Source organism: Ptiloglossa arizonensis, chromosome 11 (genome assembly GCF_051014685.1).
Source record: "Ptiloglossa arizonensis isolate GNS036 chromosome 11, iyPtiAriz1_principal, whole genome shotgun sequence".
NCBI classification, from domain to species: domain Eukaryota; kingdom Metazoa; phylum Arthropoda; class Insecta; order Hymenoptera; family Colletidae; genus Ptiloglossa; species Ptiloglossa arizonensis.
The window spans coordinates 8,590,789-8,730,950 of NC_135058.1; the positions used below are offsets into that span (position 1 = coordinate 8,590,789).

Sequence of the window (140,162 nt, forward strand, 5' to 3'; positions counted from 1 at the left end):
GCACATTCTCTGGTACCTTCCAATATAAATTTAAAAACCATCGAAACACACTCGCGAAAACAATCAAAAGGGATGAAAGACAAGGAACTCTGGGGCACGATGAGAAGTCCAGGCATAGGATAAATTACCCGGAAACGCGTAACGTATTCCGGTACCCCACCCAAAATAAATTCTAGAAACATTTAAATACAACAATCTCGGCGAAACCAGCCGATGGGGATGAAAACGAAGAATCTTGGGGCGCAACGAGTAGTCATTGCGATAAATTATTCGAAAACGCGCAACGTTCCCCGGTACCCTAGCAGTGCGAAGCCTGGAAACGTTGAAAGGGTCGAAAAAGGAGGAATACTGGGGCGCGATGAGCGGTCGCCTACAGCCCTGAGAGTGGCCTCGAGATGCTAGAACCATCGTCCGTCTCCCTTTCTCCCTATACCTCCGTGGAGGGTTCTCTCTGTCTCTTTTCCCTTCAACCCCTAGAGGCGGAGAGCGTACTCGGCGATTTTCCAGCGAACGTGTGCCCCGACGGCTTCCACGTACATCGGGAGCGCGCGAGTTCGTGCGAGAGGCGGGAAAGCGCGGTTGCCGTTATCGATCTACTGCGGAGCAAACGGAGGCTGCTGCCCGAGAGCACAAAGTCGAAGCTCGGGGGTGGCAAAGCGAGAAAGAGGGACGCGGCCCGAAGAGGTGGCGGGGGGCCGGTCGGAAGAGAGAACCGTCGTTCGGTTCGCCGCATCGGTGCGCGAGTTTAACCGTAACCCACAACGAGTTCGACCGTAACCGACGAGTTTCACCGTTTTCGACCCATCCGCCCCCCTCGCGAAACCGAGGGGGCCTACACGCGTGATCACCACCGGGAACAAATTTTCCAACGAACATGGAATTCTTCTTTTTTTATACATCCCGGAACCGAGTTAGAGATCGTCGAGATAATTCTCCGGTAGCGATTGGAAATTTAGGGGGGCCCCCTCGTGGTTGCTACCGATGACAGATTTTCTAAGGAGTATCGAATCAGTTTTTTTTCATTCTCAGGATTCCCGAACCGAGGCAGAGATGCGGCAAAGGAGTCCCTGGTAGCGATTAGAAATTTAAGGGGGGCCCCCCTCGTGGTTACTACCGATGACAGATTTTCTAACTAGTATCGAATCAGTTTTTTTTCATTCTCAAGATACACGAACCGAGACAGAGATCGTCGAGCTAGTCTCGGTAGCGGTTGAAACCGTGGGGGGCCCCCTTGGTAATCCCTTTCGATAAGAAATTTTCCAAGCATCGTTTCCCAACGTTCTTTTTCCATTCTCGAAACCCTCGAACCGAGCCAGAGATCCTCGAGCGGGTAACGATCAAAGGACAGAAGTCCCCCCCTAATTGAGTACTCTCGCCGATTTTCAACCGTTAACGACGCGCTCCCCCCGTACGTCCTCGTTCCCCGCGGAACCGATGGAAAAACGAACGCGGTTACAAAAGCGACGAACGGAGTGCCGAGGTCTCCTTGGCATCGTTTCAGAGTGTAAGCTACCCACTTTCGAACTCGGCGAGGTCAAACACACCGCTCGGAGGCACAGTTATTAATAACTTTCGATTTCGATGACGGTTTTATTCCCGATACCGTTGCCGGGTACTCTGTTCCGCGCACGGCCGACAGAAGGGGAAAAGAATCGGAAGAAAAATTCGAAACGGGAATTTTCGCGAAAGACCGAGAATTATAGACGGATTGGGAGGGAGAGAGAGAGAGAGCCAGGCCACGAACGAGTCGAGGAACGGCAACCTCGCACCCTGACACGCCGCCACCATCACGACGGCGGCATCGACCGCAGCCCCAACGCTGCAATGCGACGTTGCCATCCCAACGGGCAACAGCCCTTGCGGCCGAGCCGCTTCGGGGGTCCGGGGCAATGCGGCCAGATTTTCACGGCACGCTCCTGTGCCGTGCGTCCGGTCGTTGGTCGGCGTAGACACGCGACCCCCAGGACCGTCACGGTGAATGCGAAAACCACGTGGCCCTAATTCACACCGATGACGACGACGTTCGCGACTAATTTCACCGGTCGACGCGATAATGGTATCGGGAGCCATGCGAGAACGCACTTAGGGGATGAACCGAATTGAAAGAAATGATTTGCGTTAACGTGGAAGGAATCTAACCGCGATGGAGATTGTAAATTAAGTTTGAACGAGTGGATTTATTTAAGGATCGAGTGAAGGGAAAAATGTAGAGTGTAGGTAATTAAATAGCGATGTGCAACCCCTAGGACCGTGTCGATGAATACGAAAACCACGTAGCCCTAATTCTTCCAATGACGATGAGATTTGTGACCAATTTCGGTGCTCGATGCAAATATAGTATTGGGAGTCATGCGAGAGCACATTTAGGGGATGAACCGAATGGAAAGAGATGATTTGCATTAATGTGGGAGGAATCTAACCGCGTTCGAGATTGTAAATTAAGTTTGAACGAATGGATTTATTTAGAAATCGAGTGAAGCGAAAAATGTAAGGTGTAGGTAATTAAATAGCGATGTGCAACCCCTAGGACCGTGTCGATGAATACGAAAACCACGTAGCCCTAATTCTTCCAATGACGATGAGATTTGCGAGCAATATCGGTGCTCGACGCGGAAATGGTATTGACAGCCATGCGAGAGTATACTTAGGGGATGAAGAGAATAAGAATGTATTCCATTGGCAATAAATGATTCGCTTTGGTGCGAAGGGAAACTAACCGTGATCGATGTCAGCTTGTGGATGAAATTCGATCGAAGAAAGGAAATTTATTCGAGCATCGAGTAAAGCGACAAAATGCTATGTATAAATTTATAAAGGTTTGATAACTGAGTGGTAACGATGTGCAACCCCCAATGGTGGCGAAGTTACGAGTAATTTTGCAGATCGATGTAATAACGATATCGAAACCCATGTGGGAGCATACGTAGGCGATAAAGAGAATAAAAATGAATAGAAATTGATACCGATACAGGATCGTGGATGAATTTTTGATCGTGACAAGAACGATTTATTCAAGAGTCGAATAAAACGAAAAGACGACGTGTACGAATGTGTAAATGTTGATGATTAAATGGTGGCGATATGCAACTCCCAGGACTGTGTCAACGTATGTGAAAACTATGTGTCTCTAATTCTCTTGATGGCGAAGGATTCGACGTGGTGATAATGAAACGGAGACCCGTGCGAGAGCATACTTAGGGGATGAATAACGACGAAACGAATAGAAATGATTTGAATTAACGCGAGAGGCATGAACTCGCAATCGACGACGGGTTGCGAATGAAATATGGTCGGGTAACGGACAATTTATTTAGAAATTAAACGAAGCAAGAAGACGCGGAATACAGATAATAGAAGGTGATATACAACCCTTGAATCACGACGATGAATGTGAAACCCACGTGGCCCTAATTTTACCAATGGCGACGACGTTGCGACTAATTTCCGTAGTCGACGCGATTCTCACCCTCGATAGTGTAAATCGAGACCCATACGAGAGCATATTTAGGGGATGAATGCGATATAGGGGACGAATGGCTCCGAAATGGTTCGCATTAATGGGAGAAGTACGAACCGATGCAGATGTTTTCGTCGTGGAGAATAATTTATCGAAAATTATGGATAAATTGAAGAGCTTGAGAAATCTAAGTAACTAAACAGGGAGAAAGTTTTCCGAATAGACAACGATTCGTAACCCTCGTAACCGTGACGATGAATGTGAAAACCACGTGTCCCTAATTGTACCAATGGCGACGACTTTACGACCAATTTCGGAAGTCGACCCGATTTAACGGCCGACAATAAATTCGAGAACCACCCGAGAACATATTTAGGGAACGGAGTACAGAAATGGTTCGCGTAAGGGGTATCGAATTGCGATCGATGATTCTTCCGAATCGTGAAAATCTAATTCACGAGTGAAATCACGTATAGGGAAAAATCGTGGAAAGTGGATGGATAATTATATTAGTAATTGCGACGTGCAACCCCCGAAAATCGCGAGGACCGATACGAGTACCACGCGGCCCTAATTCTCTCGATGTCGGTACGACGTTACGCCCAATTTCGGAAGTCGACGCGATTTAACGCCCGATAATAGAATCGTGAACCACGCGAGAGTATATTTAGGGGCTGAATAGAATAGAAACGGTTCGCATCGGTGCAGATATTCGAGACCCGAAATACAAACGGTTTTCTCACCGTGTGACGCGACTCGACCCCGGATTCGTGTCGATACGAGAATTTTTCCTCTACCTGGAGAATCTCTGACGATTAACCAAATAAATGCGGAGCACGTAGACAACGAAACGTAGATGTAGCTTTCCATAATCGAGAACATAGTTGTTTCGTATTCGTGTCTCGTGTTACGAGCTCGAATCGAGTCTTTAAGCGATACAAATACGACAACCCTCGTGTTAACGACGTCGAAATGCACGAAACCGTTCCCATCGCGATCTAACGATCAATCGTTGTAAAACTAATACACGAACGATTGATAAAATTACCAACGGAACTCTCACATAGACGAACTACCGCGAATATATAAATAAATGTGTTCCCAACCCCCGAGACTAACGACCGATCGACGATGACTAGTATTTTTCCTTTTTCCTTCTTCCTCGAGAAAGTAATATTTTACTCGGAGAGTGCTCAAGGTGGACGAACAAGGGTCGAAGATTGTAAAAACGATGGAAAGTGTACGTGATTTTCTAACTCGGCGAGGACACGCGACCTTCCAGGAGCGTAGCGACGAAGCACGTGGCCCCCTGAAACCCTTCACCCTCCTGGATCGTGATTAATCGACGACGAGTCGACGTGAACGGATAATTAATAAAATTGGAAACGATGCGGTCGGAAACGTTCGATGATTAGAGAAAAACGAAAACAGCTCGACCCCAAAAATAAAAAAAAATAAAAAAAACGTAACCAGACGCTGTGCCGTGTTTTCGACCCTCTACACTTATCGAATAATCGACCGCGTGTGGGGATGTCTCGATACTTCGGAAAGATTTCTTTGTTATAAAAATAATAAACGGAAAACGTGGAAACGCGCGAAAGGACGACGACCATCGCGTACCACTTACAATCGTGAAACGTAAAAAATGGCAAACCGAGAACAACGAGTAAAAGAGGAGAGTAAGAGATAAGAGAGTCCGGGAAAACGCAAAACGCGCGAAAGAAAAATGAGAAATTAAGAGTCGGGTGGTGTTATAAAAATCACGTAACATTTTATTAAACTCGTTTCCAGTAGTGTGTGTACCAGGCGCGTGTAACGCGTTTCTTGCTCTTTTTTTACGCCTTGCATTCGTTTATTATTTTCCTTTCTTTATTGTTCCATTCCCTTCGACTTTGCTCGCGTTTTGATGTTCGATAAAAATATTTGGTACCGCTTGCTCGCGCGCGTATGTATGTGTGTGTTTATGTATGCGTGAATTCGTACGTTGTTGATCGCAATGTCGATAATTTTTTTTCATTTTTTTGCTTTTTCACGTGTGCAGGAGTATACGTGTATGTGTGTGTGTGTGTGTTTTTTTTCGTTTCTTTTATTCCGCGTTTCACCCTCTCGTACGGTGTTCGAGAGTGTTCGCGGATAATCGTTTCTTCTCGCGGCACGAATACTGGTACAAAGGAAAACCACGACGTCCTGGCCGCTCGTTCTAATTAAAAGAACAGGAGAAGAACGCAAGTTCTATTCGCATCGTATAAAAATAAACGATTTGGAAGTAGGATCGCAGCCGACGGGGACGCGTCGCGTCGGCGATGTGCACCTTGAATCGAAGCCCATCGTCGTTGGGCTCGCGCGACGCACAAATGATCGTCAGTTCCTCGTGAAAATGCTGTTCGTACAATATAATAATGTATATATATTATATAAATATAAAAAATCAACCGACAAAAATATATTACGGGATAAAATATGCATTTCGATAAGTAGCTCGATTATTCTTACCGTGAACAATGATAATCGTTATCGGTAGGTAAAATTGTCGCAGGCGTTAATGATAATTGTATGCATAGTAATATAACTATAATATCAGTGTGACAATCGTATATATTGTAATGATAGCGATGAACTTAATAGTAATAATAATAATAATAATAATAATAATAATATTAATAATAATAATCATGACAATAATAATAATAATAATAATAGTAATTAATAATAATAATAATGATCCTAAAGTATTTCGTTTAATAATTAAAATAGGATGGTCGGGTTGTTGTATCTGACGTGTGTTTGATTTTTTCTTTTTCCATTTATTTGCACTGCCTCGGTTTTTGAAAAATAATAAACACGGGAAACCGAGTAAAGTAATCGTCATCCGCCGACTCTACGTGTACGCGATACATAAAGTATATCTATATATCTATATATATATATATATTTATATATATATTTATATAAATCTCTATTTCTTTTTTTTTTTTTTCGTCCACGTTCAAGGAATTTGTAATTTCCACACCGCGCGACAACGAACTATCAAACACAAAACTTTCGAAAAACAACCGGACAAGAACACAGGGAGGAAAACATAAGTACACGATGTATGAAAATCATATTATATATTAAAATATTCATAATAATAATAATAATATAATAATAATAAAATAATAATAATTAATAATAATAATAAGAATCGTAATATATTATCGCATGTTCGTAAAATTACATAAAAAAATATAGAAAATAATAAACTCGTAGCTTCTCTATTATTTTTTTTTTTTGTCAGCTCCATTCATTCTCAAAAATTTTCTCTCTCTCTCTCTCTCTCTCTCTCTCTCTCGCTCGCACTCGTTCGTCGCGTGATTAATTTTCTTTGTCCCTTTCATCCGAGCCATCCTCTCAACCTTCTCCTCCTATCTACTCCACCTCACCTCTCTCTCTCTTTCTCGCACTCCCTCAAAAATAGCTTTCGTGTGAAATATCTTTCTCTCTCTCTCTCTCTCTCTCTGACTCACTCACGGCCCTGTGATTACTACGGTTACAGCTATGCGTAGATTACTCGATACATATATATTCCTATACATCATACACATACGCGTGTATGTATATAATATATACAATATATACATAGAGAGCAGTAGTCATATATCATCGTTAATTAGTATACATACAATATTCGAGTTTCCGTCTCTCTGTACTGCGGTATAGCGAGATCCGTGTGTGTATCCGTGTACGTGTTTTTATTTGTATATACGGTTGTCTATTTATGCGCGTGTGTATGCATATATGTATGTACGCATGCGTGCGTATACCTGTGTATGTGTGTGTCTTGTGCACGCGTGTGTCCGTGTTCGTGTGGTTTCCATTTCGTTCTCGGTGTTCGCGATCCGATCGCGAACGTGTATAATAATATCAAACGGGGCGAGGCGTCGCGAACCAGCGACGACGAGCGTCGTGGAAAAGACGAACGAATAAGAGAGCACACCGTTTGCAGTTGTCGGCGAACGGAACGTTTCGTGCGTCGACAGCGAGCGGAATCCTCTCGGCGCTCGCTCGTCGAACGCGACGAACCGAGCGACGAACGGATTACTGCCGCTTCGGTTAACGTCGCGTTACAAGATTAATTACAGCTATCGTCGGACCGTCCGATCGTCGTGGCCCGATAATACGCGACACGCTTCGTCGTCGTTTCACGAAGCACCATCGATATATCCCCGACGCTTCTCCTCCTTCGATTCCCCCCCCCCCCCCCTCAAACTCCGCGCGACCCCCCACCACGCCACGCGAGATCGTAATGCCCCGACAGACCCTCGTCGCCATCGAACGGCGCGAGAACTCCCCCCTCCTGGCACTGTCTATCCCTATCTCTCTTCTTTCGCGATGGTATGTATTCATGGGAGAAAGAAGAATCGATCCTGGAGGGAACTTTTTTTCTCCGTGGAATATCGGTCCCAAAGCGAACTCAAACTCAACAAGACGTCCCGAACGATAGAATTTTCCCTTCCTGGCACTGTGTATCTCTATCTTTCTCGTTTCGCGAAGGTATGTATTCATGGGAGAAAGAAGAATCGATCCTGGAGGGAACTTTTTTTCTCCGTGGAATATCGGTTCCAAAGCGAACTCAAACTCAACAAGACGCCCCGAACGACAGAACTTTCCCTTCCTGGTACTGTGTATCTCTATCTCTCTCGTTTCGCGAAGGTATGTATTCATGGGAGAAAAAAGAATCGATCCTGGAGGGAACTTTTTTTCTCCGTGGAATATCGGTCCCAAAGCGAACTCAAACTCACCAAGACGTTCCGAACGAAAGGACGAATCATCGTTTGGAGATTGAAATAATTCTCGAGGGGTATTGCTGGGAGAACGAAAGATCTATCCTGAAAGGAATCGCGCGGTGGGCCTAGATTTGCTTCGTAATATTCTGATTTACTCGTGGTGGGCGGAGTCTCGCGTGTGTCGCTAAAATCGAACCTAAAACGAGATGTTACAAAGCGGAGGTAGATGAAGTTCGATCGCTGTTGTGTCTGCGGTTTGTTCGACGTTGTGTATATCGAGACGAGAATGGGACACATGGAGAATATGTATAAAACAGTGTGGGTTATGGAAGAAGAACGAGAGAACAATGGAAGCGAGTGAGAATCAATGAGACGGAATGTGAATCAATGAGGGCGAATGTGAATCAGTGGAAGCGAGTGAGTATCAATTGTGAGTCAATGAGAACGAATGTGAGTCAATGAGAGCGAATGTGAGTCGACCAGAGCGAATGTGCGACACTGAAAACGAATGTGAATCAATGACAGCGAACAAGTATCAATGAGAGCTAATGTTTGATCGATGAGAGTTAGTGAGAATCAATGTGAGCGAATGTGACTCAATGAGAATGCACGAGTATCAATGAGAACGAATGTGTTATCGATGGGAGGTAATGAGAGTCAAGATGAGCGAATGTTAATCAGCGAGAGCAAATGTTAACCAGTGAGAGTGAGTACGAATCGATGAAAGCGAATGTGACTCAACGAGGACGAATGAGTATCAATGAGAGCGAATGTGAGTCAGTGAGAACGAATGAGTATCAATGAGAACGAATGTGAGTGAACGAGAACACACATGAGTCAATGAGAACGACTGTGAGTAAATGAGAACGAATGTGAGTCAATGAGAACGAATGTGAGTCAATGAGAACGAATGTTAGTCAATGAGAACGACTGTGAATCAATGAGAACAACTGTGAGTCAATGAGAATGACTGTGAGTCAATGAGAACGAATGTGAGTCAATGAGAACGAATGTTAGTCAATGAGAATGACTGTGAGTCAATGAGAATGACTGTGAGTCAATGAAAATGACTGTGAGTCAATGAGAACGAATGTGAGTCAATGAGAGCGAATGTGAGTCGACCAGAACGAATCAGTATCAATGAGAACGAATGTTTGATCGATGACGGGTAATGAAAATCAATATGAGCAAATGTTAATCAGTGAAAGCAAATGTGAATCAATGACAATGATCGTTTAATCGATAAAATCGAATGCGATTCAACAAGAACGAATGAGTATCAATGAGAACGAATGCGATTCAATGACAACAAATAAGCATCAACGAGAGTGAATGTAACTCCATGAGAAGTCAATATGGGCGAATGTCAATCAGTGAGAGCGAATGTTTAATCCATGAGAGATAATGAAAATCAATATGGGTCAATGTGAAACAATGAGACCGATTGTGAATCAATGAGAACGAGTGAGTATCAATGGCAACTAATGTTTCATCGATGGAAGGTAACGAGAATCAATATGAACGAATGTGAATCGATATGAGCGAATGTGACTCGATATGAGCGAATGTGAATCGATATGAGCGAATGTGAATCAATGGGAATGAACGTGAATCAATGGGAGCGAATGAGTGTCAATACGATCGAATGAGTATCATCGAACTCCAATGAGTATTAATACGAACGAATGAGAATCGTCATAAGCGAACACGAGTGAATGAAAACGAACAGGTATCGATACGAGCGAACGACAATCCCCGAGAACGAATGTGAATATGTATGAGCGAACGTGTGTCGATATAAGCGAATGACAATCGATGACAGCGAACGAGAATCAATGACTGCGGACAAAAATCGACGAGAACGAGCAACAAACAACGAGAAAAAACACCAAACAACGCCAGTAGGGGGAAACAATTCTACCGAGTGAAAAAGAATGAACCAGAAACAACGAGAATGACTAAAAAAAAAACCCCAACAAGTGCGAATGAGAAAAAGTGAACCAAATGATGAACCAAAAAAAAAAAAAAAAGAAAAAGAAACGAGGACCTAACCTTGCGACGTTAACGCGAGGCAGACCTTACGACCTTACTTGCGAGCCAGTGCTGTGGCACGTTCCTCTTAACCCAGAACCGATCTTTCTTTCTCCCGACAATACAGTTTCGCGCGCGCGCGAACACGATCGATGGGGCCGTGTGGTCCGAGACAAACGTTGTAAGATCGCGAGGAACCCGACAAGAAAGTAAACGAGGTAGGATATCGCGGGCGAAGAGACGCGTTACGAACGAGGAGGAAGAGAACCGTTTCCTCGATGTTTCGTTTCGTTAGTTCCGTGCACGATGGTATGAAACGAAATCGCGAGGATTTTGCTCCGCTTCGTTGGGAGAACTCGCGAGAAGAAGAAACGTGCCGCGACAAACACGAGGAAAAGAGGAGAACGGAACGATACGATCGACGAGGACCGAACGAACCGGAAGCCGTGTCACGGGACACGGTCTCTTCCATCGTTCATCGTCTCGACGAACGTTCGCGCTCGTTCTTCGACGCGAATCGTACGCGTACGATCGCGAACAGAGCACGCGAACAGATTATGTACAGACCACGGAGGAAACCGCGCGAGTTTCGATTGTTCGATGCTCGATCTCCCGTTCACTTGGCCAACGGGTGGAGATTCGGTGACACTGGCGAAGAAGCGACACCTCGAATGACCGAACGAACGAAAACGTCGTGGCCGACGAACACGCTCGTCTTACCAGTGCCCGCTTGAAAATACGCGTTTCTTTTAGCTAAATCTTATTAGACGCTATTTTCGATAGTGAATACAATATTAATAGTAATAATAATGCTGATAAATACGATGACGTTAATAAAATATTGAATATAAAATACTCCTCGCTACATATATTAAGATTCTCAGTTTTAGCAGCAATCGTTACTTTTTTTTTTTTCTTATGGTTTCTTACGTCTCTCTCTCCCTTGGACACCCGCTCGTCGCCTCGCGGGTCATCCCGAAAGAATACTAAGCACAACATTCAATATATATATACATACACGTACACGTATCTACCTACGCGTATGTATGTACGTATACGTGTATATATATATCTATAATATATAATTATAATCGTAATAATGCGATAACTATGATAATACGTTACATGTTTACATGCGTCCCTTGCGATACGATCGCCGGAGAATATTATTTCTTTTTGTAGAGTCTCGGTACACCCTTTATCCTTTGACTACGAAATCGATCGCTTCGCGAACGACACATATACACCTACACGTACATATATACATATAAATATACATACACGTATACGTATACGTATATATAAATTTTATACGTATATGTAATTTCCAAGCGAGCTCGTCAGAGCTCGTGTATACACGCCCTTCGCGTAGTTGGTGGAAAAAACGCGAGACGATAGCCCGGTAGTAAAAGTTCTTTACGCGTAGTAGACGTTTTCGAAATTTATCGCGCGAACAACCGCACACGCTGCGTAAAATTACACGCATGTGGTTCACTCCCTGGAGAACGAAACAGGCGTGTCTCGCGCGCCTCGAAATAATTACAAGAACGCGCGAAATCCACGTGGGAACGCGATGTTTCGAGCGTTCTCCCAGCGCGCGTTTTTTCACCAGATTTCGAGCCCGCGGTCAAAGAATGAAAGAAAAGCGTTACCGTTCTAGACCTAACCCAACCCTTTCGCGGCGCGACCCACCCAACCCCGCGGAAACAAAAAAAAAAAGAAAAATAGAAAAACCCCTAATTTTTTCAAATCACTGTTCTCGTTTCTCCCGTATATTCGCCTTAATTGAATACCGTCTCGCGTGCGCGCACGCGCGTGTCTTTTCGGTCCGTTGGTCGAAAGTGTCGTTGCACCCTGTTGCGAACGCTACGTTCGCGTCGCGTAACAAACCCCAACCCACCCCATTCCAACCCCCCGTAACCCCGACCAGCTTCCCGATGTGGTCGCCAACCCTCTCCGTGTTTCACCCCATTTGGGGAAAACCCGAGATTAGACACGCGTCGCTGTCATTCGACCTTCGGCGTTGTACGCGACGTTAACGGTAATAATAATAATAATAATAGTAATAATAATAATGATGATGATCATAATAATAATAGTAATAATATTAATACAATAATATACAATTATATTTATTCGTGTATATACGTATATATATACTTCCTTCCGAGTATATGTATAGATATATACAGAGATATTGTTTTTTTTTTTTTTTTTGAAATACTGATTTTCTCTAGTCTCGGTGATGGTTGCCTCGCTCGGTTCGCGTCGCGCTCGAGGAATTCTTTTCTCGAGGGTACACACATACGCGTACAAGCACACACACTTACATACATACGCGCGCGGAGACAGATGTACACGCACGCGTGAAGACAACATGTACAGACACATACGACGTACGAAGCACACGCACACCCCTATTGCCTAGAAACGCTTCGTTCTCCGGTGAAGATTAACGAGAGAAAATACCGCGCGTCCACGCCGGTCGTAGATAAGCGCGGGTAACACGGGGTTTGTTTCTCGTTCCCTCCCTTGAAATCGACGCCCGTGTTAAAACGCGAGACAAAATTTCCCTCGAAAAATATATTTATACGAAGATCGAACGGAAGAAAAGAAAAACTAACGAAAACGTCTTTCCCTGTCCGTGTGATCCTGGGGTGAAAACGGCGTAACAACAAGGGGGGCGGGGGGTTCAAGTGGCGATGGGGTGAATCGAGGAGGCGAAAACGAAAAATCGAACGCTCTCGGGGCCGTAGAATCGTCGATAGCGTAGGAACGCGATACGCGATGGAAAAAAGGGGAAACGGGGATCGATCTCGTGTATGTGTATGCATGTGTGTGTTTGTGGATGAGCGTATACGCGCGGTATCGATCGATCCCAGACGTTCACCGAGGAAAACTGACAAACTCGCGAGAATTCGGGACTGAATTCGAAGCGAAGGAGTATCTCGACGCTCGTTCAGTGTTTCTCCTCCGTTTTGAGATCGAAATTGTGGGCTGACATCTTCAACGTAGCCGCGTCGAATGTACCGGAGGGTTCGCTGTGTATCTCGTCGGGTTAATGGTCTCCCTCCCGGATCGTCCCAAATCCCTGTCACCGAACCGTTTCGCGCACGTTCGACGAGATACGTTGGAAATTTCGCGCACCGTGTTCTCGTCGAGAGGGGATATCTTCGAGAACAGGCGCCAATCGTCGAGCGAGATTTACCCCGTAACCGAGGGAGATCTCGGTTCGACTCGGTTCTCGACGTCGGATTTCTGTATCGTTTTATACGCGGTTATCTCGCGGTGATTCGACAGGAATCGTTGTTCTTCGCGAGGATGCGACGAATCTATGCTCGAGCGGACGATTGGACTCTCTGGCTACGAGGGGTGTCGAATTTCTAGCCTCGAAGGGGTCCAGAATTTCTGTCCTCGAGGAGGGCATGAATTTCTGTCCCCAATGAAGTTACAAATTTTTTCCCTTGGAAAGGTTTCTGTCCTCGAAGGGGTCCAGAATTTCTGTCCTCGAGGAGGGCATGAATTTCTGTCCCCAATGAAGTTACAAATTTTTTCCCTTGAAAAGGTTTCTGTCCTCCAAGAGGTCACAAGTTTCTGTTCTCGAAGAGGTTATGAATTTCTGTCCTCGAAGAGGTTATAAATTTCTGTCCTCGAAAAGGTCACGAGTTTCTGTCCTCGAAGAGGTCACGAATTTCTGTCCTTAAAGAGGTCATGGATTTCTACCCTCGAGAAGCTGACAAATTTCTGCCCCTTGAAAAGGTGACGAATTCCTATCCTCGAAGAGGTCACAAATTTCTGTTCTCGAAGAGATCACGAATTTTTATCCTCGAAGAGATCACAAATTTCTGTCCTCGAAGAGGTCACGAATTTCTACCCTCGAAAAGATGACAAATTTCTACCCTCGAAAAGATGACAAATTTCTACCCCCAAAAAGATGACAAATTTCTACCCTCGAAAAGATGACAAATTTCTGCCCTCGAAGAGGTCACGAGTTTCCGTCCTCGTTGAAATTACGAATTTCCACCCTCGAAGGGGTCACGAATTTCTATCCCCGAGTAGGTCGCGAATTTCTGTCCTCGAGGAGAGTTGACGATCAACATCGAATCCGAGCGAACACGAGCGATTCGAATCCATCGAGAATCTCTCGAAATCAAGATCATTCCGCGCGCGTTGAGTTACGCGTGACAAATCCACTCGACGATTACGAATTGTCCCCGCGCGAAGAAGCCCGACGATTCTGGAAGAACGACGACGGTTACGCTTCCTTCCACGTTCGTTCGTTCGTTCGTTCGTTCTTTAAGGTAATTAAGTAGATAGATAAGTAGTCGCGAGTAAGTAATTATGCGGCGCCAACGTTCGAGGCTCTGTGTGTGGGATTAAATCGATTAATATACAATAATACAATGAGCAGCGGCCCCGAACGCGCGTTCTGGCTATTCTCTCGCTTGCACGCTCGCTCGCTCGCTCGCGCGCGTAGTTACAATATCTATAATAATATAATATGTATATATATAATATATATTAGATATATTCGAACGGTCTCACTCGTATCCAATCACTATCCACCGTCGATCGACAGTTTGCACGGGGGTCGGGGGGAGGGGGCGCCTGACGAAACAGAAGAAGGCGCGAATCAACGAAAATAGAAGAGAAAAACAAAGAAACGAATGGAAAACGTTGGATCGAACGCGTTGAACCTCGCAACGACCACGTTCGAAGTGTTTCCACGTGGAAAACCGCGTGTGGTTTTCGATCTCCCCTCCCCCTTTGAAAAGAAAAACCCCTGAATCGCGACGAACGATCGGCGCACCGATCCGAGAAACAAAAACAAAAAAAAAAGGAAAGAAAATAGGGGGAAAGAAAAAGTAAAAACGCGAAACAATTCGACAATTAGCGTTCAACCGATAAAGAAACCACGGGGGTCCGTGGTACCTCGTTTCCGCGTGGAGCGGAAATATAGACATATACATATATTATACATATAGATATATATATATAGAGACCAATAGTCTTAATAATTCCAATAATAATGTATAATTAATAATGATAATAATAATAATGAATAATAATCATCGAATATAGCTATTTAATAGAATATAATCATATACTAAATAGAGACAAATCAAGCAACAACGATCATCTATTTTCTCTTTCTCTCTCTCTCTCTCCATCTCTTTCTCTCTCTCGTTCTCTCTAATATATATATATATACCTATATATATATTTATATATAATATATACTCATCTATATATATATATAGATATATACGTTTCTCGATATAATAGCTATTAATTAATTTATCAATCTCGGCTTTATCTTGTTTTCCGTATCTTTTTTCTCCACCTTCTTCCTACCACTCCTCCATTTTTCCCATCTCCCCTCCTATTTCTCTACACGTTTAGATTCCATTATTACTCCAACGTTCACTAAACTTCTATAATCTCCCTTAATGTTTAGTTATTATTCTTTGAGATATGTATCGTAGTGTTTGGGTGTACGTGTGTCCTCGCAATAAACTCTCGATTACTCTCGCGTCGATCTAACGCTTGTATCTCCCTCGAACGTATACCGCTGGTAAACACACGGGGGTACGACGCGCGTAGCCGCCCCTCGATTTCGCGATCTCACCCCCCGATTCGTCTCGAGATCGTCCCTAAAATTCTAAATCTCGCGTCGCGTCACCGTCGTCGGATCGTCGTCGTTAAGCGCCGTCCCTCGAACCCATCCACCCACCCACCCCTAATCACTCGTCGTTCATCACGTCGCCGCGAAATCTCACGGTGATTGTGTGTATTTTGTTGTTCTTGTTGTTCTTGTTGTTGTTTTACGTGTGCAGTTTGTAACCGTGCGCCGCGTAGCAGAAGCGTGCTCGGGCGGAACGCGCGTGTCGTTCGCGCCCGTCCGCGGCGACTCGCTCTCGTTACGTGTCTTGTTTCTCTCGTCTTTTGTTTCTTCTTTTTTTTTTGTTACGAAAATGGCAGTTATCGGTCACAGCCAATGGCTATCAATAATCATTAAACATTACGCTTTAATACGATTACGATTAGTTAACCTTAGACGCTTTTATCCTTTACGTTTATTTAGTGGTAAAAATGCCTCCTAGAAGTCGAACGCGCGAACTCCATTTCGGAGTGACACAACGCGCTTGCTCGCTTGCTCGCTCGCTCGCTCGTTCGCTCGTTCGCCGCGGCGAAGTTCGTTCGTGGGAGGTGCGCGAGGTTACGACGAGGGGGGGTTGTTTTTTTTTTTCTCATTTCTTGTTTTTTTTTTTCTTTTCTCTTCGGGGGTTTTCGGTGGGGTGAGATCGCGTGTTCGTTGCATTCGTTAAGGGCGGTGCAGGGTGGTGATACGTTCGCGATCCGAGGAGTCGAGGGCGCGCGGAGAGAAAAAAAAAAAACGACGAGCGATTCGTGACGCGATTTCGCACCGATTTAAGCCGCGGACGATTCTCGCGGTCGAGAAGTACGGTGCTCGGACCGCGTCGCGGCGACGTCGATCCGATTCCACCGGCGCCGCGGCGATCGCGAGCGAAATTACGAAAAAATCGAAGCGTTTCGCGACCCGTGTGCGTACCGGATGCGTTAATGTCGGTTCGGTTCACGAGTATCGGTAAAGCGATCGCGCGCGAAAGTGTCGTTTGTCGTCGTTTGTCGTCGTCGTTGTTATTGTCGTCATAGTCGTTGTCGTCATCGTCGTTGCGTGACCTCTCGCGCGATCCCACGCGTGCGTTGATGATCAGCATACACGTGTGTACACGGAAAGCGTGAAAGAGAGAGAAACAAGGTGTGATTGAAAATCGTGTCATTTCTTTCTTTTTGGACTTCGTCGACGAGAAACGATCAATAAAACAATAATAATAATCATAATAATCATAATAATCATAATAATATTAATAATAATAATAATATTTCAAATACACTTTTAATACGCTTCACCCTTTTTTTTCTTTTTTCCTTCTTCTTCTTTCTTTCGCGCGCGTGTTGCTCGGATAAAAAAATAAGACTCGCGTGTTCTTACATCGTACAAAACAACGAAAATAGATTAAATAACAATACAATAATACGTACGCTACGCGTTGGCGATGTTTTACAAAAATATATATAGATATATATGCGTATATACGTATATATATATATGTATACCATTTACATAATTTACTTATACAATAACTCTCTCTCTCTCTCTCTCTCTCTCTCTCTCTCTCTCTCTCTCTCTCTCTCTCTCTCTCTCTCTCTCTCTCTTTCTCTCTCAAAAGAAAAAAAAACGCATTAAACAACTTAAAAATGAAAAAAAAACAGAGTATCGAGTTTGGAAAGACAATGGAGAAAAAAGTATGATCACGACGCCGCGGTTCAACGACCGAGTCGTGTGTGCTTTATGTCCCGTCTGACACATCGCTGACCGCTACCACTTGGAAACGATCTCTCCGCGGTGTTTTAAGTGAAAAAGGAACTTGAAGGTCGGACGAACGTCGATGGCTCGCGACTCGAAGCAAGGGAACAAATAATGTGAAATGAAACGAACAAAATACCGCGTTACACGCTCCTCCTCGCGGAAGACGATACTCGCGACGACGGTTACAAGCGCGCACTCGCACGCGCGCGCTGATTCCTTGCCGACCGGCGCGTAAATGGTCTCTCCTCGTCGAAATGTATAAATATACGTGTATACACGGAGTGAGTAGTTCAACCGTATCGACTGGATTCGTTTGTAAATTACTCGTGTACAAGAATGTTTCGAACAGAAGTCGTTCGTGGTCGAGAGCAGCGATGCAATAATATTTTTTCTTTCCGCCGTAGCCCTCTTTCGTCGAGATGAACGCAGAACTCGCGCATCGAGGACACGAGCGTTGCGAAGATTCTTTTCAACGTCGTTTCTCGCCGGAGAGTGTCTCAACGATTGTTAATTTTCGACTTCGTACGGTTAACGAGTCTTCGCCGAGCGTTCGATGCTCTCTCGACTTGCACGATCGAATGTTGCGCAAGTTAGGAGAATGAAGAGCCACGTGTCCCGATAAAAAAAGTGAAACGTCGAAACACTAATTACTGCATCGTACGCCACTGTCGATATCGAACCACTTCTGTTTCGAACGTCTTCTCACAGAGCGTACAGTTTACGAAAGAAAAATTCAAGCGACGCGGCGAAACGACTCACCCTGTACACGCATGCGCGTACGTATCACGGACCCTTCGATCGTGAACATAACCTAAAAGAAATCGACGCTCGTCGACGAACGAGCGCGCACGACGCATTTTGATTAACGTATGGCACTGCGAATCGCGTTACGCTTGCGCGTTCGATCGCGAGCCAACGACGAAACGACGATTCGAACGACGATGATCCCGCGAAATGATCCGTACGATGATCTATCCCGCAAACGTATAAACGTATGAAAATCAGGGTGGGGGCGGTAATCGCTCGGTTTCACCGATTGTCGATCGAACAAAGATGGACACCCAACGAAACGCTCGAAACAAGCTCCGGTGGTCGCGAAAATTCTAATTAATATCGGTGGGGAGTGTCCAGAGGTTACGATGACGATCCGGAGCTCCAAACGACCAGGACGACGATCGCGAGAGGAACGCGACGACGACGACGACAACGACGACGAAAACGCCTCGAATTTGCCCGCGATCAGGGTTATGTCGGAACCTCGGCCAAAGTTGAAGGCTGCCTGACGCGTCGTTTAATCGGTTAAGTGGCTTTTATCCAGCAGAGTACGGTCCCAAAGTCTAGCGGAGGTTCACGACACGATGGGACTCCGATTCTCTCGCGTCCCCGATATATGCGCGTCTGCCACCTCGCGGAACCAGGAACCACCCCGGGCTGTCGTGTTCCGGGGCCAGTATACCGGGAGAGGGGTGGGGGGAAGACTGCGTAACGACGAACGATCTTACGCGCGACGATCGAGAAGGTTAACACACGAGATCAGCTGTCCGTCACGTGATCGATCGAAGTGTTCCCGCGCGATTGTAACCGAGACGTTCGTAAGATGACACGAACACGCCCCCTGTGTCAGTTTCCTTCACTTCGCGAAGCTCGAACGCTCTCTACTTTCCGCTATCGGCTCGCTACGCGTTGTAAGCTCTCAGCTTCGCGCCGAACGCAATCTTTCTCCATCCTTTTCACTCTTTCTCTTCTTCACGCTTCCTCTCTCTCTCTCTTTTCAAGCACACATCCCCACCCCACGCGATGACGCGCCCCGAGTTCCGGCAACCTCGCCCCACTCCTTTCCTCCATTACGAATTTCTCCCCTCCAGCGTCGACTCTCATCGCTAATCACGCTCCGGAGAGGGGGGAAACACTGTACGGTATCTCGAGAGTTTTCGTTCTCCGCGATCTTGCGGGTTAGCCACGCTCTGTCGCGCGTGGACGCAGGAGCGCGGAAATCTGGCTACACGGATTTTCTTTTCTCTTTTCTTCGCTTTTCTCCTCAACCATTCTCTTTCGGTCCACCGTGGATCGTTGAGCGGAGACCGAGAGTATTCTCTGTGTACGAGTGTACGTGTGTGTGTGTGTCACGCGTGACGTTTCGATGTTCAAGAATAGAAAAAGAAGAAAAGAAATGTAACACGAGCGGAAACTCTCTCGTCCGCTTCGTATCCTCCCCTCCCCTAATATTTTCGTACTTTCCACGTACCACGGTACATATCGTCCCCCACCTCGTCTCTCCGTCGCCCCTCCCATCCATCCCCCCCCCCCTGATCGCGAATCGCGAGACTCGGATCGGGCTTATCCAGCGAAGTTCGATGAAAGATTATCTGGCATGATTCTACGTCACATATACGCATTGTGTGTACGCGCACGCCGACCATGTTTTCTTCAGTTTTCTTTGCTCTATTTTTTTTTTCCATTTTTTTTGTTTTCTTTCGTTTGTTTGTTTGCTTGCTTGTTTGTTTGTTTTTTTTTTGTTGTTGTAGTTGTTATTCTGTTTAATTATAATCTGCGCGGCGGCATCCTCGTATATCGGAACGTAGATGCTAAAGAGAATACCTATAAATATAGTTTATATGTATATATATATAGAATATAATATAATATAATAATATAATATAATAATAATATAATAATATATATAATATAATATAATAATATAATATAATATATATGTTTATGTCATCACCGTACCTTTTACGCATCTTTTTTTTCTCTCTCTCTAATTTATACTTAACATAGAAAAAATATAGAATTTACTTTGCCTCGAACTTAAATATAATAAACCTCTCTCTCTTTCTCTCTCGAGCGTCGATTATTATATATATATATATATATATATAAATATAAATATATATATATATATATAATGATTTTTTTTTATTCGTGTATGTGTGTGTGTGTGTGCCTGTTCGCGTTTGTGCGCGCGCGCGCGCGTTTCGATGCGTCACATGGATGTACCACGTTGGATTGCGTTTACGCGCGTTTGTTTTTCGGTGTTTTAGCACGCGTGTATCTCTCTGTGTGTGTATGTGTGTTTGTGTTCGCGCGCGCGCACCTGTGTGTATGCGTGTGACTCTTGTGTCTACGTATCGTATAAATATTTCGTATTTATACCGCGGGCGATTGTGTTCGTATGCGTGTACGTGTGTCCGAAATGAGTGATGCTTTAATATAGTAACAAATAATATATTATATATATATTAATATACACTCGCGCGTAATCGTCGCGCGTCTCTCATGGTTTCCTTAGCCCGCGTGCGCACGCGCGCGTCCGCGAAATAAACGTATGCACGCACGAGAGACTGTCCGTCTGTCTGTGTACGTGTATCTCTGCGTATTGTGTCTTTTTAGTCATGGTTAACCGGTTGGCTTTGCTCGATAAAAACACGCGTTGACAAGAAGGAAGAGTTTTTTTTTTCTTTTTCCGTTTCTTTTCCGAACGAAGAGAACGACACAGGGAAAATGAGGGGGCACCAGGGTGGGCTTACAGGCGTGATTTTACGGTGGTGGGGTGGTTTGGAGGGGTGGGTGGTTCGGGTGGGCGGAAACGTTCGAAACGAAACACACGGCGAACGAAGAGACACCTAAACGAAACGATAAAAAAAATACGAAGGGAAAAAAAAATATTATTTAAAAAATATAGAACGAAGGGGGTGAGCCTGGCTGAGAAACTACCGAGACACCCGTTATACAGAGCTGCGGCTCGAACGATCGAAAAAATATCATCTTTCTTTCCCATCATCCGTCAACACTGGATGACGCTTATAATATATAATATATATATTTTATATGTAATATGTATTAATAATACACCTCGACTTGTTCGGAGCTGCGACTTGAGCATATCTTCGTTTAAAAATGGCAACGATTGACAAGAAGTTTCGACGATTCAAAGAAACGAAACAAAGAAGAAGTAGTGTAGCGGCGGTACAGTAGAGTAAGAAGAACAAAGAAAAAAAGAAATAAAAATAAAAAGAAACACGTGACGACTAAAATATTTAAAAAATAAAATTAAAAAAAGAGAAATAAAATAAAATAGAATAAAATGAAATAAAAAGAAAAATCGAACTCGAAATCGAAGTTACAGCGTAAATATAAAAGGAAGGGGCACAACGCAAGGACCGTCGAACGTGGACGGTCTCGTGCTATCGGGCTCCTGCTTAACGGCTACTAGTGTAGTTTCGTTCCTCGGCTTTCTTTTCCGTTCCATAGGATCCAAAAACCATACAAGCCAACGTGTTCGTTAACGCTCGAGGGCAATGAGGATCGTTTGTCCAACTGTTTCTCCCTTTCGAATACGCGATTTGCGCGAACAATAACGAGACGTTCTCGGTTAAAAGAAGACGAAGAATAGAATAAAAATGAAACAAAAAGAAAAAAAAAGAAAAGAAAATACAACAAAAAAAAAAAAAGAAAAAGAAAAAAAAAGAACAGTGAATGGAACACAGAAGAACATAGAGACACGTATCGACCAACCCTCTTTCTTCGAGTCGGGGGACGAGTGTCGCGGTCGGTTTGAAACGCTTGGGCGTTTACGGGTGTATCGCGAGGCTCGTCCACGAAGGAGGACGCGTCGTCCGCGAGGAAGGACGAGATTAAGGGACACCCGCGACGAGAACGAAACACCATTTGGGTCGTCCTTCCTCCACCGACGCGCGTGGTCCTTGCTCGAGAGGGCTCGGTAGAGCGACACCGTATATAGCGTCCGATATACACATCTATGCGAGATATAATAATGTAATATAATAGAATATAATTACGACTCTTCAAAGAAAAGCTAAATACACGGGTCGTCGATCCCTACGTGAAAGATACATCGTTTAGTTCTTCTTTGAAAGAGCGAGTTATTTTTTTTTTCTGCCGCTCGATATTATTACTAGAGCTCAAAGAATATACACTTACGGGAGAAGTCGGCCGTGCCCGATCGTGTACGTTTACGTGTGTGTGTGTACGTGTGTGCGTGTGCGCGTGTGTCTGTGGAGGGGCGGGATCGGCCGACCGGCTCTTTCTTTCCCTTTGTTCTCGTTCTTTCAGCCGGGTTGGAGGCCGGTTCACGCGTTCCCGCGATGCGCCGTCTTCAAAACGTTTTGTTTCCCTTTAAGCGCCGTTTTTTGTTTTTTTTTTCCCTCTTCTCTTTTCTTTTTCTTTTTTTTCTTTCTTTCTTTTAATATATATAATTCTTATAATAATTTATTTTGTCTCCGGCGTGTGCAGCTGTCCCCGACCACCCGTCGTCCCGTCGACGAAACGCGCGAAAAATACAAAATCTAAATCTCCTCGATAAAATATCATCCCTCTTACTGTCGTCAGACTTTTCACCTGACACCATATATATATGTATATAAATATATATATATGTATATATATATATATATAGATAGATATATATATGTATATAGATATATATATATATATGTATACTTTTATATATATATATTTATTTATTTATTTATTTATGTTTATATTTATATATATAATATATATATATATATTATTAATATTATTATTATTTCAATTGCTATGTCGCTTATATAAAGGTAAGATAATACTCTAGTAGCGAGGGAGGCTGGGTGGAACGGGCACGCCGTTTTTTATAATACTATCATCTAAGTGGTTTTCACGGCGGATCGAGGGACACGTGACCTCTCTCGCCCTTCTTTTTTCATTTTTCTTTTTTTTCTTTCTTTACTCTCTTTCTCTCTCTCTCTCTCTCTCACACTCTCTTGCTCTCTCTTTCTTTCTCTCTCTCTTGCAATCAATTTCTCTCTCTCTCTCTCACGCACTATCTCTTCTCTCGTGTGAAGTGTGCCTGTACGATGAGATCGGCTGTGTCCACCTGTGGTGTGAGCGCGCGTGTGCGTGCGCGCTTGTATGTATTCATGTACGTGTGTGTGTCAGAGTGCTACGGTGTGGTTTGCGTCCGTGGTGGGTATATAATTAATTATTTCGGTAAATCGTTCGCTGCGGTTGTCGCGACGAGCTCGCGGGTCCCGGAAGTGTCCTCCGAGGGTGCGTCTGCGCGTTCGTCCGCTAAGTTTTCTCGCTTCCCGTTAGGATGTTCTCACATCGTCCCGTTCGCGAGGTAAAAAAGTAATCGGGGAATCGTAGACCGTCTGCGACACCCGTTCGATCGTGACAAATTTTCATCGTTTTCCTTTCTTTTCTTTTCTATTTTTTTTCTCTCTCTCTCTGATATTTCGCTCCGACATTGCCGGAGAAATATCTCGGAAGCGTTATTCACTCGGCGTCGACGAACGCGCAACCTTCCATTGTCGCGCTTCCATCGCCCGTGTACCGCTTCAGCTGGTTCGAATCGTTCGATCGATTATCACCGAAAAGGCGGCCAACGATCGCGTGACCCAACCTAGAAACGAGTTTGGCCGCGAAGACTTCGCTAAACGGGTACGAAAACGTTCCGCGGGCGGACAATCATCCGTGCTGCGATTTCCCAGCGTTTTCTTTCCTTTTTCTTTTTTTTCTTCTAACAACGGTCGCGTATTTCACCGTTTCGCAGCGCGTTTGCCTCGCCCGCGTGTCTTCACCCGCGGTCTCTTAACTCGTGCGCGATCAGCTGTTCGCGCGCCGCCATCTTTGCGTAATCGGTCACGTGATCGCGGGAGCCGCGTACGAGCGTAACGATCGAGAGAGCGAATAAACTCGACGGAGCAACCGCGCCACCGACTACGCGGACCCTTTTCTCTATCTTCTTCTATTTTCGTTGCTACGTTCGGTATTCTCTCCACTCGGTCGCGAGACACGGGACCGACGGCGGATCGTAATTTTTCATTAAACGTTCAGCGCGATAAATGGGACGTTACGATGATCGGTACACGTTTTCTAAATAAAAATATATAGAGCTCGTAGAAATTTTATTTTTTCAGTGTTTCTAAGCACCTTTGATATAGTGTTGTCATAATGTTGCATGGAGTACTGCTGGAGTAATAAAGAATTACGACCGCGCGACGATCGCGTCCCGTCCTCGCGGCGATACCGGAGAAACGATTTGTGAAAGAAGGACAGAGAAATCCAAGGCGATGATAAAAAATTACGAAAAGTCTTCAACTCTTACGGATTGTCAATTGTATAAAAAAGCAACGCGCGTCTTTGCTAAAACATAGTCTTGTTCTTTTTTTTTTTTATTTTATCTTTTTTTTCTTTTTATCGATTAAAAATTCGATAACGGCCGACGACGAAGACGGTCGTCCGTTCCGCGTTTTCGAGGGGGTGGCGGCTGCCTTCGATCGAAAGGAATTTATTCTTCGAGAGGGGAAAAAGCAAGAGAAAAAAAAAAAAATTAAAAATAAATACTTGAACACGATACGAATATGCAGCGGCAACCGGCGAATGGAATGTTACGAAACGACATCGCGATCGATGAGAAAGCTCTGGGACCCCGGGTCCCGATATCCGTTTTCCCCTACGGCGGGAATCCGTCGTCACGGTGGGTCCTACGATCTCTCGCGTGTTTTTCAGCGAATCGATCCGCGCGCGTCCACGAATCGGTTTTCTCCCCGATGACGTTTCGAAGGCAACCTTGATCGGCGAAGTCGAACGGATACGATCCTTCTCTCACACATTGTATCGTAGAGATATCTCGGGTCACGGATTCGCTCTCCGTCTCGTTCAAGAAAACAAGAAGAAAAAAGAAACACAGCTCGGTGTCTCGGTATGGGCGATGGTGGAAATAACACCCAGCGAGCCCGACGGTTCGCGTATCGAAGGGATTAAAATATGAAAAAACAATGGTTGACGGCGATGGTGGTGGTGGTGGTGGCGTTGGTGATCGGTGATCGGTGATGGTGATGGTGATGGTTGGTGTGTATGTATGAGCGAGTACGTTTCCTCTCTCTCTTTGTCTCTCATGTTCTAATATATTCTCGTAGAACTTAAAAGCTGACTTCGTTGTATCCGGTCGGCGGGAACGACGCGACAAGGACCATCGTTATTTGTTAATATTATATATCGGGGCATTCCCGGCGCGTAGAAGAGGTTATTGGCAGCAGTGGAATTGAGACATTGTGCGCGTTCGCTCCCCCGACGTCGCCGTGGAATAACGCGCGCCGCGGTCGTAACGAATCGGGGGTTCGCGAGCTATACGGAAAATTCGGGATGAGCGTCTGTCGGTCGGTCGGTCGGTGGTTAGGTCGGTGGTTAGGTCGGTCGGTGGTTAAGTTGGTCGGTCGGTAGGTCGGTCGGTCGTTTGGTCGATCGGTCGGGCGTTTTCTCCAGCGCCGTCGTTCCTGGATGAGCCGCCAATGTCGAAGAGCAGATCAATGGTGAGTAGTAATCATCGGTATAGCCGCGCTGATGATGGGTACCGGGCGCCGCGCCGCGAAAGAAGAGCCTGCAGGATCTCTCTCCTCCTTTTCTCCCTCTCCCTCTCTCTCTCTCTCCCTCTCTCCCTCTCTCTCTGTCTCTCGTTCGTCTCGGTTGTCTCGTGGTTGTTTAAGAGAAGATACGAAGCGCCTGCAAAACGGGCCTGGAGCATACGGGACAGCTTGGATCGGAACTCTCGCAGACACGGTTGCCGCAGTCCAGGCAGAAGTGATTGTGTCCGCATGGTACGAGGGCAGCGGTGACCTCCTTGTCGCCGCAGACCACGCATTCCCGTCGTCCGCCGCCGAGCAACGAGTCCGTGGGTGACGCCGGACTCGCCGACGCCGGCGGTGACGGCCTCGAGGGTAGCACGACCCCGGGGAACGACCAGATCGAGGATGCGGACGCCGCCTGGGACTCGAACGACGGCGACTCGCCCAGTCCCTCGTCCCTCTCCATCCCGGCGCCCCAGATCGCCACGAGCTCGTTCAGTCCAGGTGCACCGGTGCTGCTGGACGAGCTGCTGCAACTCCCGCTGCTGGAGAACGCCCCGCTGGAACCGTGGGAGCTGTTCGAGCCCGGTGCGTCCAGACAGCCGAGGATCGAGCCAAGACCGCCGCGGCATAACGCGCTTAGCAGCTCGGAGTCGTCGAGGCTCGGACCGGTGCCGGTTCTCAACGCGATGTGCGCCTCGATCTCGCGTCTCGCCGCCTCGACGCTCTCCGGTAGCCCCGTAACCTCGAACACCGGCTCCTTGTCGCGACTCGGTGTCACTATATAGGTGTGCGTCTGATGTTGGATTCTCTTGATGGTAGCGCCCTTCGGCCCGACTACCAGACCGACCACTCTGTACGGGACTCGTACCTGAATCGTCACGTGCCCCGGGACCGACGCAGGCGGCCCAGGCGGCGCGCCCAACAACGCGCCCAACGAGCTCTTGCGCGACGCGCGGATCTGCGAGAAGTGCTCCGCCGCGGAGAGGATCTCGCGTTTCGCGCGGGCCACGTCCTCCTTACGACCCGTCACCACGAACACCGGCTCCTCGCCGCGTACCGGCGTCTTGATGTAAGTGTTGGTCTTTGCCCGGAGAGCCTTGATTTTGCAACCTGAAATCAAACAAGACGAACCCACGGTCAGAACTATTGCTTCGCTGACCATTCTAGGTGTACTGGAAGGTCTGGCTTATAGGGGGCATATGCTTGGAGGATCGCGTTTCTGGGTAACAGTTTTCGGGGGTGGAGGAGTCCTCGTTGTAAGCCTTTCGTCGCATAAGCGAACAATAACTTCTATCGCTGCTTTTCTTTAAACGTATCTCTCCGCCTCGCTTTCTGAACAAGGGGGTTACCAAAAGTCTCGTACAATCAGATTCCATACATTTTAATCCGGGTCTAGATTTACTGTTTCAAGTATACTATTTTAAGTGTATTGTTCTAGATGTATTGTTTTAGGTGTAATTTTTTAGGTTTACTGTTGTAGATGTGTTGTTCTAGGTGTACTGTCCTAAATTTACTGTTCTAGGTATTTTGTTCTAGATGTACTATTCTGGAGGCACTGTTTTGAGTAATCTGTTCTAGGTGTACTGTTCTGGGTGTACTATTTTGGGTGCACTGTTCTAGGTGTACTGTTCTAGATGTACTGTTCTGGGTGTACTACTTTGAGTGCACTGTTCTAGGGGTACTGTTCTGGGTGTACTGTTCACTGCTGATAAAATGACGATCGGAATGGTACGGTAATCTGCTTCCCTTGTAAGGCACGTTGCCATGAGCCTTGATTACCAAGACACAGCCCAAATTGTTCAATTCTTAAACAAAAATTCCTACCGCAAAGATTTAAAAAAAAATATCCTCCTCGAAATAAAATAGTTACAAAATATGGAAAGTCGATTATAGTCACTCAAACTCAGTAGCTCTCCTACGAATGCCGACTAAAGTTAAGAAAGATTATCCGGATAATCCCAATATTTCAAATAAGAACCTATACATTACAAATAGATAAAAACATTCGAACGATAAACAGAGAAGAAAAAACATGTGAACAACCCTAGCTCGACGATTCGTCAAATATCCCCCAACAAATTCTCTTTCCCCTGTTTCGAATAATTTGTCAAACATCAGAAACAGAGACACGATCGTAAAATTTATTCCCCCGGAATTACGAGTTCGCGGTTGCCAATCGTATCACCGTGTACATCGTACCGATGCTCGAAAATTGGAATTTTTTTGGAGGAATTCGAATATCCGAAATCCGGATCGCGAATGCTTCGTGACGTCGTTATCCGGATATTCGATTATACGGATGATCTTCCTGATAGGTACTGTGCGCAGCTCGCAAGAAGTCCCGCGAGACGTTACTCGCTTCGCGTTGTCTCGCTCGATCCCGATACAACTCGTCTACTTTCTTCGTCGTTCGACCCAATTAACCCATTTGCATCCAGAAGCGGAATAAGTCGAGTTGCTCGTATCACGAGTACGGAATAATCCGCGAGCGGCGTCCTTTTTTTAAACTCATTTGCCTCGGTAATTTAAACACACCTTGAACTATCCGTGCCATTGACACACGGCCCGTATCGTGAACAATACACACTTTTCTAAATCGTACACGTATGTAATTTACCGCCTGTAGATTACGGAGAAACAACGCGCGGAATATTTCATTTCTCGATGCAAATTGATTAAACACGTGTGACGTGAGACGAGATCTTTTGCAGCCTGACCAATTAGACGCGCGTTCCTTTCGCGAGTCATCTCGTCAACCGCGGACTGTACATACGGAATGTAACTCAGTTACGAGACGATATCTCCGTTAATTTTAACCATACGCGAAAATACCGAAGGAACGAATAATTCAGTTTAAAAAGTCGCGTATTACAATATGTTTCTGGAGTAATCGAGATACAATCAAACTGTATCCAATTCTTCCACTCAATGTCTAAGTCGCCTCCTTTAAGCGAGAAAACGGCTGAAAGGTTCGACGTACGAATTATTTGAAAAACGTACAACTTCCGCCAACTTGGATCCCCCGCGAGATGTTCCAGGAGTGATCGAGATACAATCAGACTGTACCGAATTTTTCCACTCGAGGTCTCTCAGTCGCCTCCTTTAAGCGAGATAGCGGCTTAAAGGTTCGACGTACCGTCGCTCGGTCTTTCAACGGTGTCGTTCGAGTGGAAAGGCAACGTAACCGGGTATACACTACGACTCGTAGATAAATATCTCTGCACCGAATTCGTAACCAAAATCGAACCGTGACGCTTCGTACGGGTGCTCTGTTCGTCCACACCGTGGAAGCCAGAGTCTGTCTCGTGACGCAATTGTCTGAGAACAACAGACATCGTAGAAGTCGATCCGCTGTGAAGAACGTGGCTCGCGCTCTGGCTCGCTCGCTCGCTCGCTCGCAGCTACGAAAAAGGAGAAGCTGGAAGCGGTAGGACGCAGCGGAGAAAGAAGAACGATAGGAAGGCAGAGAGAGAGCAGGGTGCAGGAAACTGGAAGGAAGGAGGTCCCGACCCGGTCTGGTCCTCGGTCTCGCAGACTCTCTGGCCTTGAGCCGGCGCAATGCTAGCAATGCAGGTGAACCACTCCTCTCCCTTTCCTTCTTTCGCTTCGCGGCTTCTTCAACGCTCCGTCTCGCTCACTCTCGCCCAACGCCACGTCCGCCTTTCTCACTCTCGCGTATCCTTCGCGGGCTTCATCCTTCTCCGCCCTTTCTCTTTCTTTCTCTGCGTCTACCTCTGTATTTGTTTCTCTCCTTGTCCACTGCTCTGTGTTTGTTTCTCTCCTCGTCACGTACACTGCATTTCTTTCTCTCCTTGTCCCTACCTCTGGTATTTCTCTCCCTCTTTGTCTCTTCTGTATTCGTCCCGTCCTCTGTATTTCTTTCTCTCCTTGTCCCTACCTCTGGTATTTCTCTCCCTCTTTGTCTCTTCTGTATTCGTCCCGTCCTCTGTATTTCTTTCTCTCCTTGTCTCTTCCTCTGTGTTTTTCTATCCCCTTGTCCCATCCTCTGTGTTTTTCACTCTCCTTGTCCCTTCCTCTGTATTTCTTTCTCTCCTTGTCTCTTCTGTATTTCTCTCTGTCCTTGTCTCGTCCTCTGCATTTCTTCCTCTCCTTGTCTCTTCTGTATTTGTCTCGTCCTCAGTATTTCTTTCTCTCCATGTGTCTTCTGTATTTCTTTCTCTATTTATCTTCTCTGTAATTCTACCTCTCTTTATCTCCTCTGTATTTCTCTCTTTGTCTCCTCTGTACTTCTCACTTTGTCTCTTCTATACTTCTCTCTTTATCACTTCTATATTTCTCTCTTTATCTCCTCTGTACGTCTCTCTCCATCTCCTCAGTATTTCTCTATCTCTTCTGTGTTTCTCTCTTTACCTCTTCCGTGTATCTTCCTCTCGTTGTCCGGTGGTCGGTACTTCTTTCTCTCCTGGTCTCTATAATTTTTCTCTCTCTCAGCGTTCCCCTATATTTCCTTCTCCCTCGGTCGTTCTCTCGGCCCATCTCTCCTTCTCTCGCCAAGCTCCCTTTCGTTCGATTCACTCTCTCCTTCGTACGCGAGAGAACCCAACGAACGCGACACACGGGCCAGTGGCTCCTCGTGTATCGCATACCATCGCCTTTCCGTTTCTCTCTTCTGCCGCACGTCGCGTTTCCACGTTCATTAGCGACTTTTTAATTGCGTCTATCGACGACGCGACCCACTCGTAAATCAACCGCCGATTTCGAATCGAAAACTGACACACAGAGCGGGGTGAACGTGCTTTTCACCCAAGAGTCGAGCGGTTACGAAGAAAAACACGAAAAGCGAGTTACCTCTCGCTTATCTTGAATATATTGTATTGCTCGAAATGTCATTTTGTTTTTATTTTTTTTTTTTTTTTTTTTTTGGTAAAAATGAAACACGATTTTTTTCGACTGTACAAACATTTTATTAAATTACGTATTCTCCATTTTGGAAAACGAAATCACTTTCCGAACAACCCAATAGTTTATGTACTTTTCAATTTTTTGTACAGTTTCTCAATTCTAAGGAGTTGTGCTGTTTTATAAAAATTGTTACGTTTAAACAATTTTCTATCCGCGCGGAAGTTTTGTGAAAATATCGACAGACTGTTCGTACGAACTTGCAACTTGGTATATTGGATGCTTCGAAATCGTTCGAAATCCTCACAAATCGTACGCACACTTGTATTTAATTTATCGAGTTACATTTAGGAAAACGCCGATGAGTATCGAGCATGGACAAAATTTACGAAAGGATCTCACGAAGCCAGAAACGAGTCACCTGGTCATTGCCCAGGATGATCGATGCACCTGGCTACGTAAGTAACTGAAATATCTTTTTACCGCGGGAATAAAACGAACGCGTTTCTGGAACAAACGTCGAAACTTCCACGGAACGTGTACCAGTTATCGAACGTCGACCGTTTAAAGTCTCGATGGATGACGTACAGGGGTCACATTTGACCCTTGAGTTAATACACACACTTGAAACATTTGCGTATCCACGAAGGACCGAGAAATACTTCCCTCAGTGTAAATAACTCGTTCTCCAACGATATTCCCATTAAAGGCCAAATTGTTTACAATCGTGTTAACAATCTGAACATAAATTGGAGCAATTTCGATGAAATCGTATCGTGTCGCGAAAATCGGTACACATTCGTAACATCCTTGGAAATCCTAATATTGTACAGGGTATTTCGTGTTTCGACGTCTGGGAAGCATTAATAGAATCTACAATTTTTGTAGATTCTACAAAAATTTACTTTAGCTTTAGCGAGTACACTTGACAGCAACGTTGACTTCTTTTTTGCGGACTCATTGGATGCGTTTAGACGTCACATTAACAGGTTTAAGTTTGTGACAGAGATTACTCTCTTACCACGCGTACACTTTCTCCTGGTAAACGGAAAAACGACGTTGTATAATAATAATGATAATAACGGAGTACTCGTTGATATGTCACTGGAACGTAGCAACGGTGATAAATCGTACATGGACGTTAATTATATCGCGTTACAGGGTCAGGTTCGTGACCGAGGTGTATAAATGTATTGGTTACGTAAAATAAAATTTCCGGTCAACGACAGTTGATAGTGTAGACTTCGTGTACACGCGTCTATTACACCCGATACTTGGAACGGGGTTGTAAACTTTCCCACGGAATTTCAACTACGCAAAAAGTCGGTTTATCCACCCCCAACGTGGTTGGACAGCCCACACGTACACGTGTTTCAGGTACCACGAGTTCAACGAATGCGAAACCTGCTCTTTCGAGTATTCGAAGTACCTTCTCGTCGATCAAGTTCTACAAATCCTCGATCAACGACGAATCGAGAATCAAGACAATTCTCGTAAGTCACTTACGGTTAATTATTATTCATTGATACCCATAAGTTGCACCATCTACAAGTTAAAATGAATACTAGGTTGTTCGATAAGTTTTGTCGATTTTTACCATTGTAAAAAAAAATACTATAACACTTCAAGTTCGAACAACTGTAAATACACTCGAACGAGTCGACAGATGTACATCAAGTTCCACGAATCCTCGATCGACGACTCGAAAATCAAGACAATCCTCGTAAGTTATTTATAGTTAATTAGTATATATTGGTCCCCATAAGTTGCACCATCTACAAGTTGAAATAAATACTAGGTTGTTCGATAAGTTTTGTCGATTAAAAAAAAAATACTATAACACTTCAAGTTCGAACAACTGTAAATACACTCGAACGAGTCGACAGGTGTGCATGAAACTTTACTCGTATTCGTCAAACAGTAGTACCCAACTTAGAAAACTAAAACGAACCTAATAGCTCTATTTCGTATCGAACGACGAAACTTATCGAGCAACCTGTTCCATTTTCCCCAATCAAATTCCACAATTCCTCGATCGACGACTCTAAGAAAAAGACAATCCTCATAAATTACTTCTGTCCCAATGAAATGTTTCCTTCACCCATAGATCGAAACGAACGCCCCACCTACGAGTTAACATAAATCCTCCCTTAGTATCGACCGTGTCTTCGATTCGATCGATCGTCCTCGCGACCTTATCGACTCGAAAATATCACGATAAAGGGAAACCCTCGCTACAAGTATTTCTACTAGTTCCATTGGTCGCGAGAACCGCTCGTAAGCGAACAATAAACGTGTAAAAATAGCACGAAACGGCCTATCGACCAAAGGACCATCGGATAGTACACGCAACCCTCTGTGTGTCGTTCGATCAAACTGACGTTCGTTTTCACGCCTCCTTTCCCCCCACCCCGCGCTCCGCCAATAGGGAAAAAAGACCAGGAGGAGGAGGTGTTCCGTTCGGTCGGTCCCCGCCGCGAAGAAGGTCCTCGCCGCGACGCGACGCGACAATGTCACGGGCGTCGTCCATGGCGCTCTTCAGGGACGCTCGCTGCGGCACAATCTTGACATCGATACGGCCGCAAAACAGCCACGGACGCGGTCCGCTACTCCGTGGCGTTTTCCGCGCGCGAGAGGAAAGGGGCTGGAAGGTAGCGCGCGGCGCGCACGCATCGGACCGCGGCGAGGTCGTCTCGGGGGCGCGGGCATAATTACGCCCGTAACGAGAGTTGCTTTTTATACGCGGCGCGGAGCCTTTCGATGAATTCAGGGAATTTTACGCGCGGAATAGTACCGCTTTCGAGGGTCGTTCGAGCCACGTAGGCGTGACACCGTTGCGTCTAGCGTGCGCGATACCTCGCGAGAACCGACACTTCTCGAATCGAGTATCGTCGCTTTCGGTGCGATTGGAAACTTTTCGGATGGGATTTCGTAGAAACGTTTTGCGTTCGTTTGTTACGAAATCTTGGAAGGGTGTTTCACGACCCACGTGTCTGTGGTAGAAGCGTGTGACGCGAGAATGTGGTGGGGGTGTCTCTTTGAAATTGTATTTGTTTTTCCTGGTGACTCGGTTATGGAAATAAATACCTTTTCTTGGAGTGTAATTTTTGCACTGCAGTCGAAGTGTTATATTTGATACACGTGTGGGTTTCTTTGGTAGAAATTTGAAGCAATTGTTTCCTTTGTAAGAGGAAAATTTTCCTTTTGTGAAAATTTGAGACGGTTGTTTTCTAAGTACAAATTGTACACCATTTTCTTTTTTTTTTGGTTGGAATTCGATACAATTATTTCCTTCGCGAAGAATTCGATAGAATTTCCTTCGGTAGGTGTGCGAAGTTTGCGTTACGATTGCGTTGAATTTTGAACGCGATCGTTTCTGAAATTATCGCGGGAATCTCGTTGCATCGTGGAATCTTGTCAAAGTGCATCGTCGGTCGATAAAGATCGGAAGGTATCGCTTCGGAGAGTTCAACGATCGAAAGCAGCGCTCGGGGAGCACAGATCGAGTACAATTGTTCGTGTAACCGAAATGGAGAAATCGTTGAGGGAATTCTGGACGGTGATACCGGTCCTCGAGACGAACCTAAGCGCCGAAACGGTCGATGGATATCGATGGCGACGTTTCGAAGCTCATCGCGGGGAATACGTTTCGAACCGAGTTGTTTCTCGATGCTTTCGAAAGAGATGCAAAACTTTACGTGAAAAAAACGGGAATCGATCGCGACTCGAGTCGATAGAATCGAATCCACGAATCGAAACGTATTCGTTCGCCGCGAGCAACCACTTCTCGTGTTCGAGCGTGTACGCGCGCACGTTCTCCGTCCCTCGGGGGATGCTCAACCCTTTCGTTACCACGAACGAGATATCCGACGTTACGATATCGCTCGTACGACGTTACCACCCACAAACGACAAAACGACCCCTACTCAGCGAACGAAATGTGCGAAGGAAACAAGACACTTCTTCCAAGAATCGCAAGAATTGCACCTGACTTCCGAGCGTACCGAAAATAAAGAAATTAATTCGCAATAATATTAATTTTATTAATTTTATTAATTCCACGTCCTAGAAATCTTCCATACATGGATCCTTTGCCGCTAAATATTTTCAAATACAAAATTTCGCCCTTGGATACATTTAACGCGCGAAACATCTCGCGTTGCATCGTCGCGTAGCCATTGACGATGCACGTTCAAGTACTCGTAAGAATGAAACAGAACGACGCGTATTTTGCAAAGAAACAAGAAAAATGAACAGAGGGAAGGTGTTTTGTAAAAATCGTAACGTCGATTTATTTATCGTTCTTTACTCTTCCTTCGCCAACAGTAGAATGATCTTGCGAATGGATTCATTCTTCGCTCCAAATTGTCAAACAGTGTTACGTTCTCTGTGACGAGCAACATCGTCATACAGAGATGTCTCGTTCTCAGTGACGAAAGGGTTGAAACTGAACGAACGTTCATGTTTACCGTGAGAAACATTTCGTAACGCGACAGTGCGCGAGTAAACGTCGACGAGCGTCCTCGAATCGGGCAGGGTAAAATCCTGTTTCAGTTTCATCGATCACGCTTTATTTTCGGAACCCATTGTACCCAACCTTCTTCTACCGTCTCGTTTCTTCCTTCGAGCCGGTTTACCTTCGACGATTATATTCATTCAGCGGTTACATACCTCGCGCGCACCTCTCCCTTTAACTTTCCTCGACCCTGAATGCAGGCGTGCTCGAACGCCTCGACACTCGCAGCGCGCGAATTGCACTTTGGAATACCGAACCGTAACCGTGAAAACGGACGCGAAGTTTGTCTCGGTGGTACTCGCGAGGGGCGACGAACGGATCGCTTGTTAACCAACGGGGACAAACTTTTTTCAGAATTTACGGGAATAGGGAGGATAAAGTAGGAGAAGATCTTCTTTTTTTTTGTTAATCGTAGGAGAACGTTCGTCGAGCTTTACTCTAATGGAGATTGTTGCAAAAACTACCGAGACTAAACTACCCAAGTTTCTGCTTGGGATACGTAGCACGGAAGAAAACGAAGGGCAAGAGACTATTTCTAGCGACCGATATCGCGCAAAAAGAGTGCACATTGTGTATTTCTGTTTACGATGAATACTGCGCGTAGAAAAGAACGAACTACGAGTAATCGACTGTTTTGAGCGATCGATATTGCGCAAAGAGAGTGCAAATTATTGACACGTGTCTGCTTATGATAAATAGCGTAGAAAGGAGAAGTAACTGATTGAATTAATTCTGTGTAAAAAAATTTCCAAAAATTGTAGAAATTTGTTTCGAATAAAATTCACTCGAAATTTATCTTCGTGTAATTTGACAGTAGCGAGTGGTACGACAAAATAACCAACGCGAGCATAATTTATTTGTTCGACTCTGTGACTAATTTGTAAATTCGACTCTGTGACTCTGCATCGCTCCAGACTCGTCCAAGGATACATATCTCCGCGGTACCGGGATGCTGTGCGTTTCGAAAACAAAGAAATATTAAAATACTCGCAAAGTACGGTACGGAACCCCTTAAACGCGCGCCACTTAGAGAAAAAGGCGAAAAAATACCCCGTGTTCGGGGGGCACCCGTAAAAGCTCGAACTCGTCTTGTTTCCTCGGTCAGCGTCGTAACTCTCGTCCAAGGATTCGCTTCGTTCCACTGTCAACGCGTTGGTCTGTTTAAAGTCCAGCCAGCTTGCCAATACCGCGTACAATTTCTTCTCTCGAACGCCACGGAACCGTGCAAGGTTACGACCCACAATCGAACCGGGACATTTTACGATCGACGCGGGCCGCAAGTATTCTTGACCACCGTTTGGGAAATCGTCGCGAGAGAACCGACGATACGAGAAAGGTGCGACTCGCGGGAAAATCTCAATCATCGAACTGGAAATGGAACGATATCGTACGTCAACGACTGTACACTCGTGAGCGAGCGAGAGCCAAGAATCACGCGTTAAGCTGGACCGGGCGTACCAGAAAACGCCGCGGGTGAAAATCGGTCGTTATTCTAGCTGGCAAATTGTTAAGCTCGCCACGGCGCAAGGGTAACCATTATTATCCGTAATCCGAAGAAGCATAAATTTGCCCAAGGATACTGGCGAGATGCCTGGGGCCGAGCGCGAACCAACGAGAGAGAGACACGAGACGAGAAAGAGAAACACGGAGAAGAGGAGGGCATCGACGAGATGGGTTAAAAAAAAAATCCAACGGGGGCTGGCACCGCGGAACCATCGCCCGTTCCGTGGAAACCGTGGAAAACAGTGTTTACGATGGAATCCTGATAAATTGAATTACCACCAGTGACCACCGAGGGGAAAAACGATTCATGGTCGACGACCAGCTGCGCGCCGGTTAATTGCCACCGTACGCGAACGTAATCGGCTCGAATTACACCGTAATGAGCGCGAATTTAGGAACGCCCAGAGCAACGAAACGATCGCCACGGTCTCTCCTCCTCCTCCTCCTCCTCATCCTCCTCCTCATCCTCCTCCTCATCCTCCTCCTCATCCTCTCCGCGACTCGATTTTGCGCGTCGCCGAAACGTTTTGCCCTCTTCCTTACTCACGCTCGAGAAATTACCGGCCTCGCGAAACCACGACCTCGAAGACTTCCGTGAAACTTTCAACGTCCATCGTGAGGAGGACGCGTACAATTTTTAACTTCGAGAATCTTATTTAGGTTAAAAATAAAACGACACCCTCCGCTGTGGGGAGGATCCTCTTCGCGTGGACGCGTTCTTACTTTGGTGTAACGGTTTTTTTTGTTTTTTGGACAAAATTCTACCTTCTTTTACGAGAGAGCTCGTAAACGTGGAACTAAATTCTAATATTTGTGTGTTCTTTTTTTGTTTCTAGAAGGTCGCGAGGATTTTCTTAGGTTATTAGCGAAAGGTACACGTTTGGAGCAGTGGCACGCACACGTGAGTTTTAAATTCTATAGTTTATTCTATAGAATAGCTTTCTAGAAATTTGATACGATTTGATTGTTCTTTTCCCATCGTATTTAGAGCACTGGTCTAGAACACACGATCCGTAGAGATTGCGCGTTGGGTTCATCGATTCGGTACCTTTGCATTGTAAGTTTACGTGGAACGAACGTGGAAAATGAATTTTCAGGGGGAGTGTTCATCGAAACTAGAAGAAACTGAATTTTCAGGGGGAGTGTTCATCGAAACTAGAAGAAACTGAATTTTCAGGGGGAGTGTTCATCGAAACTACAAGAAACTGAATTTTTAGGGGGAGTGTTCGTCGAAACTAGAAGAAACTGAATTTTCAGGGGGAGTGTTCATCGAAACTAGAAGAAACTGAATTTTCAAGGGGAGTGTTCATCGAAACTAGAAGAAACTGAATTTTCAGAGAGAGTGTTAATCGAAACTAGAACGCAGATCGTAGAATTTTCGAACATTTGAAATGATTTTTGTAAAAAGTGGTACGAAACTTTGACCTTTCGGAGTCGTCGAACCGATTTTGTTTCTTTCTTCGAATCGTCGAACTCGATAAAAACAGCCACGAAAGTCTTCGATATCGTAGTTAATTTACCGGTTCTAGGTTATTTTTAGAAGATTCAACCAAGAAGTATTTCTCGTCGTACAAAAGCTCGACTCTATTGGAATTTAAATGGTCTCCCACAGTTTCCATCGTAAAACTCGAATTTTTGTTAATTTTGTCGCGACATTCGTATCCAATCCAGACCTGGGAATATTACAGATTGTACCGACTCGTTTCAACAAAAAAAAATTATCAATTATGCGTACAGAACGATTTATCGCACGCGAGACGATACACGGTATGATTTTTCTTAAGAACGATGCGCGAGTAATTACGGTCTTATCGAGACGCCAGATATTTCGCTAATTAATCCGCGTTATCTAAACGATAAGTTACTTTCTGCTTTTAAATCCCTCGTTCCGTTCACGATCCGCGTCTTCATTTTCTCTTTTACACATCGATTACGATATTTCCGTATTTTTTTCCTATTATTGTAAATTCTTTTTCTCTTCTTTTTACTCGTGTACTTTCCGCGCGAAAATACGAGCAACGAAACGATGCAAACTTTATTTTCTCTAAAATTCACAGCGTGATAACGACGTTGCGATTATTCGCGAGACAGATTCTCGACGAACGGGCCCAATTACTCTTATCGTTTCTCGGAAGTTAATTCCAGCAGCAATAGCGCGAAAGAATTCTTTATTTCCTTCGCCAAGATCTACGATTCGCAGTTGATCAACCACGCGAATACCAATATTTAAAAACACTAAAAATATATTATAATCTTGACGCGTATGACGCTCGTCAAACTTGCTCTCAAGGCCCGTATATCACGGGCCCGATGTACGTAACGTTGATACTCGAGTATCTGTCTCTCGACGTGCATTTATTCTGTCAGAGAGACCGATACGCGAGATCGAATCGAATAACTTTTAACTCGAATCCTCGAGATTGAATTAAAAATGCTTCAAACCCAAGATATTCCATCGTCACTACGCCAATGTGTTAACAACCGATTCTTCAAGATTCAGTGTTAACCAGCCAATGTATTATCAACCGATTCTTCGAGATTCAATGTTAACCAGCCAATGTGTTAACAACCGATTCTTCAAGATTCAGTGTTAACCAGCCAATATGTTAACAATAGATTCTTCAACCGATTCATCGCGAAAAAGAGTTTCCAGGAACACAAAAACACCTAGTCACCGAATCTCTTCGACAACTCGTAATACCCATTGGGCCCAACTTTCCAAGTAAGAACGTCGCCCCTGAAGAGGAGCAGCCCCGATAACGCGCGAGTCCGATGCGAGAAGGAGACACAGCCTCGCGAGGGTGCCGCAACGAACGAACGAACGAACGAACGAACGATCGAGCGTATCTTCTTGCGATGCTGGTCTCCTCGAATCGTCATTCAGTGTTTTTCACCGCGTGTCGGAGTTTCCGTTTCGTCGAAGTGTAATCTCAGCTCCTCCCTCCGCGTTCCGTGCCCCCTATCTCCGCAGTTCCGGAAATTCGCCTAGGGCGAACCGGGGCGGAGAGGATCGTGTTCTGGCTAAATAACTCTGGGCAGGCAGGTGGACGAGAGGATCGGTCTTCTACGCACACCGATAGAACCTGGTCTCGCAGGTACACGCGAAGAGGCCTTCGAAGGAAGGACAGGAGGAAAGGAGGAAGGAGTCGAAGAAAGACGCGCACGGTGGTGGCGAAGAAGAAGAAGAAGATGAGGAGGAGGAAGAAGAAGAAGAAGAAGAAGAAGGAGAAGAAGTAGAAGAAGGTTGCACACGGGTTCTCCCGGTGGACGAAGAAGGTGGCTAACGCGGCGGCGGCGGCGACGACGACGACGATGACGATGGTGGTGGTGATGGCGATGGCGGTGGTGGTGGTGGTGGTGGCGATGGTGGTGGCTCCGATGGAGGAAGAGGAGGTGGGGCGTGGGTCGCAGACAGTTGAAGGGCCGCGGCCAAGGTGAGGTGAGACGGAGAGAAGAGAAAGAGAGTGCGAGCGGGAGGAGAAAAAGAGGCCCCGTTCGAGAGGAACACGTAAGGCGCCTCTTTGCCTTTGTCTGCCTCTATCGAAGGGACCAGAAGGACGAAAGAGAGGATCGACCCGTGGAATCGACCGACTACGGCCCCCGAGATCCTTTCGTCGTCCTTTCTTCGTCTTCGTCGTTGTCGTCGTCGGATTCTTTCGTCTTCCTTTTTCGCCCCGGTGCTTCTTACGGCACGCACCGCGAAATCGCGGAGGACGAAAAGGGAGTAATAGGGTACGGCGGGCCAGCTACGATCGAGATGAATTATGACGACGATTCTCGATCGAGGGGCCCATGGAGAACCATCGAGAACGATCGAGAACAACGCGGCGTCGAGATCGAGACGATTTCCATCGCGCGACGTCGATCGTTCGCGAGGATTCGCGGTTACACGAGCTTGCTCGAGAATCGATTGGTTCTCGAAGAACGCGAGAAGAATATTCCGCGAAACGTGGACTTGAACACTCGAAACAGTTCGGTGAAAAACGTGGGGTACCGAGCGCGGGAAATTCGAAACGTCGTCGTGGTCGTAATCGACGTGGTTCTCGTTTCCTCCTCGCTCGCTCGCGAGCCTCCCGTCTGTACGGGAGGAGCACGTCCCTCTGTCGCTGCGTCGCAAAACCGAGTTCATTATACCGTCGATTTCTTTCTTATTCATTCGAGGTGCCATTCACGTAGCCGATGCACGTGAACCACGTGGTCTGCTCCCCGACCGAGCACAATGCCAAGCGAAGCCCTCACCGGAGAGGAGTTTGGGCCTTCTATTCCCACGACGCGTCACTCTTCCCCCCCTTTCTCTCTCTCTCTCTCTCTTTCTCTTTCTTGCTCTCTTGCTCTCGCTCCGTCTCTCTCTCCGTCTTTCTCTTTCTCTCTCGCGCGCTCTCGAATGACGTTGCTGAAATCTGCAGCAGCCGCTGGTAGCAGCAGCAACTCCCCAAAGGCCGCAGGATCAATAGTTACACGCCTCTATAGCCGGCAGCTGCATTATACACGCGCCTCAGAAACTAGCGGTCATAGTGCACCCCGTGCGCGCGTACACACACGCGAGCGTTATCGACAGATTTGCAATATCCACCGCGAGCCTCGCCGCCGAGCTCGTTACTCGGAAACTACCACGATTCCCGGAACCATTATCGGGGATCGCGTCCACGCTCGATCGATAACGAACGCTCCACCACCGATCGTCGTCCGTGTCGATGGTTTCCTACCCTGTTCCACGAGCAGTGCTCGAGAGGGTTCGACGACGCGTGGCGGTTGAACGTCGTCCAGAAAAGGAAATTTCTGACTGAGAACGCCGAACGTTCCCTCTGGTGTTTCTCGGAAACGCGCGACACCGAGGTTTCCAAAAGTGGCAGGGGCGAGTGGGAGAGAAAAAAGAAAAAAAAAAATGGAAAAAAGAAATCGTTCGAGAGGAGGAAGAGGGAACTCGTAGGGCCATCTGCTCGTCTTTGCTTTAATTACGGGCCGCCAAATGCCTCGTCCGAGAGGCACTCGTCTCCTGGCCCGGCGACTCGCCGGCGACCGTGGGCGGTATCGACGAGACTCGACCCGAAAAGGACCGCGGAGAATCGGAAACGTTCGTTTACCTCTCGTTTCACCGATTTAAGCGCGTGGCCTGCTACGAGCCACGCCGGAACAAAGGACTGCTGCCCGGAGTCCATCCGCGATTCGATAACGCTCGAACCTCGAACCGTCTCGTTGGGTCGAAGGAATGATACCCGAAAAGATCGAGCGCCCGTTCGAAAGTTTCCCGTAGAAATCGGAACCAGTATCGCCTCGAGCCGGACAGATCGAAACGCGTGGGTAACGTTTTCGTTCGAAATCCCCTAGATGTCTCGCTTAGAAGCGAGATCCACTTCCCGCTGCGTCGATGAGAAGCCATTGTTGAGAAAAGCCACGAACGAGAGCGCGCATGCATTCCGATCGCCGAGAAAAAGACCGGAATGTGAAACAATGTCGGGTCAGGTACACACGGGTATCGGTCGTTGGAACGCAGCGAGGTTTATTTAGGACTCGCGGGCCCTTAAGTAGCGGTACCCCTTTGGCGTCCCTGGACATTCGTGCGTCCGTATGTCCGCTCGTGGGGCACGAGCCGCGCGGATATCACGAGTTTCTCAGGCAGGTCAGTGAAACTGCGCCGTCAAGTTGAAGGCCAACACCCCCACAATGCAACGGCCGAGCACCACCGCTCGCCCCCACCACACCGTCCGATCCTCAACCACTTTATCCTCTCCTCCCCTTCCGCGCCTTTCCGTCCCTCCGCGGGACGTCCCCCTTCCCGCCCCGCTTAGCCGCTCTCCCGCCCAGACCGTGCGAGTCGCCGGAACATCCGAGGAAACTCCAATAACGCCGATAAAGTCGCGAAACCGCCTGCTGGCTTCGCGGAGGGAGACCCCTCACCGATCGTTTTCAAGGCGGCGCATTGTAAACCGCCGAGGCCACGTCGATCGCACGGGACGACCCGATCGGATCTATTTCTTCCAGGCTCGGCCGTTTTCTATCGGATACCGATCAACGAACCGTCCTCTAACGTGCTACAGGAATACCTCCGCGAGGTACCGGGGGACTCCGCCGGAGCGAATCAAGCCCCCGACACCAGTTTAATTCAAACTGAAAAACGACCAAGTCGGAAATAAATAGCTTCGCCGCGATCAACGTGCACACAACGTTCGACGCGACCGAGCGAGCCACGGACGCGCGATATCCACCAGTTTCCAGGAAAACCAGCCGCTCGTTGGTCCGCCGCGCGACCAATCGCGGGTGTCCTTTGAGAACGAGCATAGCTCGTGCCGCGAGCTAGGCGCGAGCGACTGGTCACTCCTGCGCCGGCCATCGAGCCGCGCGGATCTATCGCGCAGGTGTGTCGCCCTCGACGGCGACTCTCCCCTGTGTATCGTCTCACCGCCTGCGTGCCTGCCTGCTTGCTTACCTGCCTACCCGACCGCTCGCCCTTCCCGCCCGCCCCTCCCGATCGCTCTCTTTCTCGGTCTCTCTGTGCGTTTCTGTTTGTCTCCCTCCCTGACCCCTCTCGAAGGCCAGAAATTCCAACCTCTTCTCGAAATAGATCGATGACACTCGTCCGAACAATCCCGCGCGTATGCACGCATCGCGTCCCGCCGCGTATGCGTGGCGTGCGCGCGAACGCAGCTCCTATGCTCTCCTACGTCGCGTGCGCGGGTACCTACGCCGCGTCTATATATACACACGTACGTACGTATACAAGCGGGCGAGGGCGCGCGGACGCGGGCGGGTACGCGCACACGCGCACACATGCGCGCGCGTCTCACTCGCGGCTCTCTCGGGGCCGATGTCTCTGAAATAACCGAGCGAGGCTCACTCGCCGGACAGGGGAATAAGGTGCAATGCACGCACCCGTTCACTGGCTGGCTCTCTTTCTCGTTCGACGCTACGGCCGGTCCGTCTCGCTTTCGCTCGCGCGACGCCGCTATCTTCCTCCATCTACCTCCCGGTACTTTGTCCCTTTCTCTCGCACGCTCGCGCGCTCTGCAACCGCAGTTGCATCCGACAGTGTCTCGAATGGCAGTGGGGGTCACACTATATTAAGATTGAACTCCACTGACACGGCCGCCCAACTGCGTTCATTCTCCTCCTACTCTTTATCCTCTGTCTTCGTCTCGCCAGCGGCCAGCATTTCTTTCTTCTCCTTTTCTTCCCGTCCGTTCGATGGCCTCTCTCTCTCTTTCTCGCACACACGATAGAGAGACGCGCGCGCGCACACGGCCGCGCCAACTCCCTGTGTGTCTTTCTCCTCGATACGTCCGCTATCCGGCCCGATACGTTTCGTTCGTTCCATAGAGAACGTTCTGGACGGTGGACGACAACACAACACACCGTGCTGCGTTCGGGACGTTCGCGGCGATAGGAAAATCCGATTACCGAGAGAGAGAAAGAGAGAGTGAAAGAGAGAGAGAGAGAGAGAGAGAGAGAACCGTTGATTGCGCCGCGGGAACGTGTTATACCCGGTGTCGTCGGAAAGGGCGCGGAGGAAACGGCCGCCTCCCGGTCACGCTGGAACGAAGGACGCGCTCGCCGGGCCGAGCAACCGAGGGACTCGCGGACGCGCACGAGTGCCCTCGCAACGACGATATGGAAACCGCGTTCCAGTAAAAAGCACACGGGGGAACCGTGGCGTGCACCCGGTGTGTGCTGGCTGCGCGGCGGTCTGCTGCTATCGCCCGACGTCGAGAACTGGGAATCCAGATCCCGGCGGTTTCTCAACCTTGGCTCCCGTCTCTCTCCGTCCACCTCTTCTCTCCTCCTCGCTCGCTCTGTCTCCTCTTCGGCCGCTCGTCACGAAAACCAGCGTTCGATTACTATTTACAACCGGTGTGTTTTATCGTCCGTTGAAACGGAAGACGCCGCGAGTCGGAAACGTCCGAAAGCTTCGCGTCGATCTTCGGCTCTAATCGCGAAGCCGTAACACCCAACACCGAATATCGATTTTCGCCCGGACGATGGTAAACCTGGAACATTTAATATCTCGAACGCATCGGCGGAAGCGAATTACGACGTCTCGAGTGTCCAAACTACTCCTCCTGTTTTTCGAACTTTATGGTATAACGGCCGCGGCGATCCGCGCCACTCTTTGCTCACGGTCGAATTATTTCTCATATCGAGCGATACCACCGCCACGGCCAATTATCGTATCAAGGCGCAGTTAAAGCTGAAACCAATATGGAAGAAAGTTGCAAAATAACGAGCCACGGTTGACCCGGTCGATGATTCATTATCGGTTTACGAGAGAGCCCGTACACACCACGACCGAGAGGAGAGCGAGACGAACGGTGGAAGGGAGGGAGGGAGGGAGGGAGGGCTGGCCCGGCCCGACCGACGGAGTGGGGACGGGGACGGGGTGGGGAGGAGCCAGGACTTACACGGACAACACAGTTCAGTTATAATTACACGATATTGGATGTCACGATATTAATGAGCCACGCCGGATATAATGGGACGTGCTGCCCACCGTGGAAGCCACTCCGCCCAGAGTGGCCTCTGTCGATCGTTCGAGAGAAACCGAAGGGTGAGTCATTCGTCGATCGACCTACCTCAAAGTCTCTCGACCGGACGAGTGGAGTAGACGCGCGGTTCCTCGAGAAAACAGGTAGCAGCATTGTCTGACCCGTATTAGATTTTCTTCTCTACTCCTTAACGTGCCCTCCACGGCCGTCTCGAGGGTTTCGTTATTTGCCACGGATATAATGCACACACACGTCCCTTTTCGATACTTTTGTCCCGGTGAAAGAGACGACCGAGACGGTGGGTACTCGTTGAGTGGATTGTCTTGTAAATCTTTTCATTGAAATACGAAACTGCCGCGGAGAGACGCCGAGTGAACGTACAGTGGCGTGTTTACCTTGTCGCGGAGAATTTATTGACAGGCAAATATACATTTCGTATTTGTTAAGCGATTTAGTTCTTTCACAAGTGCTTGCGCATTCTTCGGGGGCATTAGACGGTATTTCGAGAATGTTTTTCAACCGGTTGAAAATAAAAAGGATATCGAACGCATTGTTCCATTCGGAGTCGGAGTGTCCGTTTCGATATTTCTTTTTTTCTCAAACTTTTCACATTTTCGCGACACAATACGATCAACGGATTCGCGAAAGATCGCGCGTCGCACTTTTCTTTTTTTTCTTCCTTTTCGCAAATACGATTCGCTGTTCACGGTAGTCACGGGCTACTTTCGATAGCGATGTATGACCTATAGGCGGACAGGTAAGAGTTATGGGAGCGATTAGAGAACTCGACGGGTCGTGCGTTCCGTTCAAGTGGATCACGGTCGGGAAAATTTGAGAAACAAATTAGGCGAGATAAATATTGTCGCGACGAAGAATCGCTTCGAACGGTGAAATCGTCGCAAGAAAAACGTCGATCGAGTAGTATTCACCGTATAGTAACGCCAATATACTCCGTTCGCGAGACACACGTTAGGCTAGGACGTCCCCGAGCGTAAAGCCAGGATAAATCGATTACAACCGAACGTCAACGAAACTGTCCCCTGACCTGGAAGAAGGGTGGGAATAGTGCGCGACCCCTAGAATCATGGGTATGTCCCATCAGCTGTGTCCCCAGCTGTAGGCTCTGCTTCGAATGCAAAAAACCACGTCAGCCGAGGGGCGAGCGGAGGTTAGACGACCAGGCCGTGTATCGATCAAAGACCACTTTCGCCATTTTCTCTACGGACGAGATCCGTTCCCGAGGGAAGAAATAAAATGGCACGAGGCGCGACCACTCTCCCGCTACAATTTATACCGGCGATCAAAAGTAACGGTCGAAATTTATTTCCAAAAATTACAACTTCTACTCTGTGTATATTTATTTTCAACCTCGTGGAATAATTACTACAGAAACTGTTCGTGCACGGTAAATATCTTATTTACATTTATCGACGTAACAACTCGCTCCAAATTCTTCCTTGGAATACAAAAGGGTACCGATATCGAGGAAAAAGATATTTCTTCTTCTTTAACGGGAAATTTTATATCTTTTCGCAAATGCTAGCCCAACTGAAATTAGTATTATTTGTTTCTTTTTTATATAATCGTTCAACATGCTTCACACACCCATAGTTTGCGCTCCATTTCGCGAAGTTCGTGTCTCTCCTCCGCGTTTTCTTCTCCTTGGTAGGAGAGACCACGTGACAATGTTCCCCTATTTCGTCGGGGACGTCTCAAGGTTCGGAAACCTCGAGAAGCCGATGAAATTCGACACTGGGACGAGGTACCCTTCCCGTACCCCGGAACGGGATGCCTTTCTACGCGACGCGCTACTACGTTTTTTTTTTTTTTTTTTCTTTGCTTTGTTACTCGAAGCCATTCGTAATTTTTGTATGCCGAGCGGGGAGCTAAAAAGGGTGCGCGAATGACGTGGCATTAACCCCCTGGGAACAGGACGTCCCTACGGGGCGAATGTGTCTGGATGGAACTAGATTGCAGAGACTGCTGGAAGACGCATAATCGTATATTATACGGGGTGTGCCGGAATTACGGAGAGAAATTAGGATTTGTGGAACACACGTCGACGAGTGCGATAATATTAATACACGCGTGTATCAAAAATTTAAGAGTCAGTGACTCCGAAACGAGGGTTTGTACGAAGTCGATGGAGAGAATTTGTTTCTATTAAACAGATACACAGAGACACGTGGAATTCTTTTAAGGAACTTCAAACATTATTCTATAATATAATAATGTACCTCCCCATTTTGGAGATACTCGAATTTTTAGTACGATACATGTGTACGTAATGTGTACATATGTATGTAATTGTTACATTGATCGCCTAGATCGAATTTCGGTTACATTGTGCGATAAGAATGTTTCAAAATAACGACGAGAAAGCAACGAAGAAGCGTTTGAAAAATTCGCGAGAGGAGAACGAAATAGAGCGGTCGATTCGAACCGTACATATTTAATTTTTCTTCACAGTTACACGTATTAACTCCTCGCAGTGGACGATATCGTACAAGCGACAGGAGGAATTCCCTCTGCGAGTCTGCGAGCACATTATTAAATTACTGCGGTGTATACAATCTCTATAAACAATAAATATAAACTGCAGTGCCGGCAGTCGCAATATTTTACGTCTCTATCTGATAAAAGCAATGATGTCATAGGCTGGCGATCGTACGGTGCTCGCCGACTTACAAAGAACACTCCTTGTGTGTCCACTTACGGTCGCCATCGACCCCACAAAGCTAGACGAATTTTTCTGTTCTATTTTACGAGACGTACCGGTCAGGTAAATTTTAGCACAAAATTACTACGGACCCCGGTGCAGTTAGAGAAAATATACGACGTTCGCTTGAATTTGATTAACGTCGGTGCAAGCGCCATACTTGCGTTCAATGTATCTACGATGAAGTATTGACGAAAGTAACGAACATTATTCCTCGATACCGTGTCAAATTCGATTCTTAAATTATATTAAGAAAGAAAAAACGGACGAAGAAAAAAAAACGAATAGAACATTACAGATCGAAGAATTACGGTGCAATCAAGATAGGAGTATACTTTTATCGAATATCTAACTCGCGCAATGTATCGGGAAGCTTTCAAGGTACTGGACACCGAGATGAACGATAAAGTCATTCGCGTGACCGATCGAATTATTTTCATGGCGCACGACGATTATCGTGGTACGCGTACGATCGCTGCGTTTACGAATCGTCAATAACGAATATGGTTAGACACCACGGGAAAATGAATAATTCCGTGGTTACTTTTCACGTTTCTTTTATTCTCGCGAAATAAAAATGGTGTCCGTGATTATCGCGGGAACCGATGTTACCGTGTTTCGTATCGATAAACCAATTTCTGTGGTTCCGCGTGAACGTTGACTGGCATTCGTCGAACGGTCTCGATAAACGCGACCACGGGATTTCCGCAGAGAACGCGTGCCAAATGTACAAATTCCTGATTCGAAAGAGTTCAATTAAAATAGAGAGTTACGTCGAGAGAGTTCAATTTCCATTTCGATATCGTGTCGTCGAATACGCCAGATTCGTCGAACAATACAATTAGAATCTATTTTCGCTGGATATCGCATCGTGGCAATTCCTTGCGAAATAGCTGTCCAACGATCTCGGGTGGAACCGTCTCTCCCTTATTCACGTCGGCTTCCGAGCACCGACGAGAAGAGGAGCGCGTAAACGTCGGCAACGGGGGCACGTTTATATGCGCGCCGCGTATTTGCGTGTCGGGCAAAAAGCACGCGCGACTTATACGCGATCGACAAACATAGGAATTACGGATACAAATCGAACACGGCCGGCCCGTAGGAGATTCAGCGAGCGGCGATGTTGCGCGTAAGAAACATCCGCGACGAATGCGCACGCGCATGCGCGCCAGCCTCCGAGTAGAAATTACACGCGGCGTGCGCAGAACGAGGTTCGTGACGAAACCGTGAGCCTCGGATGCGCGTTCCCCGACGCTACATGGATAACCGCACGTAACCCGGTAAACGGAGCGAGTTTCCACCGAAACGTTGCTCGCGCCATTTCCCGCCCGAGAACACGCCGCCGATGCAAAAACCGCGAACCACGCCGCGCGCAATTTGTATACGCGAACTTCGCGTTAAATCCTACGGCAAAAAGCGTGTAATTTACGCGCGGGATCTTCCAAGTTGGGACTAATCGTCGGTTTTGCTCGCCACCTGTGCAACAAGAAACCGACTACCCCGCTCGATTCTCACTTCGATAGTGTCCACGAGACATTTCTAGAACGCGGCGAATTTTATCGCGAAAACTTTCGAAACTTTTCGAAAACACGGTACAGATGATACCGGAAGTTGCGCCACGCGACTTCGATATCAATTTATCGCGTTCGTATTCCGTACGAACGGAAACGATACGTTGACAACTTTTGCCCTCGCCACCGAACGAAAATATACTTCTCGGGAAGTAACGAGAATTATCGAACGCGGGGACGCAAAGGGTGGGTTTCGCGTTACCGCAACGAACTGGAATGCACGAGAGGTGAATATTTACGTTTCGAAAGGTAAATGTTTGCGTATTCCGAGTTCGAGTTTGCAAGCAGGATCAGGGGTTGGCTTTTGTGGTACGTACGAAGACGCGGGTTTCGCAACGAGCGGAGAACGTTATTGAAAATTGACGATAGGCTCGCGTCGAGTTTATCGGCTTTTTCGAAAGGAGGAACGGCGTACAGCGACTATGTATGTTGCACTTACCGAGCATCGGATCGATTTGTCAACCCGACACGGTTGATAAATATTTTGGCAATTTTCAAATTCGTCTCCTCTCTCTGACATTCTTCCCGTATTTTGTACATCTTTTTGCTATCGAGTTACTTAGAATCGAACAAAAAAACATATTCAATATTCGCGATACTCCACTCGATGCGCTATTTAATTCGCAACGAAGAAATTTTCTCCGTGTTTTCTCACAAAAAATATTCAAAATTCTCGATACCACTTCCCTCAATGCTATACAAGCAACGCTCGAAATTTTCTCTCAGCTCCACAACGTTTCTCACAACTTTCTCGACCGAAAGTATTCTTCGAAGTGCTCGATACCCCGTTAAACGGGGTACTTTTTCGTTCGAAAAAAAAAGAAACTGTCCGAGGACCTCTGCGCAGAAGCAACGGTCGCTCGTGAGGCAAAACGGCACGCGTGAAATCGAGCTGACGAAGAGGCGGATGGACGAGAACAGACCCTCGGTCGTGACGCGGTCGACTCAACGACTCGACGCGATTCGAGTAGACTCGACTCGGCGCATAAATAATCGTGCGAAAAAAATCCGAGCCGGGGGGCGCCTCCGAGTTGAAGTTCCAGTGCTCGCCACGACTAGCATTTCCTGTTTCGAACCCCTTAACCACCGATGGGTATAACTAATTACTTTCGCGTCTCTCTCGCCGTTGCCCCGCGCGGCGTTATTTATGCCCTCGAAACATTGCGCTAATAAATCCGGGGGAGGGCATGCGCGAAAGATAATTTGTATCGAAGAAGGGTGGACAGTAATATACGAGGGTCGTTCGGTGACTAACGGCGAATTTGTTGCTAAATTTTTATCGTCTCGTTAGCAGCAACGAACGTTACGTTTTCGTTCACTCGGATAACACGTTTCTCGCCATCTATTCGCGCGTTTCACACTTATCGAATACTTCGTGTGTATCACACTTATCGAATACCTAGCGCGTATCAGACTTATCGAATACTTCGCGTGTATCGCACTTATTGAATACGTCGCGCGTATCACGATTATCGAATACCTCGTGCGTATCACACTTATCGAATTCGTCCCGCGATCATTCGCTCTCGTATCGCGATCTCCTTATACTTGTCGCGGTTTTTTAATTACTCCTGGCACTTCCGAATTGACTCGAAATCAGTGTTTCTGCATGTTTCTCCGTGTTTTTGCAACAATAATACACTACGTTCGTTTCGCGTGTCGGTACGATCGCGATCGAGTAAACGATAGAAGAGAAGAAATTGTTCACCGCGGATGGAAAATTGGACGCGTTCGAGCGACGAGTTACGAAACGCGATGTAAACGATGCGTATGTGTTTTAATTGTATACCAACGTGACAAAGCACTAGAGAGTGTGATTCGAGTAACTAAGGAGCAATCTGTAGAGTAACGCCAGGTTAAAAATAATCGAGGAGAAGAAACGAAATATTCTCGTACGAGAAATTAAAATCGAGATGCTCACCGGTTGTCGCCAATGTAGCCGAATCTCTTCTCGAAACGAAATGAAAAACGATATCCTCGCGCCCGGGGCGAATCGGAGGCGACGAACGAGCCGGTAACGAGTGCAAAATTCGCGCTAAGAGGATAAACACGTTTCACGTCTCGCATCGCGGAAAAATTTATGCAACTTTTTGATCTCGGTGGCCAAGGTGCTACCGACAGCTTTAAATTTCAGCCGCGTGTTATGTTACGGAGCTCATGCCCGGTTGCCCGGGCATTTTTCCCCGCGCTGAGAGAATGAATTGCGGTTTATTTCCAACGACGAGCGAAAAGAGAGAGCCCGTAAAAATTCAGGACGTAAATATATAATGCGTGCGCCGGTCGATCATTGCGAAATCCCGCGTACTCGTGGCGACTAAGATCGCGATCGCCAATGGATTCACCTACTTTGCCACGAGGTATGCGATCCGGCGAAAATCTCGCTTCTCGTATCGCCCGGGCACACTCCTGGAACGTTCCACGCGCTCTGATTCCCGACACGATGATGTAGAACGCGATACGGCCACTCTTATTTTACTTTGAAAGCACCCTTAAAAACTACGTAAACACGCGCCCGTTTCGACGAGCGAGTAACAGCTCCGGGTGGAGAAAAAAAAGAAATCCGGTAAAAACGAGCCCTGGGAACCACGCGAATTTTCTCGACGATTCTACCTACTCGACGTTTCAACGAACGATTATGATCTTTAACCCTTCGCGCGAGACAACCCTCGATCGTCGACGAGTTCGGTTCAATTTGTCCCAAGATCGAAAATATCGTGTTTGGGTAAAATGTTTAAGTACATGGAACATGGAAACCGTGGCGTTTCGATGCAATTGTACGATTTATTTTTATTTTCGCTTGCGATATATCTCGACGTGGTGTTCCAATTTTTCTCGAGCAGAAAAGCTTCGAGCACCGAGGCTTAATCTTTACCGTTGTAGCTTTCGATGCTGGGAATTATTAACATAATCTGTGTTAATTCGTCGACACTTTTTTCGAATGTACCACGGGAATGTTACGATTCTGCTTTGTCACCGAGATGATTATTATTATTCTTACAATTCTCATTGTACGTTTACCGGAGGGTGTACAATAATTCGTGTAACAATATATAGGTATAGTGTAATTTTCATAAGAACGAATATTTCTTGCTCGATTAGTTACATTTTCTAATAGACTTTTCAAGTTTATTTATATTGGAAAAATGTATCTAGCGTACAAAATAAAATCTCTCGTCAACGATAGACTAGTAAATTTTTCCTCGCTGTCCATTCGTGAATTTTCAACAGTTGAAACCATTTTTCTTTTTTCTTTTTCCTCTCTCTCTACGGTACGATAAATTAAATTTAACAGCAACGAAGCCTCGCCTCGCCTTTTTATCCGTATACTTGTTTTACGGCGCAATAAAGAGTATATTATTATTGTTGTTGTTGTTGGAAATACGACACAAGTTTCCATAACAACGCTCGTTTAACTTCCTCGGGCACTTCCACTTTACGAACCAACCAAGAGTAACATTTTGCTGTGTATTCCATTACACGATAAATAAAAAAACAAAATTAAATTCAACCGGCTAAATTACCGTCGATTATTATTGATACTAAATTATTCTTCTTCGCGAGTGTTCACAAAATACAAAGACGGACCCGAGTCGAGGTTCCTTGTTTATTTATTTGAAAATCACTCGACCATGAGGTACGTTCAATATTGTAACAATTTTCACGCTTATGTACTATATCGTTAGATTCCTTGGACTTTGTTTTTTCAGAAAATTACGCGATATCGTTCCACTTGATATTACAAGTAGAATGATCGTGACCTTGTCTCGCATTCACGGTCTCGTTTCATTTTGTAGCACCTATCGTTCGGAATTAATACGGTCTACGTCTTATCTTCGTGAGTTATGTCAGCTCTGTTGACCAGCATTGTTTTATCTGCGTATTGCGCGGTTCCAGTAAACATTACGTTCCTTGCATTCGAGTGCTGACCCAGGTGTGTGTGTGTGTGTGTGTGTGTGTGAACTCTTCTACAAGTTCAATATTTTTCCCACTTCTCGATTTATTATTTCTACCGTGGCCGTGCATACCGTTGCATACTTCTACTCTTTGTTACGAGAGCCTATTGCTTCTCCCGTGACGCGGCCTTTTCTATATTTGCCCGAGTTTACGTTCTTATCTTTTATTACGTATTTTTTGGCAGTCCCTTGAGCTCTCCACTCGATACGATCACGGTTCGTTTGGTGAGAACCGTGTCTTTTCGGAAGTTTATTTTCCACGTCCGCCATCTTGGTGCCTTTTCTTTGCGGTTCGAATCTTTCGCGCTCGTAAAGTATCGTTGCGGATAGATGGATCGGTGTTCTTCGTAAAAATATTCACGGGTAATATTAAAGCTTCGAACTCCTCTTTTCTCTCAATTGTTTATTAACGGGTTGCTGAATGGAATTTTTAAACGGAGCAACGAAATTTCTCGTACCTCTCATCCTAGCGCCATCTTCGATTCGGTGACGCTACGTGTATATCGGTTTCTCGTTGATTGTCTTTTGTGTCTCGAAAATTGGCCATTTTACGACGACGAAACGTATCGATAAAATCAGCGCCTCGCCCGGGCCTGGACTTAAGGAGGAAACGTCCTTCGGTAGGGTCAGAGCGAAGAAAAGTTCCACAACGCGATAACGAAACCAGAATAGGAAGTCCTTCCTCGGCCTGCCTACTCCCCGGATGCTGCACCTTCGAACTATCGCTCGTTTAGATCGATGGAACACGATTCGGAAGCACGGCGCTCCAAAAATCATAACGAAGTGAAAAACTGGGTCGACGATTATGTCGAATCCAAGGAGACTTTTTCCGAACTGAAATTCAATTTTTGAGGAATGAGAGAAAATCGTGATAGACGGTACACTTTAACGAAGAAAAATATATTGCAATGTTTGAGCGAAAGTTAACGACCCGAAAGATACACAGAAAATCTCTCTTCGAGGGTCAACGTGACCGAACGTCACGATGGTCACCGGTGACCGGTAACTAAACTTCACTTCGAAGCGCTTACGATCAGTTTCGAGAACGAATCTTAATATTTGTGAATTTTCGAACGACGCCACCGTGGTCAGCAATGCTATAAAATAACAAGTACGCAAGTTTATCAAATACTCGGTACTTGTCGAATATTTCTAATTTTCAGGCGCTACGGTCCGAACAAATGGTCGAGAACATCCTCGGATATGGAAAACCAACGAAGCGGTCAACGTGTTTAATATGTATATCGATCCCGTACCCGCTAGCCTAAAACCTCGGAACAAACGTGGATTTCGGTCCTACCCGGGCCACCGTCACGAATTTGTACATTGTCCGAGGGGTGGGGGGATAGGGAGGTGGAGGAGGAGGAGGAGGAGGAATAAGGTCACGGGTGTAATTACGTAACCGCCGTGATACGGAGCGTTTTGTAAAAAGAGCGGCAGAAAGATCGACCGCGGGAAAAGAAGGAGGGGAAAAAAAGGAGGACCGAGACGGGCCTTCCTCGGGCGTTGCGACAAGGCCACGCGTCGATCGCCCCGCGACGCAACGTGAATTACTTTAACGACCGCCCGGTATATATAAGAGCGTAGTAAAGGCGTGCAACGCGACGCGATAGCGATTATCAGAAACTCAAGGTGGAGGGGAACGGAGGAAGAGAAGAGAGAGAGAGAGGGAGAGAGAGAAACACGCGTTAGAGTCGCGCGAACCGCGTGCACCGAAACGAGACGACCGAGAGGAAAGAAACAGAGGAGAATACGCGAAAGCAACGCGTCGAAGAAGGGCGGAGAGGTGGTACAAGGGGAGGGGGCCTTGGGCAAATTTACAATCGTAAACCGTAAGGCACGCCGGCGTACTCCGGCACGTCGTCGGTCAGCATTAACGGCCAAGATTATGTTCGTTGTTCATTCATTTTTATGTGGAGACGGCGAGAGGCACAGGCACCCGGCTCCCCACCTAGTGCGCTCCACGCTTACCCCCACTCCCGGCCGATCTTCCCTTCCCCCTCCCCGGCGCCCTCCATGCGCTCGATCGCCGCCGAAACGCGGCGCAGGGGACCGCGGCGAAAGAGATACTCTCTCCGTCCTGAAAGCCGAGCCGCGGCCGATGCGAAATTGGCCGGCCTCTCGCACCTGCTGTCGAAGTTTACGGCCACGATAATGGAGATTTTCACTCGAACGGTCGGGCGGCGCGCTTTACATGCCGGGCCTCGTTACGAAAACTGGAACGTCGTTACGGGGCAGAACGCGTCAATTCCTCGCGCTCCAAATAACTTTTCGTCTTAACGTATACTCTCCGCCACCTCTCGCTTCCATATGGACCTTTTTCTTTTTTTTTTTTCTTCTTCTCTTCTTCTCCCCACTTCGTTTCTTTCTCTCGTTCCTCTGGCTGCGGCGCGCGCACGCCGGTGCTCCCGATTCGAGACCGCGCGCGTCAAAGGCCGCGGGAAGAAGGGTTATACACCGTACCGTGTCGGTGGACAGACCGAGATCCCCCCGTTTGTCCGCGGACCATCGATTCGGGACGTGGATATTCCGACGAGGAACGAGCGGTAATCGACCGATAGCTGGCGTCTCGGATCGCTCCGACGGCATAATAGGACCTCCGTTATCCGGTCTAATTTCAGAGAGACGCGAGTGTACGACATTTTTCTCGAACATTGGAACCCTTGCTTTTCTAACCAAATCGTTCGATATCGAGATAAAGAAATAAAAGAATTAGGGAATAATGAATGAAACGAAGGATTCTCTCAAATGTCACCAACGATCTGTGTATCCACCGATCTGTAAATTGTCGGTGAAGAACGTTTCGACAAAAAAAAAACATTCGGATAACAGAACGTTCGAGAATGGTAGAGCGATAGAATAGTCGAACATTCGCGTAACGAAGATTCTACTGCGCTGATCTATTCCAGACAAAAATAGGCACCGGTTTGCCGATATGCAACGTTGTTCGGTGTATTTTTCAGAGGATAAATAAACAATACTCCATGCTCGCTCTCGTAGGATGTATTAAAGACGAGACGGGTCGATGTCCCGGTTAGCATCGATTGCAGCGAAAATTTCTGTGGTACAAAAAGTTGGAGAATTTGCAACTTTGGTTACTCGCGCTTTTACTGCAAAAGCATCGGCAAGCGAGACAGTTACGATTCTCGCACCTACTCCAAAGTATTTAACGATGTGACTTGAATGTTAAGTTAACACGTAAACGCTCTTCGAGTTTCGTCGCGATCACACTCGTGAGATAACAAGCGCACCAACGTTTCGTTTATCGAAGATTAATTAATTAACGAGCGTCCGAAGTCGATTTCGTCCTCTCCGAAATATATCGTCGAGCGTTGAAATTTAAGTCTCGAATTTAAGGGGTGAAACGACCCCTCGAGAACCGAGTAATTGTTGCTCCACAAATTATAAGTTTTACCTATAGAAAGCATCTTTGCCGGTGAAGTATATTTCGGGAGGAACACGGATTCTAAAGCGAACCAATTAACTTCGTAAATAACAGATGGCGGGACGGGGTAGGCGGGGCGAACTCCGAGCTGTTATTTCGTCGAAGCATCGTTTTTTTTACTCGTTTGCAAATTAAATAAAACGGATGTAGAAATATTTTATTCATGTATACGATACTCGGCGAAAGATTGAAAAAGAAAAGACCTCTCTGGCATCTCGCAGCCGTAATTTCGTTGCAACGTTCGAGAGATGGCTTTGAAATTTTCCTCGACAATTAAATTGGCAAAGATTCGTTTAAACCTTCTCCGCGCAAAATTAGATTCAACTGGTACAATACCAAAGGAATGAAAAATCGTTCGTCGAAACGTCCGAGGTTGTTACCCCCGTTAAATATAAAATAGAACGCGAGAGTAACTCATCGCTCGGATCGTAGCCGTGAACAGTTTCAAAGAGACACAAAATCGATTTCGTACAATCGGCTAATGTTCCCTGTAAGAGAGAGAGAGAGTATTACTCGCACTTTTCTCTTCGAGAAAATAAGGACAATAGCTCCTTGGAAAGTAATCGGTGGCTTTTCTCGGCTCGTATCAAAGCTACACACCACCGCGGCTGATAAAAGTTTCCAGACAGTTACCTTTGTAACTTTACTTTAAAGGAGGGAGCCCGAGATACCTTTTAGACACACGGTGCTACGATCGGAGGGGGAACGTTCAATCCCGTTTGAAGAGATACACTTTTTCTCTACGCGGTAAGTAAGGTAGCTAGAGCCAGAAAAATAATTGTCTGCAAAGTTTTGCACGCCACTTCGATCCGGTTCGAGCGAGCTATTGTCGTAAGTATCAACGTTGGGACGACGAAGAGATGGGTTCAAGAAACTTACCAAGTGAATTTCGAGAACGGTTGCGGATAAATATAGCCACGTTGGACCTAGAGACTTTTAATCGAAACGAGTGCAATTCTCTTCGATACGTTTTCATCGGTGCCGGGCAAACAACAGCCGGTTAACGTTGCGAAATTTTCATCGTATTGTCGACGAGCCGGTTCTCGATTTACAGAATTAACGAAAAGTTCAACGACTGCTCGCGGTCGTTAATCGTTTCCTCGAGGAAGAAGCAAGAAAAGGAGAAAAAAAAGAGGAAGAAAAAACTACGTGCGTGTGTTTAAACAAATGGTAAACCGCGTCTGATAAGAGCAACGAACACGGTAGACGAGGCCAGGCGCGTTCCATATACAATTCATTTACTTTTTACATAATTCTCTCCGCGATGCACCGTCTGGCATCGCCTTAGAGGAGAATGACACCGCGTCTATTGATCAACACCGTTCCTTCCTCTTGCCTACGTGTACAGTTTGCCCTGTGCATATAGAAACTGTCGTAAAACGATACGATTTATTAAACTGTTATGAAACTTTAATTAAATTCCGAGTATAACGCACGCCTCTATGCATAATTATTTATTGCACCGTACGGCTCCGAGTACGCAGAATCCACCGCGATCAAATTCTACGTGTACGCGTTTCGAGTTTCGTGTGCGAATATCGCGAGTTCCCGAGATATCGGCGTGATTATGCGCATTAATTCAAACGCGGTGCAACGATAGATTGGTAAGCTGCACCACGGTCTCCGCGACACTGCAACCCACGGTGCATCCGTGACTCCGAATCTTGGGATGAAAGTCAACACAACGCGAATCGAATCGACGTTGACGAGAAAAATGTACGGTCTTTGAAACGAGAAGAACTGAGAAGAACTCTACGTACGTAGAGAGGTGAGTTTTGGGAGAAAATTAAAGAAAAATAAATAAATAAACTCAACTGCACGAGTTCAAAAATTACACTTTGAGATATACGAGGGAACAAATTTTTACACTCGTTTAACCGAAGTGACTGCTCGAAATATAATAGCATTTTTATGCATCGTAGCTTCTACAACATTTTACGTATATCGTTTTCAGATTATTCGAAAAGAACTAATTTCGAAATTGCAAAGGAGATGGTGATAAATATGGTAAATCGCGAAGGTGACTAATATCGTGGCACCCTCGTGATTTTCATATTTATAACAGAGCAGTTTAACGACAAATGGTGTCACACGCTTCGTCTATTGGCTACGTAAATAAAGAAACACGATTACACTAGGCGGAGCATACTTCTCGCTAATAGTAAGCACAAATGACCTGACGTGCAAAACGAAAGTTTTTTTCGTCCTTGCCTCGCTAAATGCCACGTTCGCGAATAACGAGCACACAACGAGTGTACGTAACGCGGGGAGAAAAAAAAGAAGTACGTTTTTTGTTTGTAAACAATAGCAATTGGATTCATTTCTCATCAACGATGTTATCGAAGAAGTTTTTACCATTTTTGTTACTGGCCCGTGTTAACCCCATTTTCGGTGAAAATTTCTAAAGCGAATTATTTTAGTAACGCGCGTTAAATTCAATTCGATCTTTTTTCTTCCACTTTTATCTTTTGTCACGCGTGACGGTAGATTACCTACATTTTGTAGAAAAATTTAAAGCAGTTAAAATCACTAAACAAACTTTCAAGAGTACAACATCCTCGTTCTTCCGTTCTTCGACTTGTTGACGTTATCGTTGCAATTGTTAGACGTTTTCAGGGCAACAGACAGTCGAAGTAATCATTTAAAAATGTCCCTAAAATTAATTATTTTCACAATGCACGTTCTAAAATTAATTATTTTAAAAATTCAATTCGATAGATTTTCTTTCGCTTCCATCTTTTGTCACGTGTAACCGTATCAATTTACTTATACCTTGACTGAAAATTTAGAACAATTTAAATTACGAATTAAATTTTAAAAATAATTATACAACCGAGGATCGTATTACCATTTTTTCCCTCATCCGTTCTTCGATTCCTCGATTCAAAAGTATTCGACGATTCAAGTCACCAATATAATCGTTAAATGCATCCGTTGCAACTGAGAGTCGAATTGTTAAAAAGTCTCTAAAATTCGATGAAATTTCTTTCACTTCTATTTTTCGTCACGTTCGACTATAATCGCTCTGCCTACATCTTGACTAAAACTTAGCAAGAATTTGAATAACGAATCAGGTTTGAAAACGATTTACACAAAATTGCACTCTTCCGTATACTCTTTTCTTTTATACAAAATTTCTTTTATACAACCGGGGTCCGATATTACCATGCTTCCCTCTTCGAGTTTTCCATTGGAACCTATTCGACGATTCGTGACGGTTACCAACGTAATCATTAGACGCGACCAGCACAACGGAGAGCCGAAGTAAGTAATCGTGGAAAGAAAGAAAAAATGCCGCAGCGTTAGAAAGTGACGCGTGGGTGAGCGAATTCCGCGTGAAAACGCGCGCGCGTTCGGCCTACGCCGCGTTTCGATGGAAAACTTTTGCGACGCGACCGTTTAACGCTCGTCGAGGACGCGTCCCAAAGTATACGGTACGGATCCATTCATCGAGGACCGTGCCAAGGAAAGGAGGGAAAAAAAAAAAAAAAAAAAAAAAACCGGGGCGAACCTTAAAATGCCAAAGCACCGCGAGGTGAAAGGTTCATCTAAATAAACGTACCCTTTTACTTTCCTCCACAAAAACCTTCGTGAAATCTGGGTCACCCGTAAAACTCGATTCCGCGGTTAAAAACTGCGATCGTCCCTTCCCGTGGCCGCTTTGGATATACTTTAAAAAAATCTTTCCCCCGGAACGAATCCGAGAATACCGACGTCCCGCTGGGAATGTATCGTGCATAATTTACGATGGATAAGTGTAACCACCGCGGTGAATAATAAACAAAAAAGAAAAAAAAAAGAGAAAAATAGTTGGTTCACAGGCGTTAGAAATGGCTTTTCAGACGTCGACCGTACGCCAATAGGAGCAATCGAACCCGATGAATGAGCAATTCAACGATCAACGTCCACTCGTTCACCGATTTTTCGAGCGTTGGATTCTAGTTCTCGAACGGTACACTTCGGGTATTTTATTTCGCGCTGTACACGTTGCAATGTTTCTTTCGCCGTCGTGTGTGAAGTGTGATTCGTGCGTGTGTAAAATTTGAAAAAAAAAAAAAAAGAAACAAGAAAAGGAAAGAAAATTTGTTCGCTCGAATCGTCTCGTTCGGTCTCTCCTTTTATCGAAGCGAACGCCTCGAGAGATTTACGAACGTGTAATATACTCGACGAAAGTAGTAGCGGCGATTACGCGTAAACAATTAAAAAATGTCGTGTAAAAATGGGTATGAAAGTCGATTCTGTCGCATAAAATGCACACTTTATGGAGAGAAATCTCCCGATTTAAATCTTGCAACAGTTTATACGTTCACTCGCGATAAATAATTCGGAAGACTCGCGACCGGGGGAATGGAAAATGCTCTCGATAGACAATAATGTTAATCGGTAGCCAGACATTTTTGCGGGAACAGGGCACGACTTAATCTTCCGTAAGTACTGCACTATGGGGATTACTAAAAATGAAATTTTTAGATAATACTCGGTGTGTTTCTCTGCGCAGTGATGGGAGAAAGTTTTTTTTTTTTTTTCAAATTTGATTTTATATTCGACGCTCGATAGTTACAAAAGTGTTTTGCAATGTTTAATCGACTTTGGTCGTAGGAAAGGGTCAGATAATATTATTCGGTGGATAATTTAATCGCTTATGTCCAATAACTTCGAGCGGTTATTTCATATTAAATTTCTTCCGATAAAAATTGTACCAAAAGTTTTCATTTCGCGTTAGTAACGATAATGTTTCCGCTTAAAAACCGTGGACTCTCGAGTAAATAAAAACGAACATCTACACGTGTTGCTCTACAACTGTAATCGTAGTTCCAGTGTTACTAAATCTTCTCGAAAAAAAAAAACTGCAATGACTACGATAAAGGATACACTTGCCGCGAGAACAGCAGAAAAATAGTTTGCACGGTTTAAAGAGGGCAATTTCTCTCCGAAAGAAGAGCTACCCGATTACCGCCTTCTCCTCGAAACGTTTCGAAGGGAATTTCCTTTCACAGTGACGTGGAACTGCGAAACTAGCTCTGAAATTTGTCCGTACGAAAAAAAAACCCGAATTCTTCGAACGTAGATTCAAAAAATCGCCAAACCTTTAACGAAAGGTCGTAAACAGTAGCAAATAATATATATATTTGTTTCTAACCCTTTATCAAGCTTTTAAACCCTTTAAGAGTTCATTTAACTATAGATTTACAAACGAGAAGATAATTACACATTTAATAGTATACGACACATCGTTAAGTTTGTAATTTGTATCCTTTCGTAAAGAACAGAAATTCAGTAGTGCATCCTACTATTTGACTTCGTTGTAAATATCTGTCGACATTGATAATTAAAATCTTAATTTTTGTCAGAGAATACAATAGATTGAATGATACAAAAAATGTATTTTGGCAAAATAAAAATTCCACGTTCGTCGAAAACCACTTATTGGACAACTTGGTGTACACACGCTGTCGTTAGGATATCTTCTACTATTTGACTTCGTTGTAAATATCTATCGACATTGATAATTAAAATCTTAATTTTTGTCAGAGAATACAATAGATTGAATGATAAAAAAAATGTATTTTGGCAAAATGAAAATTCCACATTCGTCGAAAACCACTTATTGGACAACTTAGCATACACACGCTGTCGTTAAGAATCTTCTACTATTTGACTTCGTTGTAAATATCTATCGACATTGATAATTAAAATCTTAATTTTTGCCAGAGAATATACAATAGATTGAATGATAAAAAAAATTAATTTTGGTAAAATAAAAATTCCACGTTCATCGAAAACCACTTATTGGACAACCTGGTGTACACAGGCTGTCGTCAGGGTGTCTCGCGAAACGTGCCAATGACGTTGTTATCGAGCCGGGTTGGTGCTCGCTGGGTACAGAAGTGTCAAGAATGTTCGACTTTGACGACAACGAGGACGTAACGCCTAGGTGCGCGCTAGGAGCCGGGGAGACCACTTTCCTCGTCGCTCCAACCCCCTTTTTCCCGGCCACTATCATCGTGACTCATCCAGTACGGTTGTAGGGAGAGGTTAGAACCAGTGCCTGAGAAACGACAGACTGGTAGAAACTCGTTTTCCCGCGGATCGATGCGCGGACAAACGGCCGCGGGGAAATCTCGAGCCTCGAGGAGCCACGTCGGGAACGATCGTTCTTGGCTTTCGACCACTATGCCCCCTCTGCGATGAAACTCGGGTGAAATATAGGGGAAGGTCTCCAAGTAACCACCGAAACTAACTCTCACCTCGATCGACGAACAATTAAAGACGAGTCGAAAAAAAGAGGGAACGTTAGTGGATAATTTACAGAAATTGAACGAACTCAATGCAATTGCATCCATTGAGAAGATTGAACACGTACCCGTGCACGAAGTAGGGAAATATTAATTTCAATTTTAGACAATACTATTCCAATTTAACGTATCGATGTTCGTTACTGAAATTCTTTGATACAGTTTAGCTAACATTGAAAGGAATTTTAGAATCGATCTAAAAGTAATTAATCTGCAAATTAACAAAAAATAATTGCTGCATTTCCATTTTCGTGAATCATTAATCTTCGTCGTGGAATTACCAGAAATAAATTTTCTCTTCCTTTAGTCGAGTACGTATAGTGTACGCTACGAATTACTTTTCTTTTTTTTTTCCTTTCAAGTTGTATTTTATCGACTCCGGGTCAAGTTGCGAGAAAAAAATACGAGGCGATCGGTACCGAGGGAGCTTGCACGGTGGCTCGACAGGACGTAAGACGTTGGTCCCTCTTTTCACGGATAAAAGACTTCCCGAGCGATCGAGACCTCTCCGCTTTGCGTATGAATGTTTACGCGCGGGTCTCCCCTTAAGGATCATAAGGAGTATCGATTTTTTATTATGCTAATGGGAAGCGTGTATACGAGGCGAGACCACGGGTGGATAAAAATCGCGATAGCTTCTGCCTCGCGTTTCGAGCGGACGTAAGGGTGTGGAAAATGCTAACGAGTTAATGGATCGCGTCGCTCCGTGGAATCTTTCGCAAGGGTTTAGCCCCGCGCGATTCAGAATTACTGTGCAAACGGAAATCGGATAGCTGCTTTTCCACACGATTTTCCATCGCGTGGAATCGATCTTGCGAAAGGATATTGTTCCTTGGATACACCCTGCGCCGGCGAACCTCGGCCAATATGCACGAGACAACGATGTAACAATCTCCATCTTCGATTGAAAGTACGCTCAACCCTCTTGCAAAACGATCGAGATAGAACGCGGTGGAAAAATCGCGATTGCCCTCCTAGAACGCGATACTTCTCGATTCCAGCCTGTCACGGTTCGTGTAACTCGGACGAACCCTCGTACACCGCGAACGCTTCCTATCGAGGTTTCCTCGTCGTCGAATTCGAGATTTCGTTGAACGGGACGCGACGATCCGTGTCTTTCGATCGAAAGCACCACTCGACCCTCTCCCAACACGATTTCTGTAATCGTAACACCGTGCAAAAATTGCGATAGCACTTCTGGAACGCGATACTTCTCGTAACACGAGTCCAACGTGCCACGGTTTGAGAAACTTGGCCGTACGCTACGAATGTTTCGTTTCGATTCAAGGTTTCTCTCGACAGGGTACAATAATCCGTATCTTCGATCGAAAGCACGCATTAATTACACGAGTTTCTATAATTGTGATACGATGCAAAAATAAGATGATCCTCCTACAACACGATATTTTTTTATTATAGTTTTCGTGTAACATGGTTTGAGAAACTTGGACGACAATTGTAGAGCGCGAATGTTTCACAGTGGTGTCTTTTCTCGGGTCTTTTTCGACCCATTTTTACTTATTGGGTCTTTTCGAATTCGTTCTCATTTCTCAGATTTTTTTCAAACCCGTTTTCACTTCTCGGGTCTTTTTCGATCCATTCTCAACCTCGGGTCTTTTTCGACCCATTCCCACCCCTCGTGTTATTTTCGACCCAGAGCAGCCCCCCAATATAATTCCCATCCGATCGAAGCAACGAAACGCAAACGAACGCTTTTGTACTTCCTCAGTCCTCTCGTTGCATCGTAAAAAAAAAGAAAAAAAAACACACACACACGAGTACAGTACGTTCGAAATATTTTCGACTCGTAAATCTTAATAATCTGGAACGCCTTGAAACGAACACGGTTTCGATGCAACGCGAAACAAACACCTAGCGAGCGTCGATCGTAAACGTTACCGCATTATTGCGAACGTATTTCGAGAAATTGATCAAACCCGAGTGCAAAGAGCTCCAACCGAGGGGGTTGTACCGTGTTGTGTGAGGGTCGTCGAGTACCGAACGACGAACACGGTAAACGTTCTCCTATCTGTAAACGCGATGAAGCTTATCGGGCATCGTCTCGAAAGCGAGCACGTATTTTTCGTCGTTAACTGCACGCTTCTTCGGTTCGCGTTTACAGTGCACCGGGTAGAGGATGCAATTCCGGTCGCGCGATAACTCTGCGCGACGGAGCTTATCGGGGACGAAATTAACGGGTAATAATTCCGAAATAACCGGTATCGTATCTTCCCTAAATACAGGCCAACGATTTGGCTAACCGAGCTCTGTTTCTTTCTCATATTTTTTTTTCTTCTTCATTTTTCTTTTTTTTTTTTGTAATTTATTTTCTTCGCGAACGCTCGAGAGAGATACGAGTTTCCCGAGGCGATAGCTCGCGGGACGAGTCGAGAAAATAGATCAACGTTCGCGTTGAATTTAAATAAGGGGACACCGAAGGAACAGGGACTGCACCACGGTTAAGTCGAAGCTGGTTTCCAACACCACGGTTAACGTTCGAAAAATCGAATTAATTATTCGTGTATACGCGACACGGGGTCGAAGCGCTCCTACGGCCCAACCCTTCTCGTCCTCCACCTCGTCCTCCTCGTCGTCGTTGTCGTCAACCCTACGACCGACACGATCCCTCCTCGCGGAACACGCACACTCGACGACGACACTCGCTTATCGATCACTCGCAGAAACGGCCCTGGTTATAATAGGGCCGACCGGTGTTACCAGCCCAAGGTATTGACCTAACGGTGAATCATCCTGACGACTATACACCGCCCGATTGTTATAGAATATAATGTCCAGTCGCGACGGTTTTTCACCGATGCTCGAACAGCTGAGACTCGTCTCTCGTGAACGAGAGAAAAATTCCTTGCAGAGTGGAGGGAGGGAGGAACTCTCGAGAATCGATGTCTCGAGAATATCGAGACGAGTCGTGGAACAACCGAGAACAGCGAAGAGAATTATTGGCGCACGGAATATCGAAGAATCATTTTTTTTACCAGGAGGGTGTTTAATAAATCTTTGGATAGCTTTGTTTCAAAAATACCACAAGGACCCGATTGTACCTCGGTACGAAATTAGGCGAAATTGAATATTTAAGGACGGAGTCCTTCGGTGACGAATAGGAAAAAATTGAACCAGCGCAAGATCGATACAGAAAGAAAATTAGAGTGTAAATTCTAGAGTGTAGTATTGGGTTGTTCGGAAAGTTGTTTAATTTTTTTCGGTGAAAATGAAACACGATTTTTTTTAGAGCATAAACATTCCATTAAATTACATATTCTCCAGTTTGGAAAATAAAACGACTTACCGAACAACCCAATAGAATACGGAGAAACAATAAAAACGAGAAATCGACCGGTGGAAAATTTGAAACCATTGAGAAACCTTCGTGTGCTCGTTCGGTGGATGTACGAAACAAATGAAACGAATTCCGATATACGAACGCTCCGAATCGAAAGCTGTCCGATTTCCCGCGCAATAGTGCAACGATTATCAACGTACGTTAGAAACGTTACATCTCGTGATTTCTCGGTGTACACATTGAATTATTTTTCCGAGAACTTTGGAAAATTATTTTTCCGATTCGCAGTGGGCGACAGCCAGCGACTAGCGCGCCGTGAAATTTTCTAATCGATCTCGAACGGTGGACAGGAGTAGTGATTCTGGTTTAATTTTCGAGGCGAGCGCGCGATGCCCAGCGATTCATAAATTCAAGAGCGGGAGACAGAGGTACGCGAATATTCGGTGGAAACGGGCGGGGGGTATTTCACAGACCATCGGTCGCGAACACCGCTTCGTTTAAAAAACAGTGGCGCATTCTCTGAACCGCGCGTTACTCGCAAATGCGATTAGACGCGTGAATAAACACGAGCGACGAAACTCGCGTGTCCTGACCCGGCCACTAATGCCCGATTCCCACCGGAACTCGAGGGACGCGTACCTCGAACGATCATCACGCCACGTTCGCGCTCATGGGACTCGTAGCATACGTTCGCTCGCTCGACTATTTACGAAACACGATGGTAAATTCCACGCCCAGTGGACAACATGGCTTTAAATATAAATATATTTCAAACGAATGCTTCCTCGTATCGTACAGAGCTCTGCAATTTTTCGGTCAATGTTCGATTACTTTGTGATAATTCGATCAGTTGTGTCGTTCGATGAGAAATGAAACTATTATTGGTTTCGTTGTTTTATTTTTCTAGAGATGGTGATTATTGTTTGGTGAATACGTGTGATGTTTCGTGTAGATTTGTCGACTCGGTGGAGTATATTAAGAGTTGTTTAAAGTTCAAGTGTCGTGGTAGTTTTTTACAATGGAAAACAATTGACAAAACTTATCGAATAATCTAGGATGTTTCACCATTCTTCTGGGGAGAGTTATTTGCCAATTTAAAATTAATTTATTTGTATTATTGCGTTTTTACTTATTTGTATACTTTTTTTTTTCATTTTTCTTTTCGTTCGAGGTTTAGAAGTAAGGACCTCGGTGCTACTTTTGCGCGTGGATAAACTTCGATTCGATTTTTATTTCTAATTTTTTGAAACGTTTCTACTTCTTATTCGTACGATGAAAAATTTGAAGAAGGAACACGCTAATTTATTTTACTCGCGCGTATAGCGCTATTTAAAATCGGATATCTGACGTTTTGTTTTCAATCGGTGTCCCTACTCGCGAAATTTATTGTTGTCCCGCGATCGAAATTGAATACGTATCTTTCGACAACATAGAGTTAGGTTGTAAAGCGACAGTTGCTGAACCATGCCCTTTCACCGTAGCTTGGGCAATGTTTGTACATTTTATACGTTCCTGCCTTTTATAAACTACATTTCGTAGAATCGTGCTCCCGATGCGGATCGGGAAACGTTCAATGAAAGGAACAAAAGTAAACAAACATTATCGACGAAAAATCTCCGATGCTCGATAAAACACACCGATACGAACGTTTCGTTCACCTGGACAAGTCTACGCTTTTATTCGTGAAAATATTATTTAAAATACTATTCATTCATTGAGAAACACACACGCGTATTCTTTTCGCTTGTTCACTGTTTATTCGCTTTTTAATATATTTAAAATATTTAAAACTTAATTTAATATATTCTCTCGTCGTTCCCGCCAAATTATATTACTGTATATTTCTTTATCTCGTTTTCGTATTCTCATACGTACGATCCCTGCACACTGCAACAAATTACATATCCGAACTTCGGGTCAACAACGTAGACCATTAAAGTAAAGAATAAAAAAAGATACATCAACGTTCGTAAAAGTGAATTCTCCGTCGCGTTCGAGCGGTATAAATTCCAGTGCTTTTAACCGTGCAACGTTTTATATATTTTTCCAACGAGACTGTGGAATTGCGTAGCACGGGATCGTATGAAACGCCGCGTATGAAAATGCGAAGAACGCGTGAAAAACGCACGGTACACGGTACACGGTACACTGTACCGTATTCGAGCGTAGGAAACACCGAGACAACGAGGAGATCGTCCGAATTGCAGCCGCGATACACGGGGCATAATTGCGTCTGGATGATTAACGTTCCCTTACGGCCTCCGCCTCACGGTCAATAATTAATTGACGATTGTTTGCGCGCGGCCACGCAACGCGACCGCGGCGCGTCGTGAAATCGCGCGCGGCCGGCTCTCTTCGCACGAGCGGGAGTATCTCGTACGATAAGCGGCGTGACGTAGTGTTTTCATTGTTCTTTCCATTCACTCGATCCATTATACGGCTCGGGAGAGATTGTCGCGGCCGCGTGTGCACGGCCATCGAGGGCACACGTTGGATTCAGTTTCGTCGGATATCGGTGCAAGCGTGCTCGTTGCCTTTCTATTTATTTGTATTTCTTTTTTTTTTTTTTTTTTTTGGTGAATTTTTGTTTTCGTTTGTAAGAGATTTCCAAACAAGGACCTCCGTTGGTATTAAATTGTATCAAAGTATGGAGAATTAGATTTTTATTTATAATTTTTAATTTTTCTATTTCTTATAAGTACAGTATTTATAATTTTTAATTTTTCTACTTCTTATTCGTACGGTATTTATAATTTTTTATTTTTTTACTTCTTATTCGTACGGTATTTCTAATTTTTAATTTTTTTAATTCTTATTCGTACGATGAAACTCTCGTGGGAGACGATCCTGCGCACAATTATCGAGGGCACACTTTGGATTAAATTTCGTAGATTGCATTGTTCTTTTTAATTGTTACTCTTCGATTTTTACTCGTCCAAGATCTCTCGTGCAAGGACCTCGCTGGGGAACCCCCGTTGCCACTTTGACGCGCGTACAGCTGTCGAGGGCACACGTTGCGTTTCATTCGATTGGCTATCAAGCCGTGTGCTAGATCTTTATTTATACTATTTCCTTTTTTCTTTATTTTTATTTTCCAAGATGTCCAAACGAGAACCTTGAAACGAGACCTTTGTCATTACCCAGCATAGCCATCGAGGTCGGCGTTAATAATAGAACTTTCGAACTTCTTTTAAAAATTACTCGATTATTAACGGTGTCTATGGCCACAATATTCGTGGACAGTTACTAAAATATACAACTAACAATGCTCGTAAATTAATTTGCCCTTTGTCCCGTCTAATTTCGAAGATACCTACGCGACCCGCGCCAAACAGGTACACACCATCACCGTCGTGAGTTCCAACGTTAAATTTGACCGGGCTGCGCTTTATTTTTAATTTCAAATTTTATTTATTTTTATCTTCCGCGTTGAAGATTTCCGAACGAGGACCTCGCGGGACCCTGTTTGCCACTATTGCGAGGGACCTTCGAACGCGATCCCCGCGTAGGTGCGCCAACCTCGACATTTTCCAGACCGAGGGTCGCCAGTCTCTCTTCTCCACCCTCTTGGCCACCCTTCTCTCGTTTCTTCGCCCTCGGAGCACATGCGTGTCGATCGATATTTCGACGGTGCATGCTCGTGCCAGCGGCTCCAGAAAAGAATTAGCGAACGACCACGAACACCCGAGCTCGTTTCCATGGGAACTTCTCGGAGACACGGAAAGTTGGCTCCTTTGTCGAACGGGGTCCGATGAAAAGCGAAAGCGAAAGACGAAATTCGAGCGGGCGCGATAAAGGTCCTCCAAGGGTTGAGAGCTCGGAAGGTTGGCCACGATTGTCGAGGGGAATGCACGACTCGAAGCACCGATCGATTTAATCCGACGCGAGGCATAGGGATTCGTTGGTGTTAAATTGGCAAATAAAAGAAATGTACACTACTACCGATCGAAATTTTGAAACCAAGGTGTGAAAAAAATACAAATATTAACGTACGATTCGAAGGAGTCGATTTAATCCCACGTGAGACGTAGAGGTTCGTTGGTGTTAAATTGGCAAATAAATGTACACTACCGATCGAAAGTTTGTAACCACCGTGTAAAAAAAAAAGCAAATATTAACGTACGATTTGGAGTCGATTTAATCCCACGTGAGACGTAGGGATTCGTTGGTGTTAAATTGGCAAATAAATGTACCCTACCGATCGAAAGTTTGTAACCACGGTGCGAAAAAAGTACAAATATTAACGTACGATTCGAAGTAGTCGATTTAATCCCAAGTGAGACGTAAGGGTTCGTTGGTATTAAATTGACAAATAAAATAAACGTAAGCTATCGACCGAGAGTCTAGGACCACGAATAATATCGATGGAGAATTATTTTTCTTATTATTCGTCTTACTTCGATCCATCTAAACAAATTCCGTGTTTCTTTGAACAGCCTCCTGATCGAAATATTCTCCGTTAGACTTTTTTCACCGTTCGAACGATTCTAGGCATCCTTTGAATTAATTTCTCGATCGTATCTCGAGTAACGTTCCTACGACATTCGTTCAACAGCTTTTCTACGAACGTTCTTTCGACGTTTGTGTATTTCCCAATCGTCGAATACACGCCTCGGAAGGATTACCTGCTTCCACCGACGTTTACGAACGAAACAAAGGATAGAGACAGGGTACGGTAATAAAGTAATCCGTGCTGCCCGTTTCTAGACACGAATTAGAATAACAGGACCGTTAGAGTCACCTTTTATTAATTATACAGAGGTGGTCCCGAACGTTCAACCGAATAGAGACATTTCGAACTCGGGCTGGAATTTACAAAGGTTTTCAACCGTACGATCTGCAGTCACGGACGGTAGTAGTTTTCCGCTGATTTTTTTCGGAATGCAATAAAATTAAAAAGTTTCTCTCGTATAGCGGGCTTTAAAAACGTAAAATGAATTTTACATGAAAATGTCGGCGATTGTTATTCCTGTACCTATTTGTGCCGTCCGTATGTAAAAGCACTGTTCTCGGGAGCACGTTCGAAGTTGGCGATATACATATGCACTGGAATGTTTTATCGAGTAGTGCGGAGAGACGAGATGTTGGCACACTACCTACAAACTGAAACGACCCAGAGGAGAGGGGAATCATCCGCTCTTTGCATCCAATCCCCTTCGAGGAATTTTACTTTTAAGTTTCACGGTGCTCGTAATGCACAATAGTGGATAAATACATTTCGCGAATATACGAAACCGCGGATACGAGATATCTTACTGTGAAAATGTATATCGAGGAAATCGACAGTGTTCGACAATATTCGAACAGTGAAAACACCTTCAAATGTAAATATATTTTTAATATCGTGACTTAAAATCGTATTCCTACCGAATACCAAGAGCGACTGCTTTGCAGTTGAAGATAGCACGTCACCCTACACTCCGAAAGATAAAGGAACTCTTATTAAGAGTTCGAAGAACAATTAGGATAAACAAATGACGTCCCAGTGGTTTCTCGTAATGCTCGAAGCGACTGTGAACATCGTTCGACGAATTTAATTTTATTTACCTCTTTGTATTCTTGGTATTGGGTTTCTTTTATTTTTTTTCGTAATTATTGTAATGTAACTTGGATCGATATAAATTTTAATATCAAGCATTGCTTTCAATGTGTGATGTTAGCACAGTGCCAAGACACGGCAAGAGATTTGTTACGTTAGATGTATATATTTATACAATGGTCTCGCGTAAGAAAGGACAAGCAATCCCTGGTAAAGCAGGGACCGTGGTAGAAAAAAAAAATACGTTTACGCCAATGATACCATCGTTGTATCTCGCTCTGTCGGGATCCATTTCGTTTACCCTCTTCGTTGCACGATGGACCTCCAGATCCGATCGACTCGACCAATAACGACAATATGCGTGGATAGGGGCATCGGTGATCCCTTTTACCACTGTGAGTTTCAGCTTGTGGGTAGTATACCAACACCTCGTCTCTCCACAGTACACGGGATCGATCGATCGGTTTTGGAACGTAACGTTGATTTTCGTGGAAAATTCAGTGAATAATAAAATCCCTTCCCCCGAGTAACGACAATAAACGATTCGAAACGAACGAACGATCCCGTTTCTGGATCACTGGGGGAGGATGGACCGAATATCACGGACAAAAGATGTATTGTGTATTTAAACCTGAATTATTGCTCGGTGCGCGTACACTTTAAGGTCGTTACATTTTGTACAATTTGTACCAAATTAACGAGCCGCCAAATTATTGAGCTTCGGAGGGAATTGACAATCGAGTCGAGACCTTTCGTCTCGAATGTTCATTTTATCGCACAGTAAATAGTAGTTATTCGCGAAAATATAATTTCGGAAAAATAATTAAATTGAAATTACGAATACGATGACGCGATAATCGATCGTTTATCGTTAAACACGGAGAGAAGAAGTCTTCGTTGGAAAAAGAAATACGAATTGTAACGCGAAAGTAACGATCGAAGCTAAGACGAGCCAAGATATCGCTTGCAACGAACGGACGAGGTTCAACAGCTGTTGTTTCGCAAGCTAACCGTGCTTTTTGCAATACCTTTCCCGCGAATTACTCGACAGCTTGTACCATCGCGACGAAACACACGAGTTTGACGCGCAACTGACAAACGTGTGTCAACAAACCGGCATTATTATCGGCTGTTCGACGATAACGCATAATCGTGTTAGAATTTTTCAAGCATCGGAGACACCCGAACGATAAAACGATTTAGATATCGGCGTACCGTTCGAATTACGTTCGATTTTTATTTCAAGGGCAACGTACGCCTCGAACTCGATCGAAGAACCGTCGTACCGACGATTCTTTGCGACAAATTCGTCACGTCCGTAAACACGTACAATTCCTGCTAATCGTTAAATTAGTTAAGTGAGGCTAAACCCCGAGTTGAAAGCGTCGACGATACTCATAAGCCACGGAATTCGCTCGAAACGAGAGAAAGAGAACGCTGGGCGAATTCCGAGGCGAACAATCGCGCCAGAGAAAACTTCCGACGAGACCCATCAGCAACAACGCTCTCCCAATAATTCGATTATCGGATCGTCTCGACCATTGTGCGCCGTTTACCGAACGACTTAAAGCAGCTTTCGAGTAGATTGCCCTGTCAATGAAACCGAACACGAGTACACGTTAAAAGTTTCTTCTTTAGCGAGACGAAACGAGACGAAACGAGATCAAACGAGACTAGACAAAATTTGACGAGACTAGACGAAACTAGTCGATACTGGATGAGAATGGAGTAGTCTAGACGATACCAGACGAGACTAGATTAGTCTAGACAAAACTAGACGAGACTAGATTAATCTAGACGAAACTAGATGAGACTAGACGACACTAAACAAGACTAGACAACATTAGACGAAACTAGATGGCACTAAACGACACTAGACGACAGTAGACGGAGAGTAGACGATACTAAACAAGGCTAGACAACATTAGACGCGACTAGACGACACTAAACGACACTAGACGAGACTAGACAACATTAGACGAGACTAGACGACTCTAAACGACACTAGACGAGACTAGACGATACTAAATGCCACTAGACGACACCAGATGAGATTAGTCGACACTGAACGATACTAAACGTCCCTAGACGAGATTAAACGAGACTAGACGAGACCAAACGGGACTAGACGAAACGAAACGGGACGAGATCTGACGAAACGAGACGAGAAGATCTGGTCGTCGACGAATGGAAACGGAAGCTACCGATTCTGAACAACGCGAGGAGCAATTTTATTTTGGCAAGCTGCGGCACGCTCGAAATCCCAAAGCGTTTACAGGGTCCGAGACACGATGGGGGCCCCCGGTGTTTCGAGGCCCCACAAAAGCGTTACCGTTGCGCGCCCGCGGTGGAGAGCCCCCTTTGTGCCGGAATTTTTCTAAAGGCAGGGCACAGGCAACGCGCACCGTCCATCCTGAGCCCAGGGATAAATACCTGAAAAGAGAGACCTTCCCGTGGCCTCCGAGAGATCTCGTCCTCGGCTTGGCCAATTTTCGTCTGTCAACGAGACACAATTGAATCTCTCTACCTGGGGATCCGGACAAAGATGAGATCGGTTCACGAATTATGGTCGCTACGAATTCTGAACCATTCGTAGGAAAAGCCCCACAGGTCGAGTAAATTTCCATCGCTACGAGTTCATTTTCTTTTCTTTTTTTTCTTTTTCTTTCTTTTTCTTTTTCTGCACCTTTATAAACGTTTCGTCGAAACGAAGTCGATAGGTTCCAGTGTCTACGAGAAGAAACGAATCCACGAGACCGGAAGTGGAATCCATTCACGAATTATAATCGCTACGAATCACTAAAGTATCTTTGGAAAATCCCCCAAGGTAAATTTTTTTCGGTACGAGGTCATTCTTACACATTTTGCCCCGATCGTTCGATCGAGATAGAATTGTGCAATCCGTGGAAATTGAAGTCGGATAGATCTACGAATTCTGAACCGTCGTTGGAAAATCTCCACGGTGAATTTCCTGCTCTGAGAGTTCGTTTTCAAACATTTTTCCGGACCATTGTTAAAAATCCTCCACAATAAATTTCCTTCGCCGAGAGTTCATTTTCAAAAATGTTTCCAAACCATCGTTGGAAAACCCCTACGGTAAATTTCCTTCGCTGAGAGTTCATTTTAAAAAATGTTTCCAGACCATCGTTGGAAATTCTCCACAATAAATTTCCTTCGTTGATTTGATCGTTTTCAAAAATTTGTCCAAACCATCGTTGGAAATTCTCCACAATAAATTTCCTTCGTTGATTTGATCGTTTTCAAAAATTTGTCCAAACCATCGTCGGACAAATTTACCCTACAGAAAATTTCCTTCGCCAAGAGTTCGTTTCCAATTTTTCTTTTTTTAATTGTATTTTCTCCCGATCGATCGATCGATCGATCTGGAATCGGTCAGTACCGGGGCTCACGGGAAGAACTAAATCCCTAGAAGCGGAAGTCGCTCGATTACACGTCTACGAAGCGGGTACGTCGATCGGTGCGTCACAAAAACCGCCGCGCGATCGACCGCACGCCGTGTAATTTTCTGCATCCACTTTTATTAGCGATCGTTTGCTCCGCGAAGCTCACCCGTAAACACGCCGCTTACTCGCAAAGTAATCACAAAGTTTGCGAGCGCGAGGCACCCTAAGCCCTGCCCCGCTACACCCTTCCCCTTTCAACGGACTCGTTTTCTACACGGAAGAGGACACGCGCGTAGAGGACTCCGAGCGTGGATCACGACGAAAAGAAAGAAACCGTCGCGCCTCGACGATAAGAGCGCGCGGCCATCTATTTCCAACCTGCTCGATTTAATTTAATCGAATTTTCCGACAATCGATCACCACAGAAGATAACACCGAACCTACGAACCTACGTGTCGTATACAACGTGGTAAAACGCGCCTAATTTCGACGCTCAGTTCGTTAACACGATCGATACTTCGCGACGAGAGCACCGACGTTTCGCATTTTCAACGTACTTAAAATTTATATCGATAAATTTCATATTATATCGATATCGATCGATCGAGATTTTAATAGCTGTTCCAGGCACGGTGTCGCGACAAAAGTGAACATTTCATACGCGAAATTAACATATTAATCTCGCTCTCACGGCAGAGTTATGTGTTCTCGCAGCATGGTCGAATATCGACACATCGATAGGACGATGCCTGGAGGCACCTACGGTTATCGGTGTCTCGTTCTTTGAAAACTTCACCCTAAGAAGTTCCTCGTGTTCTTTTTTAATCCCTAGTTTTCTTATAATACACTGCTTCTTTGTATAATTAAATCTGTTACAGTAAATACAACTGTATGCTCCTGCATCTCCTCGACTCCTATATTTCTATTATAAACTTAGAAAATTCCACAAATTCGAGACATTTTCACCCACAGAGTTTCGACTGTGCAATTCCAACCAAGAAACGCTTTCAGATTGAATACAAAATGGACCGTTATTTTCACACCGATTCTACTCCAAAAAATTCTCCGTCTTCCCCGATTGCAATCTAAGCGACGAACAACGCCGAGAATCTTTAATCATCTCCCGAAAAACGTCATCGATACGATCCGAATCGTTTACCTTGCGCGAATCTCGTTTCGCGCGAACGTCGTAGGGTGCGGATCCTTTGGCTAAAATTAGATAGCCAAAGAGACGCGACGCCGTTGTAAGCCAGGTTTTTATAAACAGAGCGTTACTCTGTCTGGTGGAGAATTAAAACTTCAGGACCGCGAGACGATCGTTTCTCAAGCGTCCCGCGCGAGCCGATGCAGGAACGCGCGGGAGGGACCTCGAAACGAATGCTCGGGGATCGCGTTCGCTCCGTAATTTTCGTCGCGATCCTTAGTCACGACACTTCTGAATCGCAGCTGCAGACTGCACCGGATGTTTTGGCGATGACGATGGCTTCAACGATTTTCTCCTGCCGAGGCTGCAACGTCCGCGACGAGAGCCACGCGACTGACGACTACGTGGCTGCAAAAACCGTACGCGAATACCACCACCTCGGCCAACGATCGACGAATCGAAAACCACGAGCGACTCGACCAGCTCGAATTCCAACAACGTTCACGACTGTACGAGAAACGTTCAAATTGGTCGATATACTCTACACCGTAGAGTAGAATTTTAATAAAGGTCGCTGGTAGGTAATTGAACATTCTCGAAAATCAGCGACGATGTTTCACAGTATACGAAATACGGATGGATGAAAATGTTCGCGTTTTACGTTTCAAATTTCACGTAGCAATTAACGAACACAGGGAGTGTTTTTTCAAAAGCGTTCGATTTTCGTTCAACCACCTCGTACTGGTAGATCGAATACAGAATATTTTACTCGGCTTCGATAGTCGGAGGGTTTTTGGCTCTCGATGAATTAATTTTCACATTTCGAAGTAGTAATAATACTTTTTTTACGGGGCAACATTTCGTCGTATGGAAATTGCATCGAAATCGATGTATCAATTTTAGTTCACGTTCGTCGAAAACGAGATCGGAAGCTCGTAACGACATATCGCCGGGAGGGTCTTCTTTGATCCGTAATTTTTATATAAAATGTTACGTAACGAGCGACGCGATCGATCGTTGGGCAATTTCACGCGCGATAATAAATCGAAAATGTGAAATAAATTCTTTCTATTCACGGATACGTTATCGAGTATAGCCGAGTTTGAAGCTGCGATGTCGCACGTGCGCTCGATACACGAGTTTCAACTTCTTGTATCGCTTCGAACTTCAACAACGTATTTGTACACCGCGACTACGAAGTTAATTGTACGCAAATAGTATTCCCAGTACTATTCTCGTACTCGGGATTATTAATTCTACGCTCGATACGCGTACGTAATAAATATCTATAGCGCGACGCGTCGAATCGAATTTTAACAAGTTAGGCGCGCACCCCGACCAGGATTCGATACGAGATTTCTAGAAGCCGAGGTCTCGTGCGAGAAAATGTTATTCCACGCTTTTCATTTATTTTTACGCGTGGAATCAAATAATTGCTCTCTTCCCGTGTATTTCCTTAACACGAGTTTGGTTATTCGAATCGCGAACGAGCACGAAAAGTAGTCGATACGGACATCGAATTTTACAACGTCTCGTGCGCGAATTTCGAAACGAAATTTCTGAAAACCGAGACCACCCAGCGTGGAAAAATATTAGTCCGCGTTATCGATTTATTTTTACGCAGAAAATCGTGCAGTTAACCGAAATCGCGATACAAACATTTTCTTAACTCAAGATATTTATTATATGCGTGTTTTGTACACGAACCGATCGATTCGAGAATCAAATTTTATACAATCCGGCGCACGTGCCCCGAACAAAGTTCAAGATCGATTTTCTTCAAACCGAGTATTCCCACGAAAGAAATTTATTCCAGGTTATCGATTTATTTTTACGCGGAGAATTTACGCGTGATTACTTCAACCGACTCACACGCGTATTCTTAACACGAGAAACTTTAAGTATTTGTCTCGGGCACGTTTTACAATCCATACGAAAATCAAATTTTATCCAATCTCGCGCAACGCGCCCCAAAGTTCAAGAACGATCGTTCATAAAACCGGGAACCTGCACGAAAGCATCGCTGCTCCGCGTTATCGATTATATTTTTCCACACGAAATCGCGTAGTCTCTTCAATCGCGATCCACGCGTACGTATTCCAAACCCGAGTACACTTCAAGTGTTTGTGTCTCGCGCGAAGTTTTGTAGCAGCGCGAAGTCGTCGATTTGGAGATCTAATTTTATACCGTCCCTCGCGTCAAAGAAAAAAGAAACGAAATCAAAGTTCTCCCATTTGAATACACGTTACTCGAAGCGCCGCGGTCGTTTATACGGATCCTCATTAAACGACGCAACTCGTCGCGAGGAACGCGAGAACTGGAATAAAACGAGCATTCGAAGTTTCGTTCGCGACGGCCGGTAAGCTCGTTCGCGGCTACGACGAATAGATTCTCGAAAGGCGGCGGTGTAACAGTCCTTCGTGCGGACGGAGCCTTGAAGAACGTTTATCCTTGAACACCTTGCGAAATACATACCGGCGGCGGGCCCCGCGACGCTTTCAACGACGTAAACATTCGTGCACGGGACGAGCGGTGTGCACCGCGTATCGTCGTCTCGCGCATTCATCGATACCGTGGAAAACCAGAGGGACGAATTCTTCAACGATTCTTACGCTGTTCGTGATTCACGAACAGACGTGAACTTTCAACCATCGTACGAAGATTCATTCTACGACTCTATTTCCATCCGTATTTATGTCGCGAGTATTGATTCCGAGGTCGCAGCCAAGACTCGTTACGCGTTCGCGTAAAAACCAACGATCGATGGTTCATCGTCGAGGACAACCGCGACGCATACGCGATTCTGGTCCAATTTCGAGACGAACATGGTTTACAAAAATCTACGACGAATCATGGATTCGTTCGAAAAAGTTTCGACGAGTATTCGTCGACCTTTTGACCGCTGTGTTCGCAGACGTTCGACCGCGTGCGTTAAACGCTCATGGGCGTTCAGAGTGTACGTATGTTCTATGTGAGAGAAGAATCTCCGCTGAGAGCGTTCTATGTCCAAGTCGACCGCGATCGAACGTTCGAGATTTGCACTCGAAGATTGTTTTTCTACGATGAAAATTTGCTCGACGAAATTTCTCCATGCTAACATACGTACGATTTCGAACGTAACTTTCTTGCTTCGATTTTTTTTTTAGAGTTTACAAGACGCAATATTCGGATACGAGATCTTGTGAAGCCCTTATACACGATACTAGGACCCTTTTGATCCAAGAGTCATCTTTCCAGTTTCCAACTATACATCGCGAAACGACGTTTACATTTATTTTTTCGCAATAGATTGCTCGTGTTACAATTTCAGTTACTATTATTGTACACGTGGACCTACGAGCCTGCTAAATTTTCTTAACCCTCGAAATACCAGTGCTTTTGGACAACCATGAGAGACACCACACCTGGGTCCAAAGGGATCCGTAACCTGACCTTGCTAGCACAGATATATAGAAGGAAGATTCTCTTATTTCATCGTACCTTTCTTAATTTTCACGGAAAGTTATACTAACGGTACAATCAAGTAATACAGAAGTTTCTCTGGGTCCTAATGGGCCTATGATTCAACTTTATGCAAATATTCCAACTAAAGATTCTATTATTTCATCGTATCTTTCTTAATTTTCACGGAAAGTTATACTAACGGTATAATCAAGCAATACAGAAGTATCTCTGGGTCCGAACAGGCCCATAATTCAACTTTATGCAAATATTCCGCGTAAAGATTCAATTATTTCATCGTACCTTTCTTAATTTTCACGGAAAATTGTACCAACGGTATAATCAAGCAATACAGAAGTTTTTCTGGGTCCGAACGGGCCCATAAGACAACTTTATGCAAATATTCCGCGTAAAGATTCAATTATTTCATCGTACCTTTCTTAATTTTCACGGAAAATTGTACCAACGGTATAATCAAGCAATACAGAAGTTTTTCTGGGTCCGAACGGGCCCATAAGACAACTTTATGCAAATATTCCGCGTAAAGATTCAATTATTTCATCGTACCTTTCTCAAGTTTCATAGAAAATAATACCAACGGTATACTCGAGCGGTACAAAAGGCTCTGGGCCCTCTAAGGCCCAAAGGCGATACAACCGTGATTAAAATCGACAAAGATGGCTACGTTCTTCCCGTAAGAGGGTGATTCAGGTGAAAGCAGTGTACATCGATCTTCGAACGGACCTCCGTTGGGAATACAATTTTGACAAAGTAGTCGAGACGCCTCCCGGACAGCCCCGAGAGAGACCAAGCGGGAAGCAAGCGGATCTCGTCCAAGAATACCAAACAGGGAGGAGTCTCGGAAGTCGTTGCAACCTCCCGCGAAATTCGACGCGTCCCGCTGCGGTTCCATCGGAGAAAAGCCGACGCGGACCTCTTTTTTTTTTTCTTTCTTTTTTTCTTTTTTTTTACGCGCGACACCAGCCGCTGGAAACGTTTCACAATCGGAACCAGTTAACGGCGCGGCGACGCCGAGGCAACGCATGGAAATCGCGCGTCTCTCGCGAATTGATTTCACCGGGCGGTGGAAACGTCATCGATATATCCACCACTTCGGGACACGAGTTCCACGAAACGCTTTCGAGAGAGAGAATACACTTCGCCTATATACTGAAATTTCATTCATTCGCGTATTTGCAACGCAATAAATCATGCACTCGTCCCGGAGCGCTTCTGGAGAATCGATCGTCGTCGCTGAATGAGGATTAGGTCGCATCGACGATGGTGCAACGGGCTTCTATTATTCAACGTTCGGTAGTATTTTTCAACGATCTCGATATTCCCTAGGATGTGGAATTCGATGCTCTCTTCGAGTTTTTGGTCTCTTTTAAACTCCTTCGATGAATTTTTGGTCGAAAAGAAAAATTCCAAACGGGAAAATTAGAAGTGGCGTGTTCTTAGAAAAATTTATCTAAAAGTATTGCCTTGGAACTTTGGAATCGAGAAGTGGAAACGAAGTTTCTCGAGTCGCGACTGCCAACGAGCCGGAATCGTAAAACTTTCCTCGATCTAGATATTTTCATAATTTATACTTTTTAACCCGATACCTCAGCTCCGATCGATCCGATCGAATCGTTTCGAGGTTGTTTACGCTATCCAGCGTTAGTTGGATCTCTAGGTGGCGCGATTCCTGCGTGAATGGGATTCCCTGAACAATGACGGTGCAGCGACCGAAACATTAGTGTCGCTCGTAATATGCCCGAAGTGGCGACGCGTTAATGACTTCGGGACCTCGACGTTTTGTACTCGTTCCATTTTCGTTCGGAAAACCGCCGGCCATGAGAATAACTCACCCCGGTTGGGGTAGTCCGAGTTAAGATTCCTTTACCACGAAATCTTCCAGTCGTACGTATCGGTCTCCGGATAATTTACACAAATATCGACTGGAAGAATTCTCCTTCCAGTGGAAATTCTTCGATTCTTCTCGATACGACGATCGAATGGTCGTGAAATCGATCTTCATTGTTAATTTTTTCATTACATTGTACGATCTCTGAACACGATTACCCTTGGAAGATCGGAATTAAGATTCCTCTTAATTCGAAACCTCTTCAGTGTAAATTCTCTTAATTTTCTTCTTTAAAAGAAAAAAAAAGGAAGAAAAAAAATTCTCAATCTCGTTGCTTCTACAATCTTCTACAGTCTTCTCCCGTTTCTCGCGATGCGATCTTCGACGCGATCGTCGGTGAAATTTTTCCCCGTTTCGAGTTTACGGGAAATACCGGATCGTGTGATTGGCGAAAAATGGTCGCTAAGAGACGTCGGTCGTGAATCGGTGGCCGAAATTCCGTATCGGAGCTCGACGCGATGGTCGTCCGTGGGATTCCCCGAATTCCTCGGCGAGAAACTGGCGCAGCCGAGGGAGGAGAACTCGAGCCGCGGATAATCTCGCAAATTTCATTCCTAAAATGGGCGCCGCGGACGAAGAACGTCGGACGCAAGAACGACCGAGAAAAGGGGGCTGGTGGTGCTCGGCGACGAACGAACCAACGAACGAACGAACGAACGAACGAACTGGAATCCGAAGAGGAGAAACGCGCGGACACGACGACGTTAACGAACACAAAGCCGCGTCGTCGGCAACCACGAGGGGCGACAACGCCACCGAAGAAACCAGAACGAGACCCGTACCCACCCGTGTGTCTCGTGCACGTACGACACGCGTCCTGGTGGAACAGAAAGAGAGAAAGAGAGATAGAAAGAGCGAAATATAGAGAGAATCCACGTCGATGGTTTTCGAACCACGAACGTACCGTGGAACGCGCGCGATTCTCCGGATGTCGTTATTATTTCGCAACGGTTGGGACGGTTTAACGAGTGCAACGCGTCGTCGGGCGTACCTATCGTGGAAGGCGTGCAGCAATCGCGCGGGGTTGAAAAATCGATACCCCGCGACGATTACGTTGACACGTGCACGCGGTGATTCGATAAAGCACTCCTCTCTTTTCTTTCGACGACGATGATTCGTGTCGCGCAACGCAGACAAGATTAGAGCAATCGCCCGGTCATTCGCGACGACCGAGTGTTCTATTCAACGGTATGTTTTCTCTCTTCTGGGTTTTTTTTTCTTTTTTTTTTCAGAGTTAAACGGAATAGACGAGTCGAAGTGCGAGTCTAAAGTTAGCGGCACGAACGATCTCGAAAGTGTGCAAGTAAAATGCGCGAACGCGACGCTTGGATCGAGAACGGTGCGAGTATTCCGTACTCGTGTTTCGAGTGGTCTCTCGAAAAGAGCGAAAGACACTTCTTTCGAAAATTGTCCAATCGTTGTTCTCGAACTCGCACCGTTCTCGAAACGTTTCGTTCGATCGATTCGAGAGCCTTCTCACCGATGGAACGTCCACCTCTGTGCCTCCTCGAAGCGATCGATATCGATCGACGGAAATGAATTCGAATAGATATTCGAAAGCCTGTACACGCGATCGTATTACCGCAACGTTGCAAGTTTCACCGAATTTCGTTTTTCGTTCACTCGCAGCGTCTCGACTCTACTTCGTAGTGTATACTTACGTTCCACGGGGACCCTTACACTTCTTTTAAACGCTCGTCGTTTCATTTCCTCCCGGTTTCTCATAATTCTTCCACAGAGTTTCTCTCCCTCCGGCGCGCACCGGCTCGCTCCGTCGTTCCTATCTTATCTCTAACCCTTCGCTACACGGTGTTGTGAAAATACAACGCTCCACGAATTCCTGCCAAACGAAGAAACAATTATCTTCGCGTTTGCAGCACGAACTTTCAAACTCGTATCGATACAATGTTAGGTGTATCGTGTAAAAGCAAATTTCGGAAGCTTTCTTTCTTTTTTTACGATAAATACTTATTATTCGATTATACTTATTCTTCCCGATGAATACAATCGATACATTATCGTTTCGCATTTGTTACGGAGACTGGGTAAAACTTCAACCCGATTCTTGGCTCGCGCGTTACTTTCACGATTCTTTATTTCGACGTAACGAAGTCAACAAACGAAACGGACACGCCACGAGAGAAGTGCGTAATTGCGCGACGATAAAGTCGAGCGTGGTTCCTCAAAATCGGAGAGAACTCGTTCCGAGAACCTAAACGCGTCCCACGAACGTCCACGACGAGCGTAGGCCAGCGAGCCGTACGGAGAAGACAGCGAACGCACGATATCCTCGTTGCGGTTTTTGCAAGAGCGAGAGCGGTCCACGCGCGCCAGACTACGTCGTGGCGGGTCAAAGACGCGCGGTGATCCGCGAATTCGAGAAAGCGAGCCACGCTGCCTGTGCCTGGTCCGGCGGGCCAACGACGCCTCGAGACCTACGGAACGAACCTCGAACGCGAGATACCGGAGCAACCTACTCGAGCGAACCCCGCCGCGAACCGATAATCCCCTGGGATATATACACGGAGGACTTTACGTATCTCGGTCGTCTTCGGCCACGGTTGTTATCGACATTGCGTTATTTCTCCGAGGCGAACGAAGAAGAAGAGAACAACGACGACGACGACGACGACGACGACGACGAAGACGACGACGAAGACGACGGAAGGCGTGTGTGTTGCACAGGAGAGAGGATTCCAGTCGAAGAAGGGCCGTTCTGCCCCGCACATCCCACCCGTGGTTTCCGCCGGCCTTGGAGCCACTGAACCACTCCGTGGTTCAACGATTCGACGGCCCAGTGGCGCTCAACCGACCGATCCTTTCGGCCGATCTACTCCTCTCTTTCCTTCTTTCCGTTCTCGGTTCTCGTTTCGTACGCGGCGTGAAAAACCGAGCAAAAGAGAAACGAGGGGAAACAACACCGACAACGAGCGACCGCGCGTGCGCGCTCGCGCGCGAGCGTACGGCTAGGCGATACCAACGAGACGGAAAGGGCTCTCTCCCAACGATAGCGGGATTGTTGGACAAAGATAAGGGACGTCGGATAAAGCCGGCTAGGTCTGGATTTTCGCCTTGCTTTCTTTTCGAGCTCGGGCCCGAGTTTCGTACCACCTACGCCCTCTTCGAGGTAGAGGAGATAGGGATCATAATTTCAACTCGGGAAGGTGTGTGCGCGCGCGCGTCTGCCTGCCTGCCTGCCTGCCTGCTCGCCTGCTCGCCTGCCTACGGTTTGTTCAGCCACGTTTTTCGCACGGTGCTGTGCGTGCGCGGCCGATGAAACACTGGTGCCTGGCGCGGTCGCGCGCGCGCTGGTGCGCAGGCGCTCTCGCACGCATACACACCGGGCATGCGTGGAACTACGCGCCGATTCGCGGAGATGCCGCCGCGCCACGAAGAGAGAGAAACGGGACTCGGATGTTCCCCTAATAACACTACGCGCTATCCGAGAAACGGTCGACGACGCCGATCGTACTCGGTCGTACCGCGGCCGCTAATAACAGATATCGATTCGTGGGATCGGGCTCGCGATCGGGATATTAATCGGCGGCCGTGTAATGTTGAATTAAAGTCGCCGCGGAATTATACGCGTATCCATTATCGATCCCCGGCCGTAACGGGCGGACGTACGCTCCTATACGGCGAATATAGAGAGATCCATCCCTCTCCCGCTCGGCCGGCGTCGCGAGGAACGGGTTTAGATTAACGCGTTGTTAAGTGACCGGATAACGAGCCACGCTGAAACGTACTCCTTGTAAATCAGCCCGAGGTTCTCAGAAATCGGGGCCCGAACACGGTCCGGGGGAACAGCGACAGAGGCACGATTCCCCGCGAGCTTTCGGATTCAACGCACGATCCGGACACCTTCCGTTCCTTCGTCCTGCCGTCGTCTCTCTCGCGAAGCCAGCCAATGACCGCCGCCCGCTCGCGACGAATACGCCACCTAATTTTTTTCTCGCTTTCCAGGCGTCTTTCAGGCAGGAAGTGGCATACACGCAGAGAGAGCTCCGCCGACTCCCGTATCCGAGCGAGAGAACGAGAGAGGGGAAAAAGGAGAAGAAGAGACCGAGCGAAAAGGATTTTACTTTACCCCGGCGGTGCACGCGCGACGTACGTGTTGTTACCCGAGGAATTCACTTCCACGGAACTACTCGCGACGACGCTCTTGGCGCTAGGTCTTCGCGGCGGCGGCGGCGGCGGTGGCGGCGGCGGAGGCGGCGAGACGCGAGCCGACTGGACGAGCTGCCAAACGATCGCGACCGCCAACGATCGATTAACCGTTCACGATATACCGTATTCGAATTTCGGTTTCGCGGGAACGATGATCGAACGGTTGCCGAGTTCACGAGCGGTGCGTTAACTCGACTATTTTGGGCCCAAAAATCGATACGTTTCGATAATGGACGTTAGAATTTTTCGAACGAATATTATCGATCGATTAAAGCGATTTTCGATAAGTTCACATCGATGGAAACTTCCGGGAACCTTTATTGCTGTACAAATCTGTTTCTTTCGACAATGTACAACAAGTCGAGGAAGATAGTTAACCACGATTACAAATTTCTCTCGAGGACATTTGTAATAAATTATAACGATGGACAACGTTCAGATCGCATCGAGTACGAAAATTGGAATAATCCGATTTTCTTTACATTTCAAACGAATACTGAGTATTTCGTAAGCTCAGAAAAGAAGTAAAATTCCAAGCCGAGATAAACCCTCGTCTTTTTCCTAATTCGTGCCTGTCGAGGTTTATTCGCGAACCTATAGCCTCGAACCCTTGTCGTCTATTTCTGCGAACGTTTCGTGTCACCAACCACTGGACGCGATCGATTTATCTCGTAACGAAATAATACGCGAAATATATACATTTTGCCCGACCAAATTTACCGTTCGTATTTGTACGAACGTTATTCAAACTCCTTCCTGACGCTTCGAACTAAACGAATTGCAAAATTAACGGAGAAACAAACTCGAGGTGTTTACACGCATTGTGAAAAAACAACTATCCCTTATGATACTTTTCCGTATCTGCGCAACAACGGCGTTGCAATTATGAAGAAAAAAAAAATAGAAAAAAGAAACGATTCCTTGAACGATAAATTTCACCCCGGTGCGACTTCTTTTTCACGGTCCAAGTTTCAGACCGACGATAAATCGGTACGAACGTTATAAATATCCGACCGATCGGTCGTAAAAGGTTCGCGAGGACGGTGTTGATCGTCTTGACCCCACTCCGCCAAGTTACGGATTAATACTTCCCTCCCTGTGTCTCGCGAAATCACCAATTCAAATTCCAAAGCTCCTCGTCAAAGGTACAGCTCGTTACACGATTTCAACCCTCGAACGAACCAACGAACGAACGAACCAACGAACGGTCGAATCATTTTTAAACGTTGTATAATCCGTGAACCATTTACATACACTGTACAACGTCGATTCGAGTTTTCCACCGTTCGTTAAACGCGATTGTGTGTTCTCGCGAAGCTCCTGCTGTTCTTCGTCCTCGAGAGAAGGAAAAAGCACTCGTGGAACGCATCGAGAGGATACTTTCGGTGGCTCGTTTCGCTCGTTCCGCGTAAACGGTTCGCAGAGCTCTGTGAAACGCCACAGGTACACATCCCGAAGGACCGGTGGACGACGAAGACGACGAGGTCAGGCCCGCGGGACACGGAGGAGGCCACCGTATCGAGCGACCCTCGAAATAATCCCCTAAACCGTCGTCCCGTGAAAAGAAGACACCGGTATACGCGCAACCGTCACCACCGTCGTCGAGATAACTCTACGAACGAAAAAGAAAACGGGGGCCCCCCCTTGCGGGTCTGTCGCTCACCGCCTCTCTTAGCGCCGATTTGTCGCTTTCTCTTTCGAACATTTTGTAACGCCGAGAGGACCCAGCGCGCTACTCCCTCGAGATCTCTTCATCGGTCCCCGAATCAACGACGTTATCTAGCACGTGGAGCGGTGAGAAAGAGACCGCGCGTCACGATTATTGCTCGTAACGTCGTCGTTCACGGGACCAAGGGTGAAAAAAAAAAAACACGCTCGATTACCATCTTCGAATTCGAACTTAATTACAGCCGACACCTGTTCCGCGACGGGACGAACGTTCCTCCCCCTCCGCCGTACGAACGAACATTGCCAATTAACATGGAATCTTTCGAACAGCAACGTAACGTCGACGCGGGACAAAAGACCCGAAAAAAGAGAGAGAAAGAAACAGAGAGAGAGAGAAAGAAAGAGAGGCGAGTGTCGCAGGTGCCCACGTTCGACCAAAGTCCGAATACCCCGAGAGATGCACCTGCACGTAAGGGGGTGGGGTGGGTCGGGGGTGAGGTAGGGACCACGGTGTGCGCGGGAGGTTCGGCCGGGAGGCCGACGACTCTCGGCCGCGAACCGTCACGGCCGGGGGTGGGACGGAGACGGGAAATAAAAAGCAGGAGGACGCAGACACAAATAGATTGCAAAAACATAATAATAGAGACAGAGAAAGAACGAGAGCCGAGAGACGGCCGAGGGGAACGGTAGGGGGCCAGGAGAGCGGACGCGGTGCAGAGGGATGGAGAAAGATGGCAGAGAACGCGGCGCAGAGGGATGGAGAAAGATGGTAGGTAGAGAACGCGGTGCAGCACACGAGAGAACGCTTCTACACGGGAGGAGAGGCGCGCACGCTTTGTCTCAAGGCGAGCTGTTCTCCTTCGCGGCGGCTCTTCAAAAGACCCGGGACACAAAGGAACGAAATCGCTCGGTGGTGAGCCGGGGAGAGAGAAAGATACAGAGAGACACAGAGAGAGAAAGAGAGAGAGAGAGGGACCGAACGGGGGCCCCCCGTTTTCTCTGCCAGCGACCACTTTGAGAACCACTGGTCGCTCGTCCGCGACCTCTTTGTCTACGAGGATCGCACCGGGGGCCCCCGGGGATCTCGCAGCCTATTAGGAGTCGTTATCATTTCACCTCTTGCTACGGAACGACGACGACGGCGCCCCGATCGGCCCGTTCGCAACCGGGGAAACGAGAGCCGCGTGAAATTTCGACACGAAACCGGCGAACGTGTAGGCGCTCTTGCGTCCGTGTATAGTGGACGCGCGCTCGCGCGACCGCCGCCTTCTCTTTATCCTTTTCGGCGCCGAAACACACTGTGTCTCGTGATTTACAAGAGAGACCGAAGAAAGATTCTTGAACCTTCGGCGTTTCGTAAAACGAGCAACGCGTTCCGGGAACCCGAAACGAATACCGGGAACGGTCGTGGGTGGGGGGAAGGGGCCGATTATTTGTGTTAATTTCGGAATTCGCTGGAAACGAGGGTACAACCCGGACCTTCGTTCTTCGATGGATTTAGGAATATTACGGTGTAGGATCGCTGCCGGTGATCCTTCGACCACGGACGGTCGATACCGTGCGGGGAACGCCCATGGGCGTTCGGGGTGTACGCGCGAACCATACGCGAGAAGATCTTCCGCACAGGGGGTACGAGGTTCGCGTCGAGGTCGTCGCGAAAGAGTTTCGTACCGTACGAGAATGTACCAACGCAAAACGTAGACGGACAGACGGACCTTCTTTCGGTGGATAGAGCAGTTGATACACTCGCGCGTCCTTATAACCAGGGTCGCGTTTACGCGCTCGCTGGAAACGTAACGGGGCCGGAGACTGAATCCCATTTGGAGGCGATATTTTTCTCTACTCCGTTTGGACGATGACCAGCGATGACAATCTACGCAAATAAAATGCGGTTCTGCGTGCTTCGCGGTGTCTTCTCCAATCGTAAAATTTTACGACGTTTCGCTTACCGTTGCTTTTACAGCGAAAAAAAAAAAGAAAACGCGTGTAAGGGAATGGAAAAGAAAAGAAAAACACTCTTTTATCGTACAGAATTTTGCGATACGGATCGGACAACGTGTACGAATAATATTTCCCGTTTCGAAATAAGTCGAACAGTGCATCTAGTTTGAAATTAAGATTTGCGGTATAGATACCGATCGAGAGCGAACCATTGACACGGAGATAGGAGGAACCAGAAACGTATGTTTCCAGTACGGTACTCCGATTGTGGTGGTTTGGTAAGAGCAGAGCAAAAAGTGGGGGCTCTAGTTCGAGGGACTTTCTCAGATTCCTCTACCAACCACGTCGGTTCTTTGCCTCAACTATAACATACTTTTTCTTGCAAACTTATCTCTAAATGGCGAGCGAACTCTGTCTCGTATCGGCCAACAAATTATTTCCACCAACGACAAAATCATTTATCATGTACCACAGACTCGACCCGGTAATTTCTCACTTGAAATAAACAGAAACATTTTACAGTCCCCAAACGTTTCCCATTAATGAATAAAAAAACTCCCCGAAATTCTCCCAAAATATTATCCTCCCTGTCGAAAACTTGGACGAGCGTTATCGAAACCAAAAACACGACACTTCGTGGAATCTTGAAAATTCACGGTGAACGTGTTCGCGTGATTTTCATCGCAAATGAAACCCGATGTCCCGGGCACGTTCGCGCAAGAAGTCGAATCACGCGGCGTAACAACGCCGCGCTTTAACGTTGTTAGTGTCCCGCTAACAATTAACGATGAATCGAGGCTGCGCCGCCTCCTTTTATATCCTCGGCTCTTTCAGTCTCGTTAGCGAGCGCCACGGTATAGGCGACGTCGTTAGGAGCGTTTAGCGTAATCTGATTTCCGAGCCGAATTAAATCGGGATCTGTTCTCGGAGGGCCTCGTTTCGCGAGCGAAACGACCACCTCCCTCCTCCTACCGTCTTCTCGATACTTCCTGTTCTTAAATCCGTCGCGTGGACGACGACGACGACCACGACGACGCCACGGACGTCGTCACCGTCGAAGAAACGACCTTTACTTTATCGATGGGACACACCGTAAAAGAGAGTCGCACACTGACACGGGCGGTTAACGCAACGGCGTGTTTCTGCGGCGGAATAATTGGAACAAGGTTCGACTTAAACGATCGTTGTTATCGGCGCGGATCGCGATACGCGTCGCCGCGACGTCGACGTACGCGCATCCTTCGTTTCGTCGCGGGAAAAACCGCTCGACGAGACAACGTTACGCAACCAGAAGAAAGTTATCCGGAGCAAAACGTGCGCGACACTTGTCCACGATCCCCCCTTCGTTCCTTCTTTCCGCTCGATCCACCTTACGCTAATTATCGCGCGACGACGAACAAAGGACGCGGTTCGCGCGTTTTTTTTTTTCTTCCACCGAAATAGGTGCGCGACGAAGGCATTAGGCAGACGGATGTAGGTCAGTGCCGCGATTCGTCTTCCCGCGTGGCCACTCTCTCCTCCTCGCGTATCTTTCGAATTAGCTCGCCACGTCTCGTTAGGAGAGACCAGAATGCTGTCACCGCTTTCCCTTTCCGCGACTTTTGCAATTGCGTAACCAACGTACGGGACGCCTTAATACGTTACGCCTTCCAACACGTGCCGTGCACGAGCATGACTCTTTTTCACGTTGCGCGGGCAAAGCTGTAATACGTTCGAGAGAGCGAGAGAGAGAGAGAGAGAGAGAGGAGGAGAGAGGGGGAGGGAGCACCGACGCCGCGAAAAATGGACCGTACGTCAGAGCGTGGACGTATCGCGTTCGAAAAAGTAACAACCGTGGTTTCGAAGGCGAGGATTTCGCAAGAGAGGAACTTTCGTCGATTACACCGATCTGGATTTACAATTCGTTTAAAAACTCGCCGATCTCGGTACCGCGGGCTACGAATTATTAGAATAAGTGATATTGCGAAAGAGATTCTAAAGAGTACGTTCCACGGTTCGTACGTTCGTTGCGCCGAGAGTTCCGGTGGCGACGAGTTGCTCGAAACGTAAAACAAAGCTCGTTCGAAACGGAATGGAGTAGAACGAATTCCGAGGAATTACTCGTAACTAACACGTGCAATGGTTCAGCGAATCTTTGGCGCGGCGACAAAGATCGAACGCGATTCGGTAGATAAAATTTGCCCGGTGAAAAATTGAGACCGCGAGAGCCAGAAGCGAGAAAGAAACGCGAAAGCGCGACCGCAAGGCGAATCTCGATCGAACGTCGAGAAGAACACGGGACGATCACGAGTGCCGGCGATCGTCGGAATCACCGCGAGAGAACGAAAGAGAAACAAGAGGAGAGGGAAGGGGAGGGACTGAGAGAGAGAGAGAGAGAGAGAGAGAAAGGTCCGCGTCCCGATGACACACTACCAAAAAGAACCGCGCACGGGCTGTAACGCGACGACTACGGACCACGCATTAAACTCCCCCTCGGCGGTTGCGTTCGAGCACGGGCAACGCGGAACGAAGCGCTTTCCGAGTCCACGGCAGCAACCTTCGAGAACGAGCCACCGAGAGAGACGCGAGATTTCGATCTCCTGGTCCGTATAATTTCATTAAACTGGGATGAAGCAAAAAACTTTGGGACACGATTTGCCTCTTCGAGATCGAGAGTGGACTGACGAGGGAACGGACGGAGCGGACGCGTACGACGAAGAGCGAGGGGAGGGGGAGGAGGAGAGAGGAGACACCAGAAAAGAGCGAGAAGGAACGGAGAGGAGAACAGAAAGACGAAAGAAAACCTGGCGAACGAGCGAGAGCAAGGTACTCGCGAGCGCAAGTCACCGGGCGCTCACACGTCGCGCGGCGTGCATCGACGCGCGCGCGCGCGCGCGCGCGCGCGATCGCGCGATCGCGCATGCGCACACGTAACTACCAGCGCCAGTGTGCGCGCGCTGTGTTCGTCGCGTACACGCCGCGCAACCAGAACCAGAAAGAAAGAGAGAGAGAGAGGAGACGCGCGAGGGCCACGGGACCCGTAGCTGCACACGCGTACACGCGCGAACGAAGGCGAAAGGATGAAGCCCAGCCTCGGCTAGAAAGAAACGCCCGAGCAGAGCAGCAGTAGACACGGTCTTGAATCTTGACCTAGGACACGCACCGGCGACTACGTCACAGTTCGACGTACTACGAAGGCTCTCTTACGCGCCGCCGCCTGCCACGCTCGACATTCACACGGTTCGCCCAGGATGGAAAGGTCGGGCGAGGAGCGAGGTCGAGGTTTTTCCTTGAGCGGCAACGAGAAAATTCATTCGCCGCGTGAGATCCGCGCGTTTCTCCAGACCTTTTTGCATGCACGGTGCCGCCATCGCGTCCGACGCCGGGGCATTGCTACGATAGGTGACTTTGTATCGCTGACACGTTCTCGGTTCGGATCGATTGACCCTTTCGTTCCCACTGCTGCCGCACCACCGCTTACGTCTATTCGGAATTATGAGGGGAAATATTATCGCCGTTTGTATAATATTTTCCGATCCGCGAGTACACGGAACGTGTGTCCCGGGAGTCGATCGGGTCGCGTCTTCTCTCTTACGGATACGATAGGAACGGTGCAAGAAGAAGTTTAACTGGTCGACGACGATGTCTAATTTCCTATGACGTGACTTTTTCCCGCGAGTGCAACTACGTAAATCAATTCCTCCGGTTATTTCGCGTACAAGAAACAAGTATCGGATGAAGCGGTCGAGGTATGATTTACGAGACACGATTTCAGAAAATTAGCACCGGTGATCGTATTTCGAAACGCGCGACCGCGGAACATCCTTCGAGCATTTCGAAGAAACCGACGCACGATAATAGTTCTTCGTCTTCCCTCCCGATAAATCTTTTCCTCCGGAGAGTGACTCGATAGTCGAGTCTCTTATTGTCGTACTCGCGGAACGGAGTAACGTAAGAAAATTTGATTAACGTTGGAACGGATACGCACTCGGTTTCGAATTTTTAGTCAAGTAATAACGTTACTTCGCAACAAGTGTTCCAAGTGGCCTCCATCGGTACCCGCGCGCGCGCACACGATAGTATAATAATATCGCGAGCGTTTTGCATTCGTTGTTGCCATTCTTGAATATTTTTCACCGGCGTAGAGTATACTATTGACTCTGGATGACCCCACAAATAAAAGTTTCTTCGCATTCGTTCTAGTCCGTGTCAATTTCGAAGCCTCGCGTATAACGCGACTCAAAGTGGCTGTATCTCGATCGTGGCAGTTTCAACGAACCTTTTTCGTTCATTTCGAACCACCATTGAACACATCGGACAGATTTTGCGACGACACTTTCAAATCGATCCTGTACCGTGCTAGGACTCTTACAAAATATGACGTAACTTGGTTACCGGGAGAATCTATTTTAAAATCCGAATGTATTTATACGATTGAGCAAAGACGATACATCGAAGATTAAGGTAATGTTGTTTTTACGCGATTTTACGAGCAATAATCCGATCGGGGATAATTGGAGCGCGTTCGAGAAAGATTTCGTTGCCGGTGTTAAAATTTTTGATCGTGGCACTCTGAAAACGTTTGTACTCTTTCTTTCTAATAGGCAACGTATAATGAAATGTTTATAATGGGGAACATTTAACTCGAGTTGTTCAGTTTTGAATATTCCCAACCGTTGAATACGTAAAATATTTTTTGTTGGAAAAACGATTGTAGAAAATTGCGGTGTTATTCTCTCATTATGTTTTAAAATACATGACGCGTTTAAAGCGACTAATACGATCCGATAAATGCGACTGTTCTATATACGTGTACGGTGTCGGCATTAAATGTTACATTTGTCGCCGTTTGTAAGATATTTAAAAATATGTTCGATGAAAAGCATTGTATTTCCCGTTACGCGAAATGCTTTCGAACAAACTGAGAAAATAAACATGGATCGCGAAATAACGGTAAATCGATACACGATGGGTCGAACACGATGAGTTTACCGGATTTTGAAATCGATTCCCTCGTAGAAGGAGGTGAGATTCTACCTATTCTACATATTTTTGCATAAGGAATCATCGTCCTTTTTCACCGAAGACCACGAGTGGCGTAATCCAATTAGCCGACCGCTATCGACGTTGCGCAACCCCGGTTAGCTTCGAAACGTAAAATCGCAAAAATCTTATCCCGCTCGATCGAGAACGGGAAAAGAAAAAGAAAACAAAGAAAGAAAATAAAAAAAAAAAAGAAGAAAAAACATTCAACGGTAAATTAGAATAGATTCAATGCGCCATTAGTCCCAACGAACTGCACGTAACGTAACGTCTCTTTCGGAGAAGCCTTTAATTTCGCTTCTGAGAACGATGATAAAAAAGAAGATCCTTCTCATTGATTATAACGCGAAGAAAACAAGACCTTCGTGCTCCGCTGATTACATAACGGAAGGTCAGCAGGGAGAAGACGTTCCAATGAACTCCAAGGGAAATCAGTCGAGTGTGGCGAGTGTATCTGTATCGATGTAACCTTCTAACGATGTACGTTTCTCTAGCCGTTGATATCCGAATCGATAACACTTTTAATTCGATGCTTTGTAGACCGTGACAAAAGCATTTAGTGGCTTCCTCCTTTACGCATGAAAATACACAATGTACGCGTACGCGACGTAGGTCTGCCTATACGTGCAATCTAGACCGGACTCCGTGATACCGAGGCTTTGTATCACTTCGATTCAACACGTTCCAACGAAGACGTCGTCGTCGACTAATTAATTGAACGATTACGCGGCGAGCTCGACGCCGCGCTACCACTCGGTTCTCTCTCTCGACACGGTACGAGAGACGCCGGAGACAGCCGTACAATTCGAAAAAACGAATCTCGATCAACGCGTAGGATAAAATCTCGACGAGAGTAGTCTCGAGTCCTTCCTCCGCTTCTCTCACTCGAGAGAGAGAGAGAGACGCTCTCCGCTCGAATTCCGTGGCGTCGATGAAAGAGAACGATCCGGCTGACAGCGCGACGACGACGACGACGACGACGCTTTCCACGTCCGGACGGAAGTGCCACGTCGGGTGCATTGTTGCGAGCCGAGTGCACGGGACACGCGGATTGGCCAAATGGAGCGAGAGAGACCGACCGAGACCGAGAGAGAGCGAGAGAGAGACGACTGGCTGTGCTCGTGCATACGAGTCCGCTTCGCGCCTCGCCGTAGTCCCTACCGTGCTGCGTACGTAACGCGTGCACACACGACCGAAGAAGTGTAGGTGGTTCGGTTGCGAACCACTTCCTCCCGGGACGTGTGCGGTCTTCGAATAATCGGATACTCGTGCGTGCTGCATCGGGGAAAGGATGTGCACCGTTGTAAAGAGAGACAAAAAAGAAAAAAAAACGAGGAGAACCGAGAGGAGACAAGGGGGAGAGGGAGAGAGGGAGAGAGGGAGAGAGTGAGAGAGAGAAAGAGAGAAACAAAAAGAGAAGAGTCGCCTCGATGCTCGAATAACACTTCTTTGTACTCTTTTCATAAAGCGCCCGGCGGTCCCCGTGGCCGCTTTTACGCATGAAATAATACGCGCGTGGAAACTCGATAATACGTAGGAGAGACGACGGGGTAATCGCGGGACACGAAATACGGTACGCCTCGCGACGGGGTGGGTACGTATATATCGACCGTGGATCGTAGAACCGACCGAACCACGCCCGAACGAACCGTGAAAAGAAAAAAGAAGAGAGAGAGAGAGAGAGAGAGAGAGAGAGAGAAAAAGAACTAGATGCACGCGTCGATCACCGGTCATCCGCGACGAAACGACGCTCGGGGCTCTTCTCGTCGGCAACCATGCCACGCAGAAGCGTTTTGCAAGCGAATCGGCCGCTCACGAGCGAACAGAACGAACGAACGCTAGCCCCGCGCGACACGCGCGATGCTCTATCGTCGTGTGGAATTTCGCCAAGCCCGACTACGTATAGCGGTGAGCGAGTAAGAGAGAGAGAGAGAGAGAGATGGCCGGGTATATACGCGGCGCTGCAACGCGGTCGACCGGCCGCTACTACACGTCTTGTGGATAAAGAGAGGAAAAGGAAGGAGACGGGACAAAGGTCTGACAAAGGAGAAGGAGGAGGAGGAGGAGGAGTAGGCGATGGGCGAAGGAGACGGAAGGCCACCGCGCTGGAGGGAAGAAGAAAAGCGACGAGCACGAGGTTAGGTGAACCCTCGTCGACCGCTCGTGTGCACGTCGTTCGGTGGATATTCGATATCCCACGTGTATCCTCGAGTATTGGCCCCGGTCTGCTGGTGCGCGACAAACAAAGACATTTTCCACTTCCGACGAGGCACCGCCGTGCTCGAGAACCTCCCTACCGGTACGAAACTCTATCTTATCCTGTCTCCCGGGATCGACGAGACTCGCCGCTGCGCGCGGAACCATGATGAATCGATGGATCGGTCCGGATCGATGGTACAGTTTCGACGGGAATTCTCCTCTCTGTCTCTCTCTTCCTCCTCTTCCACGATGAAAGAAAACACGGCGAACGTACGAGTCTACGCCGTACGTCGGCCGCTCGCTTCCTGCGCGTAGCGACCATTTTTTCACCGCGCGCGCATCCGAATTCGAAACAAAGGGAGGGTGGGGGTAGATCCCCGCGAGACTGACCAACGATACGCTCGCCCGAGTTTACATAGATGCGACGACCACGACGACGACGCGATACAGCACGCCTGACCTACGGTGAGGTTTAACGTCCCTATTAGCGGATGTCATTTGAATGGGAATGTAATAAAAGTCGCGTGCAGCATAATTTAATTCAAGGTCGTGCGCACTCGCGTTCAGGCAGATGCAGAAGAACGCGATTAACCGGCGGCAACGACTCCCGCTCGGCGCGCAGCGTGCAGCACACCACACGTACGTACATTCGCGCGTACCTAATTACATGCGCGCGCGCGTCGCCACGGTTTTTTATCGGGGAATAATATTTCGTTGGCCGGCTCGCAACGGACCTCGATTCCGAAAGAATTCGCGCCACCGGGCCGCCCAGCACGCAAGATTACGCGGTACGCATAATTGCGTTCGATGAGAAATTCGCGTCTTTCGCCTCGATTCTCCCCCACCCCGTGCCCCGCGTCTCGTCGCCCAGTAATCAACTTTCGAGACCTCGATGTACGATTGAGTTTTGCACCGCGCGGTGAGACGAGATCGCGCACGGGATCAGGCGGCGGCAAATTTCGCTACGACCGGAATCGCGCTCTCGAGGTTTTTCGAGGGCAGTAGGTAGGGACACACTGCTTCGACGAGAAGAAAGAGACCTCGCCGAGAGATACCGAAGGGCGGTTCGGGAGGCGAGCGACCTCTGGTCGAGGGTAGTCGCGCTGCACATGGCAGACAGAATAAATAAAAAACGAGAGAAACCGCTCATTTCAGCCAACGCGCTGTAAACATCTGCTAGGCGGGGGCACGTTGGCCCGTCGGTGGTTCTCAACCGGCGGCGACTAGAGATGGAATTCATCGTCCAAGATCCAATTGCCTCCGCTCTCTCTCTCTCTCTCTGTCGCTTAAGAGTTTTTCCACCCCGATTCTCGAGACGAGGAAATCAAATTTTCTTTCTTGCTCCCAATGTACCAAAGGTATGTCGATATGATAAATAATTGAACGGAGAATTGTATAAACGACGATGAGTAGTAAGATTTTCATTATAAACATTCGAAACAAACGGTAAGTACGATAATATTGAAACGGGAACGATATTAGAAAAATTGTTAATACTACTATCGATTTATCGGTCACTTTGCGATATATTTAAAATATGGAAATTGTTCTGAAAATGTTGAATCGACACTCGAAAGACAGGACTAATTTACCGCGACTATTTGCCTCGTTATGAAAATTGTTCTCCCCCGAGGAAAAAGAGGGATCGTTTTATGGGCGCGGAGAACTGCAGATTAGATAACTCCGAGTAGCCGAAAATTTTATTTCAGAGGTACTGAAAATTTTAAGACCGTTTTTTGTCGAGATCGGGTGTTTCAAGTTGGTAGCCAAGGTTTCACCGAAATTATTTGTCCAGTCCACGTCAGCCTTTAAATACACACGAAACGCATCCTTTTTGGAGTGCAACCGAAGGAATCGTAACATCTTGAGACCCTTCTTTTTATTACAAACACAAGCCCCGGAGAGCGTAGATTTTACCGAGTTATTTCGTTTCGTCTCTCCCGATTGTTTATAAATTATTATCCCGAACAAGTGCAATCTTGACAGGAAACGTCTTAGCTCGACAAACATCTATAAAGTGATTCTAAATGTTTTGATAACGTTGTTCCGTTACTCTCGGTCCACAAAAATTCCAAATGTTCCTCGAGTTTAAACGAAAGGGACCTTTTTAAGTACAGACGACACGAAACTGTCCGCTTTTGAATCTTGGTAAACCCAATCCTCTTATCATTGTCCCTCGAAGTGTATCGAACAAATAGACTCGACAATCCGAACAAAATTTCTATTGGCAGACACACCATTCCCTACTTAAGATCAGTACGTTGGCCAGAGGTTACCGAACAGGTACATTACCTTAAAGATACATCGTTTGAGATATTTGCAACAGGATTAATTATTCTCTTTATCGACTCATAATCGACAAAAAGTACGCGAAACTGTTAGTTTCTAGCCCCGTACCACCGAGTATCGACTATTGTTCGCTCTTTTTTAACGATCTCGGAATAACGCTCGATATAAAACTTGAACGAGCACGTAATAATTGCGTGCAATTTATTTTCGAACCTCAAAAAGGACGTGGATATTTCTGCCTACAGATTAAATCTGAAACGGCTGCTCGACAAGAGTAAAAGACTTCCATCGTTCGGGTGTATTACGAACAGTGGACTGTAACGAATACCTCTCGATCACTGTACAATTTTGAAAAGATCTAAAAAAAAAAAAAGTAATAACCTGCTGAAATGATTGACAGATTGCGGGTCCCGCAGCGTCGCGCATCAATCTTCCAAAAATCTTTAATAGAAGCCACCGTCGTCTGCCTATGGAAACCGTTGCCAACGGTATCGGTTTCGTCCCCGATTCGAGGCGGATCATTTTTTTTCATTTACTTGGAACATCGTAGAATCGAATTAATCGAGTGAAAACAAACCAACGTGTACAATCGATAATACCTGGTTGCACAATGTCGAACTCCGACTCGGTCCAGGCGATCACCGTATTAGAAACTCGCCACTTTCACGATTCGCGAAATACTCGGGAAGAAAATCGATTAACCTCGCTGCGTATACGGGCATAACGAATGAGAAGTTAAATAACGCTCAATTAAATCGTACGACGAGCATTTAACCGATTACTTGGCCAATTCTCTGCCACCGGCGGGACTAATTGCGACCGGTATGTATATATTACATCGTTTAGGTGTATCGTTATCCGAAGGACCCGATAAACTATCCGCTTAAGGTACTCTCCCCGTTTCAGCGATATTCACCTTCCACCTCTCGCGCAGTCCCCGGTTCTTCCTCTCGTTCGGTGTACCTCTCCCGCGAGGGTTAAGTGTCGATCGAGTTTCGAGCATGAGAACGGAAAAGGCCCGGTGTGGGTCGGCAGCTGCTTCGGAGGCCAACAAAGGCAACAACCACCGCACACCGTCCTCGTCGTGGCTCAGCTACTATTCCTACCGTGGTCGAGTCGGTCGCTATCGACGCGCGTTCGTTGCCACCGATTTCTCGTTCTTTCGTCCGCGCGGGGATCACCGGTTACGCACGAAACGATCACCGAAGAAAAATCGTCGCTCGAGGTGTCTTTTATCGTCGCTCGAGGTCGCGAGAGAACGAACCAGCGCTCCGCGGCGAGCGACGAGCGTGCATCCTTTACACTTCGACGAAACGACCACGAGGTGGTGGTCCGTCGAACGGAGAAAGCGCGGGAAGTTGTTTCGACATCGTCGCCCGCAAATTGAACCGAGGAGGAACGATTGGTACACACCGCGCGGCCTCGCGAACGAGCGAGCGAGCGAACGAAGAAACGAGATGTACGCGCCCGGGACGAAATTGGAGTGCGTGATACAAAGTATGTCGTTAACATTGAAAGAAGGGAATTCGTTGGCGACGCGAACCAGGAGCAGCGGTGTAAAGTTCCAATTGCGGCGGAAGCTCTTAATTTTGTGGCCGACTCCGAACGAAAAGGACCAGAGAGACTTTCGAAAACAACAATGCCCGAGAGAGGTCCCGGTTCGTCCCCGAGCTCTTTGTCGTATCCGCTCCTCCGCCGAGACCCCGAAACAGTTTTCGAGGTAATTGCCGTTTTCCTCTTCCTGGACGCGTATCGCTGTCGTCGCGTCACGTAGAACCGCGTAACTGGACGTAGTCGGTGTCGCGAAAGAGGCGCAATTCCACGGAAACGATAAGAACCCGCCCCTACCGGAAGAAAACCGCGTGTCGCGACGGACGAGTATGCAATAAATCAATCGAAACGGGAAAAGTGGGGGGAGGTGGTGGTGAAACCGAGGAAAACATGTTTTGAAAACTTCATTCGGTTTTTCATTGTCCGATAAATTTATCCAGCGAGAGAGAAAGAGAAAGAGAGAGAGAGAGAGAGAGAGAGAGAGAGAAGTTACGCGTGGAAACGAAGCGGCACAAGTGAGCCGAGCAGTTGTAAATTCGTCGAGAGCAAATAAAGGTCTTATATACCAACTCGCGGGACTTCCCCACCTTCCCCGCGTCCAGCGCGTCCAGAGTTTGACCACACCGAGCGAACAAGTCGTAAAATCCTCGGAAAAGATCCTCCCGTCTGTTCCCTGCTTTTTACGAAGACGCGTGAACAGCACCGGGGTTTGTACGGGTCTATTAACACGGTTTCATCGTCGACACAAATCTTCCCGTTTCGGTGGAAAAAGTAGCGTGACTGTGACCCGAACCTGGACGAGCAACAGGCACGTGCTAGCGCACGATACAGCGCGAAGAAAAGGGAAGAGGAGGGAAAAGAAAAAAAAAAGCGTCATCTCAATGGGCCCGTTCGAATTCCTACGTGTTTATACCCTCCCCCCCCCCCCTGCTCCGTCACGGAACGAAACTACGCTGGGCGTTTCACAGAAGCCGAAAGAATCACACTACCATCGTTTCGTATTCGTATCCGCGTACGCTAGCACGGGTTCTGCACAAGCTCGGGCAACGTTTCCTTCGTTACAGTTATTCTCGACAAATAACAAATACACACGCTCGAGCGTTTATCTCGCCTGCCGGCTACAAATAAACGAGCTCGATAACCGCGTTCGCCTATTTCGCTAAACAAACAAAACTGTCCTCCGGCAGCTGGCACGCGTCGCGTCCTGCTCTCCGTACGGAGAAAGTTTCCGTGCCCGTTACAGGGGAGGGGGAGACCTTCTCTATTGCAACCTACCCGTGGAACGGTAGCCAGAAGCTCTCCTCTTCGCGTATCGAGTGCGTGTCACGGTTAACAGAATCGGGGGACGGTTAAATAGCAACGCCTTTTCCTTCCCTTCGCAGCCAGCCGGGCCGCACCACGCCGCTCGGGTTCACGGTGGGAGTTGTTCCGACGCTAACGACCTGGATAACCAGCCGTGATGTTTCCAAAGTAACGTCATCGTTCGCCACGATGCGACACGAGGCGACGAGTCTGGCGACGGAGTCGCTCATTACAACTTCCGGTCCAGGAGAACGAGCCAGAGAGAGAGAGAGAGAGACCGCGCGCGCAACCGCTGGACGAGGACCGACCGATGCGAATCGTGGACCGAGAGGGAGGGAGAAAAGAGAATCAGCGGCACGGACGGACGGACGGACGAACGGACGGGCCGAGAGTAACCGAGAGAACGAGACGGAGAGAGAACGCGCGTGTACGACGAGCCCACGAACCGAGGGGAGAGGGAAAGAGAATCGAGCGAAAATGCTCAACAAATAGCCACATCCTCATAATGGAACGGCGTATCAAACTCATTAGACGTCGTTATTGAATCGACACGATTACGTTCCGCAGAAAGATCCGATCTTCCCGTTAAAACCGTACGGATCGACCGTCGTGGACGGTGAGTCGCGCGATCCTCGCCAAGAGACGACGACTACGACTACGACGACTACGACTACGAACATTTATGCGTCGTACGTAAGAGTACGTGCACGCGCGCGTCGTAGTGGATACACCGGCGAGCACCGAAGCCGCGCGCTGAGCGCGTTACGCGCGTTAGAGAGATTTAGGCATGCGAGAGGTACCGGGGAGAACTCTCGGCTCTCGCGTTATAGCAATGATTCATGCTCGGGTACGTTAAACTGGTTCCGAGGCGGGTTGCAGGCCTATGGAAAAAAAAAGAAAGAATCGTGTCCCGATCTACGAGACACAATGCAACGTTAGAGAGAAAACAGGGCCCCCGGTCTTATGTATAATAGATCCGCAGCCCTGGCCAGGCCACGCGAGTTGTCCAAGGTGGAGCGTCTCGAGAAATCAGGAAGCGGGGCACATTTTACGTAACAACGGAAAAATCGTGGCTCGAGGCGAGTTTTTCGTCGGGGCTAGGGGAAGGGGTAAAATACTCGAAAACACCGTGGCTAGGAACGCGAGATTCGTGTTATCTCGTCGCGTTACGCGTTTCGCGCTCCGCGACGAATCCGTGGAATATTTAATTATAGACGAAACCTTCTTTCGACGTCAAAGGGATATCGAATATATTAACCGGTTATCGGTCGAATCGTTCGGTGCGTACGATTTCGTGGGAGTGAGTGTAATCGTCGTAATTAACGTTAGTAGTTTCGGTTGATTCAACAGCCCGTGAAAATACATTGGTCGGTGGTAACGCCAATGACGACGATAAGGATATTAAAAATGAAACGACACCGAACGGTAGAGTTTGATCGATAACTCGAGATAAACGAGAATCGTTCGGAACGGCAACACGGTAATCGTTCGGTGCATCCACCGCGAGCTCTGTGCACCACGCAGAAGCATCGGGTGCACTCGGTCTACGCGCGTTTCGGTCGCACGACACCGTGGCAGCGGTTCTCAAACCGCAGCGCGGTTCGACAAAGGATGCGAGAAAGCCCGGCCGAACGGAAGGAACGATAAGCACGTACGGAAATCCGTAGCGGGTTCTGAATTTAAAACACGGATAGTCTTGACACCGTTCTAAGTGTCCGTCTAATGTTATTGGACGGTCAATATTAGCGCGCCTCGCGTGATGACCGCCAGCTCGTACGGCTTCCTTTTATACGACATCGTTTTCTCTTCTATCGTACACCAGTGGACGAATAGATTCATCGGTACGAAACATTGTCCTTTGGAAAGACACAGATACTTCATTCTAGCGACAACCTTAATAATACGCTAATTACAGTGTCGATGATAAAGACGAAAAAAATGAAATTTGAAAAATAATACCAATATCGTTACTATTCGGACCGCACGGAATCAGAAATGTTTGCAAATTATTCACGTTGTTTAAAATAAATCAGACATTTGTCCAAAGTGTACAAAAATCAGAACGTACCAACGCGTCTCGCATACGCGAGATTGACCTAGGTCAATAGTTTCCAACGCAAAGAAGCAATCAAATTAATTCCTCCAGAGCGTTTATCCGGGCCGCTTGCGCAATTATCGATAAAAATCTCCGAGCAATAAATTTGCGAAACGAAGAACGATAAAGGATTTTCGTAGGATTAACCCCGCGACGATACCGAACCGCAACCTCGTTGTTATTTTAACCGAGAGGAACTTCTGCGCGAGACACGGTATTTTTCTAAAAGCGAAGACGGATAGGAATTGTGTACACAGAATGTTGTATACGCGACAACGGAGTGTCCGAGAAACGCTTTTGGCATCGGCGAACCGGCGCCGTTGCCAGGTACGTTATTCAGATATAATAAAACGTTATCGAGCAGATATCGGGGACCGAGAAACGTTCCTCTCGCGCGTCGTAGAAAACGATATCGATGCAATAAAACACGCGAGACGTTGAACTCGGTGGAAAAATAGGGACCGAGATCGTCCGACACTTATCCGGTGTTATTTATTTATTTTTTTTTTTTAATTGTATTCGTGACGCCCCGATTGTCGAACAGGACTGCGCGATGAGAAATTAATAGCAGATAAAATGATCCCGAACGAAACGAGCGATGAAGAAGAGAGCTCAGCTCGCTCGAGCGTGCTCCCGCGCGCGCCTACAGTTTTTACCGATTTCTAATTCGACGTAGGCACGCAAGAATACGCCCCGTTTGCTTGGCGCGCGTCCAATTTCGAGTTTGCAAAATTGTTACGCGCGGGGTAAATTGCGCCCGCGTTTCTACGTGACGACAGATGCGCTCGGTGGCCGAGAGCGAGACGCGGATGATCGATCGACGGCACGTGTTATCGATACCCGTCCCTTCCGCGTGTATTTACACGCGTTCCATATTCCATTGAACTTTCGCGTCGGCGTATCGAGTGGCAGCGCACCAAATGTGAAAAAAAGAAAAGAAGAGGGAGAGAAAAAAGAATAACCGGAGATACGGTACCGTACCGACGGTGCATTAAATTCTATCGCGTTCTGACAAAGAGAAAGAGAGAGAGCGAAAAAAAAGTTACAAATATAGGCGGCACGATCGAATACTTTCGAACGAAAAGAGCCGTTTTCGCTATCTTCGAGAGCAATCGGTAAAAGCGCGCGGATCTCACGACCGTAGATACAGGAGAGGCCGCGAGGCTCGGTATTGATCGCCGCGATCAGACTCGCGAGATTATTTATCGTGCGCGCGATCTCTGACAGCGTTAAGATTTAAATGGCAAGCCACGTGGCGCCGCGTCGCGGTCAGCGAGGTTTTCTCAATTTCGAAACGCGTCACGAAACGAACCAACCAACCAGCCAACCAACCAACCAACCAACGAACGAATCGCGTCCCACGGTAGTAGTACGCTCGAATCGCTTAATAAAACCGACCGCTTCGTTATTCAATGGAAAGATTATCTTTTCACGGTACACGCACCAAGAGAGAGCACAAACGCGTTCGTTAAGCGTCACGTTTTCTACGTCGAGGTGTCTCCTCCACACCGTACGATGAAACGGTACGATCAAAAATCGTCGTGGTCGTTCGAACGCGGAACGATTAGAAATTATCGAAGAACGTAGCTATCGGTCACCGTGGGTGTGAAAAGAAGACAGATGTAAGAAACGAAACGCCAACGATCGAGTCGCGTACGCGTCAGTTGAGTTTTGAAATCCGGCCGGTCGGTTGCTTTGACATTCGGAAGGACGAAGGAGCTCGTAAAACTCACACCCCGACGTTTTGTTTGAAATTCCCCAAGTTTAAACGGTCGTCGACACGTTCTGCCATCTGGTGAGCGGTCGACCGACCGACCGACCGACCGATAGCCACCGTAAACACCGCTTAACTCGCGACAATGCGAGATAATAACAATTACCGTCACCGCGTATATTTCGCAAACGTTCCGAAACTATTATCGGTGAAACTAAAACGTCGTAACGAGCGTTTCAATCGCTCGACGAAACGACGCGTCACGATCGATAAAACGTTCGCGCGTACTTCCACAATTTCGCGAAACGTTCCCGTCCGCCATGATGGCTCCTAATAACTCGCCTCGTGCGAAACGCGACATTGCGCGCTGTCGTTCCCTCGCAGCTTAACCACCACGACCATGCTACTCCTGACACCTTTCCTGGAAACCGTAGCGTTGGAAAAGAAACGTTCGAGGACGGTCGCCGCGAATAAAAGAACGCCGAGGTCCAATTTTTGCTCGTTTCGAGGAACGCTCGGTGGCTAGCCGAAGGTTACGAAAAAGTCATCGGTCTCGAACACCCAGCACGACACACGCCATGATACTTTATTTACGAGACAGAACCGATATATGTCGCTGTAGAGTCACGGTCGAAATGTAAACAGGCTCTTTTCGTTTCTCGATGTGTTTTTTTTTCCTTTCTTTTTCTCTTTCTCTCTCTTTCTCTCTGTTCACCATTTTTATTTTACCGTGGCCGAGAAACGAAGATAAACGCTAGTCCCCGCATCGCGAAGGTGGTCGACGGAGCGGCCACGACCTACGACAGAGTTCACTGTACGACTGTTCGTCGAGCTTCCAAATAAATTTGCTTTTCGAAGTTAGATTGGTTTAATTGCACCATTACTTGATACCGCGTTTCTCGCAGCGTTTACGCTCACGCCCGTGCCAATGAACTGTCTGTCGGCGGTGCTATACGCGACAGATTCCGGTAACGAGGAATGCAAAATAAAGTACTGGTGAATTCGACTTACGTAAAGGCGACGCTGTTCGAACCGTATCTCGAACGTCGCGCACGGTTCTCTTAATCCTCTTTTATTTGACGTACGAGAAAAAAAATTAAAAAAAAAGAAAGAAAGAAGAAGAAGAAAAAATACATATTAAATCGATCGGCACTCGGCGAGTATTACACACTTGGCCGAAGCTTTCAACATTCGCACGGTTATATCGGCGTAAGAGTACAACGAATATCTTTGTTGACGCGCAGTCGTACGATTCGTGTCATTCCGAAGCTTGCTAATCCCCGTACAATCACGATTTATCGAGTCACGGCTTTTCGCTTACTTTTCGACTATAAAATTTATCGTCGGCCGATAAATCGTTATCGATTTTAAAGAACTCGTTACATTAGGTTGTTGCATATGAAATGTCGTTTTGCTCGAGTTTGTATTGCACGCCACGATAACACGAACGATACATACGGTATTCGATCGTTGTTTTACACCAGGCTGTTTCATCGAAACCGATGAAATTTCTTCCGCACGCGTGAATTGGTATCCGTCAAATATTTTTGGTTGGACGTTTAACATTTTTCATTTCGCCTAACGAGCAACGAAAATATTAAGAGTATCGTTCCGCGAGAATTCGCGTTACACGATTATCTAGCTAAACCGACGAGAAAAGATTTTTCAAAATTTGAATTTATCAATGTCGTTGGGCACTGAACCGTAAAGTTGACCGGAGGTAATATGTAAACAAGGAAATTTTGAAGCGGACTATTGAAAATCATCCGGTTGAAACTGCGCGAGAGATAACGTCGTAAATGACTGTCACGTCAATTTACGTTCGTTCGTCACTTGGCAAAGAAGTTGGATAAAGTCGGTTTCGTACGAATTGATCGACGTTGCAAAAGCTCGCGCGATTGCAGCTTCGTTACTGTAGAGAAAAAGCAGATAATTTAAAAACGATCGGCAAAATGGCCGACCAAAGAGAACAAGAATCGTGCCGAAAGAAAAATAATGGTTACCGTTCGACGATTATATTCGAGACCGATTCGTGTTATAATTTCTCAAACCCCGGAATTTGCGGTAACGAGAGAAATGCGTGTAAAAGTAAGAACCGAGTAACCTACAACGACGAAATAGTAGGCAATCTCGTTGCACGATAACGAAATTTTACCACATCCTGTCTACTATCCCGATATACCGAGAGAAAATTTTCCTTTCGACGAGCCCTCGGATCGTGTATCAGAAAATTGTAATACTTCCATAACGTGGAATCTATAAACACAGTGCCGACGAGTTTACGACCTTCAGAACTTTTGATATTTACCGAAGTGGAATAACGAAGCTAGTCGATCGTTGGGAGAAGTCACATGGAAACCGCGTCGATTGAATAAACGCGTTAAATACACGTGAAAACAACGGTCGGACGCTTTTCTAATTTGATTGACAAAGAAATGACATTTCATGTGCACCAACGTAATATTTATACGTTTCGCCATCAACGGGGGAAAGTGGGCACGCGGCTGGCGAGCCCGTGTTTCGCGAAGTCGCCAGGAGTCGAGGTTATGTTCGCGCTTACCTTGTCGGCCGACGATCTCCGCCACGTGCTCGCTGCTAGGCACCGGCACGCACTCGGTCATGTTCTGGCTCTTCTTAGAACGTGCTTCCTCGAAAACGCCTGGCGGTGTCGTTTGCAGAGGATCCGGATCGTTGGCCGTTCCGGTGCCGGTACCTGTGCCGGTGCCCGGGCATCCAGGAGTACCCTCGAGACCGAGCATAGATAATTCTAATGCCAATTGCAGGGCTCGTTGGTCCTCGAGGGAAGCGGCAGCACCGCCATTCGTTCCGCGGTCCATTTCGCTGAACAAACTCGTTGGCATGTTGCTCAACTAAATTTCGCGTTGTGTCGCACTGACAAAGTCAATGATACGTATTGTGTACGTGTGTATCGTACAGGGTGTAAATCACAGTTTCTCACTATATCTTCTCTCGTCCGTAGTCTCCTACCGTCTTCACAACCTGTATCGTTATTTTTTTTTTCTTATTTGCTGTACGTTCGCTCGTGGTTAAATTTCCGGCCGAGACGGATGAAACCGTGCCGTTCAGAGCTGTCCACGCAACAGAGTCTTTAATTCAAAACGATCGGAAAACAATGAAACACACGCGTGCGCGCGCGTGCACACAACACACACTCGATTATTTAGGACGAGGGACTAGAGTGCCGCGTATACCAAGAACCGTGCGGTCTCTCGTGCGCGGTCACGAGGAAATGTATTTAGGAAAAACAACGATGCACCGTACAAAAATAAAATCGTTGACTCGCCGGTGATCGCTCTCTCTGTCTTCTGTTCCTTTTTTCGTCCGATCCTCCGTGACGTGCGTGTATTCGAACGCACGGCGTGAGTGTTGTTCGTACACTGGAAACGTGTGGGCTACTCGTCGTAGTCTCGTGTCTCGTCCACGATCGCACGTCCTTTTCTCGTCGATCGGTCTCTCACTCGCGCGCTTTCTTTCACCGCGTGTAAAACCAACGACGAAAATGGCCTTCTCGATATTTGCACTGGTCGGAACAGTTCGTAGAGGTTCGTGTATTCAAGAGCGCGACTTGCAACCGTCAAAGTCGTCGCTCGCGAAGCTCGTGTTTTTTTTTTTTTTCGCGTGTCTCTTTTAACCGATAACGTGTATATAATTCGTTCGTTCGTCCTCTCTCCTGTTTCTCTCCGTCTCGTTCGCTCTCGTTCTCCCCTTCGATGGGACGACGTAACGTAACGTAACGACGCGTGATCACGTTTGGGAGTCTCGTCACCGACCGACTGACTAAAGCGTCCGAGAGCGTCGTCGCGCGACTGAAGCACTGAAAACGGAGGCAAGGGGCGCCGCGCTCTCTCTTTCGTTCCTTCTTTCTCTCTTTACCTCTCCCTCACCGCGATCTTTCCTTTCGAAGGCAGGCGCGTGCAACTACCCTCTCGCTCGTGTTACCACTGCGACTGACTGCGACGTACTGCGACTGCGGGTGCTACAGCCGGCGCGCCGCCATGTGCCGGACGCCGGCTATGCGTCCCGGTGATTGGTCACTCCGGTCACGTGGCACCGTACCACCCCTCCCCACCACTCTCTAGCCAACCGGCGCACAAAGTGCGAGCGCACCTACCGGCCGAGAGCGCCGCACTTCGTTCGCCTCCGGATACGGGCGCGTGCACTCGTCCCTACCGGCTTGCAACCCCCTCCGTGTTACCGCTCGTGCTCGGGCCTTCGCGAAGTTTCCCTATGGATCCGCGCTAGAACGCCGGCTGCACCACCGATTTTCCACGGCGGTGATTGCGAGCCCGGGCTGGCTGGGATCGTAGCTCCATCTCTTCGCGATGGCACGAGATGCCTGAATCGAGGGATGTAGTTAATTCTGTCGGTGTTGGTTCTGGTAATTTAATTATTCACCGCCAGTATCTTCGCTACGGTTGTTTAGATGCGATTTTAATTAAAGATTACAACGCGTTTCCTCGAAATGATTTTTCGAAGAAAAATTCATCCTTCGTTTCTCAATTCGATCGTTCCGTCTCTCTTTTCCCTTCGTCGATAAATTTTTACCCGTGTTTACCTCGCTGTTTTATTTATCTCGTTCTCGCTCGGTGACGCTCCCGAGTGAAATTTCCATCTTAATAACACCACCGACGAATCCGAGAACAAGATATCCTTCTCCGGCGAATTCGATTTATCCCCAGTCCGCACGTTTTATGACAACGCGACGGTCACACGGATACTGCATTTTCCGAGAACGTTCGTTGCACGCGTCTGGGTATCGTTCACGGCGTACCACGGCGATGCAACACCCTTTTCTCGCAGACCCGTCAACGACCTCCGGCGTGCATATAGGGTGCCTAGCAAACCCGCTCGCCGGTACTTTTTCGAGGTGCGTGCAGTCATTGCGGCACATCCGCGCAAGGGAAATGCAACAGGAAGAAAATTTACGACTCTCGAGAAATAATAGCGGAGGCATCGTTCGAGTCGTAAACCGTAGTTGGATCGTTTGAGACTCCTATCACGCCGTAAATTAGACAAGACGTCGAGAGAGTATTTCAAAGGAAATCTCGACCGCGCCACGGATATCGATACAAAATGTAAGATCCGCTGCCCCGAGAGCGCAACTTTGTACGCTTTAATTACGAGTTTCTCTCCCCAACCCCACCTCTCCCATCTCTCTCTCTCTCTTTCTCTCTCGTTAGGAGTTTACGATCCAGCCGCTTATCTCAACGATCCTATTTTGCTTCTTTGTTATTGATCGTCGGTTGACTCGTAACAACCTTGCATTTAGAATTAGCCTAACGATCGACGGATTTCGATGGAGCTGGTTACGCGCTACCCATTAAATTACGCGCGTACGTGTACCCGTACGATGAAATTGTACGCGTCGCGACGATAGATCACCGATAAGTACACCGTGATTTTTCTCGCGCGACAGAACTCGCGATCGTCTCGACGATACGAGACACGTGGAAATAAAACGCGGTAGAATTTTCTTCCCTGGCCCGTATCGACGTTAGACGAACCCAGTGTGTCTATCTGGTTTCCACAGGTGCGTCCCAACCTGCTATTCGCAAGCGGCGGCCGGTACAGCCGTGGTAGAAATTGTTAACTTTCCGTAATCGTGTTGTATCTTCGGTGAATATCTCCGCTCCGAATCGTTCGTGGCTAGGGTAGAGGTGTTCTTCGTCGTCCTTGAACTCCGCAGACGATGATTCTCCGCAGACTCCGAAGGGGGGACACCGCTTGGACGACGATTCGTCCGATCTTGCAATTTTCCCCGGCAGCTTTGCAATTAACATAAGCGTGCATCTCGGAAATCAACGGTCGGGTCGTTAATTCTTAGCAGAAAAAGCCATTAAAATTCCATTCTCATCGGGGCAATGGAAGAAACGTAGCGCCTGTTACGTGGTAACGTCGCGAGGAGTTGTGTGCGCACGCGCGCCCGCGCGCTCCAGCTCGCCAGCTCGCTCGCTCGCGAGCACACGTTAATAAAAGGACCAACTACCTACCTACCTACCTACCTACCTACCGTACTCGGTTCGCTTTCAAGTTCGCGCTGCGATAAATTTTTTAAAAGGAACCAGTTCAGAGCGCGTATAAAAGCGGCGGACGAGGCGAACGCGACGTACGCAAGATGTCTGTCCTACTCGTTTCTTCTAATTGTCGAAAGTGGCCGATACGGTACAGCGTGGCGCGACGCGGATCGGAGACCCACCTACCCCCTCCCTCCCTGCTCACCACCCGCCGCACCACCCCGTTCGAAGTAATTGCCACGACGATACGACCTACCTGTAACCTCTTAATCCGCGAATCACGGGCGTCGTTGGTGCACGAGTCGCTGCGGTGCACCTGCGCGACTAGCGGTTCCGCCGAGAGTGAAAAGGGGAATTCGGTCTAAACCGATCTAAATGCACCACGGGACCTTGAACCGAGGTGCAACCGTGCTCCATTGTTCTCTGCCGACGACCCTTTCGTTCCCCTCACCCCTACAGCCCGTGGTACGAACGATTGCTCGATTTTTAGCCGGGCCTACACGATCGGGACCGTGTCCTCCGTTCGCCGAGGACAGCCCAAAGACCGCTCCAGAATAATTTCGGAATATCAGAAACTTTTATTACCTGCGTCTCCCGGTTACCGTGGAGGGGGCGACGAGAATATAATATATTAACGTTTTATCACGGACGAGAATTTGAACGCTTTTAACCGTCCAGTTGTCGTAAAATTTATCCGCGGTGGAAGAGAGACGAAAAGAAAGGGAATTGCGTTTCACGGGCCCGGCGCAACAAAAAAATTCGGTCGGTAGCGTGCTCTCTGTCGAGTTCGTTACACGATTCCGCTCGACGCGTAACGGTCGATGATAAATTATCGTAACGCGCGTTACGCGGCGTTGAACGTCCAACGGGGAGATAATATTCGTAGCACCGGGTCGTGTAAACAAATTTTGCATTCGACGTTGTTTCGACCGCGTCTCGGTTACTTTTTCTAGCGATTCAACCAAACAACGAACCCGTCGAATAGACAGTGCACGGGGTCGTTGCAGTTTCCAGCGGGGAATTATTCTTTTGTTCGGTGTATTGTTGCACGAAATTTATACGATACGTGTCCACTCGAGGATCGATGTTTCAACGCGAGACGTTGGGAAATTGATAATTTGCATGTGAAAATATTTTTTCTTCAAACAACGAACGCGTCGAACGTTTCGTACGCGGGGCCACTGTAGCTTTCGGTTTAAAATTATTCTTGTGTTTGTTATATCGGTCCAAATTTATACGATTCGACGTGTCCAATCGAGGATCGATTTTCTAACGCGAGACGCCGGTAAACGGATCGTTTACATACGAAAGTATCTTCCAGTGGGTCACATCCGATACTCGAAAGTAAGTGTTTATAAGGCTTATGGTTTTCAAGACTCGAAAGTCACCTTGACTGTCTCAAATGGAACATGTTCTTTTTTCACAATACCCTTGTAGCCGATGTAAAGAGAAATTCCACGAATCTACAATGTCGTAACCTTGGTAACGATTGTAATATTAAAAATACACGTGTCTGTTGAGCTACCGAGTTGTGGTGACTCGTTCCGTACAGATAATACACGGGATCGTAAATACGTATTGATTTATGTTAAAATAATTTTTGTTAAAATTGTATTATACAATTCGTCCAATAAAATGCAATCATTCGTGTTCTCAGAATATTTTCAAGAGAGAATCTCGAGAAAATCTAACGAAATATAATATAATTACAGGCTACGAAGAGGCCCATATTTATGGCAACATTTATCTACTCTTCGCTGCACGATTCTTTATCTACGAACAAACGATAAGAACATTTTCCGAAAAGTTCCGTTTCGATCTCGAGAGAAAATTTTAGTTAAGGTGCGTCTCCAACAGCGTTCGCAAACTGTTCGTAACGTGTAATTACACGATATTCACCGCAAAGTAGCTCGTAAACATTGCTCGTAAACGTTTTGCGAACAAATCGATCTTTTCGCAACTGTCTCGCGAAACTGTTACAACAGCGAGGAAAATTGTTCGCGGACCGTTCGTGAACATATTTCGTCGAAAGGAACTTTGTGAATTGTTACGAGCAGTGTTCGCCAAAAGGCTAAGTAGAACTCCATTTACGCGAACCCAACGAGGAACAAATAGTTCGTATAACTGCAGCACGAGTTCGTATAACACGAGTCCACCGATTATCCTCGCTACTCGTAACTTTTCGTTCGAATAATCGAAATTCTCGTTCGGATAACCGGACTCGATCTTAAATTGAGCTCGTTCTTCGGATTGTAACAATATTTAAATTTTCCTGAAAATTTACACTCCCTTATTTTAAATACGTTTCGTTTCACGTTAGATATTGTCGATTTCCCAATATCGAACACTCTCGATCGAGAAACAACCGACATGTTTTTTTTTTTCAATCTATTTATGATTTCAATTTTTTCCAAAATACCAAGTACGTCTCTCTTAAAGTTTGTAGCCACGTTCTCGAAATACAATTAAATACAATTATATAAATACAAATATATCAAATACGGAGAACGTAATCCAAGAACCGGTTCACGACAGTGACGTACCTAGAACGCGTAAACGTTTCAATTGTCGTTCGTAGCAGATGACTTCGTGTAACCGGAGTATCGCTGGTCAGTAGTTCGAACAAGCCCGGTGGAAGTTCGCCGAAAATTTCCTTCCAATAAATGGAGTTCTACCGTAGGGATCGTAAAAAATTGACGACCTGTTTCTGAACATCGTTCGCAGTGTTCGCGAGGCTTTACAGGCGCAAGGTGATCGTTCACGTGTCGCGAAGGGCACGTGTGCAACGTTTCTATCTTTACAGCATCGTTGCAGGTGCAAGGTGGAAACCTTCGGAGTCGAAAGAGTACACCGTCCATGGTGTCCGCGGCGAGAAACCGAGAAAAGTGTTCACCGATTCGAAAAACGTGCTGAAACTTTCCGTTCGCCTATCTTGATTCGCGCGAACGAGAAACCGGGCGCGATAAATAACACGGCGGTCTCGAAAATCTGTTAAACGACACCGTGAAAAATTCCAAAAAGCTGAGTGACGCTCGTCAGCGTCATGGCCGGTCGTTCGACAAATTACCTACCTCGCTTCGCGGCCCGATGAAAGAACAAAGGTGGTCCCGCTCGCTGGACTCGTGGTCCCGAAACTTTCTCGCAAACGGGATCTACGTGAGCTCGTTCGGCAAAGGCGACTAATTTTGTTTCTCATCGTTCGCCGAAAGCAACGACCCGTGCACGCTCTCTCAAGGCTGTCTCGCGGACGAGCCACCTTTTGCCCACGAGCACCTGCCGACTTCTGGCGAGCTCGTGCTCTCCGGCTCCGCTCGTAAATACCTCGGAGTTATCGCGTACGTGGTTTCCGAAACTATATTCGCGCTCGTTTCTTTTTTAGCGCGACCACCACGCGAACGAGGAACGCTAGAGGGCGACTCTACGGTGACCAGCGTGGCCAATGTGTGCACCCCCTTCGGGACGGTTGCTTTTTTACCCCTCTACGTATTCCTTCCATCAAAAAATTACTATATATTCGCTCGTTCGTTTTTTTTTTTTTGTTATTGGGACAACGATGACGACGACGACTTTATGGAGACCATGGACTATTTATGCGGATAATCACGTGGGTACTGTATGCACTCCGTTGCACAGGATTGCATTTCGATCCTCGTATATACCCTCTGCCGAATAATTATACTCGCGTCCTCTTTTTTTGTGTTATTGCGACGATGACGACGACAACGATGATGACGAGGACTCTATGGAGACCATGGACTATTTACGCTGACGATCACATGGGTACCGTGTGCACCCCGTTGAAGACGGTTGCTTTTTGCCTCCCCCCATATCCCCTTCACCAAAAAATTATATTCGCATTCGTTTTTTTTTATATTGTGACAACGACGAGTTTATGGAGATCATGGACTATTTATGCCAAGAATCACGTGGGTACTGTGTGCACCCCTTTGCACAGGATTGCATTTCGATCCCCATACATCCCCTCCATCGAAAATTTATATTCGCGCTTGTTTCTTTTTAATCACGATGTTGGACAAGTACATGTCGCGCGAATGTAGAGGGCGACACTAGACAGATCAGGGTCAATATACACCGAGGATCACACAACCACTGTGTGCATCTTCTTGCACAAAGTTACTTTGTAACCCACCCTCGTATCCTCTCCACCAAAAACCTATATTCGCGCTCGTTCTTTTTTTTTTTTTGTGGACAAACGTAGAGAACGACCTTACGGCCGATTTACGCCGAGGATCGCGTGGATCGAGGTCACTGTGTGCACCCCACGGGGTTGACTTTTACCCTCCTGTATCCCCTCCATCAGCAACCCCCTCTTGACATATGCGCGCCATCATTGTCGTCGTTATTGGTCCGTACGTTTGAAACGCACGAGTGTGAAAATATAACGTGTGCCCGCACGTGCGTGTCCGACACTTATTCATCGATCTAATTACCCCTCGGTAATCACCGTGTAATCAGCTGATAATCGATGACGGCAATAATTCCGGTGTAATTGCGGCGTAAGTGACGGTACGCGTTCTCTGTACACGGTGGCTTCGAAATCGCGACAGTTTCACGCTGCAATCGTCCCTTTCGATGAAAATTTCGGACAATTCGATTCGAAGTTCCATGTTCGATCGAACGGTGAACTCGTTCGATGTTTTATCTCGAAAAAAATGGAAACTCGCAACCTGTCTGCCGGCGGGACACGTTCGAAAGTTCGAAAGTTCGTGGTACCTGCTCGCGATGAATAAAAAATGCTCGATCAATTGTTGCGAGGCGAGCAACGATTTTGCGTTTCAATAATGCAAGTTTTAGCCGTTGCTGAGTTTATGCTAACACGCGAGATTTTGTCCGGTGGATGTGGTCCGAATCTCTTCGAGAATAGAGCAGATGTCCCAATTACTGTCATTCCGAGTTTATCGAGTAACTTCGTTTAATTATTCCAGAGGTTATTTAACCGAAAAATCGTCCCAGATTGGAGCTTAACATCGCTCAACGTCTTCCATGTTTGTGAAAATTTTCGTACACGTTGAACACGATGAATCGATTACCGATCGATGAAAAATGTACAACGAAATACAATGTTCCCATTACTGTCGTTCGAAAAGTTGTCACTCGAATGGAAACGACTTTTAAATGTTAACGATCCAGTTTGCGCAACAGATATAGAATTGATAGCAAAGTTTGTCACATTATGACAATTCCAATATTTTCTGCTTACATTAGTTGCATTCTTTCATGCTCAAACGACACACAATTATCCAAAATTTTTTTAGAGTGTATAAACATTTTATTAAATTATATATTCCCCATTTTGGAAAACGAAATGACTTTTCTACTCTTTATAGTAAATGTACGAGAAGACATATTTATCTCTACGTATTATATTTCGTTAAGTGCAATGCATTAAAGTACAGCACGCACGAAGAATACTCGACTTGCGTTTCGAAAAATCGAATCGCTCCGATACCGTTACTTTTCGAACCTATTAAGAACTTTTCGTTCCCCGCGAGTTTTATCAGCCCCTAAAGTTCCCACCTGTAGTTCATTCGTACTCTGTACACTTTACGACAAGGGTTCCCAAACTTTTTCGAAGGCGCCCCCTCCCCTATAGAAACAAGAATTTCTACGCTCGAACTTTATACCCAAAGAATCTCCATCACGGTTCAATTTTCTTGATTCAAAATGAACTTGTTCGATTTCGATCGATACAATTTTTGATTCGTTAAATACGAAACACCTCTCGAAAGAAAAACTTGAATAAATACAAGTCTGATGCAAAACTAATGTAAGACGGAAAATCGCGAAAATGTGAGTAACGAATCATTTGCCTGGACATAATTTTCTTGAAATCGTCGAAAAGCTGCGTTTAAACCAATCTACTCCGACAGTCGTTAAACTTCGAGAGTGGGAATTATCCACGGTTTCCCCGCGCGAGAAACGTTCTTTCGCCTCTCGTTTGGATTACAACGCACCCCCTGGTAGGGGTCGCGCGCTACCCCGCTTCGAAGACTCGCAACAGACTCGTACAGTCGCGCGACAATCGCCCCCGTTCGTGACGCGATGGAAAGGGACGATTTTGTCTTCCGAAGGAGAAAATCTGGCCACCTCGCGTTTCGCGTTACACGGTACCCGCGGATTCGGCGGCGGTCCCGGTTGCGAGAAGGAAAGAAAAGAAAGGTAAGAAAGAGAGGAAAGAAAAGAAATGGAGAAAAAAAAAGGAGAGAAAAAGTCGCTCTGCCCCGAGACAAGATGTTGCAACGCGATACCGTTCGGCCACGAACGAACGCAACACACCGTGGGCCACTGCGGGCGCGCACTCTCGGCGAACCGCGGCTTATTACGAGCAATAACGATCCGGTCTATGGTACATTTATATCTTATCAGGAGCTGATGTTATACATTACGCTGGTATAATGGCATGCTTTAAAAACGTGTTTCTTTATGCGGCCCAGATCGACGAGAGGCGCGCATCCTTGGATCCATCGTGCGAACCGAGAGCCACCGCGTAGATTACAGGCGGTTCCCGAAACCGCGGGCGCGATCGTGGTTCGACGGATTTACATCTCTCGCTCGCTCCATCGCCAGCGCTCACGCGCGGCCCGGTCAATAATTACGATAACGAATAACAGTCCCCGGAGCGGGACGAGCGAAACGAGGGCGGGGACCAACTCCGTGCCGCGTCGCGTCGCGTCGCGCCGCGCCGAGTTGAACCGAGCCGAGCCGAGGAGCCAGACTCCCTTTGCGCTCCTGGTAAGAGGTGTCCTCGGGCCCGTGTAAGGACCCTTTCGAGACGCGCGCGCATGCGACTCGGTCCCAAGGGGGCGACGCTCGTCGCTGGCACGCGCATAGTCCGGCTCGAGGGGGGGCCCGGCGCCACCGGCACCCCCTTCGTTCCCCCTCTCCTGTTCCGTCCGCTGTCGCGTTCAACTCAATAACGAACGGAACTGTTTCTGGCCGGACGGAGCATTAACTAACTCCGCTCTTCGGCGTTCCGCGTCGTTCGTCGTATTTTTAGCGCGTGCAACCGGTTGCCTTCCACGGCGATCATTGTCGTCGTTGCTTTGGTCGAAACCGCTGCAACTCCTGCGGAGCACCGACGCGTCCTCCTCGCCCTGTACACACGGATTGCTCGCGCGACGTAGAATCGCGCGCGTGTATACGTACGCGCTAGCTCGCTCGCGCGATGTACAACCTCGTGTGTGTATATATACGCACGAATCTCGCTCGAACGATGCATAGTCTCGGGTGTGTATATGTACGAGCTAGTCTCGCTCGCGCAATGTACACTCTCGCGTGTGTATATGCGCATACAAGTCTCGTTCGCGCGATGAATACTCTCGCGTGTGTGGATGTATATATAAGTTTCGTTCACGCGCTGTCCATATACAAACAACTCTCTCACGCGTGTATAGATATACACAACTCTCTCACGCGTGTACATACACCCACAACTCGCGCGCGTGCATATGTCGTTCAATAAGTTTCGTCGTTTTTTCCATTGTAAAAAATATTGGGTTGTCCCAATAGTGTGGGTTTATACACTCTAAAAACATTATGTTTCATTTTCACCAAAAAAAAGAAACGAAATGACTTTCCGAACAACCCGATACTACGACACTTCAACTTCGAACAACTGTAAATAAAATTGTATATAAAACTGTAAAACGAACGAGTCGACAGATCTACGTGAAACTTCACACGTGTTCATCGAACGGTAGTGCCATCTTTGGAAAGATAAACGACGAATCCAATAGCTCGATTTCTTATCGAACAAGAACACTTATCGAACAACCTATTACACTCACTCTTTCTCTCTTTCTTACTCTCGGGGGCGCACGCGCGTGTGTACGTCTGCATGCGCGCATCGCTCGCGCGCAACCGCGTTCGCGGAATACACCTTGGCGATTTTTCTGCGCGCCGCGTATCGCGTGCACACACAACGCGCAGAGAAGCGATTTCGACCGTACGCGCGTGCGCATTATGGTCCCCGCGTACTCGGGGCACACGCGCCACCGACCGACACTAGTCGAATATACGCGCGAAAATACCGGATCGTTGTGTGCGCGTACACGCGTACACCGTAGACGCGCGCGAGCGTGTAGATTCGTTCGCGCGTGTGTGGATTCATTCGCGCGTGCGCTCGCGCGGCGTAGACCGTGTGTATGAGATACGCGCGAGTGGCGAGCGGAGAGAGAGAATATTTCGTTCGATTTCGATCGCCGGGGTGCAACGGGGGAGAACCGCATTGCTGGCCTCTGAGTCGGCCGCGGCTACGTGGACGACAACGACGACAATGACGACGACGACGACGATGATGGCGACAACGACGACGACGATGACGGTAGAGACGACGCGCGTCTTGTCGCTGAAGAACGTGTCCAAAGGGCAGGGCCGTACTCGCATTACCGAGCACCCATACCAAACCGTTTTGCCAGCGTGTTCTCGATTTCGTTGAAACCTCGAGTTTCGATCCTTGCGCGTACTATTGTGGAGAATTTTAAGAGAGAAACCGAACTTTGACATCGATGCCTAGACCAATTGCGGTGCATCGGATGTATCGTGTATTACCTCGTGGAAAATAGGTGGGAAAGAAGAGGAATTTATTAACTCGATGAAATTGTACAGATTGGACGAAGTCGTAACTTCCTCGGGAAAAGAGGAGTTCGTAAAATTGATCGTTCCGTACTCGTGATAAATTACTTATCGCGTACGATGATGAAATTTATTTAAGTATTCGAATAGATTTACGATGCGAGTCAATCTGACCCGAATAGCTCCTGTGCAACAATTCTTTCAACAGTCCGCAAGGGTTAATGCGATCCTTGGCGCGTGAATGGTGGCGAGGGTGAACGAGACACGGAGCGGACGTGTCAAGGCGCATCCTTGTAACAATTCGAAATTTCATTTGAAAATTCTTGACGAACGTTCCCTCGTTGTTCTTCAATGCCGAGAACGGAAGCTTCTACTTTTTTAAACGCTGTATCAGTCTCGGATGAATATCTCGTTCGAACGTTTACAATTCTTTTCTCTCCTTATAGACAGGGTAATCGGTAATTGGTGATGCAACCGATCGGTGAGTGATTCTACGTGAAAAAATAAGTAATAGAAAAAATAGTTCATAGAAATTCAGTTCGAAGAATAGAATTTTGTATTGTGACGAAGTGAGTGATATTTTCGACAATTTCTTTAACGATAACATACATCGTTCGCGAGTATCCCGTATCTTTTATCGTGTAGTGAGCGAAAACAATCATTTTCAAGGAAATCCTTTATCGTATGAAAAATTATTATTCCACGTTTCCGATTTATTTCTCACGTAGAATCTGTATTTCGAATTACCTGTAATTTAATTTTCCACTCAACCTTATTACCGCGTATACGTATAACCTAAACGTTATTACCGCGAATTGCGTCTAATAACACTCGAAGCCGAAGAGCGGGGGGATTCCTCGACCAAAAACAAATCGAAAACGTAGAATGCAATTTTTTTACACGGGACTCCGTTTCCGAGATAATCGATCTCGAAAGTACGCGGGGCACGCGCGTCCATTCGATCGACGAATTTTAAATAGAGATCTCGCGCCCGAACATTCTTCCGTTTAATCGCAGAATGTTATCGGTATTCAAGATTTTGCTCGGAAATTACCACCTTTGCACATCGTATACGAGCATGACAAACATCTGGACTGGGATTCGTTGAACCGTGTTTTACTTAAATTGGCGCGTGCTCCGCGCGATATCAAAATTGATTATCTTCACGAACAACGGAACACCGTGTACACGTCTCGGCTGTAATTTTAATACTATAACTGTAATTTATACTTTATCTCCGTAGCATTATTACATCTAATCTCGCAAGTATTTAGTGTTACGCTCTAATTTTAGTATTTAATTACCAACTTCCGTAGTACGTGTACTCGTCTCCTGGTGTAATTTTATATTCATCCGGATCGGAGATCGGTTATTTCGTATTATATTTATTACGTGGAGGACCTGAAATCGACGAGGATCGTAAATTTTAAACAACAATTGCTCCGATTAAACGATCCTAGTGCATGTCTCTATTTTGTAATCGTTGTTTCGAGAATGTATCTGTGTTACGTTGGATTTAGAGTTGTCGAGTTTTGCTACCCTTTTAATAATGTAGAGCTATCGACAGCGTTAAAGATAGCTTTATAGTAGGCTCAAGACACGGGGATTAAATTCTACGGGAGAGCGAAGACTTACAAAGGTTCGATGGACTTGGTCGGACTACATGTAGTGTAACAGTGTAATTCTCCTTTGAAAATCTTTCGCCAAGACTGTAAGCTGATTTTCGAATTTTTTATACGTCTACGAAACTTCTTACTGTCGTTCGAACAGTACTATGACACACGTCGAAACGTTTCAAATTTAATAGGTTGCTCGATAAGTTTTGTCGTTCGATAAGAAATGGAGCTATCAGGTTCGTCGTTTTATTTTTCTAAAGACTGTACTACTGTTTCGCGAACACGTGTAAAGTTTCACGTAGATCTGTCGACTCGTTCGTACATCTACAGTTGTTCCAAGTTGAAGTGTCATGGAATTTTTTTATATTGGAGAAAACTTATTGAACAACCTAGTAAAATAATTATTCTCAAATCGAACACTTTCACGCAAGACGAACGAAATTGGCAAGAGTCTTTTCGTTTCGAGGCATCATGGAAGAAAATATTATCGAATCGAGTGCACGTCATTGTTTAACCGTAGCATCCGTGTGTATTTAAACCCCTCTACGTGTTAAGATCGATCAATTAAAATATTCCAACCGACGATGGGTATTCAGTCCCCATTCCCTTGCAAAGATTAAATCAATTCAGTCCTTGCTCTGTTTCGAATCTGGTCGTACGTTATTTAACGTTGCGCAGTTTTACGAAAGTTCTGACGGGTCTTGAAATCCTTGAAAAATCCCGATAGATTAGAGATACTTGAAAGCCTTGACAATAATTTTAGAAATTTCGAGCAATACCGACGTATCGTCGATTATCAACAATCTTTGTCTCTTGTCATATCTTTTCGCGGCCAGTTTTGATATTTACAATATTTTATATTGAACAATATTTTACATTTCATAGAAAACACCTCGAATAATCCCTTGTACACCGTGGAGTGCGTAATAACATTTTTCTCCTATGTATTTCATCAATAGACTTTAAAATTATCTCTACAATACCACTACTTCATAATTCGTTAAAAGATCCCCAGACTTTTCGAGTAATCTAGTTTCTGGTACACCTTGGAATATTTCTCTCCACAAACTAAATACAACTACATTTTCAAAACTAATATTCCCTCGTCTCCACTTCTACACACAACAATGCTCTCGAAATGAAAAAATACTTCACATTACGTTAAAAAATTCTAAATTTTTCGAAAACTGTCTTTTCAAAATCGATACTTCCCTGTCTCTACCTACTTCCACCAAGCCAATCCCCACGCGATCTAAAACTCTCTCCCTCTACAGTACCGCTGTTTCACAATTCGTTAAAAGATCCGAGAGTGTTCAAAGAGTACCTTTACCAGATTCCGCGGAGTTTTCCATCGTATCGAACCGATCCTAACAATTTTCCAAAGGAACTCTCTCTCCCCAGTCTCTCCTCTCTAAGAACACCAGGCCCACGGTTAATTGGCGCGGTCTCACCGCGGAATAAAGTCACGCGTGCATCGTTCGCGCGGCTCGCGGCGTTAATTGCCCGGAGAACGAGCATTAGATAACCGAGCGCGGTCGGCTACTTAGCTCTCGGCGTGGAGGTAGCTTTCGCAGCTGCGATGCCGTAATTCACGTTGCACGGTAGCCGGGGGATCGCGGTTCCGCGCGCGTTCCACCATCTAAATCCGCGGTATCGATAATTATCGATCGACGACGTCGCCCGATATCCACGGTTAGCCGCGAAATTCGCGCCCGGCCGCCCACGCGACGTTGTCGTCCACCGTTGAAGACGTTTTCGTGGAGGGCCAAGCGGCACGTAAGGCGCGTTGCACAACGCCGAAAACGCATAAATAGCACGGTAAATGATGATAGCGCGGATAAACCGCGCGGCCTCTCTAAATATACCGGCGCTCGGTCCATTCGCGGAATGCGCTTCCGACCGCAGCCATAACACGTCACCTTTCCGCGCCTAACGACGGACACGTCCTCCATCGTCGATCTTTCATCGTCGATTTTTCTTTTGTCACATTCACCGGAGGATAGTTCCTGGGTTCTTCGGAAAGTAAGATTTTTATTTTGTCACATTCACCGGAGGATTGTTACCGGGTTCTTCGGAAAGTCATTTCGTTTTCCAAAATGGAGGATATGCAATTTAGTGAAATGTTTGTACACTCTGAAGAATCGTGTTTTATTTTCACTGAAAAAAAACACGAAATGACTTTCCGAACGACCCAATAGTTTTGGGGGTTGTTTACGTACCTTTGTATCGGTGCAGGTGGCACCGGTTTGTGAAAATATTCGAGAACTGTACCGTGAATTAATTTTATTCTCGTTTCATCGGTAGAGGGACAGATCGTTGATTGTTCGAAATAAGTCTCGTAATTGTACTGACGCAAATACAACCGACGAGTTAATCGCCGCACACGCGTGTCGTAGGACCGCAGTTCCGGTTTGCACGATTCGAGTTTTTCCAACAAATTCAATTGGAGAACGGATGGAATTTGATTAGATTCTTTCGCGTTGGTTATTATCTGTCGAAGGCTAAGTTTTCTGGGTCATTTGGCAGCTGGAGTATAACAAACAATTCCATCGGGGATATTACCCACCGATAACATTGTGCGTTATGTTCGGTGCATAGTGACCATAGGTACTGAAGCTTTTGCTTATAACTCCATCGATCAGAAAATTAAAGAGTGGTGTATCTATCTATACTGTGGTAATATCTATTTTCCAGTATCTACCATTGATAGAAGATTTGAACTTGAAATACTTAGTCTTCTCGTATTTTCAGTTCCGAAGACAAGCACGGAATACCCTTATTCAAGCCTCTAATGGTTGCAAGAAACTTTACTCTTGGTTCATTCTTGCTATTAGAATCTACCAAACAATTACACCAACGTCATTAAGTATCTGTATATGCAGCACGAAATTTTCACTTGTAACCCCATTGACCGGAACACGAAATATGGCTCTAACCCCTGTATCTATCATCATCAAGTTTGATCCAAGTATCTACCTCTCTCATATTTTCGTCCAATCATCGAAGACAGGCACAGAAGACTTATTCCACTCTCGTTCCAGTCCTTATTCCCCAGCAGTCGCGAGGAACTTTACTCTCGGCTCATTTTTGCTGTTAAAGTTCAAGAATAAATTTCACGCGAGATACGACTCTGTCCATCGACGACAGAGTAAAAGACAATCGAGAACATCACACGGTGGAACGTTGAGCGACCGGTGTGTCCAGCTGGGAGCAAAGGAGACGCGTACATTTTTCCCGCCGATCATCGGAGTAGCTGTGCTCGTACCGTGGTGTAAATATAGAGAGATCGAGCGCGTTGTAAAGCGAGCTTTATTCGTCCGGCTGTGCGGTTCGCGCGCGTTAAACGTTCGAGGGAAATTTCCAACGGTGGTGAGATCGAAGTACCACGAACGATAGAAATCAATTGTTATCGCAGGAGACGATAGGATACACGAAAAGTCGCGATTCTGCGTCGAAATGCGGACCGATCATTATTTTTTCGTGCGCGGCTACCATTTCGAATAATTTCACAACGTACTCGAATACGGGATACTTTCGATCGTGAACATCGCCAATTTTACGATTCGTCGCTCTTAATTTAAACTCTCGTACTCTGTCGATCGAGAGAGAACATTAATCTCGCGTTTGGAACGCTTGAACTTGGTACGTTCCGCGATGGGTCTTTTACGACCCGTATTGGATACAATTTCTGTCGCTCCCAAATGAAATTTTTAAATTTTCTCGACCGATAGGAATGATCATTGTACCGTGATACAAACAGAGAAAAAAGAGTTCGGTTACGCTAAAATTACACGCGAATGTTTAATCGAGAAATCAGAATCACCCTACTGTAAGGTGTATCTTACCCTAAATAATAACGACTCGACCACATAATATACGAATGCGGAGACACTGACAAAAGTACGACATAAATCCTGACACGGCCCTAACGTCTCAGGTCCATATAAGAAACACCATAAACTACCTGCAGAGAATAAACGTGTTCTCCAAAGTATAGTATAGCCAGATAACCTCGTCGCTAATAATCTTGCAGTCGATGCAACGTAAAACTCGCACAAGACGAAGAGGAGTCAATTTTTTAAATTTTCCGTGAAATTTGACAATGAGTTGCGAAAAACGGTTTTATTGCGAGTTAAGGAGAATTTATGGAAGATTGATACTTGCAGTCGGATTGAAGAAATAATCGTTCGGGGGGAAACTTTTTCTCTCTGTCGGACGATGACTAAAAGATACGATAATATATAATAGAATATTTTAAAGTAAGCAACGTTCTTCGAACCGTTAGATCATGAATACAAAATGGATCTTACACCTACGACCTTGAATACGACAGGTATGATAATCTGGAATTAAACTTGTAGGATATTAATATTACCCTATTACCGTGGGAATTTTTATTTTTTTTAAACGATGAAAGTTCATTAAGTGCAGAATGACAGGAAGATTCCGAGAAAATTGTTTAAAAATTTCTTTCCTTTTATTTTACTCGTCTATATTTTTAACGATTACGAACCGCGTCTGATGCGATGCAGTACCAAGTTAGGATGCAAATGCATGCTGAAAATAGAATACACGATGTAATCTATAATTTGCAAGTGTAGAAAAAATAAATAATTATCATTTTTCTCTCTGTCCGGGTGTAAACGAGTCTCTTGAAAATTAACGACGTTAAATACATGTTTTTCTAAATTTAATTGAGAATTTTACATAAAATGGACTCGATCCATTTGGTGCTTGAGAAACTTAACTGTTTCGTTACGTTTACTATATAATACTTCAAGATATATTCAAATATTCGTTACATTTTTTTTTTTTCGTACGATAATCGTTGGAGAATAATATAAAAAGTACACGCGACACGAGATAAGGTAGTAGCAAACTTTTCGTGCAATTACGTGGGACGAGTACCGTAAAATGCTTCTAATGCAACGATCGAGATACCTCAGAGAGCAAGAATAAAACAAGGAAAATGAACCCGTATCCGGTAAGGTGAGGTCTAATAGACTCCAGTGAATTTTGTTACCGTCAAAATTTAAATTTATTCGGTTTCTTGATAAATTCATAAGAGTAAATCGCAATGTCGAATTCTCTCTTTCTCAAAAATGCCTACGAATATTTAAACAATTATACAGGATCCTGCAGACGTTACGATTTTGTAGCACGAATCCACAGATAACTAAATTAATTCATAGCCGATAAGATGGAACAGATCCACTTTATCGTTCTTATACTCTAAAATTCAATTCATTCGGTTTCTTGATAAATTAATAAGAATTATTTACATCAGATTTTTTCCGTAAAAGTACCTACAAATATTTAAACCACTGTACGAGGTCCTTGAAACCCTACCGTGCCGTACACGCGAGAAACTAACCACCGTACCAATGAAGAATCGAACAAAAAAATTCGTTCCACCGATAAATGTTCGTATTTGGTCAGATTGCGTTCGGGAGCATCGTGTGCCGGAGATATTTCGATCGAGTTTACCGAAGCACCGAAAGTCTGTTTGGGAAGCGAGCTTTCGTCGATTCGATACGATTTCTTCGTGCGATGAAATTTAACGGAAGTTTCGTACAGGAAAAATTGAATTTTAGAGACAGTGGGAAATCGCGAACGTCGCTCAAACGGAATTCCAAACAGCCACGGAATTTCGAGTGAATTATGGAAAAATCTGAACGGGAGCTTGTTCGTGGTGCACACGATGCGATGGAAGTTTCGATTCTCGAACCGCGATAATTCCAGAGACGTTTCGAAAACTTCGAAGTCTCGATATATCTTCGCTCGATAGACGATTCTGCGCGAACTTTGGGAAAATCCCTCCAACTAAGAACTCGGTCAGTAATTGTGTCTCCATCGTCGCTTTTCTTCTCCGGGGAATGCGGCACGACGCGACGGTATTTCCGCGCGGAAATTTCACGCCGATTAGAAACGAATTCTTCGAGTCGAGCACCACCCACGGGAAGAGGCCTTCGAATTCGATGGAAGATTTATTCGCCGGCAGGTGTGATCGCGGAATGGCGCGCACCGCCCTTCGTGTTTACGGCCGGCACTTTCGAACGCTTTGAAAAATAGAAAATGTTGCCGGGATCGGGTTGCTAGGATGCTTCGGTACCGAGAATTCGAAATACCCTTTGACTTAACGCCACGAGGTTTCCACCCGAGAAAACGCGAGGCGGGTTTCCTTCAGCGCGGATCGTTGCACGCAACGAAAATTGCGATGATTCTTCGTAAATAAATAATACCCCCGAGAGTTATCGAAGAACGGAAATAACCAGCAGTTATCGACGGTATTGATAATTCTCCGAAATGTAAGCATTTTCTAATAACGGATCTCGTATCGCGATATACGTGAGAAAACGATAAATATTTGGCGGTAGATACGAATGGAAGGAGAGACCAGTAGTAAATAAAACACGAGAAAGAGAGAGAGAGAGTATTGCAAAATAGTAACCAAAAGACTTGCATCGATCGTCTCGATGTTCAATTTAGCGACAAAAAGACGTAAACTATAGACCGCTGGTCTTTCTATAATTGAATACGATCTATTTGACCAATTTTCCAAATTTCGAATATCAAAAATGAAAAATTTCTCCGTCAACTCGACGTTCGATTTAGCGTTCAAGAAGATACAAACTACAAATTGCCACGTTTCCGCGATCCAGGGATAATCTCCTTCGTCGATTTCCAAAATTCCAACTATTCGAAATTAGAAATTTCGAATGCGTGCGAAACGAAAGAAAATAATATTCGCGCATAGATAATCGTCGAGTGTCCGTCTATTCGGATGGAACGGAGTCGAGGACACGTGATTTTGAACCATACAGTTACCGTACGGGGAACAAACGCCTCGTTACAAGAAAACGGGCGAAAATTTCTCCCGTCCCGAAACTCGTTTTCGCGTGGAAGCGAATCGAATATTACGTTGCCGGTACGGTTTTGGCATTCCGCGGGTTCCGCTCGGGCCGCGAGCGAATCTTGCGACACCCCCGACGAATTTGAAGCTCTCGTGTAACGAGAGGGAGAGCGGAATCGACGCGGGACCAACGAGACAGCGCGCCAGGAGAGGGGAGGGGAGCGACGTAGGGAGCGAGAGTGGGGGGAAAACAGAGACGAAAGCAGCCAATTCGAACGTGGTGGGAGAGAGAGGGAACACCACGAACGAAGAAGAACGGAGAAAGGGGAGCGAGCAGCCAAGGAGAAGAAAAGGCTCGCTTTTCAGACGGTTCAATAGATTTCGATCTGAGCGACTTTTTTCTGGCCACCGAGCGAAACGAACAATGGGCCAGACGGAAACCATGGCCGAGCTTTAGGGCCCCCGCGCGTCCGTGTGTCCGCGCGTGCGTGCGTCTGCGTGCGCATCTGGACCCGCGACGACCTACGCGGGAACGGGAAGTTTAATGACTTTCAGCGTCGGTGAAAATCAAAATCAACCGGCGATTCGCGCGGAACGCGCTTTTGTTACCACGTTAAAGAAATTTCGAGCACTGGCCAACCGAGTGGGGATCATTTTTTTCATGGAACGTACAGTTTTGTATTTATCATCGATTCGGTGGAAACTGAACGGGACCATTTGGTGGTTGCAATTGGAAACGAGAGCCGCGGCTGTTCAAATAATGGTTAACGTTTATCGACGTTTCTCGCCCTATATTTCGGGGACAATTAAATAAGATTAGGAGTAACGAGACGACACGAGGAATAGTATCGAGAATGAATTATTTCGGAGATACACTCGTTCTGGTATTGTAGCTTTCGCTGTCAATTTTTCTCGAGCACGTTTGTTGCACAGTATGAACTAAAATTGGGCCCTCTGTGTGCCTTGAGGAATTGTCTTTAGAATAAAGAGAAACTTGAACTTACATTCTTCTACGAAGACTATCAATATTGCGACGATTGATCGAAGAGTTTACTAGTGGAAATTTGGTAACGATCTTCCGTGTTTCAATTTTTTAAATAATGGAATAACGTACGTGCGTACGTTGGTCGAAAACTTGTATCTTCGCATTTAATTCGTGTATTTTATTTTTTGTTTTTCTTCAACAAAGAACCGAAATAGAGTTTCTTCGGCAAGGGGTCCAGAGGTTCCGTCAGACTCCCAAATAGGGCCCACGGCGCGAAACACTGCAGGACCCCCGATACGAGCCCTTCTTCCCACGAACGCCTTACGGAGATCCGCGATAAAGAAATTTTTAACACCGGCAACCGTAACTCTCCAGATACCGTGTGTACTCGATAATTTTACAGCACTCTCGCCGCTTTCCACCTCGTGAATTATCTCGCGTTTTGTTTCTATAGTTAGCAACACACGTTTCCGCTTCGATGCCACCGCTACGTGCGAACGCGTACGCTGCAAATTTCATACTAAATCGTTACGATCGGAATTATTTTCGACCGGTAGAATCCTCCCGTACAATAAGACACGTGCAGTGTAACTTTGTCTTCTCGTACACCGATACAAATAAACGAAGGTACAGTGGCGTCTATAAATAATAATAATAATATCTTCGTATCAATTAATCGCATTCAAAGATACGTTATCGAGGAAATTTGTAATCCAACGACCAGAGAAATATTACCCTTGGTTAATATCGTGGATAATCATCGTGAGGAGGGAAGAAATTAATTATTGCCATTTATATAATTTAATTGATTAATTTCAATACGATTATACATTTATGTATGCAACGGACGACCGTTGATCGTCGATCTCGGCGCACGATGAAATGCAAAAGTATCTACTTGGTGCAAATTATACGGAGCATAAATTTCTAACAAGAATCTCCCGTCGTTGCCCACGTATTTTATACTATTTATATATATATATATATATATATATATATATATAGACTCCGTTTGAATAATGTAACGAACAGCAGAGCGTTCGAACAACGAACACTCCGTCTATCGCGTTGCTTGGCATTTTTCGAGTAACGTACACGTCTCGTTTGTATTCGCGGTGCAACCGACAATTATGAAATTATACTCGCGCACGTACTTGGAAACGCAACGAACCGAGCAGACGGAGATCTCCGAAGAGAACGATCGAAACTACAAATCGGTGAACACGGTGTTTCTCTCCTATCCGCACGTCTCGTCTGGCGGGCCCACGAGAGAGAAAGTCAGTCGACATCGATTACGTATAGCAGTTGGGAGTCGAAGGTCCCACAGCTGTTCCTCCGCGGAGAGCGATGGACCAACGCCTCCTTTCAAAGGCCTTTTGCAAGCCGATGATGTTTATCCGCTGGATCTCACCGAAATTGATTGTTTCCTTTCGTTCGCCTGAAATATGAAATGCTCCCGCGGCGTTGACGCAACAGAACCATATTCGGTCATCGAGACATTAATTAATCCCCATTCATAACGAGATCTCGTCTACCGTGAACGATCTCGGTGATCCAGAAAGAGGATTAACCGCGAGATCAAGTTCAATACGTCGTTGTAACGCTCGAGATGTCGTTGGAAGGGGTATGAACAACGTTTGCGAATTTGAAATCGTCGAGTTGAACTCGAAGTCACTATGTATCACACTGTGTGTAATCTGAAGATATTATTTCGAATTTTGTATGTTTCGAAAATGCGAATTGTCTTCTTCGTTCTATACTGTGTTCACTTTGGTGAACATTGGTCAAGATTGAGGAGTTAATTGCGATTATTGGAATTTGATCTTTTTAAGTTTACTCGATGGTATGAATTACAGAACGATAAAAATAGTATTGCGTGAACAATTTTGAACGTTCTTCAGTTTCATTTTTTCAAGTATACATTAGTTAAACAAATATTTGAATAGAGATTTGAAGAAAGAATATTTGAAATCGAGTATTGCGCAAGCTGTTTCCAAATTACACCATCGAATCGTGGTAATGTGTACTATGAGTAGGAGTACGAAAAACTGTTGCATAAAAATAGATTGAAATGTTATTACAAAAAGAAGGAGATAATAGTTTCGCGTAATTTTCCATTCTAAATTTCGATGAAACTTTGCTGTCGTTGGTAAGCCGAGTTAAGGAATCTTTGTTGATGTTCTCTTCGAGCAACTCGAGTATTTTAATCGTATAAACCGTAAACGAAATGCATATCCGCGTCTTCTTTCGAGAATAACCGTGCCATTTCGGTACGAAGTTGTACAACTTAACGATAGTTACAAGTACTGGTAGAAGCAACAACGATCACCTTCGCTGATCTCGAACAGTACACATTGCACGAACAAACAGATTAGATAAATATCGTCGACTTGTTCTCCATTGCAATGTACCGATAAAGCAAGTAACCCAATTACCGCTTTTTTCGTGTTTTACATTGTTGTTGTTGAATCTTTAACGAGGTATTTTCTAACATATATTTACCCAATATTTTTCTCGCATCTACTCAAAAATAACAGCACAGTTCTATAACTGAATGTGGAAATTTCTAATGCAAATACACCTCGTTGTCTTGTTTGAATGCAACAACGACTCGTTGACCAGTGAACAAATAAATCCAATAACTGTATTCGTAGTTGATCCGATTATAAATACATATATAGCCTGTTCCACCTAATTTGATCGCCATGAATAATACACTGGTTCTCGATAAAACGAAAAAAAAAAAAATGTCAGAAAGAAATATTATTTGTTCGAAACCAGCAAACAATTTTTCTCATCGTGGCGCAATAGTCGGAGGGCAAGATCGATCCAACGAGCCATGGTAGCACAACCTTACCGCGATCTTGTCGCTCCAAGAGGTTAAAATAAATCTGTCACCTTGAAGTCTCGAAAGATACGACCTTGGGAAAAATTGTTTGTTCGTTGTAACGTTTGTCCCTCCGAATTAAATAATGTATCCGAAAATCTAGGTGACCGTGAAATCTCCGATAACCTTCCAACTGTACAACTATATAAAAAAAAAAATGATTACCGTCGTATTACGGTCCCTTCCATACTAGACGAGTTTCGTTAATAAAGTTTCATCCTACCTCTAAAAGTAACAACGATATTCAACGCGATCAAAGTTACCACTCCTGTATACAATCCAAGAGAATAATTGCCGCGATAAAATGGTAAAATTTCTCCGAAACACCGTAATTTCGGGGCCCGATGCACCGGTTCGTTTCTCCGATTTATAAATGATTCAATACCCTGTGTATCAGTGTATTGTAAGTATCACAAATGTTGCTATTGTCTCGCGGCAATTTTTAAACCCTTCCCGATAGAGTTCCGAATTTTATTATTCCACGGTGCATACACCGACCACTTTATTATGCCTATTTCGAAATCCCTGTTTCGTTCTCGGGTAGGTACTTTCACGGGCCAACGGTTAATCCGTCTTTTGTGATTCAACTGACCGTACATCTCGGAACAATTTGCCATACGTTTTTGGCGTGCGTTTAATACTCGCGCTCCTACGAAATTCCCAAATGCTTTTCAGTCAATAACTCCTGCTGGAAGGCCGGCCTGGTGCTGTGCGGTGCGGTCAACCCGGCCATCCTCGGTCGAACCCCCGCTCAAAAGATCGATAACAGGACATAGTAGCGTTTCTATTTATACGCGAGTGCGGTTCGACATAACCAGAGATACAATCTGCGATACGTGCCAGATAGAATCTTCCCATCCAATTTTAGTCCGCGGAACTGCAGAGATTCGCGATACACATTCGGAGGCTCGCGGGAGAGTCTCGCTCGATAACATTTTCTTTCGGTGCGCGACACAGACACCGTTGAAAAGGTCCCATCGACCTCTTGGTTCAATTTTTCAACGGTGGTTGAACTCAACTTACCGCCAATAAGAGTAATGTGCATGTTACGCGGTGGATACAGGGAAGTACGACGAGGGAGGTAATTTTTCGTGGGTGTACGAGATAGAGAGCGTTGAAAAAGTCCCATCAACCTCTTGGTTCAATTTTTCAACGGTGGTTGAACTCAACTTACCGCCAATAAGAGTAATGTGCATGTTACGCGGTGGATACAGGGAAGTACGACGAGGGAGGTAATTTTTCGTGGGTGTACAAGTTAGACAGTGCTGAAAAGGCCCCATCATCCTTTAGGCGACTTTTTCAACAGTGGTGCACGTGGAATTCACCTCACTATCAATCATAATATCGTATATATTACGTCGTAGGTAGCGAGCGTAGGTACGAGCAAGAATCAACTTTTTTTTACTATTTTGTAAATGTACAATCAACTCCTAAAATGGGACATCTTGTACATGTACGCCCGTACAACGGCGTACGTGTTAAATTAAAAAATTAAAATGCAAAAATAAGAGGTTGAACTTTAATAATGCGCACTTCTCGTGTGCATTTCCGCAGCTTTAATTTCACTTCTTGTTACATTCGTGTATCCGTGTACTTGTATTTGCGCGACGAAGACAGAAAAATTTGGTGGCGATTTCGAAAAAAAAAATTCGAGCTGCTCGTACGAATCGAAAGAATATTATATACTTTTATAAATGCTCTGCTTTCTTGGGTATTCTCATTGTGACGCAAAATCAAAAATATGTGTTTCATACGCTCGGTATATTTTTTGCACAAAGACCTTGAGTGTACAGTCGAACCGAAGAGGGCTTTAAGGTTAAAGGAACCGGAACTGGTACACACGACCGTACGAAAGCAAGGTTCAGCTTTGCCTTTGACGATCGGCTTTAAGGAATTCAAGAAGTTTCATTTTGTTTCCGTTATTACTCTACACGGTGGTTCTAGAAATTAGGCCAAGCTAGAACTCTAACGAGAAGAAGCCTGGAAATGGAAACGCGCTCTTTTAACGAGTCATGCCTTATATTCTACACCTCGAGGAGTTGTTTTAAGAATCACCCCACTTTTCACCGTGTACGGCCACTCTTCGCCGAGATGAATGGGGTTAAAGATCCAAGTTTCAAGAAACCCACGTTGGCCTATAGATCTCGATGAAGGAAGCGAAAGAACCTCGCGCGTCGTTTTACGGTGAAATTATTATTTATAGCTGAAAAACGCAACTATGCGGAGGTCGCGCGTTCACGCGAGGAAGTTGCAACTTGAATAAATAACGCGACAACGACGCCTGTGCGCAACCTCGATTTCCGAAGACGGAAGACAAAAAAAAAAAAGAAAAGAAAAGAAAAAGATCTCGCATTACGAACGCATCGCGCGAACTTCGAGACGGATTCGTTTCTCCGATTCGTACAACTCTTACGAATTGTTCCGTCGATACGGGGACCGCGAAAGTTCGATCTTCGACCTCGTTTATCTCGAACAATAACAAAGAAAAAATCCGGGCGACTGTGTACGCCCAAAAGGTGTTCCTTAAATAGCCCCTCGAGGCCTGCAATTTTAGGTAGGGCTCATTAAAAAGGTACGTCCTCTCTCCCCGTAAGTGAGAATAGGGGTTAGGTTGCGAAGCCAGGCAGTCGTGCCGAACCTCGCCCCGTTCACCGTCTCGTAACCGACATTTATATATTTTTCTCTCCTATTACGGAATACGTTCCAACGAATTTGCATAACGCTTCTACACCGCGACAAAAACCATCCGAATGAATAATATCGCGGAGAAAAAACAAAAAAAAAAAAAAATAATCGAGAAAGAAAAGGAAATATTACACGCGACGCGTCGATCTCTTTCTTACCTCGTTCGATTCGTTTCTTCTCGCAGAGACGCGTCCACGAGACGAGAATCGTTCCAACGTCGCCGTACCGATACACCGTATACGCTCTTAACGCGATCGTTCGCGAGTCTCGGTTTTCTAATCGGTGTGTTTACGTTGCCCGCGTCGCGAAAACAACGGAATCTAATCTCACCGAGACTCGGGCGAATTCGATCGGCTCGGAGCGAGCAACGGTCACCTGGAGGCCCGTAGTCTCGTTCGAATTCCAGCGAGACGACCAAGGGGAATAAAACGCCACTGGAGATCTCTTCGCCTCGGATTACAGCCTCTCGGCCGTTTAACCGCGAACGCGTATATTCTATCAACCGCAACGGCATTTAAGCGAGGATTAAGTTTTATCAGGGGCCCGACTCTGCGACTACGTGTAATGAATACAGTTTAATGGCATCCGATTGTTCGCGGACGTTTTATCGGTTTGTTGTTGGGAATTCTTGTGGATTTCTCGCGGTGATCGCCGTACATTCGCGTGTATCGATAATCGCGTATACATATTGGGTAACGTCAATTGCCACGCGATTCGTTTCTATTTTAGACCGTCGTGCATTTTTACACGGATTAAAACGGTGGCGAAAATTCATATTTCGAGATGTCGTGTTTCGATTCTGATCGTAACTATCGTGAGAATAAAGCGCAGAGATTGTCGTGGATACACCTACGTCCAAGTATGGTAACTTGTGTTTTTAAGTAAAAAGGGGTGAAAAGTGTTTCCGGGAGAATATAGTTCTCGGTACTGTAAGTGTACTTTTGACGTTTGTACGACTCTTTCAGTGTGACCTTTTTTTTATTATTTTGAAGGATTGAAACTGGAGTTTTGCACGAAAGAGAGAGTTAAATGAGAAAATATTTCTTCGAGTACTTCCACATGTTTGTAACAATCTTGGTGTCACTTTCGATACGTGTCCCAATGTTTCCGAACAGGGTGTACATCGACTCATTTCGGTTTCAGTCATGGGCTTTCAGAACCAGTAGTATTGCCCTGTGCATTGTAGGAATAACGTACAGAGATTTTGCACGTAAAGACGATAAAAAAGATTCGTATAAATATACGTCCCACTTGATCTTGCTCTCCAGTTATAGCAAGTTTTGCGATAGTTCTTTGGATGGACGAAAGTAGTTCGAGTATATCCGAACGAACGAAAGGCAAAACGTTTACGAGCTTATTTTTGAACACGCGTAGAGATAATTTCGAACACCTCGAAAGTAAGTAGAGGTGAGTTAAAGAACAAACTCGCTGTAACTCGAAAACAAGGTCGAATGGAACATACGTTTATACACGGTCATCGTATTCTTAGCATGAAAAGACGGCCAATTTCTATGGAAGGGCCGGTGAGAAGGGAAGAGGGGGAAACCCTAACATCTCAATTGATCGAGAACGAACGAAATGTTATAGAAATGTCTAGAACATCGATTTATCTTGTCGATTTAAATAGTTACGTACACAGAGACGTTTTATTATAATTCGAAACAAAGTAACCGAATTTGGGACAAACGAGTGTTCTGATTCGTATGTCGAAGAAATGGAGACAAAGAACAACAAAATCGTACCAAAAATGTTGAAACGTCTCAATTTAGAAATTTTATCATCCTCTAGACTTCTGGCACAGCCTATCCTCGAAACGATTCTCTACGGGACACCCTGTAGAGCGCGTTAGAAACTTGTTTATAAGAACAGTGCGAAGATATCGAAATTATACCGCGTTCAACGACAAATTGCATCGATGGTAAATATTGTCTTTGATCGTATCAGGCCCGCACGAACATTGTACGGTACAGGGGAGGTCGTATAATAAACTACGAGACTTTTTCATCGGTCGTATGCTTCAAGATTTCAAGGTTACGTAAAATAAATCGAATAGCGCATTGCACGGTCCTGTTTGGAATGCCGTAGTTTTAATCGGAACCAGTTTTTATTCAAATAAATATTTATGGAGTGATCGAGGTACGTCCAGTTACCATTCTACAATGTTACCGCATATCATACACCATGACATTTTGCACTATTACACCAACGAAGCGTTGGTCCCTGCGCTACTACTCCATATACATGTGTAATGGTATAATCTAGAGAGACGTAGCCGTATCTTTGTGGCGACCCTGAGGATAAAGCGTGGAACTATATAGGTATATAAATGTTTACTTATAAGCTCCGAAGTAACCCAGACAGTGTAACGAAACATCCGCAAGAATTCCTGCGGCGAAACGATAATATCCTCCGATAAGAAATAAAAGAGATTCGTACAAAATGTCCGCTTAGACGAAACGGAATATTCGCGATACATTCTCCCTCTTCTGATTACAGCTTGGATTAGAACGTTCAATTCCTAGATCTTCGGAAACAAGGTCACGTTAATCCTCTCGGTAATATTCGTATTTACGTACGTACCTCCCAAGGAACCAAGTATCGACAATTATTTACCATCTCGTACATCTCGCTATCGAGTCAAGTTTTCTACGAAATTCAAGAAATCACCCCAGCTTCGATTATTGTTCTCGATGTACCTGCGCTTCGTATTTCTTTCGTAAGAAAGGTTTCGCCCCCCCCCAGGGAACCATAAATACCAATGAACGATCATTGTTATTAACAAAATGGAAATTTCGTAAGTCACAGTATCAACGTGACCCCGGTATAGCAAGTATGGAGATAATTCGCAGGATTTTTCGTTAAACACTTGAACACATATACTCGTTGAACGGAATCGCAAAAATATTTATTCCGAAACGTGGCGCGCGTCACGCGGCTATTTGCTCTCGGCGGAAATATTTCATTCGTGGAACGCTCTCGGCGAAAATATTTCATTCGTGCGACGCTCTCTCGCTCGATAAATTTGCATGCGTCGAAGATCGCGACAAAAAAAAAAACACACGAAACGAGAGTGTCGTCGTCAACGACGCGTGCAACACCTCCGAACGCGAACGCAACCCCTCGAGCGCGTCCCGTAGAGAATTCGCGACTCGCGCGTCCGTTCTGAGAAAGAAAAAAAAAAAGAGAAAAGAGAGAGAGAGAGAGAGAGAAAAAAGAAAAAAGCGAAAGAAGAACGCGCGGCGAGCGTCGCGAAAAATTTTTTCGGCGACTCGCAACTCGATTGGTCGACGATGCCGCGTCACTTGGACGGCCATGTTAAAAAGTCGCATTAAACGAATCGTATCCTTGACAATGTGTACTGAATATTCGGGTCACATCCTCAATCAGACTTCCTCCGGCGGTGTCACGCACACGTACAACCCGATCTACCAAACAGGAGAACACGTAAGGCCGATTAGACAGGATCTACAAACGTGTTCGACGAATTATAACGATTTAAAGTGGGACATGTGCCCGTGACGAAGAGGGCGAGGACGAACGGTGTCTATTCACCTATCTGTCTCTCTCTCTCTGTTTTCCAAGACCAGTTGACAATAAGGGAGAACGACCCTTCGCGAACAGGGAAACAGCTGTTCGACGACGATGAGAAAAGGACGGAGGTCGGGATTCGGAGAATGGTAGAGGAGAGGGCAGACGGAGTGAAAAAAGAGGTTACCACCTGGCTTACCTGGCTTGTGCTTACCTGAAAACCGACGTCCGTATACCTGCCCGGGCATTCTTTTGTGCCGTGGCCCGGGGCATGCACCCATTCCCAGACGAGCGCGCGCGCATCCTACGAAAACTGCACGCCACCAAGCTACTGTCGTGCGATGAGAAAGAAGATGTTTCGGGAATGTACTCGACACGAACCGCCGTGAGCCGTGTTTACCACGAACCGTCCTCGGTTATCGTCGCAAACCGGCGACAACCGTGGGTCCCTCTGAGTCCTGTGGGACTACACCCGCGCAAGGTTGCCGTTAACGTTCGCCCACGACGGAAACGCATTATGGTCACGCGAGCGAACTCTACGTTCGCCCTTCGAAATAATACGAGAGCAAGTTCGTAGCCGTTTTTACTGCACGACTATCGCAACTCGACACGGACTCATTCCCGAAGTGTTCGTAGGTTACGGTGATCACCGATCAACGTACGTTTCTTTGACTAAACGTTTCTTGACTTCGCCCCTCGATGCGTTGACTCTGTTGGAGTATCTCGAAACTCTTCACTGTTTTTCTTTTTCATATTTCAGCACACCCATAGACGTTGATTTCGAACTGTAACGCGAAAAGTAGAAATATTCGTTAGTTTGTCGATGGTTTGAAGAAACGTACCTTCGAAACGCCGGTCACTGGTGACCACCCTGGCGTTCAACGTGTCGGGGGAATTTTTCGGTAATTTGGTCCGATAAACAGTAAATGATTTCTTTTTTTTAAAGGAACT

At 46.2% G+C, this 140,162-nt stretch overlaps 2 protein-coding genes across 2 annotated transcripts; one reads left to right on the plus strand and one right to left on the minus strand.

Moving 5' to 3' along the window:
• Positions 1-26,012: 26,012 nt before the first annotated feature.
• On the minus strand, positions 26,013-109,964 carry LOC143152737 (RNA-binding protein MEX3B-like). The gene is made up of 2 exons (XM_076323169.1): positions 108,588-109,964; positions 26,013-27,114 (listed from the first exon to the last, which is right to left on the minus strand). Exons 1-2 carry the CDS (start codon positions 108,886-108,888, stop codon positions 26,138-26,140), a joined length of 1,278 nt encoding a protein of 425 aa, XP_076179284.1. The 5' UTR covers positions 108,889-109,964; the 3' UTR covers positions 26,013-26,137.
• Positions 45,306-86,713, plus strand: LOC143152897 (uncharacterized). The gene is made up of 3 exons (XM_076323492.1): positions 45,306-45,422; positions 86,043-86,251; positions 86,686-86,713. The coding sequence occupies exons 1-3, from the start codon at positions 45,348-45,350 to the stop codon at positions 86,711-86,713; spliced, it is 312 nt and encodes a 103-aa protein (XP_076179607.1). The 5' UTR covers positions 45,306-45,347.
• Positions 109,965-140,162: the final 30,198 nt, after the last annotated feature.

Excerpts from the sequence above, each read along its gene's own strand:
- LOC143152897 (XM_076323492.1), top strand. The coding sequence starts at position 45,348 with ATGGGACGTGCTGCCCACCGTGGAAGCCACTCCGCCCAGAGTGGCCTC. Across the intron at positions 45,423-86,042 it reads CGTTCGAGAGAAACCGAAGG|GCGTCTTTCAGGCAGGAAGT; the intron begins GTGAGTCATTCG and ends CTCGCTTTCCAG. Across the intron at positions 86,252-86,685 it reads GACGACGCTCTTGGCGCTAG|ATCGCATCGAGTACGAAAAT; the intron begins GTCTTCGCGGCG and ends GACAACGTTCAG.
- LOC143152737 (XM_076323169.1), bottom strand. The coding sequence starts at position 108,888 with ATGCCAACGAGTTTGTTCAGCGAAATGGACCGCGGAACGAATGGCGGT. Across the intron at positions 27,115-108,587 it reads GGAGATCGTCGGCCGACAAG|GTTGCAAAATCAAGGCTCTC; the intron begins GTAAGCGCGAAC and ends GTTTGATTTCAG.